The sequence below is a fragment of the Aricia agestis genome, chromosome 7 (assembly GCF_905147365.1).
Source record: "Aricia agestis chromosome 7, ilAriAges1.1, whole genome shotgun sequence".
In the NCBI taxonomy this organism is placed as follows: Eukaryota; Metazoa; Arthropoda; class Insecta; order Lepidoptera; family Lycaenidae; genus Aricia; species Aricia agestis.
In genome coordinates this window covers 14,839,659-14,958,769 of record NC_056412.1, presented here as the reverse complement: position 1 = coordinate 14,958,769, position 119,111 = coordinate 14,839,659, and the positions used below count along the sequence as shown (strand labels likewise).

Below are 119,111 nucleotides of genomic sequence, written 5' to 3'. Positions count from 1 at the left end.
TCACGCCGGTTTTCTGTGAGAACGTGGTATTTCTCCGGTCGAGCCGGCCCATTCATGCCGAAGCATGGCTCTCCCACGTATATATCCTACGCTTATATCCACAATAAAATAAATAAATAAAACTTTATTTCAGACTAATTTTGTCCATAGACTTGTTAGTGACAGTAACAATTAGCTTAGATACGAGTAAGTATGTTAGTAGTGTTAATAGTATCTAATCAGTATATTTTTTACGAAATCAAGCCTATTCCTATCTACATACAATAAAACAAAAATTTATAGTAATCTAGAGGAATAATCCCACACAAAAACACTTTTTTTTCCTTTTTCTGTGTACCCCTTGTGCGCGAGTCTGACTTTATTTCCCTACATTATTATGTCATGTTTATTTACATCTATACATACATACCTGAGAGACATCAAAGCACGTACTTAGTTACTAATGCATCCACTAACTGACCACCTGCTAAACAAAGGGCGCATTACGTTGCACAATGGAGCACTCACGTTATTGTGGCAGGCTGTATGTTACAGTGACATTGTTACACTGACCAGGTAAATAAAAAGAGCTTTTGTGGACGCGTCCGATGTGAAACTTCTGTCCAAAATAGTGAGGGAGGCGTGACCATAAAGTTAATATACCTAGCGGAATAGAGAAACAAAGGCCTGAGCAAGAGAGATGTCACTATCAGTAACACTGCATGCTAAAAAGAGACGTGTGATACATGACAGCAGCACTCTTTTTTGTGACGTCCAGTCGGCACGAGCCGCACGTTGACAATTTAATCTCATGGAAATTATGTTCAATCATGCTTGTGTATTTATATACATATTTTTACACACAGATGAAACCAATTTCGGTTTCGTTTCACAGCTCGAGATTGTTGCTCTATTCCGCTAGGTATATTAACTTTATGGGCGTGACGCAAATCTATTATTCTTTCGACCGTTTTTTCATGATCTGACAAAATAATGACGTCATATTGTATCAATTCAGAGTCAGTGATAAACTCACGCTCTGTGGTTAATATTGACCGAGTATCATTTTCAAATTTCAAGCAATCAGTAAACAGTTGCAACAGTTAAAAAATTAGGGCCTCACGGCAAGTTTTATTTTTCTAGTCAGAGCAGTCACTGTATCATTATGAGATATGATATGACTGTAATTTGTTAAAAATGCAAACGGTAGAAGTAACTTAAATAGTAATCTAACAATTCATAAAACAGCTTGCATAAAACAAACAGGCTGCACTCTCTCCTCACGAATCTAAAAGTATTTCAATCTCCAATGAAACAAGTTTTTAAGTTTAAAGCGTTAAAAACATATTAATTTATACCCTTGCAAATATTACCTTCACATTATAGCAATATTATAAAGTAACTGAGATTTCTTAAATTGTAAAACAATGAATATTGTGTGGGTTGTTGAGTCCGCTATAGGTGAGACCGACAAAAAATATAAAAGAATATTTAAAATAAGATTTCTCAGAAACCACTGAAACAAACATTTCAAATCCACCAAACACCCCGCCATTAACAAAAGAATTCTTATAATTTTCTAAAGTGCGAATCAAAAGGAATTATGGAGGGAAAAATAAAATAAAGCAGATTTTGTACACAGTGAAAATGTCACACGGTGGTTGAAATGGGGCTAGTAGCTGTTTTGTACCGGGAATTATGGTTGGTAATAGCTATTTTCAGTTAAGGTTCTCTTGAGATTTATTTTCACAATTGTTTAAGGGTTATGGTTAAATATAAACGATAGTTAAAAGTAATCACCAAAAAAAGTAGTAGATGGAAAAGTGTAATATCATAGTAGAGGAAAGACGAGTGTACAAAATATTATCAGAGCAAGATAGAAAATGGAGACCTAAGTATGATAAATTACGGACCACAGAGTTGTTTGTAACTGCTTACAAGATCTTGTCTTATGTGCTTCTTAAAAGGCTGGAACCTTACGCGGAAAAAATCCTTAGCGAGTATCAGTGTGGATTCCGCCGAAACCGAAGTACAATTGACCAAATCCTTTTACTGTAGCAGGTGATGGAAAAGAGATGGGAGTACGCCCAAGGGGTCCACTCATTTTTTGTGGACTTCACTAAAGCCTTTGACAGTATTGATAGAGATGCCATGTATTCCATTTCAAGATATTTCGATATCCCGGACAAATAAGTCACGATGATTAGAGTTGCGACATCGGAGTGTACCATGTGCGTAAAGGTTGGAGGTGAGCTGACGGACGACTTCACAGTTGCAACTGGTCTCAAACAGGGGGATACATTGTCACCTCTTCAATCTGGTGCTAGAATACCATGGCAACTTTAAACACACACACAGTCCCTTAATTAAAATATATTATGTATCTTCTTGCTTAAAACATAGAGATCCGATTTAAAATTTAAATCAATAATTAAACATTAATCACACTGGTTCGTGAAGTTGAAATGCGAACCGACCTTTAGTGTAATTACATTTCATGTTTGTTAGAGCTCATCTAACTTGAAATGACGCGCCCTTTGGCCGTAAATGTGAAATTTTATACAGTATATACGAGAGAGGAGCGCGTCGTTTCTGCCTCCGTAGACTACAGCCGTTTAGTCGGCCGATAGTTTGACTAAATTGATATTTAAGAATCTCCTCAGACTGCAAACTTTTAGTCGGCCGAATATGGAGGCGCTTAGAATAAAAGATTTGTATCAGCCCATAATAATGTACTTAAAGCACAATTTGGTCAAACTATCGGCCGACCGTAGTCTGTAGTCTGTGCCCGCACCGCGTATGTGTACCGCGTACCAATACCGAATAAGGCGTTCAAATAAACCATTGGCCAACTAAAAGCCTGCAGAGGTAGTGTTCCGGTCCTTTTGGCACGCGACCGCGACGAATAAAACTAGAGAATAAAACTAGACTATTAGATTAATTTTGCCTTACGTCATTAAAAAGCAGTGGTGGCGTCAGTCGCTAGACCAATCGATAGAAGATGAACCTATAGTCTAGTTCATAAATTGGTATTTTATTTTAAAAATTCGGCCGTGGTTCATGCCGCAAGGATCGGAAAGCCGCCTTTAAAGTCGGACAGGCCCCGTAATATAATCAAGACAATTCATTGTAGAGCATCACATGATCATTAGTTAGGCGGAGTCCACGTGGAATCGTTTTCACGCGCCGCCTCCGAAGTAATTTGTCACAACGCTGCTCACCGCACACGCGTTAGCAAATTGCTTTCACAGAACAGTGGGACCACGATGTCAGTGGCTTTGGCCGTATTTCATTTGAATGTGAAAACGGAGACTGGCAGGGTGATTACATTTGTTGAGACAGGTGAATAACGCGAGGCGTTTGACAGCAGATAGAACAATATTCAATATTCTGCGGTAAAATGCCCCTGTTGCATAGCTGTTTCGTACGTTTTCACCATGCCGTTTTGCTTCCGCTCTCATAAGATGAAGAGATTTTCAAAGTTTGTGATGACATGATCTCGTCATAATATCAAAAACACTAATTTTATGACTATCGTGTTGCTCCACAGTATTTTTATTCAGAAGACGAATTTAAAGAAAAACGACAAATACAGAGCACCTAGCCACAACAGGGATCCGATTCTGAATTCGACTCGTGAAAGTCGGGTATGATCAAAAATAATCAAATTTCACCGAAAACAATACCAACTGCATCGTATTAAAGATCTGTGTATCAATTTATCAAGTAACAACCAACATGAAAGGATAATAAAAATGGCTGCCGGACAGAAGGTATTCACATAATTGGATTTTATTGAAACCAGCACAATCGGGAAATCTGCAGCTGTAAATTGACTTGGATTACCGACGGATTCATTAAACGACTTCTGTCCGACGGGCGACACAACTGTTTTAATTTGTTAAAACCGAATGGAATTTTGCATAAAACTTTCTTATTTCAATGTACTTTCAAACACGAAAGGGCGAATTTTGTGACTATTTTATATTGAGATTCCGGAAACATGTTTAAAATTATATAAGTCTAATTACAATAAAAAATAATAGGCTAAAAATATTAAACGCAATAGAACCATGGGCGTAGCCACACAGGGGCAAGCAAGCTGGGGCGCTTGCCTCACCCCGGTTCTGACATAATATAAGATGCCTCATCAAAAATATAATATATATACTTACTAACAACAATTGAGTGTACATTTTTTTTTATGAAATAAGGGGGCAAACGAGCAAATGGGTCACCTGATGGAAAGCAACTTCCGTCGCCCATGGACACTCGCAGCATCAGAAGAGCTGCAAGTGAGTTGCCGGCCTTTTAAGAATGAATAGGGGAGGGTAAGGAAGGGAAGGGAAGGGAATAGGGGCGGGTAGGGAAGGGAAGGGATGGGAATAGGGGAGGGTAGGGAAGGGAATAGTTTACCGGAGGCCCAATCCCCTAGGATTGGGCCTCCGGTAAACTCACTCACTCGGCAATACACAGCGCAAGCGCTGTTTCACGCCGGTTTTCTGTGAGAACGTGGTTGTGGTATTTCTTTGGTACATGAAAAAAGTGCGTTCAAAACAAAATGCCCCTCACACTCTTGGATATAATACAAAACATGGGCATGACCAATACTTTTATAAATATTTTTATAAACTAAATATTACATTTTATTAAAACGCGTAATTCATAACACCGACTATTCAGAAATAAAACTTTAATATCTATCCTGTGTGTAATTGTTTATTTTCTGTACCTACCTGAAAATATAAACCTCTATGGGCCAACTGCTGCCCCACCCTGAGCCTAAGGCTGGGGTACGCCCATGAATAGAACAAATAAGTTATTCACAAGTCAGTCAGATAAAAAATGAAAATTACATCATGTCCGATCTATAAGTAGTGTAAATTGATAGCTAAAACATTTACAATTATTGCAAACTTAAGCTCAAGCAACTAAACGGCTAAATATTCGATCATTCATGGCCGTAGCTGACCGTAGTCAGAGAAATTAAAAATTATTAAGTAAAAAATTTAACTAACTTGTCTTTGATCAATTTAAATACTAGTAGATTTTAATTAAAATCTACTTGTATAAATTTATAGCTAAAACATTTTAATCCCTAAACTGTAATAAACTTGTTAAATAAATAACTACAGTGTTTGTATACCAGTTTAAACATACGATGTATTTAAATTATTTAAACGGTATTGGAATTAGCATTCTAATTTAACTGCGGTTTAGTTTAACCACAGCCACAAAGAGATTATGCCTAATTTAGTGATTAACTTATAATGTTATATGGCTAGATGAGGCTCACAACCCGTTGCGCCAAAATTCGTTTATCATGCGGGAACCTTAAGATTTTCCGGGATAAAAAGTATCCTATAATTTTTTCGGAATTCAAAATATGTCCATAAACCAATAAAATCTTTTAAGCGTTTTGAGCGTGAAGAGGTAACAGACAGACAGACAGACACACTTTCGCATTTGTAATATCACTGTGGATAGCATAGGACATAAATTTCATCCGTGTATCCGTAATTTCATCAGTATTAGTCCAGCAGTTCCAAGTCCAAACTCCATTTGATGCAAACAACATTTTTTCAGTATAAAGAACTAATAATATACCATCATAAAATACATAATTAAAACTCATTAACTTGGTTATTATAGATTAGTAAATTGGCAGTAATATATACTTAAGTTCCGAAAAAAATTAAGAGCAAGTAGGCAAGAGCAAAAATTGCAATGTTGTAAGTTTTAAGTTCTAGGTTATAATAAAATGAGAATTATTATTCTTCATAATTGCAGCAAAAAGTACAGGAATAAAACTCGAATAATTTAACTGAGAGCAGCAAAATTGTACGTTTTAAATAAAATTGTGCACAGAGTCAAAGTCCTAAAGTATTTCAAGCTAACAAAGCGTTTGCGAGGCGAATAGTTGAGCTTTTTAACAAAACTCTTGCTGACAAAATGACGACGTTTATTACTAAACTAGCTGACCCGGAAAACATTGTTTTGCCAATAAATAAATACTAAATAAAATATCTTTTTATTCAAAATGGGTATCATGATACACTTTTTGAAAGTCGAACGAAGAAACTACGTTGCCTACCACCGGTTCGGGAACTACCCCGCCGAGAAGAACCGGCGTAAGAAACTCGCACGGGGCCATCTTTTGCAAAAAAAAAATGGAAAATTACAATGTTATGGCTTACAGCTATGTAACAAAATTAAAAGAAAAGTAACCTGCATGGAGCCACCCTATCCCCAAGGTGTGCTGTCCTCGAAGAAATCATTGACTTTATAATACGCTTTAGCACACAAACGTTCTTTAACTGCTTTTTTAAATTTGTTTAAAGGTAGATTTTGAACATTTTCTGGGATTTTATTGTATAGGCGTATACATTGGCCTTTAAAGGATTTGCTTATTTTGGCTAGTCTGAACATTGGTATTGCTAACTTGTTCTTATTTCTAGTATTTACATTATGATTATCACTTTTCTTTTTGAAAATATTTATGTTCTTTCTAACATATAAGAGATTTTCCAAAATGTATTGAGATGTGACGGTCAGAATTCTTATTTCTTTAAATTGTTCTCTTAGAGATTCCAAAGACGACATCTTATAAATAGAACGAATAGCTCGCTTCTGCAGCACAAATATTGTATTAATGTCCGCCGCGTTTCCCCACAAGAGGATGCCGTAAGACATTATGCTTTGAAAGTAGCTAAAGTAAACTAATCGCGCGGTCTCTACATCAGTGATTTCACGAATTTTTTTAACAGCATATGCTGCAGAACTAAGCTTACCTGCCAGTTTCGCAATATGTGGACCCCATTGTAACTTACAATCCAGCGTTATGCCTAGGAATACGGTGGTGTCAACTAAATTCATTTTCTCGTCATTTAATAGTACATTGGTTTGTACTTGCCTAACATTTGACAAGATAAATTTTAAACATTTTGTTTCATTAGAGTTCAAAAGTAAATTATTAGCATTAAACCAATGTACTATTTTTGAGAGAGCACTATTTACCTCGTCATAATTAAATTGTCGTCTCTTCACATTAAAAATTAGTGAAGTGTCATCAGCAAAAAGTACTATCTCATGTTTATCTTTAACAAGATAAGATAAATCATTTATATAGATGAGAAAAAGAAAAGGCCCTAAAATGGACCCTTGTGGCACACCTAGTTTTATTTTGGTTCCATTAGACCTTATGGAGTTAACTTCCACCCTCTGCGTTCTATTTGTAAGGTAAGATTTTAGAAGTTTAAGTGCCGTGCCCCTTTCACCATAATGGTGTAGCTTTCTTATTAGAGTATCATACTCCACACAGTCAAATGCTTTAGAGAGATCGCAGAAAATACCAAGTGCATCCTGCGACCCCTCCCAAGCTTCAAAAATACGACACAGAAGACTAATGTCTGCAACTGTTGTAGACCGACCTTTAGTAAAACCAAATTGATTGTTATGTAATAAATTATTTGAGTTAAAATAAGCAAGTAATTTGAAAAAATAATTCTAAATCAATATTTAGAATTATTTTTTCAAAGATTTTACTTAAAGTCGGCAATATGGATATTGGTCTATAGTTGGCTGGGTCTGATTTCTTCCCAGCTTTAAATAAAGGCATCACCTTGCTGTGCTTCATTAAGTCTGGGAACACACCACTTTTGATACAATTATTAAAAACTAAAGCTAGGTAAGGGGCAATGATGTCAATTACTGATTTTATAATTTTTGTGGACATACCCCAGAGATCAGTGGTACTTTTAATATTGATTCATTTGAAAGTCTTGATAATATCTCTGGAGTCAATATCTCTAAAAATAAAATTGACATCACATTCCTTGACATGTTCTCTTAGTATTTTTTCTGCAACTGTAGGTGATGAATTTAAGTTCTTTGTAGTTGAGATTGGAATGTCTGCAAAAAACTTCTCAAAGACTGTCGCAACCTCAAGATCAGAATTGATTTTTTTATCATTAATTAAAAGTTCAAATTTAGAGTTACGACAGGCGACTTTTCCAGTCTCATCCGCAATTATTTTCCAGGTGGTTTTCACTTTATTTTTAGAGTCTCTAATTTTCTCTTTAATTTGAAGTGCCTTCGCTGCTTGACAAGCCTTTTTAAAAGTTTTCGAGTATTTCTTGACGTACAATTTAAAAGCTTCACTCCGGTTTATAGTTTTCTCGTTATACAAATTATCGTTATACGGTATACAATTTTTTTATAGTATCAATATAAAAAGTAAATAAAAACCTATTGTCAGGTCTATGTACGAATGTACATAGCATTATAATCGGTTGAACCATTTTGGATGAGTTCGCGCACAAACACTGTGACCAGAGAATTTTATATACATACGAGCTTTTGTCCGCGGCTTCGCTCTCGTTAAGTAGTATTATAACATACAAACTTTCATCCCCTATTTTAACCCCTTGGAGGTAGAATCAAAATCCTTTCTTAGCGGATGCCTACGTCATATCATCTACCTGCATGCCAATTTTCAGTCCGATCGGTCCAGTGGTTTGGGCTGTGCGTTGATAGATCACCATGTCAGTCAGTCACCTTTGAGTTTTATGTAAATAGATTTGCTAACCGACTTCCAAAAAGGAGGAGGTTATAGTTATACTCTTTTAATCGCACACGTTTTTAATGGGATACATTACCTACGTTTATGCGCGTCGGGAGGGCGATACGGGCATTTATTGTTTCCCGATATAATTACTGTGCCAGACAGTAATTATGGGTCACGACTGTTTCAGACCGAGCTAGCTTATTCATATTCTATAGGTTTTACTCTCATTGCATTGAGAAGATTTTAAATTGATATTGCAAGTAAGTACTACTATTTGTTATAACAAAAATAAGTGATAATACTTTAGGGTGTGTACGTGTTCCTTGTAGAGAGTTAACTGTAAAAGTAGCAGCGCTGAAAGACCAATTTTTTTTTCACTTTTGTATGCTCAAGCCCAGGTTGCTTGTGCGAGTTTCTTACGCCGGTTCTTCTCGCCGGGTTGGTTCCCGAACCGGTGGTAGGCATCTTAGTTTCTACTTTCTTTCTACGACGTTCAAAAACAGTATTTATGATACCTTTTTTAAATAAAAATACATTTTATTTTATAAAAACATACATACATACACTTTTGAAATGTGTAATGAATACCTATATAATATCACTAGCTGTTGCCCGCGACTTCGTCCGCGTTAGCATTGTATCATAACAGAGATGGATAATTTTCTCCTTTTTATGGTCCCTTACTCAAAGGGTAAAACGGGACCCGATCACAAAGATAAAATATCAGCCTGTCCGTCTGTCCATGTCCAGGCTGTACTATTTTGTCATAAGCAACATTTCTGTGTGTTTAGTTTAGGTTTGAATAAATTCACTTTTAATTAATAACTTACTTTGTTCCTAAAATAGTAGAATAATTACAACTCAACACTAAAGACGCGACACCCTTTGGTTTAAAGCAACACTTTCAGGAGCGGGGGAGGGAGGAGGGCTGAGCCCCCCAAAGAAGTGGCCGGGGGCTAAGAGTTTAGTTTAGGTTAGAATAAATGCAATTTTAATTAATAACTTAGTTTGTTCCAAATAAAGGAGAATTAAAACTCAACATTAACGCCGCGACAGTTTTGTTTTTAGCAACATTTCCAGGAGAGGGGCTGCGCCCCCCCCCCCCCAAGTAGGGGCCAGGATCAAACTCAAAATCTTTATATTTAGCTTACGTCAGAATAATTTCACTTTGAATTAGTAACTTAGTATGTTCCTAATAAATGAGAATGAAAACTCAACACTAACACGGCGACACAGTTTTGTTTTGGCAACATTTCCAGGAGCGGGGGGAGTTGGGGGGGCGCAGCCCCCCCAAGTAGGGGCCGGGGGCAAATTCGGAATCTCTATGTTTAGCTTACGTCATTTTTTCACTTTTAAATAATAACTTAGTATATTCCTTATAAATGAGAATGAAAACTCAACACTAACGCCGCGACACAGTTTTGTTTTAGCAACATTTCCAGGAAAATTTCCAGGCCAATATCAAACTCTAAATCTTTATGTTTAGTTTAGGTAAGAATGAAATCTCAACACTTATTCTGCGACACAGTTTTGTTTTTAGCAACATTTCCAGGAGCGGGGGGTTTTGGAGGGGCGTAGCCCCCTCCCCAAGTAGAGGCTGGGGGTAAACTCGGAATCTCTATGTTTAGATTACGTCATTTTTTCACTTTTAATTAATAACTTAGTATGCTCCTAATGTATGAGAATAAAAACTCAACACAGGGGGGTTGTTAAGTACGGGCCAGGATCAAACTCGAAATTTTCATGTTTAGCTTACGTTAGAATAATTTCACTTTTAATTAATAACTTAGTATGTTCCTAATAAATGAGAATGAAAACTCAACAATAACACGGCGACACAAGTTTGCTTTAGCAACATTTCCAGGAGCGGGAAGGAGGCGCAGCCCCCCCAAGTAGGGGCCAATATCAAACTCTAAATCTTTATGTTTAGCTTAGGTAAGAATAATTTTACTTTTAATTAATAACTTATTATGTTCTTAGTTAGGAAGAATGAAAATTCAAATCTAACGCTGCGACACAGTTTTGTTTTTAGCAACATCCCCAGGAGCGGGGGGGTTTGGGGGGGCGCACCCCCCCAAGTAGGGGCCAATATCAAACTCGAAATCTTTATGTTTAGGTAAGAATAATTTCACTTTTAATTGAATGCTGTTAAGCATTGGTGTGTCATCCCACATCGGACTAGTTTTGAGTAATCGGTGATTTAAGTTTTTTTGGAATAATCCTTATTTTCTGCTTATTTTAAGCAAAAAAATGTTATTGTGCGGTATCTTTTTTTTTGTTGAAATGCGTAGATTATGATTATGAAAAAACATTTTAATTTTACATTCAGTTTTAAGAGAAAACGTATAAAAATGGTTAATGCAATATTGCTATAGGGCTTATTACTGTATAGCATTAATGTCCTTTGTACTATTTCACATAAATGCAAAATTCTGATTTGTTCTTTCAATACAAATTTAAGTGCTTTAATTTTAACAAAATGTTATAAAATTACCTTGTCACGCCCAAACCGCTGAACCGATTCTTCTGAAATTTGGTATGGAGATACTTTGAGTCCCGGGAAAGGACATAGGGTCCTTTTTATTTAAAAAAATGTACGGTTCCCAGGCATTAAATAAAAATGATTTCAGCTTATACCGCTATCAGCTACGTGGATTTCGATGATATTTGGTATACAGATACGTTATGTCTCGGAAAAGGACATAGGATACTTTACATCCGGGAAAAAGGTACGGTACCCGTATGATAAACAAAAATGATTTGCGCCTAAACCACTGAACCGATTTTGATGAAAATTGGTGTGCACATACTTTGACTCTCGTGAAAGGACATAAGATAATTAGTGTCTTGAAAAATGTACGGTTACCGCGTTATAAAATTTCCTATTTTGCGCCTAAGCCGCTGAACAGATTTTGATGAAACTTGGTATGGAGATACTTTGAGTCCCGGAAAAGGCCATAGGATCCTTTTTGTCTCGGAGAAATGTACGGTTCCCAGGCGTTAAATAAAATTATTTCTGCTTATACCGCTACTAGGGTTGCCAGATGTCCGGTATTTAAGCGTACAGTCTGGTATTTTCGAGGCTTGTCCGGTAAAAAATAAACGGTCATACTGGACAGAACAATGTCCGGACAGAAAAGGACAGAGAGTTCCCGCTTCTTCTTCCCTTCCCGCGCTTGCCGCAGAGTGCTCTTATGTATCGCGGACACATTTGGACACTATTATTTTTTTTTAATGAAATAAGGAGGCAAACGAGCAAACGGGTCACCTGAAGGTAAGCAACTTCCGTCGCCCATGGACACTCGCAGCATCAGAAGAGCTGCAGGTGCGTTGCCAGCCTTTTAAGAGGGAATAGTAGGGAAGGAAATAAAGTAGGGGATTGGGCATCCGGTAAACTCACTCACTCGGCGAAACACAGCGCTAGCGCTGTTTCACGCCGGTTTTCTGTGAGAACGTGGTATTTCTCCGGTTGAGCCGGCCCATTCGTGCCGAAGCATGGCTCTCCCACTATAAAATTACTCTTGCGTAACTGGCCTAGTTTCATTAAAACGAGAGTGCTCTTGTGTATTGCGCACACACTGGGGCACTATAAAATTACTCCTGCGTAACTGACCTAGTTTCATTTAAACGAGAGTGCTCTTGTGTATTGCGCACACACTTGGGCACTATAAAATTACTCCTGCGTAACTGGTCTGGTTTCATTGAAACCAGAGTGCTCTTGTGTATTGCGCATACACTTGGGCACTATAAAAAATTACTCCTGCGTAACTGGCCTAGTTTCATTGAAACGAGAGTGCTCTTGTGTATTGCGCATACACTTGGGCACTATAAAAAATTACTCCTGCGTAACTGGCCTGGTTTCATTGAAACCGGAGTGCTCCTGTGATTGCGCACACACTTGGGCACTATAAAATTACTCCTGCGTAACTGGCCTGGTTTCATTGAACCCAGAGTGATCTTGTGTATCGCGCACACACTTGGGCACTATGATATTACTCCTGCGTAACTGGCCTGGTTTTATTGAAACCGGCTACCGCCCCGAAATCGGTGTGGTTTTTTTATTTATTATAATTACCAGCATTGGACATTGGGCATAATTATTGAAATACTCGTTAGTCTAATTAAATTATTAATCTAATTGCAAACTAAAATAATTAGAATACATTTTATACATATTATTATTAATCAACTTACGGGTAATACAGATGCACAATTACTTCATCAATCTGATTAATTTGTAATCTGATTAAAATTACTAATTACTTTTTGCCCAACTCTGCACGTGATAAACTAATTATTTCGTCATTAACTAAATTGAATCAAAATCGGTTCAACAGCTTAACCGCGTAAAAACTGAAAACCGAACATTTTCCTTGATAAAAAATATTATCCTATGTCCTTCTCCAAAACCTTACGTAATATCTACATGTACTCAATATCGACATCTTATGCCAAATTCATTGTTGTTGACTGCGCAGGATACGTACATTTTCCGGGACAAAAAGTATCTAATGTCATTTTAATTGATTCAAAGTATCCGCATACAAAATTTTATCAAAATCAGTTCAGCGGTTTAAGCGCAAATCATTTTAGAAACATAGTACATAAATGCTGTATACAAAACCTCACTAAGAGGAATAAGCCTTAACCATTTTTTGTACTCTAGAATATGCTACAGTGGGTTTTCCAAAAAAATGGATTTCACTGTCGTAAACCTTATGTTATAAAGAACAAAACTGCATTATTAACTCAAAACCCGATTTTATGTGGGATGAAACACCAATGCTTAACAGCAGCCAATTAATAACTTAGTATGTTTTTAATTAGGAAGAATGAAATCTCAACACTTACTCTGCCAGTTTTGTCATCAGTCATCACTTATTTTATCCTCAGGGGGGTTGAATTTGTCAAAATCCTATTTATGTTAACTTTCATCTCCTATTTCATCTCCTAGGGGTAGTAAGGGGTAGAATTTCTCCCCTTTAGGGGTGGAATTTTTTAAAATCCTTTCTTCGGGGATGCTTACGCCATAGTAGCTTTATGCATGCAAAGTCTCAGCCCGATCGGTTTAAAATTGACAAAGTTTCATACAAATTTTCATCCCCTATTTTACCCCCTTAGGGAGAGATTTTTTTAAAATCCTTTCTTAGGGGATGTTTACGTCATAGTAGCTTTATGCATGCAAAGTCTCAGCCCGATCGGTTTAAAATTGACAAAGTTTCATACAAACTTTCATCCCCTATTTTACCCCTTTAGGGGTGAATTTTTTTAAAATCCTTTCCCAAAAGGTGCTTACGCTATAGTAGCTTTATGCATGCAAAGTCTCAGCCCGATCGGTTCAAAATTGACAAAGTTTCATACAAACTTTCAACCCCTATTTTACCCCCTTAGAGGGAGAATTTTTTAAAATCCTTTCTTAGCGGATGCCTGCGTATATCTGCATGCCAAATTTCAGCCCGATCCGTCCAGTTGCTGTTGCTGTGGTTTGGGCTGTGCGTTGATAGATCACTATGTCAATCAGTCAGTCACCTTTAAGTTTTATTTAAATAGATTTGCCGAAAATAAGATATTAATTTATTCATAACACCCATTAAAATGATTGAAATAGGTAGCACTTAGGAGATGTGAACAGAATCCATTAAGGAAATCGTGAATGTTCGAAACAGCCTCCAACAATCGCGTTTCCGAAGAATCGAATATCGATAAAATTTGAATATGATTTGACGGAAAATATTAAGCATTTATTCGATTATGTCTCCATGGTTCTTCTGAGGGAAATAAAATCATATTTGTATTATTAGGCTATTGTATAGCTTTAAGAACGTGGATGAGGGTAGTGCAAGACAGAAAAAACTATTGGAAAAGATTAGAGGTGGCTGTTGCCGAGAGGCAGCCAGATGAGGAGGAAAATTAATTTATGAAAAACAATAATTAAAACTTGACCTAATATTTTATTTGAATAATGTTGAAAGGAAAATTTAAATAATATACATAATATACAAAAGTATTTAGTTCATATTAAATTGTAAAAAATAATATGATGTTTTGGGAATTGCGTCACCAGTATAGGTAACAATTCCAGTATGTATGTGAAGAAAAAGGTAACTCACGTTGAATAGTTTTATTCCACATACACATGTATATAGTTCCAACACAGAAGGCACAAAGAAAGTTCACGAAGACGATATAATATAGTTAATAGCGCACAGCACAAAGAAACAGCGGAAAGAGAAAATACATAGAAAATAGAAAGTCTATAGCGCAAAAGTAAGCAGTTAGCGATACGGTTAGCGGCACACGTAATGTGCGTGGCGCGGGGAGCGATTCCGACTAGACTACTGGCCGGCTCGAGTTGTACGCTCTGCGCGTACGCAAACAAAGGAACCGGTCCTGCTGTAGGGTGTGACGCGTATCGATAAATGCATGTCGATATGATGTATCGATGCATTGTATCGACATATCATATCGACATACGTGTTTGTGTATATGTAATGCTATACGTGTAAATATAATATTTATTATTATTAACTATTTATAAGTTTTAAGTTTAAGTTAGTTTTTATTATATTATTTATTATTTATAATAAAGGTTTGCGCTAATTATTTGTGTAGTAGGTGAGTAGCCTACACCACCCCCCTCCAGAGACCGTCATGGGCGATAAAAATCTGGAAATTTAACTCGACGTCCAGAACGAGTAAAATATTTTTTCTGGACATCTGGTAAATGCTCAAGTGTTGTATGGTCAGACAGTATGAAGGCCGGTTTTATGCGGTCTATAGATACTGTGACCTCTTTGCCTTTGAGCAGTATTTTAAATATTTTGTCGTCCCTCGACAACACTTTATGGGGTCCTGAATAAGCAGGTTGGAGAGAGCCACGTGCTGCGTCTTCACGAAGGAAGACATGGTCAGCGGTAGCAAGCTCCTTATAAATAAATACTTTAGGGCTTGAGTGTCGGGAAGCAGCTGTGGGTTGTAACCTTCTAGCAATTTGCTTAAGGCGGGCCGAAAACTCAGACGTATCGGTAGTACCACCGTCTGCAGGGTCAAAAAATTCGCCTGGCAACCTTAAAGGCTCTCCATATACTAGCTCTGCAGAGGAGCACTGGAGATCCTCTTTAAAGACAGTTCGTATGCCAAGAAGGACCCATGGCAAGGACTCGGTCCACCTGTCGTTGGCATGGCAAACTATGGCAGCCTTAAGCTGCCGGTGGAACCTTTCCACCATGCCATTACATGCGGGATGGTAAGCTGTCGTCCGCCTGTGGTCAAAGCCAGTGGCTTTCGAAAGGCACTGAAATAAGGCCGACTCAAATTGCCGACCACGGTCGGTTGTGATTTGAGTGGGGCAACCAAAACGTGCGATCCACGTAGACAAGAGCGCTTGGGCAACTGTCTCCGCAGTCATATCATGGATAGGTACCGCTTCCGGCCACCGAGTGAATCGATCGACGGCGGTAAGACAGTAGCGATACCCCTGCGATAGCGGCAAGGGACCCACAAGGTCTATATGGATCTGGTGGAATCGCACTCTTGGCAAGGTGTATGTACCTAGCGGCGCAGTCACGTGGCGGCTGACCTTAGCTTTTTGGCAAGCCATGCATGCACGAGCCCATTGTCTGCAGTCCCGACGAATGCCTGGCCATACAAAGCGCTCTGCGACTAATTTGGCAGATGCACTGACACCGGGATGGCTTAACGAATGCAGGCTATCAAAAACCTGCCTTCGATAAAATTTCGGCACAAAAGGCCTGGAGGTCGTTGTACTAACGTCGCAGTACAGGGGTAGACGACTACCAGGCACCACAAGCTTCTCCAATCGCAGGGATGTACCGTCTGCTAGAAGCTGTTGCAATTCAGGGTCTGAAGCTTGACTTTGGGCTATGTCTTCGAGGCTCACCGGCGTACCCAGTTCCTCAATCCGCGACAACGTATCGGCAACCACGTTATCCTTGCCGGATATGTGTCGGATATCAGAGGTGAACTGGGCAATAAAGTCAAGGTGTCTATACTGCCTAGGCGAACAGTTCTTTTTCCGTTCATGGAAAGCGAAACTGATCGGCTTATGGTCAGTATAGATGACGAAGTGCCGGGCCTCAAGCATATGCCTAAAGTATTTAATGGCCTCATAAATTGCAAGCAGCTCCCGGTCATATGGCGAATACTTCACCTGCGACGGGCTAAGCTTGCGGGAAAAGAAAGCCAGTGGTTGCCATGCACCGTTTTTAAACTGTTGCAAAACGGCGCCGATCGCTTTGTCGGATGCATCGGTGACTAAAGCAAGAGTAGCAGTACAGTCAGGGTGGGCAAGCAACGCTGCGTCTGCTAGGCTGCGCTTACACGCGTTGAAGGCTTCAAGGGCTTCGCCTGTCAGGTTGACGGGTTGGGAGCCTTTGATAGGGCCTTTAAGAAGCGCATGTAATGGAGCCTGGACCTCAGCTGCTCGAGGAAGAAATCTCCTATAAAAATTTAGCATACCGAGAAATGCCTTGAGCTGACGCACTGTTGAAGGAACAGGAAATTGGTTGATCGCCTGCACCTTGCTGTCCAAAGGCTTGGAACCGGCTGCCGAGATAGAATAACCTAAAAAAGTTACCTCAGGCACACCGAAGACGCACTTCTCCGTATTTATTAGCATGCCGTACTCCCTGAGCCTGTTGAAAAGTTGGCGGAGATGCTTCTCGTGCTGCTCCTCATCCTGGGAATAGACTAAGATATCGTCTAGATATACAAAAACGAAGTCTAGGTCCCGGGTAACCTCATCCATGAACCTTTGGAAGGTTTGGCCCGCATTCCGAAGTCCGAAGGTCATAAATGGGAACTCGAAGAGTCCAAAAGGAGTTATGATTGCGGTCTTCGGAATATCTGCAGCACTGACAGGTATCTGATTGTACGCCTTCAACAAATCCAGGGTGCTAAACACTTTGCAGCCAACAAGATCATGGGCAAAGTCGTGAATGTGTTTAATCGGATACCTGTCAGGCACAGTGCGGGCGTTCAACATGCGGTAGTCACCGCAGGGACGCCAACCGTTGTCCTTCTTGGGTGCTAGATGGAGAGGCGAAGCCCAGGGGCTCTGTGAAGGGCGAGCCGTTCCATTGGCAATCATGGCCTGGAACTCTTTCTGAGCTATCTTTAACTTGTCGGGTGCTAGACGACGTGGGGTACAGGAAACTGGAGGGCCTGGTGTCGTGCGAATGTGGTGAACAGTGTTATGAGTTACTGTGCGGTGTATACCGGTTGGACGGGTGAGCTCGGGAAATTCCTTAAGGATTTTGTGGTAACGAGTCTCACCTGTCAATATTTTAACAGAGGCTATGTCGGAATCCTTTACAATTTTAGCGTTACAAGATATAGAAGTGTTACAATCAAGCAATCTTTTGTTGCGGCAATCTACAATAAGATTATAATAATTTAAAAAATCTACGCCTATAATAGGCTTTGTAACATCAGCTACAACAAAACGCCAAGGAAACACTCTACGAAGGCTAAAATCTAAATTAAGGTGAACATAACCATAAGTACTTATACTAGAACCGTTCGCAGCACACAAATTATAGTCCGTTTTCGTACGACGATCACGCAGCAAGGACCGGGGGAAGACACAGAGGTCGCTACCAGTGTCGACCAGGAATTGCATCTTCGACTCGCAATCCGTCACGAACAGGCGACCAGTTGAGTTAGGGCAGTCAGCAGTCGCCATTATCGACCGCCCTTTGCGTTTCCCGTCATGTAGTCGCAGGGCTTCACGCATCTGCTGGCTTTCTCCGCATATTTGGCATGATACCAACAGAGCGGGAACTTGCGATAGTTGGAGTCGGATCGTCTTGACCTGGATGTTGATCCTCTTCGAGCAGGTCCCGATGATCTGGAACGTGGTCGGCTTCTTCTACCCGTCGAGAGTCGCTGAACCTGTCGTCTCAGCTCGGCTACTTCCCTGGCTAACGCGTCCAGTGCAGATCCAGGAACAGCTTGGCTGGTGGACGCCACAGCTGGCATGGGAGTGGCCAGTTCATGAACGCGATCGGCCAAATCCGCGAGGTCCTCGATGGAAGACGAAGATGGTTGACCAGCGAGCACTGTCTGGATACCGTGGGAGAGTCGGCTTGTCCAGATGGTCTTCAATAAATCCTGAGAGACGTCGGCACCGGCGAGGCTCTTGAGGTGACGCAGGAATTGCGAGGGCTTACGGTCTCCAAGCTCCTCGTGCATCAAAAGCTGCTTGATCTGCTTTTCCCTCGATGCCGACAGCCGTTTGATCAGCTCCCGTTTCAAGGTGTCATATTTATTTGCTGAAGGTGGGCTGATGATTATGTCCTTAATTTCTCTGGACTGCTCCACGTCCAGGTGGCCAATGACGTAATTAAATTTTGTCAGGTCATTTGTGATACCTGAGATGGCAAATTGTCCCTCCACCTGCGCAAACCATATCTCTGGTTCTTCCGGCCAGAATGGGGGAACACGTACACCGACTTTAAAAACATCGACATTGGGTATCGACTGTGTCCCCTCACTAGCAGCATCGTTCGACCGCGTGGCAGATTTTGTAGGCATGGCGCTAGCGTCGTGAAATTCCTTGTCCATATTCTAGGCGTGGTCACCAGTTTGGGAATTGCGTCACCAGTATAGGTAACAATTCCAGTATGTATGTGAAGAAAAAGGTAACTCACGTTGAATAGTTTTATTCCACATACACATGTATATAGTTCCAACACAGAAGGCACAAAGAAAGTTCACGAAGACGATATAATATAGTTAATAGCGCACAGCACAAAGAAACAGCGGAAAGAGAAAATACATAGAAAATAGAAAGTCTATAGCGCAAAAGTAAGCAGTTAGCGATACGGTTAGCGGCACACGTAATGTGCGTGGCGCGGGGAGCGATTCCGACTAGACTACTGGCCGGCTCGAGTTGTACGCTCTGCGCGTACGCAAACAAAGGAACCGGTCCTGCTGTAGGGTGTGACGCGTATCGATAAATGCATGTCGATATGATGTATCGATGCATTGTATCGACATATCATATCGACATACGTGTTTGTGTATATGTAATGCTATACGTGTAAATATAATATTTATTATTATTAACTATTTATAAGTTTTAAGTTTAAGTTAGTTTTTATTATATTATTTATTATTTATAATAAAGGTTTGCGCTAATTATTTGTGTAGTAGGTGAGTAGCCTACAATGTATTAATTATTACTAGCTACTATTGTTATTGCTACTATTGTATTACGATATAACGCGAATAAAATGACATTTTTCAAAAATGATTCCTAGCTAGATCGATTTATCGCCCCCGAAACTTATGTGTAAATTTCATGACAATCGTTGGAGCCGATTCCGATATTCCAATTATAATTTTCAACAGTTTGCTGATTTATCTAATATCTTATCTTATATCAAGCAATTCTTGTGTATATATATATATATATATATATATATATATATATATACATATATATATATATATATACACAAGAATTGCTTGATATAAGATAAGATATTAGATAAATCAGCAAACTGTTGAAAATTAAAATGTATTGACAATATTAAGTAATTCAACTAGCTAAAAAATTACATTTTATTTTGATTTTTAAAAAACTAAGGAATTATTGTAATGACTTACCTGAATAAAGGCTTTGAATTTGAATAGCTTTTATCATGAACTTTGAGCGTGGCGACAGTGCAAAAAAATTCCGTAATGAACATAAACAACATAAACCAGTGCATCGTCTAACGTCGTTTTAGTTCGGCAGATTTTGGCACGGTGTTTATGTGCATGCGACTAGACCACGGAGCTCATACGAAGAAAAGCTGGCCTAAGCAACTGTGCACTGTGATTTTCAACTAGGTCCTGACGTCATCATTGTGGGCGGGGCTTAAGTCAGTACACTTTCAGCGTTTGTCAGGTGCACACGTAACGAGACTCCCAATAAATTCTTGTTTTCTACGTTTTTAACAACGAAAGGATGAAGTATTGTGTTTTACAATGTCGACAACACTCAGACAGACGTTCTGATAATATAAATAACATCACATTGCATCTGTAAATAATTTTAAATGTAATTTAAATATAAAAGTTCTAGAACATTTCAGATTTCAGCGTTAATTATACTACTTGACACTAGATGGCCAAACCTTTAAAAGATAATACAGACGTAAATCCGTATAATTTTGCATAAGTTTATTGGAATAATCATACTTGAATACTGGTAACTGTTAAACACTTAGTCTTAAACACATTTAATAGCTAAAACCGTAGTTATATAGCTTTTATTATTATACTACTTATAAACCGCCATCTGTCGTCATCTATGATAACTATTTGAAACGTAACAAATATTCAGGGCTGTACTCAGAATTATTATTTTATTAACCGATTCAGTGCGGATGACACGGTAGCCGTGTCATACATGTTTTTAACGTGTGGCGTATGACACGTGAGCCGTGTCATTTAAAAAACGATTGTATCTCCTTCAAATTGCACTTTAGAAGGTTCTACTCTGAACAGGATCATCTTAATTTTCCACATAGAACAAGCCTATAGGCTTCGCCTCATAATATTCTGTGAATTAAAAAAACGTAGGGGCCGTCAACCTTTTTTAAAGGTGCATTAATTGCGGATTACACGGCAGCCGCGTCTTATGGGTTTTTAACGTGTGGCATATGACACGTGAGCCGTGTCATTTAGAAAGCGATTGTATCTCCCTTAAATAACACTTTAGAAGGTTTTACTCCGAACAAAACCGTCTTAATTTTCCACGTAATGCGTTGACATCAAAGTATTACTAATCCACTAACGATTTTTGTTTTAATCTAAGTTGTTTCTTTCGAAAATATTTTTAACTAGCTGTTACCGCAAACTTCCTTATCCATAGGAATAAAACGTTTCCCTGCGGTTAAAAGTGGTCTTGTACCTATGAGCTTTATTACTGGAACTCTCCTCCTTTTTGGAAGTCGGTTAAAAAATTTAACAACGAACTTGTTTAAATTTATCTACGAACGTATAATAATTTACATCGCAAACCCCGATTATATTAATTAGTATACTCATTTTTCTAACTTTGAAACCTACATAACAACAACAACAGTTTGTTTGCAACATCTGAATTAAAAAAATCGCTTACCTGCTATTTTCAGGTTAACACTTAGTAAAACTACTCGAAGTCAACTCCAAACAACGTAGCCTTCCGTTAACTTCAATGGTTTGGGCTCAACTAAACAATAAACCTTTTTGAACGTGGCGGGTGACACGGAAGCCGTGTCATCTACTTCTATGGCGTATGACACGGATAACCTGTCACGAGAAAATTGTGTGCCGCGACGACTGAAAGTCTTCAAAAATGTGCGCATAAGTATCGCAATGACAGTTTTGTTTGCTAATGTTGACGCGCGCTGACATTTGGCCAGCCGTAGGTAATTGATTAAAAATTTTTTCATAACATTTCTGAAAAAGAGTACTTACCTATTACCTAGTAATCACCCCATTCCCTTCCCTACCGTATTACCTCTTAAAAGGCCGGTAATGCACCTGCAGCTCTTTTGATGTTGCGAGTGTCCATGGGCTACGAAAGTTGCTTTCCACCAGGTGACCCGTTTACTCGTTTGTCTCCTTATTTTACATTAAAAATTCGGTGAAAATTCTAACCTTTATTTTAATGATTGACCTTATTATAATTAATATACATTTTTTAAAGTTCTGAGTACGTCCCATAATATTTAAGAATTTTGACATCTAGTGTAAGATAGCTGAACTACGTAGTAACATGAACATCGACCTAAGCTAGTAGTTTTGCTTTTACACGATAGGTGAAATATGGAAAAGTGGGCGGAGCTTGACACCCCCTCACCCCGCAAATTGTCACGCGTTGTTTCTTAAGGAAATTTGATTACCACACCTCTCTGTATTAGCTCCGTGGACTAGACGTATGCGAATAATAATTGCATTAGTTGATAAAATAACAATGCTATTGCATAGCTTTACCACGGCAGTCTCCGAGTGCCACACGTTCATTTTACGCGCCACACAGGCACTTAGTTATTACTAGATATATGAACTTAGGGTAAGTTCACATCAAACGGAGACGCGGTGCATGCTTATGCGATTCCGAGGCCTGTCCAGGGACCGATTACGAAGCATCGAATGTCATTTCGATGGCGAACATACCTCACGCGTGTGCGCTCATGCTGTTGATTGCATTGCATGCGCCATGCATTGCTCATGCGCCACTGAGAAGACCTGCGGTGGACATCACGACGGATTTTGAGTGTGGACTAAAACCCCAAGGTGACGTTTGTGATACTTACATTTCAAAGATATACAATGTTAAAATCCCAAAAACAGGTAAACAATGAATTTTAAGTAGTCAAGAACTGTAACCATATACTAGTTACAATTATAGTTATTAATTAAGTATGTAACTAGTTATAGTTTATATTATGTCATCAAACAATTGTTTTCTTTTGCACACTCCAAGATTAACTGAAACGATCGGCCTCCTCGCCTTTTATCACAGGGTTGTCTGTCATTGTCAAATCCTAATAAATGTGTGGTCGCAGCAACCCTACGCAGTCGAACGGTGCATTAGTAATTCAGTGTACGGACTGACTCGGTTGAGCTTAATCCAAACGCGAACGAGGCTTAAGTGACGAAGTTACAGTGAATAATGCATGAACAGAGCGAATAATTTTAATATGGACACCAAAACCCTAATCTGCTTTTCCAATTCGCTTCATTTTAGCCATTGTTACAGTCGGCTTCCATCATCATGATCAGTAGGTATTTCATATTTTATTTATTTAAAAAAAATAGCTTGTAAATAGAACAAAAGAAACTCTGTGAAGTAGGAGTTTGACACGAACGAAATATTGCGAAAACGTATACTTCTTCACACTAGCCGTCTAATCGATTTTGTTAGAATTCAGCATGAAGATACTGTGGGGATAAGTGCGTGGCCGGAGCCCGCGTAATACATTTCAGCTGTCGTATATATAGCGACGCGCTCAGAAAACTTCGATAGCGCGATGCAGGAATGTTAGGCCAATTGTGGGTACCGCCACATCACTCCCCCCCGAAGACCGGAGGTCGAATCTTGAAGTCTTGTCGCTTGAGTCGCTAGTGCCAGTGAGTTCCAGTGAGTCGGAACTGTTGTAGTGAGTCCCAGTGAGTCGGAACTGTAAGCTGCTGCACGGGATCCAGTGAGTCGGATAGCTGCCGTGCGGGGTCGATGCTACGTGCTGACCAGGTGAGATGTGCTCTGCTTGCTGACCGGTCCGGTGTAGTGAGAAAGCCCAATGATGCCGATGCGGAGTCGCCCAGGCCGCGGTACATTGCGGCTAGTGGACGATGTACCTGATGAGGCGATGCTAGCTGGCGCGGTGCGGAGGGGCGGGGAGTGATGATGATAAAGGAGGCGTGTTCTGTCGAGAGTCACCAATGTGGGATATGCGTGGAGGCCACCAAGGAAGATCTTCCGACCGAGCGAGGTGTTATGCTCGGTCAGGCTGGAGCCCGCGTGATACATTTCAGCTGTCGTATAATATATAGCGACGCGCTCAGAAAACTTCGATAGCGCGATGCAGGAATGTTAGGCGAATTGTGGGTACCGCCACAATACTTTAAATTCCGAGACAAAACATTTCAATTATAATATTCTTTTACGGAAAATGTATGTTTCTAGGGCAAAAACGAGTATCTGCGTGACCCCAAGCTATGATGATCTAGTCACTTTAATAAAGTTTATCATAATATTAATACGCGAACGAAAAACTTTGTAACCCTTTTTACGAAAAATTTGGAAACTTTGCAAAATTTCATGCACCTAGCATGAAATTTTGCAAAGTTATAGTTTATACGGTGAAGGAGTGCATGGAACTAATATTATTTTGAAATTATGCTTTTATCATACATTTTTTTAACAAATAAAACATTACACACACTACAACACACACACATGAGAAGTGACATATTTTTGAGTGACAAGCCTATACATACGAATTATACTCTTTTATTTATGGTTGAAGTCTTTTGACAACAAGTTGACAAATTGAAAATAGATTATGGTTTTTTTTATTGAATCTAAGATACTATTAGACAATGCTTACACGGCCAGTCTGAGATCAGCTAAGTCCCAGAGACAAGAGTTGAAAAAAAAAAAAAAAAGTCAATATTTTTTACAAAATATAGGTAAGTAGTAGTCCTAATGTCGTTGAAACTAAGGTCGAATTTCGACCATTGGGCGATCTCTAGTAATATTAAATAAGTTTAATTAATAATATAATAATAATATCAATGGACAATGGAATTCACACCACGTTAGTCTGGCCCCGTGGTAAGTACCTGATGGACTTGTGTTACGGATACCAGACAACGGAAATATATTTAATACTTTTATACTATACATATTATATTTAAGATTTTTATTAAGTATATTATGATACACATATTTGATACACATCCATGACACAGGAACTTCGAAAACTTTTTGTTCCGTCGGCGGGATTCAAACCCGCGAGCCCCGGCTTGAGCTACCAACAGCCCACCATCTGAGCCACAGAGGTCGTCAAATAGAATAATTAGACTTTAGTAACAAGTTTGACATGCGAATGGCCCTCAAAATATAGACGACTTCATTCCTTTCTGTCCCTCCAGGGGCCAGAACCTTAACAAGACTGGAGTTCTAAAGTTTGTTGTATTGTGCGTCATGTAGTAACTTTTACATAAACAATAATATTAACTTTATCATCCCCAGGCTAAGTAAAGTTATTTTCATGTGATAACATAATATTATTATCTAAATAAGTTAATTATATTATACCCTTTTAGTAGATGTATGAAGTGTGGACTGTGGACTGAATTGATTTCATAAATGAAATGATGAAATAGAAAATGGTAAGCCTATGTAATTTTTTGTGATTATGTCAAAGTGATCAAGTGGTTGGTTTATATTCAGTTGGGGTTTGGGGTTGGATCAGTTATAGATCATAGCTTAATATTTTTCAAGTGTCACGTCACGACACGAATAACATTGACTTGGCCACCATAATAATTATTGTGATGATATCTGATGGTACGTACGGTTGATATACAAACATCTATACATATAATAAAACTGTAGAAATGACAATTCTGTACATTAAAAATATCCAAAAAATAATAAGCGGGGGCTGTTACTACATGGCTATAGAAGCCAAAACTGTGGTAAGTTTTTTGTCTGTCTGTCTGTCTGTCTGTCTGTCTGTCTGTATGTTTGTTCCAGCATCACATGAAAACTACTGATCCAATTTGAATTCGGTTTTCGCAGATATATTTGTCTTCTCCCAACTTAACATCTAGTGTACAAAAATTTTTCCCCCCACCTCTCCAAGGGGTCAAAAGAGGGCGTAAGATTTTGTACCAAACTTTTTTCTTTAACTCGAAAACTACTGATCCGATTTGAATACGGTTTTCGCAGATATATTTATCTTCTTCCAACTTAACATCTGGTGTATAAATTTTCCCCCCCTCACCCCTCTAAAGGGACCAAAGAGGGGGTCAAATTTTGTATCACACTTTTTTCTTCAATGGACTAACTTCATATTATTAAATGTATTTTCCAATTTAACATCTGGTGTACAAAATTTTCCTCCCACCCCTTTAAGGGGGTCGAAGAGGGGGTCAGATATTGTATCAAACTTTTTTTTAACATGAAAACTACTGATCCGATTTGAATATGGTTTTCGCAGATATATTTGTCTTCTTCCAACTTCATATCTGGTGTATAAAATTTTTCCCCCCCACCCCTCAAATGGACCAAAGAGCTGCCCCCTCTTTTTGTATCAAACTATTTTCAAGAAAAAAGTTTGATACAAAAAAATGTTGTATCAAACTTTTTTCTTGAATAAAGTTACATCATATTGTAAACTATATTTTCCAATTTAATATCTGGTGTATAAAATTTTTCCCCTCACCCCTCTAAGGGACAAAAGAGGGGGCTAGATTTTGTATAAAACTTTTTTCTTTAACACGAAAACTACTGATCCGATTTGAATACGGTTTTGCAGATATATATGCCCCCCCAAACCCCCCCCCCCCCCCCCCCCTGGTAATGTTGCTAAGCAAAATGGTGTTGTCGTCTTTAGTGTTGAGTTTTACTCCTTCTTTAGAATCAAAGTAAGTTATTTATTCAAAGTGAAATTAATCTAACCAAAACTAAACATGCAGATTTTGCGTGTCGTTTCATTAATATGTGGGAGGCTTTGCCCCTGCCCCTACTTGGGGGGGCTGCGCCCCCCAAACCCCCCGCTCCTGGTAATGTTGCTAAGCAAAATGGTGTTGCGTCGTAGGTGTTGAGTTTTACTTCTCCTTGTTTAGAATCAAAGTAAGTTATTTATTAAAAGTGAAATTAATCTAACCAAAACTAAACATGCAGATTTGCGTGTCGTTTGATTAACATGCGGGAGGCTTTGCCTCCGGCCGGTAAACATGTTGCGTCGTTAGTGTTTAGTTTTAATTCTTATTCCTTAGGAACAAACTAAGTTATTAATTAATAGTGAAACATGTGAAACATACAGATAACATACAATCTTAGCGAGCATATCGGCTAGGGTTGAGAATGGGTAAATCAGTAAATACATTTAGTCACTTCAATAAAATAATATGGGAATACTTTATATGGCAAAACAACGTTTGCCCGGACAGCTAGTTACAATAATAATATATCAAAAGGTCTTTGCAATTTATTAATTTCTTAAGGACCCTATACACGCAGGGCCATAAATCATGATGAATAACCATGTTTTCAAAACAAGTCGCAAATCATCTACACTCTACAGTAAGCACAATTGACGTACTTTCAGAGAAGTTGATTCATAGCGGACCTTCGTAATTTGGTCGCGTTACGCCAAATCCAGCGATCAGATCACAACCAATATTGAATTGACATAGCACGACCAACTGTCAACACTGCAGCAACAACAACAACTGAACACGTCTGTCAACTGCCTACGAATCAATTTCGTCGATGGTATATCCACGAACAACCACTCGCCTATATTTTTCCATCATCGCCTATCGTAAAGAGGATGTAGATAATTACGAAACGCTTATAATTCAGAAATATCGTTTAAATACTTTATGTAGAGGATATTATAATCCAGGCAATTCATAAACAAATGTCCAAACCAATCCGAACAAACAACTGCTATTAATTCGCACGTGAGCATTGTTCGACGTCAACAATGGCTATATCACACAAAATACAAAATCGTATAATTTAATGATATTTAATTTTACTGATAAATACATACTAGGTGATCTGGCAAACGTAGGCCGTGTTCAAACCAAACTGACTGTAAGCCGCCGAATGCGAGCAGAAGTCCCAGTGTGCATGTGAAAATAAACAGTATTTTTCGTTCACAGTATGCTGACTATACGCTATAATAGCTGACGTAGCTACGTAGCCAATCAGCGTCCGCGGAGCGTAGTGACGTGCTGTATTAATCGGCCGCCGAATGTCAGCGCCTACGCATAGCGCGTAATAACGTATTGTCCGTTAGATGTGAACGAACAAGTGAATATTTATGGAAACTAGAGATCGCCCAATGGTCGAAATTCGACCTTAGTTTCAACGACATTAGGACTACTACCTATGTTTTGTAAAAAATATTGACTTTATAATTTTTTTTCAACTCTTGTCTCTGGGACTTAGCTGATCTCAGACTGGCCGTGTAAGCATTGTCTAATAGTATCAAAGATTCAATAAAAAAAACTATAATCCATTTCCAATTTGTCAACTTGTAGTCAACAGACTTCAACCATAAATAAAAGAGTATAATTCGTATGTATAGGCTTGCCACTCAAAAATCTATCATTTCTTATGTGTGTGTGTTGTAGTGTGTGTAATGTTTTATTTGTTAAAAAAATGTATGATAAAAGCATAATTTCAAAATAATATTAGTTCGATGGACTCTTTCACCATGTAAACTATAACTGTGCAAAGTTTCATGCACCTACGTTTCCCCATTTTTCGTAAAAAGGGTTACAAAGTTTTTCGTTCGTGTATTAATATTATGGAAATACAATAAACTGCGTACTTACGCTCACATTCGGTGGTTAACAGGCAGTTTGGTGTGAACACGGCCGTATGCCATATACGGTATGAGCAATAAAATATTTTACTGTAATGTTTTCACGCTAGAGGCGCCAACATGGACATTGGACAGTAAACAATTTTTGTTCTACGTTTGACAATGTTTATGTCAATATTCTGATATTATGACGAGTGATTTTGATCAGTTTATTTACTGTATGTACTAGTAGCGCCCTCTCCTTTGACTTTTGTGTAATATCAATTAATATCCTTACTTCAAAATTTGATAAACGCACCTGTACTCCGTTTCTTATGCTACCGGATTTTGGTAGCTTAAAGTGCGACTGTGAGTTTAATATAAAAACTAGCTGTTTGACCGAGCTTTGCTCGGTATTCGATAAAACAGGAATATAATGACATTTTCTAAAAATGATTCCTAGCTAGATCGATTTATCGCTCCTGAAACCTTCTATATACAAAATTTCATGAAAATCGTGGGAGCCGATTCCGAGATTCCAATTATACAAGATATATTATGTATACAAGAATTGCTCGCTTAAAGACATAAGATATATTTCTATTATATCTATTATGTAAAGTTTACTGCAATATTATGCTATAGCATAACACAAATTAGAGTCGCTGTCAATCCCAAAAATACCAACTGAGTGTGCAAAATATACACTTTTTCTTTCGATCTAAAAATCATAAATCCTAGTTATCCATTTGATTTTTCATAGGATTAGGTTGTAAGGATCTCACATAGAATATTCAATTATTATTCCTTACCTTTATTACCTTACCTTTCATATTCCTTGCCCTAGCGAATATGAAAAACTATAAAGTAAATCAACAGGGGCGAAAACAAGGGATGAAATCGGAACAACACTCGTTACATAAATCGACTTGGGCGGTGAAATTGTTTATACCTCAGGTTGCCGATACCTCTAATGTTTCGTTTTAGGGCCGAATTTGTAGAAAATCTATAATATAAAAATGTGTTGCTAAGCGCAAAACTCGAGAACGGTTGGACCGGTTTCGCTAATATTTTTTTTTTAAATAGTCCTTGAAGTACGAGGATGGTTCGGAGACAAAAATTCTAAAAAAAAATTAAATTTCCTGAAAAAGTCTAAAAACAACACTTTTCTATACTCCCATACAAAATATTTGTGATAATACTTAAAAGTCAAATATATAAAAATGGATTTTCAAGTATGTTAGTAACGCTAAAACTCGAAAACGGCTGAACGGGTTGGGCTAATTTTAGTCTTAAAATATTCGTAGAAGTCCAGGGAAGGTTTTAAGTGACACGAAGTTCACCGGGACAGTTAGTATTATATATTTTTTTACGAAATGAAGCCTAATATGCGATCACACCAAACTCAAAGTCAGCCGCCGAAAGTGAGTGAGCGTTACGCAGTTTTGTTCAGATTTTTGTTCACACCTAACGTAACTGACAATACCTTATTATTTTATTAGCCTATTGAGCGCTCCTAGTCAGCAGCTGATAGTCAGTTAAGTGTGAACGCAGCCTAAAGATTAAAACAGTAGAAAAACTTAATAATGTTCAACGTATAGTATCGTGGACCACAATATATTACTATAATATAGTATGTAACCGAACATAAATTATTATTATTGTTGTTTCTTGGCAGGTACTGTAATTAAGTCTTACTTTTGAACTGTAAAACGAATATGTTAGCCCAAAATTAAAAATAAATTGTATAAAGATATATACTTGAGTCCGAAGATGGAACACATAGAAATTCAGTCACTATTGATATTGTTTTACACCCAAAACATACCCCGAAAATGGGACACTTATTCGTGTGTAAGAGAGAAAAGTTAGCTATATATCATAAAACTAATTTCTACTCTTTCAATGACCTGACTAAAGCAATTTGATTCAATACACCTATTTTATGTTCTACGTTATATAGTCTATTCTTTACTGAAGTAGAAATCCTTATAAATGAAGTCAGTAAGTCACTGGGGTAATCATAATAAATCTAAGAGGCACATTATACTCAGTCGGTACGTGTATTATGAGCGCTAAATCTTCACTCACAGTTCCCAGCTTCTTGTTACACGCGACGTAAGTATCATCATTAGCGACTTAGCCCCGTTTCCTAAGTGAATCAACTCTAAAATTAGCTAAGCGGCGATTAAATCTTATGTTAAAATATGTAAATGGGGTTTATAAGTGGTTGTACCATCATATTTTGATCAAAGCGTTTTATCTTAGTTCTAGGTTTTAAATTTATGAGATAACTAGATTTTAATCCAGGATTAGCTAAGCTCCAATTTCGCCAACGACTGTTAAAGTTAACGCTCGAATTAGTATCATGTTACCTCTTTCGTTTTTCTTATGAATGAAAGAGAAGACTTGACATTTTAACAAGCTAACTAAAATTAGCACTAACAGACGTTGGTGAAATTGGGGCTTAAGGGAGCGACTAACCCTAAAGTGTCGATTTTATAATTCATTTTTATACTTGAAAATAAGCCCCGAATCGTTTCACTTTCTAAAATTAAATACTACATTATATTTCCGAGAATTTGATCTGAGCAAAAACACGATATCTTAAAATTTTCTCGATAGAAAAAAATCACAATGATGCATCTAATTTTCACGAACTTTTCATTTATTGCCATAACCGTGCATTGAACTAAGTTAATATTTTAACACATTGTATAAAATTCTATCATTGAGAGATTTACCTAGCGGATTTTTAAAATGTTGTATATTTATCGAGTTATTGAGAAAAAACTAATTTGGCGATGAATCCGCGTCGTTCTTTTTCATCTGGCATATGAAAGACGGGCATGAGTGTGAAGAGAGAAGGACGATGTTTGATTTTTGGGGTTAGTCGCCCTCTTAAGCTTAAAAAGGTGCAAGTATGAAAATTTGGACATCCAGATACAGCTTTGTTTCCACTATATTATCTCTGCGGCTCAGTTGGTGTTGTTGGTAGCTCAAGCCGGAGGTCGCGGGTTCGAATCCCGCCGACGGAACAAAAAGTTTTCAAAGTTCCTGGGTCATGGATGTGTATTTAATATAGTGTAAAAGTATTAAATATATTTCCGTTGTCTGGTACCCGTAATACAAGTCCTGGTGTGAAGCGTCCATAGATATTATTAATTAATATAAAGTGAAAACAATAATTAACAGCTGTACTGCCCTGTCAAGTATGAGTATAATCTTAAATATCCTTAGACAATAGACATACAGAAACATGTAGAAATCAGGTAAGCTCTTGAAACACTAAAGCTTAGTTATAAAACTTCGAATGAACTTATTAAAAGGTTTTTTGTGTACAATAAGTAGGTACAGCTGAAAGCTTTTAATCTAGTTGAAGGCGATACGCCGAACAAAACGTGCGATAAGCGTTCCTCTCTCGTAAGGGGTCAGGTCACACTGAAACGATACGAGGCGAAACGAGACGCAATTAAAATAAAAATTAAACAAGAATATGGGACCAAATGCGCTGATGTGAATACTGGCATCGTAGAAATTTCATCGTGACATCGTGCTGAGTCATGCTGTCAATTATTATTATTGTACACGACTGTTTTGGCACGTGGCACTATCAGAACCAACGCCACTAGAGAAAAAGCTTTTTCAATAAACATGTAAAATTAAGAATTAAAAAACCGCCAATTCAAAACTCTAATAAGTATCGGAAGTCAGAATGCAAAATATGGAATAATTTACGTCACTATAAGTTGCTTGCAACCTTTCAAATCAAAATTTGCAATGCAACTTTTAAAAAAATAACTGAACGGGTGTGTTGATGACGAACTATAGCTAAACTCTTTCGATTTCAAACACTACATTCTAACTTAATTCTGTAAATCGGCCGTCATTCCACCTTTTCACGAGAGAGACGATGAGGAAATCATTATAGTGTATAATACGACCATCACGCGGCACGCCCCAACACATCATCAGAACTGCCTCACGTCTCAGCAATTGAATATTATGTCTCATTTCCCTTCTGATGTGCATTGACGGTAAAATCCGAAATAAAGGGATATAATAAGTTTTTAAGTTGTAATCCCCGACAAAAATGAGGGTTATATTATAAGTTTTCAAAGTTTTATCACCTGACGAAAAGGTGTAATAAGTTGTTAAGTTTTAATCCCCGACAAAAAAGGGGGTATTATAAATTTTTAAGTTTTAATCCCTGACAAAAAAGAGAGGTTTTATAAGTTTCTTAACTAAAGATCATACTGCTGTATATTGCTTCACATAGACGATTTTAAAATTGTAATATAATTTTCAGGCGTGTTGACATAATATTATGTTATTACATCTACTCATCCAAATGGCTGGTCAACACTACAATTGTAACTTTTTTTCGGTTGAGTAGTCTTCTAAACGGTCGTTTTATTACTGAAAGACGTTTAGGCAAAAATATTCCAACCGGGTCGTATATGTATTAATATTTTTAAGGGAAAAAATATTATTTACATAACATTATGGAAGTTTTCTAAACGGGTCATTTGATCTGACCAAGTTGAACATAGCAAAAATTCGCTAATCTAGTAAAGTACTAGCTCTTAAACTATCACATTCGCTGAAATCTGTAAATGTGCTGCATATTCCATCAATATGCGGAAGCACTGTCCACTCAATTATTCACGCTGGGCCATGGACCTTATTCACGGATTGAGCGATCCTGAAGCTCCACAGACGCGCACAGAGTAAACTGTAAAGGCATGTGTTTCAGAAAGCGTAAAAAGAGATAAATTGAACTAGCGCCTTGATTGCGGAGCTGTAGCTTTGCATGTACAATCGACGATCAATTCATATGTATTATACAAATAATGGATATACCCATTTGCACTTTTGTTATCGCTTTTATTTGTACGTATCACCTGTCTAATTAAAGAAAGCGCTTATGTACGTGCGTCGTGCACTTCATTTCGCTGACAAGACAGGCGCCAGTTTAATGACAGAATAACTCTTCATTTGAACACATAAATAAACATGCATGCAAATTGACGTCCATCACTACTGGAAATAGTTTTTTAGGCAACAATAAATATTTGTCAATAAAAATAAACAAAACATTTTTTTTACTTTCATATAATTGTGATTGTCATAATATTTTATTGTTTGGATGGATTTACATATTATTGTTAAATCCTTTCTCTATGTCTGTGTAGCGGACAAAATTCAGGATTTTACGGGCGGTTGGGTGCCACCCTGAAACACTTTCAATACCAATATGGCCGACAAAGGACTGATGAATGCGGAATATACTGTAAGGGCCTTATTTTCACCATTTTTGTGCGTAAAAAATAAAATGAGCTGTTATCCAATATTATACCAAGTAAAGTAACCAAGGTTTTCCACACAGTGTTGCCAACACGACTCATACAAAATTTGCTAAACTGCTGTTCAAATTTTGCCAAAATTATGCCAATTGCTATAAAATTATGCTAAAAAATTATGCTAAAACTTTTCAAAGTCCTAAAAAAATGTTATTATTAATTTTAAATCTTTCATAATCAACAAAATCCTAATTAATTTTATGTTTGAATCAATTACGTTATCGAACAAAATATTAATATCTTGTTCTTCATCGATAGCTGTTGCTGCTGATGTACCGTACATATTATTGTAAACTTTCTACTCTCCTTAGTAGTTGGTACCTATAGAGCGGAACGTTATCCGGAATTGAGTAAGAATGACAGCATTTCCTTGTCCTCTCTAGGCCTCTCTAAAAATTATAAAATAGCATTTAAAGTTTTCACTGACAAACGGTTGCGAAGTTTCAACTTCATTCATTTGGCTGAAAACGCGTTCAATTTCGGCGTTAGATGTGGTAGTGATAATAATCAGTAATTTAAATACTCTTTTGACTTTTCGCAGTAATTATTACTCTGTTTTAGAACACACGCTTAGTATTTGAATCGGATCGTTTGTTTCATGGTTAAAATATGCTATATGCTAAACAACAAATAAATATGCTAAACAACGTAAAAATATGCCAAATTTAGCATAAAATATTCTAAATTGGCAACACTGTTTCCACAAAATGCAATGTACATAATATAATGATATTGTCACCTACGTAGAGCTCACTGTGAAAGTAACAGGCAACAGCACTGGAAGAGCAAATTTTTTTGTAATTTGTGCGCATCCCCAGTTTCATGAATTTTCCCATAAAAAGTTAAAAAAGTCACTCTTTCAGCGCGGCTATTTTCACAGTTAAAACTATATAAGGGACACGTACACACCCTAAAGTACTGTCACTTTGTTTTGTTACACCCTGTATCATAAGTCATACAAATTCTACAAACGAAGGTGAAAAACACAAAAGAGTTTCCAGACAAGTCAAAAAGAAGTGAAAGTTATTTCATTACGTCGTCATAAATATTCACAAAGTAAGCGCGGGTCGAACAGAAATACATTCAAACTCATACATTTTTAAGGATCAGAATAATTTATTTGGAAGAATGTTTTTTTAAAATAGGAAAGCGAAGTTTGATAATTAAAGTGCGAAATTTTTATTCCGTCTTCCTTCCGAAAAATGCAAATTCAAAAAATATATTATTAGGTTGATTTCACAATGACACGTCGGTAGAAGAAGATATAACTGTAGCATTTTTATTGCATCATGGCGCTTACACACATTGACAAAGATTTAGGGATAAAAACCAGGACAATATCAAATATACATAATCAGATACAATTTTTAGAAAGGTGATTTTTTATATGTGTAATATTTTAGACACATCTTAACACTGAATTCATGATTTTTATAATTATTATTCCTTTCATAAGAAAATCTGATATAGCAAAATCGAACAACAAAAGCACTGTAGCAGTCTTTAAGTTAAATCTACAATTTATTAGGAATCCCAAGTTCTAGATAATTCTGTAACAAACGCTTAGCGAAATAAATTGAACAGATCTGGATAGTTCCGATTAAAGCTTATTGGAATCCCTAGATTCATTGCCGCTTTGATTGTAAAGAAATACGACCAGAAGATACAACTTGGAATATACACTGCTGTATAAGTGTAAAAGAAATGTTTATAGTAACAAAAATTCTCACGTGGGAACTTTATACGTGGGAGAGCCATGCCTCGGCACGAATGGGCCGGCTCGATCGGAGAAATACCACGTTCTCACAGAAAACCGGCGTGAAACAGCGCTTGTGCTGTGTTTCGCCGAGTGAGTGAGTTTGCCGGAGGCCCAATCCCCTACCCTATTCCCTTCCTATCCCTAACCTCCTCTATTACCCCATTCCCTCTTAAAAGGCTGGCAACGCACTTGCAGCTCTTCTGATGCTGCGAGTGTCCCTGGGCGACGGATGTTGCTTTCCATCAGGTGACCCGTTTGCTTGTTTGCCCCCTTATTTCATGAAAAAAAAAATGATTCTCTTATTTCAGTAACAGTAAAATTAATTGTGACTACGTATTGTGTATGGTAGCTTGTTTAAAATATTAATAATGTATTATTTCGCTGTTAAGTATATCATAATATTATGTATCACCAAAGGAATTGAAATATAAGATGGCAGACCTACGTAATTTAGTCCGGTTATGACATAATTACTCGACAAATCTTAATTTACATTGACTTGATATAACAAGTTCGACAATTATCTAATATAATCAATTTCTCTGATGGTACGAGTACAATAAAGTAAAATATCAACATCTATTAATTATTTTCAAACATTTCAACATAATTCAAACTTATATTTCCCTAAAACATTTTGTATCTGACTTGAAAAACTATTTCTTGTATCATATTTCGGGGAAAACCCGTCGTGAAAATAATAACACAACATCACTCTACCGCGTATCTTTTCCTCGCAAATCTCTTACATTTTTTGGGACTCCTAGATAAAATGCGTGTGTCAAAAGATTTATTCGAATTGGTACGAAATAAATCTTGTAACATATTCCCCATTCGCTAAACGACTGTCGAAGACTGACGGCGCAGGGGACTCGGATGCTCTACATATAACTGCCACTCTACATCGCTATCATTTGTATATTTCCAGGCTGATATGAATAATTATGATAAATGTTTTTACAGAGAATTAAGAGTATCTTTCGGATCACCTAGTTACAAGAATTGAATAAATTTGACTAACCTATCGACGCATATAATATGCGTGTTCTACAAATGCAGTGTTTCTCGCCAATTCTGCCGTTCCCAAAATCAGTTACGAATTTCTGTCATTCTGCGCAAAATCTATTGACAATTTCACCACCCCCCCTGCTTCGGCAGGTCTCGCTAGAAACAATTAAAACACAAAACTGAAAGTCTTCACCTCAGAACAGGAAAATTAATTTCCAGATAAACGCGACATCTTTGAATAATATTTGAGAACTACACAAATTAATATCGTTATTAAGATAATGTTTCATTCACTGTAATCTTATCTCGGCCATTCTGTAGGCTTAATTGGATTAAAAGGTCCTCAGCTGCCCAATTAACAAGCTATAACCGCTGGGACGGTGTGCCCACTAGGGATGACGCTTCTTAGAAAACAAGACGCACAAACACGCCAGATTTCTTATATATTTGAACAACTAAACCGTAAAATACTGCAATAGATTGTTATATTAAATATGTAAAAAAATGCTAAGGCTAAAAATACCAAAGCAACAAAATATTAGCACATTAACCGGTCGCTGCCAACCCTAAAACTCAGGGGTTATATAATTAAATTAAGATCGTCGCCCCCGAGAATATGTTCATTTGAATGTGTTCCCATTTAAAGATTTCCGGTAATGAGTTTGCACGAACTGGGAATATTTTGTGATATTTTTTCATATGAATTTAATATTTTCCTTTGTTTTGCCATTTAAAAATATATAATTTTCCCATGAGACCTAGGATATATCATGGCTCTTGTAAATGACAAAGAACTTCAAATTAAAAGAACACCTTATTATTTTTCAACCATTTATTAAATATTTGATCATTTAAAATACTAATTTGATAGTTAACTTCTTTGCTTATTTTTAATTAACACTAAAAGTTAAGAGAAACAAAACACAACGAAGAAAATGAAGTTTAAATCTAGAACCGTTAAGCTTAAGCTTGTAAAGTAAACACTTTTTCAATTAATTTTGCTGTTTCTTAGCGAACTATTTTCATTTTTAAAGCAAAGTTTGTACTAGCACAAAAAGAAACGGTGGCCCTGTGTGGCAAGTTTTTAAAATAATACATAATATATACTAAAAGTTAGAATAGATCCAAAATAACTTGTAGTATTTATGTAAAATAGCTTTTAGGGGTATCCCAAGTGACGTTTAAACTACATATAACAGCGATAAAACCTGAAAAAACATTTTGTTATATCAGAAACATGTTTCTTGCATTATTTATAATGAAACTATTCCGATGTGTTCCTGCTGGGGTAGTGCGGCATAATCTTTCTTTCAAAGAAACATTTTTATCTCACTCTCAGAGGATTACACGGAAATAAATTGTTATAAAACTTTCAAATATGATATTTACGCCTATGTTTGCTATGCTTTTACTTTGTATTTTTGCTTATTTTCTTATTCTACTTGATTTTTAAACATGGTACTTACAAAGGTTTTTAATGACACTCATATGTGTGTCATTAAAAACCTTTATGGTGTCATGTATTTTCTGGTTAATAAACTTAATATTAGCGTACAAGAATCCGCATATTCATGGAAGTATGAATAGATTTTTGAATGCATAATAAATGCATGCTATGAATTTTGCTCTCACATCATTTTTCTCGGCAAAGTGAGATTTGTAATCGTAAATATTATAATATAATTACTAATGGAAGAATTTGTACACGACATTTTAAGTAGCTACAAATTGACACTGATTGCCTCCTTTGTTTTAAAAGGTTGTATTATTTTATGCTACGTTTCGATGCTTGCCAAAGCTTGGCAAGCATCCACAAGGTACAAGCGTCCACAAATCGCGCTTGGCATTTGGAAGTTGTTTACACGCTTGTGAATGCGTCAGTGTATTACGCATATTTTGATGTACGTAATACACTGACTGATTGCTTGGGCAAGCGCCCTTTGATCTGTGTCCAAAAACCCACACTATACCGGATCGGATACAAGTATCTAAAAGATCATGCAAGCCAAGCCAGATGGCACCCATGATGGGTTTCCCCTGCGCAAAAAAAAATCTCTTTACACGCTTGTGCTTGTCTACGCTGGACAAGCCTTGGCATGCATGGAAATGCAGCATAAAGATTATACCACTTCGGGATGAAAACTCGCAACTTCTCACAAATTACTGAGAGAGAGAGGTTATGTTTTTTTTCATTGTTATAATGACGTAGTCGGGCCAAGATTTTTAACCGACGGGGATAGGGAATTTTAATTCTTAATTTTGTAAAATTTGAAAGTCGGTTTCTTTTTAAAATACTACTATATTATAAATACCCCCAGTATTGACTCTCAATAATTTAGTCAGATTGGAACTGTTGTAGAACTTCATCCTATTTTACCTCCATATTTTAGAGATTGAATCTAATGTTGTTGACGTAAGAGCTAAGTTATTATATGAACGGCCTGTACAGTGTACATCTACACTGAAAATTGTAACATTGGTCACGAAGTAGGCGAACTTCGAAACTATTGTAATAGCATCCAAATGATATAACAATAATGAAACTTTGAATTAATGCAAAATATAAAACCAGCCATACATGAGTAACACTCAAGTTTCTTGATCATACTGACATTTTGTAAAACAGAATATTTGTAGACACTTAAAAAGTTAAAATACCTTTAAAATAATCACTAATCAGTTTATTATAATCAAATATAGTTATTTACATATCAAAACTTTTACAAAGACGAAAAATATACATTGTTTATTCACTGTAATACTAAAATTGCCTATGTAAACCATTATAGCCGTAATCGCTTTCAATTTACACCACTTGTGATATTATATTCTTAGGACCAACGTTAAAGGCCATTATAGTAGTAAGTATAGTACTGTGGATATTATTACAAGAATCTTAGCAATGTCCTACGAATTTGTAGATTCGTAGCAATGTTCTTCGCACTCGTATATTCGTAGCTCTGTACTACGAACTCGTAGATCCGTAGCATTGTTCTACAACTCGTAGAGCCGTAGCACTATTCTACGAACTCGTAGATCCGTAGAACTGTTCTACAAACTCGTAGAACCGTAGCACTGTTCAACGAACTCGTAGATCCGTAGCACTGTTCTACGAACTCGTATATCCATAGCACTGTTTTACGAACTCGTAAATCCGTAGCAATATTTTACAAACTCGTAGATTTGTAGCACTGTTCTACAAATTCGTAGATATGTAGCACTTTTCTACTAATTCTTAGATTCGTAGCTATGATCTACGAAATCGTAGATTCGTAGCACTGCTTTGCGAACTCGAAGATTCGTAGCAATATTCTACGCGAACCTCTGTACCAACTACCAATACAGTTTTTAGCGTTATGTAGTTCAAGGAAATAGGAACTCTTATTATAATGTCCGTAAGAAACTTGAATTTTTAAATGATTGATTTGATTACTTAAACAAAAGACATCGGTCTTTATTTTATTATTTATTATTAACTAACAGCCTGTTTCACCACTCCCTGATAAGTACCGAATAGGCTATCCACCAATTAACTTGACAGATAAAGTATGGAGAATCTGTCAAAAAAGTTGTTAATAGCTTATTCGGCACTTTATCAGAAAGTGGTGAAACAGGCCCCTAATATTTTATTATATTTTCTATGGAAGCCTTCTACAAGTCTTGTCCCCACCCTTTTCAACTCTCATATTTTGTGACAAAACAATTCTAAAACAAAACTAAGTACGCTTCATTTTAATCGAAATTACTGTCAGTGGAGCAATTTGCTGACAGTCTAGTATTACCAACGTTACCCGCCTGCCTTCAATTCCAAATTATTTGGCGAATTCGTACTTTGACTACTACTTATAGAACAATTTCCACTAACGATAATTACCACTAAATGTTTCCATAGAACTATTACAAGAGCACGTTGAAATAATTAAATAGCATTGAGATCATTTCCCATCGAAAAGTATTGTGTACAGATAACATACATACTACACAGATAACATAATTACTATTACTAATACACTTATAATTACTAATACACTAATATACTAATTATTACTAATAATATTATTCATGCGAAAGTGTGTCTGTCTATCTGTCTTTTACTTCTTCCAGCCCAAACCGTTGAACCGATTTTGCTGAAATTTGGTAAGGGGATACTTTGTGGGAAGGGACATAGGAAGTATCCTATGTCCCTTCCTCGGGATGTCGGGATCCCGGGACGACTCAAAGTGTCCCCATAAAAAGTATTTTACCTCGTCAAAATGTACGGTTACTCTGCGATAAACGAATTTTGGCGCAACGGAGTTGCGGGAGATCTGGTAAGCTATAAAAATAAATAAATAACATTAAATAAAAAGTCTTTTCATTTTAAATAAAAAGTTCTTTAAAACTTTTAAAACTCATCGTCATCATCATATCAGCCTAATCTCTGCACTATGTGCACTGCTGGACATAGTGCAGAGAATCAGTACGCTGAAGTGGAACTGAGCTGGCCACGTAGCGCGAAGAACAGACGATCGCTGGAGTAAACTTACTCTGGAATGGAGACCAAGGCTGGGAAATCGGGGTGTAGGTCGACCTCCAACTAGGTGGGACGACGATCTCCGTTTAGTTACCGGTCCATGTTGGATGCGAGTAGCAGGAGATCGGTCATTTTGGCGTACATTGAGAGAAGCTATAAAACTAATCCTCACTAATTAAGTAGTCGGGGTTTTTTTTTTAATGAAATAAGGGGGCAAACGAACAAACGGGTCACCTGATGAAAAGCAACTTCCGTCGCCCATGGAGACTCGCAGCATCAGAAGAGCTGCAGGTGCGTTGCCGGCCTTTTAAGAGGTAATAGGGTAATAGGGGAGGGTAGGGATGGGAAGGGAAGGGAATAAGGGAGAGTAGAGAAGGGAATACGGTAGGGGATTGGGCCTCCGGTAAATTCACTCATTCAGCTAAACACAGCGCAAGCGCTGTTTCACGCTGGTTTTCTGTGAGCCCGTGGTATTTCTCCGGTTGAGCCGGCCCATTTGTGCCGGAGCATGGCTCTCCCACGTCTAAAACGGGGTTGCTTTATAAAAAGAAGGTAGTTAGACTTCAACTCAAGAAACTAATTTTATTAATCTTAGTTAAGCTCAGCGTAATCGTTTAAACGTTAATGTTGCTGAGTTAAGTTTGTCTGAGTTTCTTTACTTTCGTTTAATGTTGCAATTATTTGCAAATAATTGTAACTTGAAATCAGTTTCATGTTTATTGGTTCATTGCCAAGGGCTGCTGATCGATATTAAATACATGTAGACCGCATATCTGTTTTTACATTCGTCCTTGGCTCCTTAACTGTAAAGTTAGTTCCTAGAATTTAAAGGTTGTCACGCTACGCAGATGAAAAAAGTTATATTTTGAGTACCGAGTTAGTTGTAGGACCTATTATTATTTTTAAGCTCGGGGGCTTGGAGCGCGGCGAGTGGCGACTGAATCAAGAAATTTTCATAACGAAATTAAACCTAAATTTCCCCACTCTGACCAGCACAGGGTACCATGCCGGACGGTGTGGCATTGCCGTGCATCGTCTAAAGTCGTTTCAGCTCGGCATACTTCGGCACGGTGTTGGCGCGCGTGTGACTACATGTATGCGAATTTTATTGCATAAGTTGATAAAAAATGTTTTACCGAGGCAGTCCACGAGTGCCACACGTATTTTTTTTAAGTTTAAAATGTTCAGACACAAAGTTTTCAATGAACCTTACAATCATAGTGTACAATACAAAACATTCTTTAACAATTTGAAATAAATAAAATAAATATATGCGTAGTGGCCGCAAAGGAAGATCTTCCGACCGAGCAACCACCTCGCTTGGTCGGAAGATCTTCATTTGCGGTCAAGCCGAAAGCTAAGAAATTAAAGTTCATGGTCAGTATTCATCATGTCTTTATCTTTGAATTACCCATAGCATAGCACGATTGGTCAACTTGTTCTCTATCTGAAAACAAGCAATCTAAAACATATCCAACACGGTTTTTTACTTTAACGCGGCGTCACCTTAAGTATTTATTTATAACATGGAACGTTTTGTGTCGCGGGCGTATACTGCGTCTTACCTCATACAATTTCATACAAAGAATATATTTCGGCCCATGCGGCCATGCAGCATAGTGTCGCCCAGTGCGGTCTCACCTTTAAACTTCAGATGTAGAACTACATCTGAAGTTTAAAGTTGATACCGCATCTCACTTCCTCTCATATTTCCTCTCATATTTTTATTTATCTGAAGCTATTTTAAAATTTAAGTACAAAGTCCCAAGATATCCAGACTGCTGACAGGCAGAAGGTAACGTAATACAAACACGCGGCATGAATACCAAGCGATACAATGCACTTTTCAATTTATTCTATGTTATTTTACAATTTCAATATAGATCATATTCAACGTATTCTAGAAATAGACTAGCATAAAGTTTCAAGTACTTTTGATATAGGTGTTTTTGTATCAAATAATTATTATTTTCAACGTACCTATAGTTACATTTTAAAGTATTTGGTAATCTGGGTGACTATTACGGGGTGACCTATACACAGGGATAAAGGTAGATGCCAATTTTAAAAGATTCCTACCAACCAATATTTAACTCTTTCCATGTGTTTGCTCATCCGTACTAACTTTTAATAATAAATATTAAATATAAAAAAAGATAATTTTTAATATATTTTGTAAATACATTACAATATTATAAAAAAATACTTTATTGTATTATTTTCATCAGATAATTTATTGGCATGGGATATGACAAGTAAAGTTATTGGTATTCTCTAGGCTATAACCCCACCAAGTTACATAGATTCATTCAATCAGGATTCGAGTGTGCTACCTGAATATTTATTATTTTCTATTAGTGTAACCGTAGGTAACCCATATGATAAATAGCTGCTCTTCGGTTACTATCAATCTTATTTGACACCCCTGCCACAGGGCTAGCAACTACGAATAATCCATGCTAATATTAAAAATGCGAAAGTGGTCTGTCTGTCTATTGTTACCTCTTCACGCCCAAACCGCTGAACCGATTTCGCTGAAATTTGTTATGGGGATACTTTGAGTCCCGGCAAAGGACAAAGGATACTTTTTAGTCCGTAAAAATATACGATCTCCGCGATAAATGAAATTTATTGCGCCGGAGTTACGGGCGTCATATAGTAAATAATAATATTAATACTTTAGAAGAGTAACCGTTCAAAAAAATGCAAACATAGGTGTTCATTTATCGTCTGGTACAGTTGCGGTAGGTTAATTGTAACCGCAGGAAGTGAAGCACCATTGAGCTTCAGTGGGTAGACCCTCCTGGGGAGTACCACATACCTTCGCCGATGTCCCCAATCCAAAAATTAATTTAATAGAATTCTATATTAATTTTTGTTCTATACTGCATAATTTTTCGATGTCATCCATATTTTAGACCTCTTTTAGACCTAGCTTCACACCAATGAATTATATGGTAAGCCAATAAAATATGTCGATATCCGATGAAATAAGCCGACATTGAAACGGTATGCTTTGGGGATTAAGCGTTAAAAGTTGTATGGCTAAAAACTGTGATATATTTCAAAGTGAAATGCGGCACGCGTTCATAATATTTTTAAATAATTTAAATACAGCCTAAAGGCGCATCAAGACGTGCGTGTTTTCTGCGTTTTCAAAAAAAATTATATTATAACAGAATGAAGATGAATGATGAAACTCTTAATTTTGTAGAGTCCTGACTCCTGACAAGTCTCAATGCGCAATCGATCCAGTAATTTGTGAAATAAGCTCATTCAAATAGTAATTTTCATCGCTTGTTTACATTTTCCTTTTATTCTTAGCTCCTGTTCGTGGTCCCTGTTCGTGGACCTGTCCTCCAGGTCGTGCCGTGCAATGGTTGATTAATTAAATATTTTATACAAAAAAAAAAAGACATTATATTCCTCCCATACAAAACGCCAATTTCATATTACGTAAGGACCTAATATTATATAGCATGAGACCTTTCTCGATTAATGGACTATCCAACACAAAAATATTTTTTCAATTCAAGTAGTAGTTCCTGAGATTTGCGTATTCAAAGTTCAAACAAACAAAATAACAAACACTTCAGCTCTGTAATAATAAATGAGTATAGACTGAATAAATACCTTTTTGTTTATCTACAAATACAATCAAGAGCTAAAAAACGGAGGCCATTCATTATTAACTCCTAGCGTTTAGCTTTACGCGATCCACGAGAACGCAAAACAAATAGAAAAATGCGCAATAGAGTTTATTGGACCAGTATAAATGGAGCTCCTAGTTCTTTGCCGCCGCGAGGAAGCTCGGCAATATCGGGATCAAGTTACACTGGTCAAGGTACGGCGAGGTAATCCATCATATTCAATATTTGAATCAGATGTGAAATCAACGTCTTTATTAACGTTATTGAATAAAAATATCCGTTGTCAGGTGTATGTTGAACTATTCTTCTAATCTAACTATATTTATAAATGTGATATATTTTTTTATTGTTTATATATAGTTAATAAAATTCGACTTAGAATCTGGGAAAAAGTATAATGTAGCTAAAAAAACTGAGCTGTCAAACTCTGGCAGTCACGCGTCCTAAATCCGGGTCGACACTTAAGCAGAGTAGATAGAATTAAAGAGTATGCCGACTTAGAACTGATGTTGAAATTTTTAAATTTGACGTATTATGACGAAAATCATCGCTAGGGTTGTTAACTTGTTACCTACGAATTTAAAACTATGACATATTCGCTGGACATGTTTCTCTTTGGTCGTATTATTGTTTGTGTTTTGGCACATGCGATTAAAATTGTTAGAATCCAATTTTGAAATCTTTATTCTAAATATTTAAAAATAATAAATTATATCAGCCAGCGCGAGGCACATTCCGTTCATAATCCTAGTGAAACCCGACGAATTTGACAGATATTGAAACCTGTCCGTTTCTTTGCAGTCGAACTACTGGTCGTTATGTCTATTGTGACTAAAGTGTGTTTGGTTGTATAATATAAAGGATTTTGCAGACTGTGGCTTGCTTAAGTGTGCATTATCCTTTAAAAATATTTTGAATGAAAAGCAATTCTTAATACTCTTTAAAATGTTTGCAGTATATTCCGTAGAAAACGTTCCTATTCTTTGCAACTTCTTGAATATTCCTCACAAATTCTAAGGAACGTGGAAGCAGCCTATTTATGCTGAAATCATTTCGGGTACTTAGACAACTTGCATTCGATAATTCCAACAGCAAAGATAGGAATCTAAAATAATATACGGGATTTTCCGCGTTGCTGAATGACTTGGCGCTTGGAATGCCTAATGTCAAACGTAGATTTTTATTTCTACCTTCCACGTTAAAATTATCGAACTCAAGTTGACTAAATACCCTCGTCGGCGTCAGCGAAAACACGAATTAGTCGTACTTAATTGCGAATGAAAATGTCGCTTTGAAATAATCACGACGAAAGATTAAGTAAATTATTCTTATGCTAAATTGAACTCGGAGAGAATTTCCCTTTTCCCTCTAGAAATGTACAGATTAAGTACAAATAAATGTTAAGTTGCTTCGTTGCTTGTAACGTTTTTAAATATAAGGAGAAAATCTATTTTTTAAAGGATTAAACTTCTATCTATCTTATTTAGGTATTTAAATTTATATAAAGCTGATAGATATATTAAAGCATAATGGGCGACTAACCCAAAAAATCAAACATCGTCCTTTGTGTTTTACTTGAATAAAAGACGAACTTTTATAATGATTATGAAAAAAATGTTTTGAGCAAATTTAGATTTTATCAATGCCTTTTTAGATATTAAAAAATATAAAAGAAAAGACAGCAAACTTCGAATATCCAATCAAAAAATGTGTCTAAAACAAGGTTTTTTGTAAAAAAGAAACTATCGAGCATTTTTTCAGTTATCGTGTTTTCGTCTTGAGCATTTAATCTTCATGAACTGAAGTTACTTGTGTAAAAAAATCGGTTTTCTAGACCTTACTGATTTTGAGATCTAGATTTAGGTATGGAGTCAAATTAGGGTCAGGTGCATTCTTAATTTTCTGCGACGCTTTGGATTCCGGTTATGCTGACCCATGAGTGCCGAAGTACATAGAACACTGGATATAGATAGAACGTAACTATAACTATAATATTTTTAGGCTTAGTTCGAATATAATTTTCATATTAGATCTATACATGGCTCTTGGGAAATATACCTTTTCCACTCTTTGAAGAAACATTTTCTATTCCAATACGTATTTTATAGCTGAGATACTGATACAAAGATTTGGTGCTTGTAATAGGGTGCTGTTATGTTATTTGTAAAGAAACTTATCACATAAAATAATATATTTTATTTTATAAAAATAAATTTAAATTGAAAATTAATAGAAAATATGGGAATTTCTAAACAAGAGGTTACCTGCTCGTAGTAAACTGTCTTTGGATTCGAAGGCTGACCCTTATATCGAGTTTCAGGGTAGTCAATCCACATTCGCTAATTTCGTCAGCAAAGTAGTTACTTTGCTGACGAAATTAGCGAATGTGGATTGACTACCCTGTAAAAAATGTATTTATTTGACATGACTAGGTATTACATTGCATGTCACGGCACTTGGCAACACGAGATTTCCAACCTCACTGTGACAACAGGATAATTACACTTTCAGACCGCAACGCGACGCGCATTTCTATAATATGGATTTGACAGATTTGCAAGACGTCTCACGCAATTGAAATCTGTCAAAACAATGCAAATTTATGCCGCGCCGCGCCTCGCCTCGCCTTGTCGCTTTGTGACGTTCCTGTCAATATTCTGATCTGATGTGTACAACATGTCGAGCTTTGGTCGGATATCGGATTATTTGCTGTATGTGCCAATAGCGCCTTTCTCGGCTTCACGTAATGTTCTCTATTACCAACCTTCAATGCTGGATAATATATTCCCCGCTCCACTGCGATGTGCCGTTATGATTTATAGTTTCCAATTCAGCTGCTCAACCAATCGTAAACGGTAAAAGCAATAGATTCACGACGGTACTAACTCGATAGATAGATTGTTAGAGAGTAGTGTAGGGGAGCTATCAGTAAATAGTTTATAAGGTGTAGAATATGCAAAACTTTAAGATCGCTCGAAAAAATGTGTCTCCTTTTTGGAATGATGAGTGAGTTACGCTATTTGATTATAACGAGAAGTGATTGGTGGATCTTTGCTTGGAATGTACTCGTAATATGTGATATTTAGTAACAACGGTATCTTTCAATACAGTAGGTAATAGGTATCCGTAGCTGTAGTGAGTAGTCCTTCCCAAGAGATGTGTTTTCCTGAGTCCTACACTAACACTCCAGGCAACGTTTTATCCTAAAAGTCTTAAAAATCTAAGTTAAATCCTCCATAATTCACGTACAGAAGATATGTTCATACTTTTTTTTTAATGTGATAAGGGGGCAAACGAGCAAACGGGTCACCTGATAGAAAGCAACTTCCGTCGCCCATGGGCACTTGCAACATCAAAAGAGCTGCAGGTGCGTTGCCGGCCTTTTAAGAGAGAAAAGGGAAGAGTAAGGAAGGGAATAGGGAAGGGTAGAGAAGGGAATAGGGTAGAGGATTGGGCCTACGGTAAACTCACTCGGCGAAACACAGCGCAAGCGCTGTTTCACGCCGGTTTTCTGCGAACCCGTGGTATTTCTCCAGTCGAGCCGGCCCATTTGTGCCGAAGCATGGCTCTACCACTTTAAAACCACTACCACTTTAACGTTTTTTTATGAAAGCGTATAACCAGATAAAACACCAAAGAGTGACCATAGAATAGATAAGTCACAATTATTTCTAAAGTACTCGCACCTGAGTGCTCTAAACTGTAAAGCATGACACATGGGCGACACCTGAATAATAATTATTAAAAAAACAGTCAGCAGAAAAACTTTGTTTATAAATAAAATAATATGGAAATATGAGTAGCGGTGCCAACGCGCGGTTTGGCCAATACTTTAACCTTCAAGCGGGCGCGCGCTATTTTGTAACGGCAGTGGTCGCGCGTAACCTAAAAGACGTCGTACGTGAATTTGGGAAACAAAACACTTTTCATTCAACATTATTTATTATTTCGTAAATTTGATTATAACTCTTTTTAAAAGTAATCGAGTCACCCAGAAAATTAAATGTATTTTTAGTTAAAACTTAGTTATAAAATCCGGTGACCCAAAGCAGCTTATCTTGTGTGAACAGGGACAGAAAATGTGATAGGAATTTTCTTATCCTAGTTCCAATTTTTTTCTTCATCTAGCAATAACACTCGATGTTACCGGTCAACGACAACATAGTTTTATAATATAAACATTAGAATTTGTTTCAGCAATATAAAAAATACATATAAAATTATAAGAGAGGCGCGCGGAGTCTTTTCGACGAAGGCACCGAGACCAAAACAATTGAGCTCCTTGCTTCAAAGGCAGTGCGGCGAGTAAGTGTAAGCTATTTATTTGGTAGATAGATAAATTATGAAAAGCTACTGAGAGAATGATACGGATTCAACAAGAAATATCGATAATATCAACGAAAATGTATTGAGGGGAGTCGATTCGACGTCGCGCGACCGCTTGAAGGTTAAAAATATGAAATGGATTTTTGTTATCACTAAACTGTATTTGAAGCGTAAAATACTGGAAAAAATATTATTAAATTTAGTAATAGCTTTCTCTGTTGACCGTACTCTCGCTCGCAGTCATGTAAGAGCACTTGCATTCATTCGCAGTTATAAACTGCACTTTATTCGCGCTGCTATTTTCAAAAGTGGATAAAAATTTTGGATATATATTTTAATCTCGATTTGTGATTTTATACCTTAATGCACTATATGTAAGGTCAACTTTTGAACACTTACAACGAGTCTTAAAGTATTTGGAATTTATTGCTTGTAGCTAAAGTATAGGGTTGGGTTTACACTTAAGGTGTCCTAAAGGTGTCCAGATGAATACACTAAAAGTCCCCGAGGAAGGGACACGAGCCGGCGGTGGGGGAAAGGTCTCTTTTTCAAGGTTTTTGCTTGTGACTCGAAAATTATTTATAATGTCTCTTTAGTACATCAGTTATCTACTGCATTAAATTTCCTATAATTTTTTTCCAGATATCTTTAGGAAGAGTGAGTCTATGCCTCTACATTTTCATTTTATCTTAAAAATCTTTATGGTCGGTCAATTGGCGGGGTACGGAGCATAATTTTTCTGCGATTTTTGAAGGGGCATTTTTTTTTGTCTAGACGCATTGGGAGTAAATTGGGGAATACGTTTGTATGGAAAAAAAACCCTTTTAATAAAATTAAATACAGAGTACTGTATTTCCTAAAGTAATGATAGTACAGTAAAAATGTTTAGACGTAATTTATAGAAAATTTAATGTAAATAGTTAATGTAGTAGTCACTAAAGAGATATTATGAATAATTTTTTAGTCACAAGCAAAAACCTTGAAAAAGAGACCTTACCCTCCTCTTCCCCACTGCCAGCTCGTGTCCCTCCCTCGTGGACTTTTAGCGTATTCATCTGGCCACCTTTAGGAACAACTGTACCAACTTTTCAAAAGTACATGAATTATTTGGTCTGAAATCCTTAATTTTCCCAGGCTAACATCTCCTGTCTTAATCTGAAAGATCCCATGACATTTCGATTTGAGAAAATAACTATTTTTTAACCTACCATCAATAAATCAGATTTTTATACCAAGCTAATTAGATACTATGTTGAAAGCCTATAGCCTAAACACCCTAGCTTAAACAGACAAGCTCAAGAATATCGCGAAATAGCCACTTTGGATCCCCTAATATCATACTTTTACCAAGCTAAGTTACACGTCTCACTGTCGTTAGTGAAGCGACACGATCCGGCTCGAAGGACCATCGTCTCGCAGTTCGCACGTAATCGATTGTGAAGTACAAACAAATGGCAGCTCCGGGCTGTTTGCTGCCCGGCTTGAGGAACACACGTACTGTAACGAATCCGTCCACCTTTCACGCATTATCAGGTACAAGCTTTTACCCGCGTCTTCGTCCGCCTGAAATAATTTTCCTCTACATGTGTCTTTTACCTCTTCACCGATATAGAAAATGTCATATTTTATTATTTTTACATCTTACTAGTAGATAACGCTAGCAACTCTGTCGCGTCAAAATTTGTTTATCGCGAGGGAACCCTACATTTTTCCGGGATAAAAATTTGCCTATATCCTTTTAGCCTATCTCCATACCCCGCTAAATCGGGTGGTCGGTTTAGTTTCGTGAAGAGGTGACACTCAGACAGACACACTTTCGCATTTATAAGTATGTAGAGTATGGAGGGATGGATTAGGATGGGTTGCACCAGAGACGTGGTTAAAGTTAAGGTTAAAGTTATGGTTATAGTTAAGGCTAAATTTAGCTTTAACTTTAACCTTAACTTTGACCGGAGAAATTGACAGATGACAGCTGGTCCAACAAGGTTATAAATGAACGTAGGCGGGGGCGCTGCTGGTAAGGGAGAACTGTCAAATATGGCGTTTTTGTATGAAGACAGCGTTAGTTCATTTTTCGCCACGTGCATTTAAAACCTTGTCGAGCTCTATGGTTATGGTTAAATATCTAAATGGCGGCCATTTTTAACTTTAACCAAAGATTTGACATTTTGCATTGTAGTTAAAGTTAAAGTTATAGTTACATTTATAGTTAAAATTAGTTGGTGCAACCCAACCTTAGTGTTTTTGTAATTACAATGTTAAACCACTGAGATTCTAAATATCAAAGAATTCCATTTCATAATTTATTTATTTACTATTAAAATATTTTGTTACTAAATTAAAAATGCTACATTATTTAGAAACAATATTGAATAACATAATATTGTGTTTGATAAAGTTTGGCTGGTATAAAACGTGATTTATTATAATGAAGGTTGCAATATTTTGTGCCGCGAAGATAATATTAATTTTCGAATTTAAAGGCAAAGTCGCTTTATCTGTTTTTGTGAAATGATACAAAACGTTTTTCTTGATCTTTTTTAGATTACAAAACGAAACAGGAGTTCAGATTTGGATTCAGCATTCAGCACTCGGTAGGCTTTGCGACTTTTGAAGCCTCCTACAATAAGTGTAAGCTACAATAGGGAATAATATGCATGATTTTTTATGACTTTAATTAGTCCTTTATATCTTTATAAATGAGGACAAAACATAAATAGACTTCAAAATATTCAAATTATTCTTTAAATTGAAATTTAAAACATTGATTAAATTTGTAGCGTTCAAACGCCGGCATTTAGCGCGCCATGTCGATGACGTCAGATGTTATGTCCCGTGTTTGTTTCCTTTTGTGATTCAGTTACTTCGTACTTATTTTCGGGTTTATTTGCTATTGAGATCATGGAAGAGGCTAAAAAACCTTCTTACAAGTATCGTGTGATACTGAAGTGCAAAAGCATGACTAGAAACACACCTGACAAAGTATTTTTCGTATTCCAAACGAAATAAGGGGGCAAACGAGCAAACGGGTCACCTGATGGAAAGCAACTTCCGTCGCCCATGGACACTCGCAGCATCAGAAGAACTGCAGGTGCGTTGTCGGCCTTCTAAGAGGGAATAGGGTAATTCCCTCTTAGAAGGCCGACAAGCCGACCGCCGAAAGCCGACGCGTGACGTGACGTGACGCCGACGCCGGTTTTCTGTGAGAACGTGGTATTTCTCCGGTCAAGCCGGCCCATTCATGGCTCTCCCACGTATAAATTCTCTATCTCCATTATCGTGTTTATTACTATTGTGATGATCATTACAACGTAAGTATGCTACGTATATAGCATACTTATGTTACTGTTATACATCTTCATGCGATTTAGTAAAAAGTAAATTAATTTTGCAATAGAAGATCTGAAATAAACAAGTAGCTACTTACGTCGATACTCAACGTAAATTGTTCATGTTAATTGGAATATCTAATATATGAAAATTCTCGGGTCACTGTTTGTGCGAACTCCTCAAAAACGGCTTAGCCGATTTTGTTGAAATTTTGTATAGGTACAGTGTAGTATACATTTGTTAGGTCTAAGAATAGGTTTTTATTCACTTTTTTAATTTATACTAGAAATTTATATGGCAAAACAACGTTTGCCGGGTCAGCTAATCTAATTAAATAAAATCGTAAAATGAAGATTTGATGCAAAATATTCTAACATCATAAATGCATTTATTTTCGGTAGATAGTCCGATTGTGCTATGATAAAACCTAATATACTCATTTATAAAACCTAATATACTCATATAGATTCACTATAAATATAGATTCACTAGAAATCACCAGTTTTAAACTATTTTTCTAACAAATACTATAACCACAGTATGAATATCGACGCCGATATGTAACATCTGACGTCACAATTCGTTTCGACCAATGGTGGCGTGTTTAGTAAGTTTGAAATTCCCTTCATTAATTTTCATTTTTAAAACAACATTTTATGGGTTTAAATAATAACTAATTAAAAAAAAATACCTTTTGATTATAATGTGAGGATGATAAAGATTACAGAAAAATATATTTGAGCTGGAATAATTTTTTTGCATATTCCCTATTATTATAAATCCTTAAACAAAATATCAAAGAGGTGTTTACTACTTACACTAGTCTTTTATTATTATTCATAACCATTTTTGGCATCATGATTGGAAAGTATACAAGTTGTTATAAAACTAATTAGTGAATAATTATCTTAGCACTGAAAGAGTAAAGTAATAATTAATAGAAGATAAGTATAGGCTACAGTATAGGTCTACCAGAATACTAAGGTAATTGGAATAAAACATTTTGATCCTTTTTTTCCTTATAGCGGCTGATTCTGTGTGTAAAACATGCAATTATATAAAAATGTATCCAATGATCAAGGGTATTTTTTGAAAATCTGCCATCAAAATTTGCCGTCAGATTCTGTAGACCTATAAGTAAGTTTTTTCATGAATTTTCCCATTTGTAGATATGTAACGCAATAGCAATAGCTGTGGCGTAGTAAGGATCGAGGATATGACGTCCCAGCCCTTTAAGTTTGGCAAAGGAGTACGACAGGGCTGTATTCTCTCACCAATTTTATTTAACGCATACGGCGAATACATTATGCGGAAAACCTGCGACCAATGGAGGGGAGGCGTCCGCATAGGAGGAAAAAAGTTAAATAATCTCCGATATGCTGATGACACTACTCTCTTGGCTGCAAATGAAGTCGAGATGCAAGAACTTTTGGAGAGAATGGAGCAAATCAGCAATACCCTAGGCCTCTCTATTAACAAAAGGAAAACCAAAATAATGATCATAGATAGAGGAAACTCACTACCATTGACTGGCGCTCTAAAACTAGAAGTGGTTAGCGAATTCGTATACCTTGGGTCCACTATCACGAACAACGGCTCCTGTGAACCAGACATACGTAGGAGAATTGGGATGGCTAAGAGTGCCATGTCTCAAATGCATAAAACCTGGCGTGACAGGAAGATTTCGCTAAGAACCAAGACGAAACTTGTGCACACGCTCATATTCTCCATCTTTCTTTATGGATCTGAGACATGGACTCTGAAGTCTGCAGACCGCAGACGTATCGACGCCTTCGAGATGTGGTGCTGGAGAAAAATGCTCCGAATTCCATGGACTGCATTCAGAACCAACGCATCCATTCTGGCTCAACTAAATATAAAAACAAGGCTCTCTACCATCTGCCTCAAACGCATTTTAGAATATTTCGGACACATAGCCAGAAAAAAAGGAGACAATCTTGAAAAACTGATGGTAACTGGCAAGATTGAGGGAAAAAGACCACGAGGTCGCAGTCCCATGCGTTGGTCCGATCAAATCCGCACCACACTTGAGTCCACCGTCTACGACGCTCTTGGAGTGGCCGAGGATAGGAACAGCTGGCGTAAGACCATTAGAAGGAAGGTCATGGAAGGGGGAGGTCACGACCCTCAGACATGAGGAACACGACTGGAGGAGGAGGAGGAGATATGTAACGCAGGGGCGATTATCTACCCATAAAATCACTCTTTCAGCGCGCTACTTTCACAGTGAACTCTATATCAGGGACACAATATACACAGCCTAAAATATTATCACTTAGTTTTGTTACACCCTGTTACATAGCATTCCTAATCGACATAAATTGATATTAATAATAAAGAAAATAAAACAACTACTTCAGATAAAAGCTATAATGTTGATGTAGAACATTACTCGAATATTTGGTTACAAACGATGATTCAAAGGAAAGTTTGTGAACGTCTTAAATGCCAGATCGGCAATTGTCCGACCTATTTTCACAGAGCGGGCTGAGAAATGCAAAAACTAAATTTATTTTTCGCACGTGTGGGATCTTGGGATTTTAGAAATCTTATTTGCGAAGGTTTCTCGATAGCGATACTAATTTTACAACTTCAGCAAAAAATTGTTCGTTACCCAAGTTAACCTTTAAAAAATATTGTATTTAAACACATGTAATTTTTAGGTATTTTTCTAACCCAAAAAATATTTAAAATTAATGTTTAGCAAAATTCTATCTTTGTACCTTAAACTAGTGCACTTTGTAGGTGATTGTACTGTAGGTTCAGGTACTTTATTCTCACCCCTTTTTAACTAGAAACGAAATACTAATAAGGTGTGCAAGTAAAACCAAAGTTAAGTAAAAAAGGAATTTATTGGACACTTTACTTATGAGAACTAGTTCATATATTTACAAATAAATACAATAAAATATATACAACGATAACATTCTTTCAACAAATTATAGAATACCTACTGTGAACAACGTCTTAATATATTCGTCGAACGTTACTGAATGTATATAAAATAGTTAAAAATGAACCTTTGTTCTGATAATATTTGGCACGTCAATAAAGAATTTCATACATGAAATCACATACATTTTAAGCTACAAAAAAATCAAGTAAATAAAAATTGTAAGTACCAATTATTTTAGATAATGTTTTTTGGCAATTAATGTTTTAAATACGCAAATAAAAATAACAAAATTTTAAACACGTGTTAAATAATCATAGGAATATGTTATTTATGACACAATACCGTATTTGAGCAAAGATTTGAAAATTAAAAGCGTAATATTTTATACGTGCGATTTTAACTACTCTAGTTTCTAACACGACAAAGAGTCAATTTACTTTTGCTAGCGTATTACCTAGGATTTTATACAAGAGAAGGTAGTTTTATGCAAAATTAAAGTATTAAATTACCGTTTATATTATGTTCTGTAAAAAAAATTTGGTACCATAATGTCAACCTACTGATATGTTTTCGTAAAAATATTAAGTACAGCCACCAACAGAAGTATAAAAATAAACTATTTGCAAACACTATTCTATGGGAATGTATCACTTGATTCTTGCACTTTTTGGTATATTTGGTATGGCAGCTATTATAGCATGTTCTCTCGGAGGAATTTCTCCAGGGAGTGGTATAGATGCGGGCGCACCCCAACGAGGCCGTGGTCTTCGTCTGTGTAACTCTGAAAGAAATTACCATGCATTTTAGTTGGTGTATAATAATATCGTTTATGTTTTGAGTTTTTGAGGAAACCTATTTTAATATTATCGCTTTTTATAGTGTGACAGTTGTGAGGTACCTTTTCGCCTGATAGATGGCACTGTAAACATGATAACTTTTGATTATAATATAATCAAAGATGATACCGTACTATTACCTCCTTGATGGTCATTGTTTATTGTTTGTCAAAATCGCAACCTAGTCTATCTTTATACAGGCTGTAACAAAAATAAGTGATAATACTTTAGGGTGTGTACGTATTCCTAGCAGAGAGTTCATTGTGAAAGTAGCAGCGCTGAAAGACCAATTTTTTTTACTTTTGTATGAGGAAACTCGTGACGCTCGGGCCCTTGCCAATACAAAAGTGAAAAAAATTTTTCGTCGCTGCTACTTTCACAGTGACCTCTCTACAAGGAGCACGTACACACCCTAAAGTATTATCACTTATTTTTGTTACACACTGTACATACTGTTTCAACTGCTGATTTTAACACTTTAAGTAATGCATTATTTTATGTAGTTTCTGTGTATAATCAAAACAAACATACACATTACCTATACCCAAATCACATTAGTAAGTGTACATAATTTTATTTTTATAAGGCTTTTTCAGCAATACAGGGTTGAACAGTTGTACCGTATGATCATTTTCCCTCTAAAAAGTGTATTACACTCACCATCTGCGTGAAGTACACGTCTCGCCTCTGCAGCAGTCGCGAGATGAGCATGGCGTGCTGGTAGTGGACGTTGTCGTCCTCCGTGCCGTGGACGAGGAAGTAACGTTTGTTGCGGTACGCCTCAACCTGGATAAGTTTTAATTTAGATAATATCATGGAGTAAATAAACACCATAATATAGTAGAATAATTTCTACGAGTGTTTAAAGGACTTTGTTAAAATGCAGAAAAATGTTTTTTTCGAGTTTTAAGGTTACTCCTTTTGATTGCATTGGCTCGTTTTGTTGTATTATAACATTTTCAGATATAGCCAGAATCGATGATTGCGCCATCTAGATTTAGCTTGTTTTTCTCCTACACGCAATTTTGTATAAGACTCATCGGTCTATGTATGATTCGTCTATGATATATTCGTCCATTTCGTTTGCGTAATGTGGACTACACGATATCGCGCCAACGGTTCACCGACCCTTGCCGATGTTTGAATCCAAACTTTCATCGTGACGAGGACAAGGGTGGACGCCGAGTCATGAGGGGTAAATATAATTAATAATAAAACCCGCGTGCGAGAGAAAAAAATATTATAATACTAGCTGTTACCCGCGACTTCGTCCGCGTCAACAAAATGGACCAAATCTTATGCAACAACAAAATAATTTTGAAAATTGGTCCACAAACGGCGGAGTAAAATATAGGTGAAACATAAAAAGAGTAAAAAATATCCTCCTCCTTTTTGGAAGTCGGTTAAAAAGTAGCCTAAGTTACTCCTTATTACATCAGCTATCTGCCAATAAAAGTCCCGTCAAAATCGGTCCAGCCGTTTCAGAGATAAGCCGGAACAAACAGACAGACATACAGACAGTCGAAAATTGTAAAACTTGCTATTTGGGTATATGTACCGTATGAACATTCATATGCATGTAGTAAAAAACGGTTCTTTCAATATTACAAACAGACACTCCAATTTTATTTATATGTATAGATGTCATCCGAAAAGTTGTTTGCACTAGTGTGTACTTTACTTCTGTACAACTAGCGCCTTCTCTCAAATAACGCTAGATCTAACATAATATTATATAATAAGTAATAACATAGTGCGAAAAAAAAAGATCTACAAATAGCTTTTACTGTAAATAGTAACTTTATAAATCGATTGTAAACTATCTCTTTGGTAAATTATTATCTTATTGAAACACGATGGAAGAACAATTTCAAGCATTATTCGACAAAATAAAAAACGAAATGCAAAAACAAAATCTTGAACTAAAGGAATCAATCACGGAAAGCATTATGGAAAAGATGGACGAAAAACTAATAAATATCGTCGAGGAAAATAAGAACTTAAAAAAGAAAGTGGAAAATCTAGAGCGAGAAATTGAGTATTTTAAAAGATTAGAAAGATATAATAACATCATAATATTCGGTTTAGAAGAGAAAGAAAAATCCTCACACGACTTAACATTAAATCTAAAAGAAATCATAAAGCAAGATTTAAATATCAATGTAGAAGAACATGAAGTCAATAAAATCCACCGCTTGGGAAAGAAAATGAGTGAAAACAATAAACCAAGACCCGTATTGTGTTCATTTACTAATAACTGGAAAAAATACGATATTATGAAAAACAAAAATAATCTTAAGGAAATCTATGTTACTGAAGACTTTTCAAAGGAAGTTCTTGCAAAACGAAAGGAGCTACAACCAAGATTAACTGAGGAAAGACAAAAAGGAAACATAGCCTATCTAAAATATGACAAACTCATAGTAAAAGAAAAGAACGGCAACCAAGAAAAAAGGAAAAGGGAGACATCAGCATCCCCTTCCTTATTCAATAAGAACCAGCCAAAAAGCAGCAGACTTTAAGCTCTAGCAAAATAAACAGAACTAACGCCTTCGATATAATGCGCTCTAGGTCCAATTCTCTCTCGACTACACCCAATGTCTGTCAATAGCAATTAAGGAAAGGAAAACGGAATCCAAACCCAACAAAAAAAACAATAATAACAACAGCATCGCACCATTCCCCAAGCCGGCTGGTCCCCATGGGGAAACAGACCAATACCCTCCAGAAAGTAAGATTAATAAAACTTCCGAGCTGCCACAAAAACTAGAAACCATAATGATATCGACACTGAATACCCGGACACTTAGAACTAACAAAAGTCTACATGAGATCATTGTAGCCCTAGAAAATATCAATTGGAACATTATTGGGCTCAGTTAAGTCAGAAGACAGGGTGAAAAGATCGAAGAACACAAAGATTTCATCTTCTATTACAAAGGCAAAACTCCGGGCCAATTCGGGGTCGGCTTTATCATAAAACGCGACCTCAAGGATCATATTATAGAACTACTTGGTGTCTCAGAACGTATAGCTATACTCAACATAAAATTACCGTCATACAAAAAAATATGGACAATTGTGCAAATTTACTCGCCAACAGAAGGAGCAAGCACCAACGACATAGATATTTTCTACAACCAACTAAGCCTAACTATAGAACAGCACTCTAATAACAACCTGATAGTGATGGGAGATTTTAACGCCCAAATTGGAAATGCACTAGACGAGGAGGAGGACATAATAGGAAAATTCTCATATGGCAGTAAACGAACAAGGAATGGAAATAAGCTAGTCAACCTTGCCCACGAACATAATCTATGCATTCTTAACACTTTCTTCAAAAAACCACTACAACGGAGATGGACTTGGATATCACCGGACGAGAGAGCCCAGCTGCTCCAGTCCTCAAAAAGAAGGTCCAAGAGAACAGAAATCGCTAATCTAAGCAAAAAAATATCCAAAAGAATAAAAAAAGACCGCTACCTCAAAAGACTGTCAACAATCAAGAAATACATAGCCGAAACGGGAGGTTTCAAAAGGGCAGAAAAAGAGCACACAAAAAAAGCATGGATATCTAAAATGAAAAACAGAGACGGAAGTAGTAAAACCAAAAGACCAGATATTCTTAACATAGCTACAGATTTCTACAGGACCCTCTACGCACGAAGTTGTCCCCCCATTGAAATCAGCCTCGATGAATATGTCCACGCTCCACTGATTCTGGAATCAGAAGTAGAATGGGCATTGAAATCACAAAAACCCAGAAAATCACCTGGGCCAGATAGCATCACAAACGAAATGCTGAAAAGCCACAAAACACAGGTAGTACGTACACTCACAAACCTATTTAATGACAATGAGAACAATGGACAATTTCCACTATAATCCTGATCCATAAAAAGGGTGACAAACACAATATAAACAACTACCGTCCTATAAGTCTGATGTCTAACATCTATAAGATCTTCTCCAAGATTCTGCTGAACCGTATGACCACAATTCTAGAAGAAAATCAACCAATAGAACAGGCTGGCTTTCGAAAGTAGTTCTCTGTCCTGGATCACATACACACAATAAATCAAGTTATAGCAAAGCACAACGAGTATCAAATAGAACTATACTGTGCTTTTGTGGACTTTAGCAAAGCCTTTGACTCCATAGAACACCACAGCATTTGGGAAGCTCTAAAAAACCAGGGGATAGACCATAAATACATAAGAATCATAAAGAATGTCTACAACAATAGCACAGCAACAATACAATTAGAAAAGAAGGGTAAGACCATTAAAATCGAAAGAGGCGTCCGGCAATGAGATCCATTATCGCCAGCCCTATTTTCGGCTGTCCTGGAAATTATATTTAGAGAATTAAGCTGGCAAGAAAACAAAAACTACGGCATCCAAATCGACGGTGTCACCTTGTCGCACCTGAGATTCGCCGACGACCTCGTCCTCTTCTCATATTCTGTAAATCCTGGAAGACATGCTTACAAAGTTGCTAAACCAAAGCTCAAGAGTCGGACTCACTGTGAACACTGAAAAAACAAAAATTATGACCAACAGCACAAGTGACAAAATTCAGGTAAACGGCAAAATAATTGAATATGTCAACGACTATACATATCTCGGCCAAGTAGTCTCAATGCAAAAGTCTATGGAAAAGGAGATAGAACAGAGAACGGCAAAAGCTTGGAAAAGATACTGGTCACTCAAAGAAGTAATGAAATGTAAAGATTACGAACTCTCACTTAAATCTAAACTCTACAATGCATGTGTCCTGCCAGTCTTATCATACGGCTGCCAAACCTGGAGCCTCACAAAAAAACTGACAGAAAAGCTAGAAACTTGCCAAAAATCCATGGAACGGAGCATGCTAAACATTAAACTATTAGATAAAATAAGATGCTCTACGATAAGAGATAAAACAAAGTTAAAAGATATCACAGCGTAGACTAACAAGCTAAAATGGAGATGGACCGGACAACTTATACGAGGCAAAGACAAGTGGAGCAAAACAGTAACTCACTGGTACCCAAGAGGCAATAAAAGAAAAGGAGGCAGAAAACTAAAATGCTGGTCAGATGTTTTTCGGCAAGCAGCGGGAAAGATGTGGCATAGAGCAGCATTAGACGTAAATGAATGGAAGAGACTGGAGGAGGCCTTTGCCACAAGGCATTTAGACTAAATTTTTAACAATTATAACTTTGTAACTTGTAATGTAACCAACTTGTATAATATTTCTAAATAAAGAGGCTATCAAATCAATAACATAGTGCGTATCTAACAAACGCCATCTAGTATCAACTCGGCGAAACTCACCACTTGCTCGCTCAGCAACGAGGACTCGCTGTACGCCTGGAGGTTGTTCTGCGGAGTGTCCATGTACCGCTCAGTGTAGATGGTGTCTAAATTGAAAAACAGATGGTTAAATGCCCTACAGCTAGACTTTAGCTGAAAATAATCTAGATTCTGGACTATAAAAGCCCTGTGATAGACCTTTTATTTATTATTCATAGTATTGGGGATGCCAAATAGTTAACAACAATTTTATGTTTAAGGCATCTCTCTTAATATTTTGGCTTTCTGGCGTACAAAGATGGCGTTACATTAATTAATATTTTCTCTCCCAAAATGTATGTTTTATAATAATTATAGCCCATACTTTGTTTTAAATTGTTTGTGTAAATGCTATTTTAAATATTATTTTAGAGATCATCATACTGTGAGCAATTCTCACCAAACAATAACAATTGTATAATCATGCCATTTTAAACTTGGTTTCCGCACAAAAATGGCGTAACTTGTATGAGTATTTTTCTTTCAAATGTTCGCTACCTGTGCTTATTTCAAAATATTATTCGATCTCTTCGTAAAATAACGCTCAGTATCTCCATTCCCATCCTCACCATAGAATCGCCAATCCACTGGAGGTGCGACGGCAATGGCGCATCGGAAGACATCTCCCCCTCGGGCGAGGGCCAGAGACGCCGCGTAGCCACCGTACGACCAGCCCCATATGCAGGTGCGGTTGCCGTCCACCCAGTGTAGTTGCTGCTGGAGGTACCTGGGTAGCATGTTTATATTTTAACTAGCTGGTCCGGCAAATTTTGTGTATAACGCCTCTAGTCCACCGACGCTGGGAATTGCGAAACAGCGGCGAACCCAATGATATTCTATGTTACTAACGTAACTAGATTGGAAGTTTACGGTAGCAACGCGTTGCCACTTCGAAGATGCCTGCAGGCATATCTCACATACATAATGACATAACGAATATATGACTTGACATTGTCTTTTGAACAAAAAAGTGGTTACGCATTTCTGAGAATCTTTTGTAAGACATTGCTACTCTAGTATTTTAGAAACTCATTGGGCGAACCTATTTACTGTCTCATCCGCCACACGACAATGCGTTATATTGCATCTCGCTCTAGTACAGTTTCGCATTGGTTTCACAGTTCGCAGCGTCGGTGGACTAGGTGTGGGTAAACGCATATTTTTCCTGAAGAAAAAATTCCCATTTCTGGCACCTTTCTAATATCAAGTAACGTACCAAATGGAGTACAGTCATGAATCGCACTTATCGAAGTCTGAAAACCGTGTGACAGGTACAACGTCTGCAAAGGCAACTCCTCGCTTCTTTTACAATATTTTGGTACCTTACTTGATATTTGGGATGGTTCGAGGAATAGGAAGATTTTATTGAGGAAAAATATACGAAATCTTGCGCAAGTAAGTTGCGTCATCTAGTGTTACCTGGTAACAGTGATCTGATCCTCAATCTCAGCAGATCCAAGGTGTCTGTTGACGGCGAACATGTTGTTGACTCCCTTCAGCCCGCTGCCGCGGCCGTCGATGCGGGCCACCGCGATGCCGTAGCGGCTGACGAGAGATGTACCCCAGTCGACTGTCCATTGCTTGGTCACGAGGGCCGTGTCGGGACCGCCGTAGCTGGAATGCGGTAATTGTTTAGGAGGTGGTTGAGACTTGAGGGAAAGTATATAGGCTGTTAGTTTTGCTGTGCCAAGTGGATATTGCCTAAACATATATTAGGGTAAATTAAACATTTACCCGAACACAATATGTTTAGGCTTGATGATGATAATATTGATGCTAAGATTTTTTTTAAAACATCATTCAGTTTTAGTGAACCAGCTTGTAATTTACCTCTAGAGGAAAATATTTAATGTTGCATTATCTCCAATATCGAAAAAATATGCGACATTAAAATCTAAGATATCCTTACAATTTCTTTGTAAAGATGGTCTAAAATCATTTGCCTGGTTACCAAATGACTTGCCATTGTAGTCCAAGTACATTGATGCGATGTATCATCAGTCATGGCATATCGATGGACAGAAGATAAATAAGGGATGAGAGTAAATGCTGCAATGCCATATGCCAGGGGTCATCAAATGGCGGACTGCGGTCCGCACCCGGACCGCCGACCCACTGTGTGCGGACCAAGCATGTTCGATGATGATCTTCGTTCATCTTAGGACTTCAACGTCTCTAGGATTTCATGTCAATATCTATAGCTTGCACCAATATTTCACTCCAAACTTCAGAGAGATTAATTCTTATCTCATCTCATTGATATCTAAATAAATTCCTATATTTCCGTAATTAACTTTGTTTAATAATTTCTTTTTTAAAATCTATGGACCGCGAAGGTCATTTCATGTCTTAAAACGGACCCCGAGCGAAACTAATTTGTGACCCCTGCCATTAGCCGTCTTGTAGGTATTATATTATTGCCGCCCGTCGCCGTAACGAAGTTACAACGGACCAAAGACGCAACGCATCGAAGCGGAAAACAGTAGCACAATTCTAATTGAATAGAACATCTACATCGTAAATCGTGACCTTATAGTTTGTTTATTTGTTAGCATCCAGATACTCACACATAGACCAGAAGCGGCACATCAGTTCTTGCGAGGTAGTTGTGAGGGACTTGCAGGAGGACGTCAGCGTCCTCCAAGCCCGCGCCCAGAGGTACCGACATACGGAGGGTGGTCGGTAGTGTATAGGTTGATGCCAGTTGGGACACGCGAGCGTTATCGTCCCAGGATCGCAGGTAGGTGCCGTTCTGTGAGATTAAAAAATGATAGATACATACTTTATTTGGTATAAGCATATCACTAGAACTAAACTAAGAAAGTAAACTCTTTGTTAACCGTTTCAAAACTGAAAAAAATGAATCCGGACGAACAACTTTAAAATTAAATAGAATAATGTATCTACTTGATTCTTCACACGATCTGTGTTCACACGGCTCTACCTCGAGCAAAAGCTAGTGAATACAGTAATGACACGGGAACATCGTTACATACCTATTGGCTATTTGGGTTAATAATTATATTTTATTGGTAGTTTGTCCAATGGGTGACTTTGGGCAGTAAGTAGGCGATTAATTTGCTACAGGATTAGATCGCTGAGCTAAATAGTTTTTGTTTGATTCCTAAACTTCACATTTATGGTAAAAATTAGCTGACTGTTAAAGTGACCAATGATCAACTAATATTTAAGTCTTAAACCATCGGCTAAGCTATTGTGTGACGTAAAATAAAATAAAAACTTGGGAGGTGTCAAGAGACTGCGGGACAGAACGAAGTTGCTTTTTATGAGAGAGAGAGAGAGAGAGAGAGAGAGACAGACAGAGAAACACGAGCACGTCGCACGGCTTACAACTATAGCAAAAAGTGTCGTTCCCCCTCGGTCCATGTTTACTAATATAACTGACCTCTTTAATACACTGGACAGGCGATCGCTATCAATAAAATGTTCCTATTTGAATGCCGCTATATTGGCGCTGATTGCAATGTGAAAGCAGTAGTGAGTGTACATGGAACTACTATTTGGCAAATGGCGGTTGTAATTTTCTATGTCATTAGTTCACAGTGCGCTCACCACGGCGCTTCAAATCGGCACAAAAAATAGCTGTAATTTTGTACGGCATAGCCTGTCCAGTGTATTATAGAGATCAGTATTGTAATACCCAAATAATTACATACCGTATCGTGTATAAATATCTGCGGCACGTCCGGTCCGGCACAGTTGATGCTGAGCAGCCCACTGGCGCTGATGGCGGCGTCGTTGTAGAGACAGCTGCCGGCGTCTGGGCGCTGCAGCTCGCACGTGAAGCACGTTATCACGCCGCTGCCGTCCACAGAGTACACGTGCTGTTCCGCCGTGTCGTTCACGTGCGTCGCCTTGTACCATCTGGGGATATAAAACAAGATGATACAAATGTGGCAATACCAATCACGTCGCGCGTCGGGGACACCAATGTGGTAATATGCGTGGAGGCCGCAATGGAAGATCTTCCGACCGAGCGAGGTGTTATGCTCGGTCAGGCCGAAGCCAACGTGATTGGTTTCAGCTGTCGTATATAATATACTGACACATTTAGAAAACTTCGATAGCGCGATGCAGGAATGTGGCACTTTTTGTGGGTACCGCCACACAACGTTTGCGCTAAAATTCGTTACCGCTGATTTCGTGGAAACAAAATTTTCTTACTGTACGCTATTTCCTGAGACACAAAATCTTTACTAGCATCATCTAAATAGCTTTAACACCTAAAACAGACAGATATATCCACTAATCAGTTCCAATAATTGGCGTAACACAGATATTAGGTACTATGCGCTGTCATTAAAAATAAACGCAACAAATTATTCTTTACGTTTTAACCTCACAATATTAGCCTTTCAATGATATTCTTGCACTTGTCAGAGGATCGTGAGTATCTCAAGTCTCAACTTTACATAAAATGACTGCCTATCAATTAAGGACACTTGAGGCGGCGGCATTAGCTCCAAAGGTTACCGCGGGCCAAAAGAACCTTCCCGCAGATATTGCGGCTCAATTTTGAATTTAGAAATTAAAAATCTCCAAACATACAATATCTGTAGGGCGATTCACGATTCCTGTTCGACATTGATTCGGAAACTTCACCGTGCGGTCATAGGTCAATGCCTAGCGCGGCGAGCGTTTATTGGATTTTAAATTTTAAATTACGCATTGTGAATTCACGATTCCTGTTCGACACGGATTCGGAAACTTCCCCGCGAGACATCAAATAAACGCTCGCCGCCCTAGGCGTTGACCAAAGAACTCGCAGTAAAGTTTCTGAATCCGAGTCAAATTCGGCATTATGAATCAGGGCACTTGCACTGGTGTCTGAATGCCATGCCATTAAATTAAAGACTCACATGACATTATCGGCGGTCCACGTCATGATCTCCAGTACGGTGTGCGCGGCGTTGACGCGGTTGGTTGCCGTCCACAGTTGCGCGTTGCCGCCCGACACCTGCACGATCTGCTTGTACGCCACGTTGTTCACTGTCTGCAATTTTAAAATAAAATGTCAATTTTTTTGATTTCCAATTCAAAAAATCGGACTTTTGTAACGTCTACACGAGGTCTACCACCGGTTCGGAAACTAGCCTGGCGATAAGTACCGGCATAAGAAAGTCCCAATATTAATATATTCTATGTATTTTGAAACCGTATTCGATAACTATTTTTGAAACTTCTTTAGCCACTTAAGAGTAAAATTTCAAGGTTAGGTACATCATGATAAAGAGGGTCGAAATAGCAGTAATAATGCGTCACGACGCCGTCACGATGTCACACATGTACCAATTTTTTTGTTGTGTTTGTTACGAGTCTGGGCAAGGTTCCTTTGAAAGAAAATTTTAGTAAGATTACGTGTAGCATTTACATTAATACTTACTTGTGTTACATTAAAACCTATTGTATAGATGAACTGTAGTCATTTAAACCCTACAAATTGGGCAAAATAATAATTATTATAATGTTTATTCTTAAAAAATATATTTCAATCATACCTGAGGCAGAATGGTGATGAATGCGTTTCCTTGTTCATTAAAGATGAGGGGAATGTTGTCTATCCATCCGTTGGCTTCTGTGTATGTGTAGATCTGAAATATTATTTAAAAAATACGCAAAAATATTACAGCTGTTCTAGAAAAAATATGTAATACAATATGTAACAATAATACCCTGATCATATTATACACCTCCATCGTGGGTATCGCAGACACTAGACTTTCAATTGTTATGTAAATATTATTACAATGTAAAAATGTTGCTAGTTGGTACTATTAAGTATTTTTCATTTTAAAAATAGAAAAAATGACCTAGCACCAAACTTCGAAAACACTACTTTAATTGAAGAACATTTTTGGCCGCCCGCCAATCGCCATGAATGTTGAATAGGTATTGTCTTGAGGGTTAAGTGCGATGCGACAAATTAAAAAAAACATACACTTATGAGGACAATATCAGTCTACATAGGACTAGAACTAATTCTAGTCTACATATGACTCTAATCTCTATGTAGACTAGATATTGTACCTCAAGCTACTGTCTCGTTTATTCTCGTTGACAAAGTCATAGTTGGAAGTATTCAAGAAGTATTTATAAATTGACGAAATTATTTTAGCGACCGGTGAATTTCAGAACCGTTGCCACCTTTTGAAGTGTCACATGCATACAAGGTTTAGGTTTAAAAATTGAGACATTCATACTAATATAATAAATTCATACTTAATCACTTACTTAATATTATAAATGCGTCAGTGTGTCTATCTGTATGTTTTTTTATGAAATAAGGGGCCAAACGAGCAAACGGGTCACCTGATGCAAAGCAACTACCGTCGCCCATGGACACTTGCAACATCAGAAGAGCTGCAGGTGCGTTGCCGGCCTTTTAAGAGGGAATACGCTCTCTTCTTACGGAAATACTGCTGGTAACAGTTCGTTCCAGTCGAGTTTTACAGTGAGCGGCAGAAAATTACGCGAAAAACGCACGGTGGAAGACTGCCACTCATCAAGGAGATGTGGATGGTATATTTTTCGCATGGGACGATGGCGAAAAGTTGCAGGTGGTATGATTCCAAACAATTCCTCAGAGGACTCCCCTTGTCTGTTACCTCTTGACGCCCAAACTGTTAAACCGATTTTGCTGAAATTTTGTCTGGAGATACTTTTTGTATAGTTGCGGGGCAGCGGGTGTCATCTCCATAATAAGGTCACCTAACCTAAATTCCACGAGATGTATTTCGCGCACTGTAAAACACTGGAACGAACTGTCACCGGCAGTATTTTCGGTCCAATACGACTTGCAAACCTTCAAGAAGAGAGCGTATTCCCTTTTAAGAGGCCGGCAACACACCTCTTCTAATTTTGCGAGTGTCCATGGGCGACGGTACTTACTTTCCATCAGGTGACCCGTTTGCTTGTTTGTCCCCTTATTTAAAAAAAATGTGTATACCTGAGTACACTGGTTAGACGCGTCGGTACACAGCTGCACGGAGAGTGATGTCTGCACGCGGTTGGTCCACATTATAGCGATCGCGTTGTTGGCCACGAACGCCACAGTCTTCAGTATGGGCCTGGAAATTAAAAAAAAATGTGTTGTAGAAAAGCTATATCCACACTATGCAATTTCATCATCAATTTTCGTCATCATCTTTTTATTTAACTTTCGTTTGGCATATTCAATAATTGAATGCGTCAAAATCCACCCGCGTTGGAAAGAAAAGTGTCATAGCCTCGCAGGCATGCCTCACGAGTCACGTGCGATGTTGACTGCGCTATAACGCATGCCCTTGAAGAGCTATGTTTTAGCTTCTTGCCCTTGATGAACAAAAAAGGCACAGTGTAGACAAAGCTGTTGATTATGTTTCATTACGTTAAAACAAGTTTGAGTACCTATCGGGTAATCCCAAAACCGAGAGAAAAAAGTTCTGAATAATTTTGTTTTCCACGGAACTATTAGACGATTCAGACAAAAAAGAATCCATTGTTAATATAATTTCCTGTGTAGCGAATTTCATCACATTTTTGAGTTATTTTTTACGAAGTGTCTAGTCGTCCTCTAAACGGACGAATAAGAAGATCTTAGTCGCCCGTTTACCAGATGAATTAAAAAAATCTTTAAATACCTCTCCCAATCTACTTTGTAAAAAATATAATTTGACCCGACCCTTAACATCAAGGCCTCAAAAGCGCTATGTACCTAAAACGTTATGTAAAATCCAGTATATTTTTTTAATTTCTTGAAATAATGTTAATTGACTTAAAGCCTTGATGCCCACTAGAAGCTCAACTGCTCTGCTCGTCAGCCGCTAGTCTGATATGGTCCTAAAGCCAAAACGGCGAATCGGGGCACAAAACTTCATATAAAATGTCTGGTCCCAATCTCGTAATTTTTAAATATTATATTGTAACTCGTTTCAAAGGCCTGTGAAACAGTAAACTCACTGATCTAACGTAGTCGGGGGGCTGTAGACCACCTGGGCGTTGGAGGCCAGCGTGCGGAGCGTTACTGACACAGTGGGGTTGGTGGTACCAGGCTGAAAGAGAAGAGGTAAATATCTTTGTTATAATAGATCTAACAATACACAATTAGGAAGTTGATTCCTAGGCAGATGGCGGGCCTAAGTAATTTGGTCGCGTTTAGTCAAACCCAACCGACCAATCACTGATCACTGCTGACATTGAATTGATACATGCCGACCAACGAGGTAGGTCCGTCAACTGCCTAGGAATCAATTTCCTCGATGGTACTTATCTTTGACCCATCAAAATAAAACCAACTACCACAATGGCGATACCAAAGAACTGTAACCCTCATGACCCAAACATTGCTCCGCTCAAATATGGCTCCAGCCTCCATGTTACTATCTGCTACAAAGGCATCTTAATTTTAAGACTGACCAAAAAGCTAAGGTTTTTTTCTAATAATTTTGAAGTCCAAATATAGAGTTGGAGTCCAATTCGAAGACGATGCTGGCTTTCATGTGCTATAGATAATTGTTACCTTATAAATTGGTACTTCATAGCTAGCCCGAGCACTTTTACTTATAAGTTATAAGTAAAAGAGATAAGAAGAGACAGGCCAATGACCGGATATCTACGTGTTCAGTGCGTCTAGCAAGCTAGTCGAAATAATTGTTTGACATTATGTCGATAGATTTTGACGACAGATCTATACGAGAAAAAATGTATGTCCATGGGGTCAATAGAGATGAAGAGACAAACCATCAAACATCTAGAAAACATGTATACAAAACTTTCTCGTTATGCGCATGCTAGGCGCACAGCACGAGCTATAGCACTTTCGTTACAGCAGCTCCCTGTACAATACCAAGGAAAATCTTATACATACTGTTATAGAGTAAAGGTTCTAAGCTGAAAGATTTACAGCTTACACAAAGAGTTACTTAGCAGCTTTGTAGAGATATTACAGAAAATATAATAATATTATTTTTCTGTTATAATTCACTAAGTACCTAACTTAAGTTAGACTCGACAGTCTTACGAATTAGTACTACTCAAGCTTTTATATACTTAACCTAGACGTGACGGGTGTTAACTAAAAGCTGATGTTACTTTTAGTTAACACAGAATGAAGGCTTGATAATAGTCAAGTAGTTTTATTTAAGAAAATCTATATAGGTACATGAAAATCAAAAACTTTACCTCTCTATAAAATAACTTATTAAAGAAAGGTTAAGTTTTTGATTTAAGAACATCTTAAATCAAAAAACTTAATCTTTCTTTAAGGGGTGTAAGTAGGGGTGGGTCTCCACGAGGTATGGTGGTAGTCTGAGGATCTACAAAACTAATTTTATTAATTCTTTTATCAATAAAAGGTTGCGTTATCTTTGATTATCATAATTTGCTATTAAACAATTCGGAAAGGCAGTGGCGTAATTATAGGGTGGCATGGCTGGCAAAATGCCTCAGGAGTCAGGACCCCCGACGAAAAAGGCCAAAATTGTTCGGCGTGCATCCGTTGTCTGATTGCCATAACACAAGTTTTTACTTAGCATGGGATTAGACGACGTGATGTATGCTACCTAGCTTTTATACTATTGTATATTATTGTATGCATAATAAATAATTTGAATTTGAATAATTTGAATTTGAAAATTATTTCATTATTAACGTGACGATTTTTTCTGATAGGGCCAGTCAATTTGCCACGGGCCCCGTATGTTATAGTTACGGCACTGGGAAAGGGAACAAAACACTACCCAGAAATTCAATACTGGCGCATAGTTTGCCAGCAATACTTTACGCGGGCGAAACCGCCAGCAAAAGTATATCTATAACAAAACATACTATGATATAACAACCAATTAGTATGTTAGTACGTACGAGTTCCAAATATAGTGAACTTTCGCTTGTGTATGCAATAACACTAGAGCTGGCTTACTAACCGCGATACGTGCTTTAACCACAAATATCTTGTGTCACGCAGTTGTTTCGGATTCAGGTTAAGAAAGGGATTACATGGGTAAAGTATACTGTACATAATACTTAATCTCTAGGAAGTGGAAGGAAGATTTTCGAAGATGGTAACCATCCCGAGTCCTTTTATGGGAGTTACGTTTACAAATGACAGGTCACAGATGGTATATAGTTTCATATTTGTATGATAAGGCATATAAGTTACGTGAAAGTATACAGGGTGTAACAAAAATAAGTGATAATACTTTAGGGTGTGTACGTGTTCCTTGTAGAGAGTTCACTGTGAAAGTAGCAGCGCTGAAAGACCAAAAAATTTTTTCACTTTTGTATGGGGAAATTCGTGACGCTTGGGCCCTTGTCCATACAAAAGTGAAAAAAAAATTTCGTCTTTCAGAGCTGCTACTTTCACAGTTAACTCTCTACAAGGAACACGTACACACCCTAAATTATTATCACTTGTTTTTGTTACATACTGTATATTATCTATCTTTTAATCCATTCTAATATTTGAAATATGTACAGGCCTTCTAATCGCAAAGAGCAAAACAGGAATAATAATAATCTTTTTTTTTTATGAAATAAGGGGGCAAACGAGCAAACGGGCCACCTGATGGAAAGCAACTTCCGTCGCTCATGGACATTTGCAGCATCAGGAGAGCTGCAGGTGCGTTGCCGACCTTTTAAGAGGGAATAGGGTAACAGGAGAGGGTAGGGATGGGAAGGGAAGAGAATAGGAGAGGGTAGGGAAGGGATAGGGGATTGGGCCTCCGGTAAACTCACTCACTCGGCGAAACACAGCGCAAGCGCTGTTTCACGCCGGTTTTCTGTGAGAACGTGGTATTTCTCCGGTTGAGCCGGCCCATTCGTGCCGAAGCATGGCTCTCCCACGTATAAAATATAATCGTATGTTCGATATTTTGTCAAAACTATCGAACTACTATAAAACCCAAAAAAATACATTTTTGAAAACACAACCTGCACGCGGCTTCATTGGTACTGTCACTTCATCTCTTAAATTTTAAAATCTGATCAGCAGTTTAGTCTCCACGAGGTAACATGGATACCATAGACTGTATCCAGTCAAGTCAAGTCAAGACCAAAATCAAAATCTGCCGGGTAAAAATCTACTCACTTTAGGGTACCGTATCTCCCGATGCCTGGTGTACTGGTAGTCCACGGACCCTGGTATACCGAAGTGGGGGATCTTCATGATGCGAACGTTGGTGTCGTCGAACGTGGCGTATGCTATCCTGGCACCGTCAGGCGAGAACCACAGCGCGTTGTTGGACGCGAAAACTTCCTCTGGAAATACGGTAAAAGGATGTTATATTAAAGCTTACGGTTATAACGACGTTGAAAGTATATAAATGTCGTTATAAGCAAAACCTGGACTTGACATGGTCGTTGTACCCTGAGTCCTGACAGTCAAATGATCGTACCTATTTGTAATAACCGGTTCGTCGTTAGAAATGTTTTTACTGTATCAGCATATTTTTGATTTTGTATAATATTTTAGTTTGTCGTAATTTTAGAAATTCTATGTACTAGATAAGACTAAGTAAATATAACAACTCCTAAACAACTTTATTTAATCAAGCTTAATATACAATATTATACGCAAGATTCACTGTCTTAACTCGCGAAGACTTCAGTGTACTCTAATTAAGTATTGTATAATGAAATACATTCAATTACGAGACACGCTTTAATTAAATCTCGGTTCATCACAAGTAGGTAGGTATGTCTTTGATTTCGTCTCCGTCTAATTCACTGTGTCAATAATAAGCTTGGTTGGAATAAAGGATAATATTATGATATTTAAATATTCATAACGAAGTAACTAGTACAGTATAATTAAAGTAAAGGCACATGAATCCACAATAAATTTTTCGATCGATTCGATCGATTTTCGATCACTAATTAGTGATCGAAGAGCTTAACCAAGTTAACCAAGTTTGTGAAAAAAAAAGTGATATACCCAATTATACCTCTCATGAACAAATTATGTTATGATGAAAATGCCACAGAAACAAATTACATACAAGCACTTGAAAATTATACCTAGCTTCTGACGCCTCCTTCGGGAAATTAAGACAAGTTTCTACTTTGCTATGGCTGCAGCAGTACGAAACGTAGAACAACGTCGCTTCCTCTACCACCAAGGAGATCGGGCTAGTATTCATATCAGCCTATAGTCGTCCACTGCTGGACATAGGCCTCTCTCAATGAACGCCAAGATGACCGATCTCCTGCTACTCGCATCCAACATGGGCCTGCAACTAAGCGGAGATCGTCGTCCGTTGTACGACGCCAGGTCCAGTTGGTGGTAGCGATCCGTAGCCCGGAGATTCTTAGCACCCCTCGCAGTGCCGTTACCATGGCCGCTACCGTGGCCAGGAATAGTACCGCTACCGGGAACTAGGGGCCATCTTTTTCTGGTGCGTTTCATAAGAGGCAATTGCTCATAATTGCCACGCGGAGCACGCGGATTGGCAATCTGACAGGGGGCCAATGAATCAAATCATCAATGCTGCAGCCCATTGATGACCATGGATTTCTTCACTGGCCCTATCGTTGATGGTTTTACCGCCATCCTTCGGTTGACTAACTGCGCTTGATGTTAGATCTATCCCACACTAATTATTGTGAGACAGAACTACCATCAGGCGGGCGGTGGGGTCGTCACATCCCTACGCCTACCGGGCTAGTATTATCGAGACTAAAATATGATTCCAACGTTTCCTTTCACACTCAGTTACGAGCAAGTTAATAAGGATATGACACTAAAGGAAACTCCTGTTATCATTTTATCGACGGATTAATTATTATTTTTTACCAACATGGTAACTATATAGTGAGTGTGGCAAAGCGCGCTACCCCGGCAAGTGCGCCATATAGCTATAATTCCATAATGATGATTGGAGATTCCAATCAGCAGTATGGAACAGCTCCAAATATGGCGCATTTTCTGGGGTGGCGCGCTTTGCCACACAGCACACTCAATATACCACATTCATTTTTTTAACACCCAAAATATTTACTTATTCCCAAGTTTAAATACATGTCAAGTACCTTCATAGACCCAATCTGGGACGCCATTGTAAACCACGCTCTCCTGACCGGTGGTGGTGATCTGCACGGGTGTGCTCGTTAGTTCAGCCTGGTAGTAGATGTTGTTCTTGTAGACGAAGGCCAGGCTGCTGCCCGAGGGTCCCCAGATGAAGTTCTGGAGGATGGCATCGGCAGGCTCCACTCCAGGAGGCACGATGTTGGTTACCTCGCCAGTGTAGATGTTGTATACAGAGTAACGCGCGTCAAAACTGTATCTGTACACCTGGGGATGTGAATGAGAATATATTATTCGTTATAAAATTGGGGGCAAACGAGCAAAGGTCACCTGCCCTAGTAGAAAAGTGGCAAGCGATTATCGTGAACGCTAACAAAATGTATGCGATTTGACAATAAGTCATCGCTTCCCTAGCGAATACTAATGTCAAATCCCATATATTTTGTGGCGTTGGCGTTAGCGTTTACCTACGCGTTTACGATAACCGCTTGCCGCTTGTCTAGGCCCTCAGAACTGCCGTCACCCCAGGATTCGCTCGACATCAGAAGAGTTGCAAATGCGTTTCCAGCCTTTTAAGAGGGAATACGATCTCTTCTTGAAGGTTTGCAGGTCGTAAAGGTTTAAAAATACTGCTGGCGACAGTTCATTCCGGAGCTTAAGTTTAGAATTTTCTAGGCTTTAGTAATTATCTTACTTAGTTAGACGACCTCTGTGGCTCAGTGGTGAGCGCGTTGGTTCGAATCCCGCCGACGGAACAAAAAGTTTTCAATGTTCCCGGGTCTGGATATGTAAATCTTTAATATATGTATAGTATAAAATATAAAATTATTAAATATATTTCCGTTGTCTGGTACCTGTAACACAAGTCCTTTAGGTACTTAGCACGGGGCCAGACTGAAGTGGTGTGAAGCGTCCATAGATATTATTATTATTATAGATATTATTAGTGTTAACACTAGAGTACACGCGTGGACTACCTACCATGATAGACTATATAGACTAGGGTCACTTTTTCAGCGATATATTTTCACTAAAGCGCGCTAGAAACTTGCCATCATAGTAGTCCGCGCGAGTACTGGTGTACTAAATTCAAGCATGTGTATTTGTTTAAATTATCTTATATCTTTAAACGAGCAATTCTTGTATATATATATATATATATATATATATATATATATATATATAATTGGAATCTTGGAATCGGCTCCAACGATTTTCATGAAATTTAGTATATAGGGGGTTTCGGGGGCGATAAATCGATCTAGCTGGGAATCATTTTCAGAAAATGTCTTTTTATTCGTGTTTTATCGATAATCTATAAACTGAAAAATATGACTCTTCCTGACATCTATTGGCGAATAATAATACTATTTTGTTAGCAACTAATTGTTTTAACGACCAGCAGATGGCGTTATTAAGTAACACGAGGTCAATGAGTGTTTGCTATACCGAGCAAAGCTCGGTCATCCAGGTACTTTTTTTTAATTAACGTTGTTATTGTTTATAATTAAATATTTTATGCATTTATACTTGAAAACAATCATGGTAATTTGATTACAAATACTAAAATTACATTTTTGAATTGAACAAAATATAGTAACTTTTACAGATTGACATCATAACAATATTATGACTAACCAAGAACATAAAAAATCTCATCAAATTGCAAATTACATTTAATAAAGTAGATTAAAATGACATATTTAAATAGTGTTTCGTATTTAATTAGTCAATCAATAAACTATTTTATAGTTTTTGCAATAAAATCTAAGCGCCATCAGTTACAGTTTACTAATTTCTTCGTGAGGCTTTTGATGTACGTTTTGAGAAGGAAGGCGATTATCTGAGTTGGCTTCCATATCTAAATAACCTATTAAAGAAATGAGCACACTGAGACGGGCCGTGCTGGGGCGCATCGCAAAAATCCGCCTCCATACAATTTATATGGAAGCAGATGCGTGTATCGCACACTGCCAGGGCGCATCGGCGCGGATTTTTGCTCGGCGGATAGCAAGCGGCGCGCGGATGTGATGCGATGCGGCCCGGCAATAGTGTGCTATAGCTCATTTTGCGCTGCGCTGTGCCCCGACCCGCCCCGGCACGCGCCGACAAAGTGTGCGCGAACCTTAAGAGTAACAAATATTAACCAGTTATGTAAAACCTAGTCAAGGAGTCGCCCCTCTATAAAAATGAGAAAATCTGTTTACTCCTAAAGCTCTGGGGCGTTCATTCTTAAGAATAATAACCACAATATAAAAATACATAATTGAGTTTTTAAATATAAAAAACGATTGCCAAGAATTTTGAGTAGAAAAGTAAAGTAAATTTTAAAAAGCCAATACGATTTATACTCACTGATAAGACACGCAAGGGGCGATGTCAACGCTGCATGAGAGCCCAAATATGATCACCAAAAAGTGGTACTAGATAAATTATGATTTCTGTTTTTTTTCCTACCAGTAAGGGCGTTCGCTGCGTTGAGCGTGTGCCCGGCGCGGCTGCCCGGCTTAGGCTTCGGCTTTTGCCGAGCGTTCTTGGACGGGGCCTTCTCTTCTCGGGGGGCCGGCTTTTTCGCGGCAGACGGACATCCGCTGCCGCCCAGCACGTGCCCCCTTTCTGCCCTGCCAGCGGCCTCGCACAGGGCGCAGTTTGGCGCTGCAGCCCCGCATTCCGCCGCCTTGTGCCCCGGTTTCCCGCACCGGAAACAAGTCCGACTACGGTCCACCGGGCACTGGCAATTGGCAGCCACGTGGCCGGTGTCTTGATAGCGGAAGCAGCGCGTCGGCCTCACGACCAACAACGTCACTCTCGCCGACACCCAGCCAACACGCAACCGCCCAGAGCTCGAGAGCTTCTTGGCGGCCGCGACTGGGAGGCGGATCCAACACGACCCGTCCCTTCGTGGCCCCTCTCTCATTGGTTTACCATGGTAGGTCATGCGACTACGTAGTACGTACTCGTGTAAAAAAAGGGGCGCGTATACTGTAGTGTTAGACACTTGTTTAAATAAATTTGGAAACCGACATACTATCAATTTAGTATGCACCAGTCATTTTCTATAGCGTATGTCATGGCATAATTATTTTATTGTATTACAATTTTCCATATTTATTTTATTAATTAATAAACTACTTTTATTATTAACATGGATGACTCATAAATAATATTAAGGAACAAATAATAATATTATGATTTATAAACTTTATATAGGTTCCATCAGTTATTGTTGGATGTTTTATTTATAAAATATCTTCTTTGCACAAATAACATAGTATCTATATTTGACAGACATTTTAAAAAACCAATTACTCGAACATCAAAATGGCCTAAACATTCCTAGAGTGGGGCCATTTTTTATCACACCTTATTCTCGATAATATGTCTGAACTCTGAATATCTATTTCATTATACTTAAGTTTATGTTTTTTTTAACATTACAAAAGTCGTAATACATTAGACAACAATCGAGTAAAGAAGTATCATAAATTCATACAATGCTTCTAAACAAGTAAACACCGAGAATTCTTGGAAACACGTAAATAATGTAGACTAGAGAGCCGGTGCCGGCTTTAGCACTACCGGCGCCATAGGCGAGATTTATTTGGCGCCCCCTCACTGGAATTCAAATACATTCGAAAATTGACTTAGAAGTATGCCTACGGCGCCATTATGTTTCTCTCGGTGCCCCTTTTTTATCTGGCGCCCTAGGAGGTCGCCCAACCGCTCCCATAAAGCCGCTACTGCTAGCGAGCGGGAAATTCACACTCCATTTCGGGAGGATCCTCCTAAGGTCGCAAATTTATTAACGATCACGTTCATTGTTCAAGTAACACAGCCTTAGCAGTGTTTATACAAGATAATATTCCGTTTTACTAAAGGTTACGTTAATAATAAATATTTTGTGAGTTAACCATAAAGAATATACCTAGCGGAACAGAGAAACAAAGGTCTAAGCAAGCAAGATGTCACTATCAGTAATTAAATATGGAGTTAAAAAGTAGTTTTGTTTCATAGCCGTAACTTTTTATCGACTCAAGTCATAAGAGAATCGGTATTTCGGTACCAGTAGGTATGATAAAATTTTAAATAGGCCTCACTAATATACTAATCTCCTTGTTAGCAAACCGAATCTATAAGCTACGAAGACTTGGATTAAGAGTGATTTTACCAGGCCAACAAAACAATAAAAAACTAACTTATTACCATTTAAACTCAAAAGCAGTTTAATGAAAACTAGCGCCAAAAACAAAGAAAACCAAGTGTGTCAAAGCTACAAACTACATTATAGAGTTGGAGATTTATTGAGTTTGTGTTCACATTTCACGTAGAGAAATCGGTTCAAACCACGTTCAAACACATCATCACAATAATCTTTATACAATATGTCTAGGTTTTTATAGTTTTTATATTTCTTACATAAGCCTAGATAAAAACTTTAATTAGCATTTACGTGTATCAGATTCGTCTTCAATACGAGCAGTACTCAAAATCTTCAAAAACAATGTGAATTATTTGCTCGTAGATAAGATAAAGACATAATAACAGAGATAAGAGTTAGGTGATTCGAATAAATAATGCACATCTCTGTTACCTAGCAATAATATTTCCCCAACATAAAGTAACAGCCGTTTCCCGGGGTCTCATAAACTCGCATAGTGTATAATTTAATAAAAGGACTACTATTGCGTTACGGCAGAAGTTTCTACCGCGTTCGGGTTCAATCAAGCTAAAAGCCACACAATATTAAAGCCCGTTTGAACAAGAAGATTAAGCACTCACTAAAATGGGGAACGAAAACAACTGGACAGTACGTTGTCGTTGTGCTGGTGGAATAAAAAGATATAAACGTCAAAAATTGAAAAAAAAAACGCTTGCCCGAATTTATGGCGTGTGCTGTCCAATGAATAAAGAAACATAGTGCTGTCGTTGTTCCATAGAACAATTAATTAAAAAATTAAAGAGCTAACTTCATAAAGTCGTTAAGGTGCTCCCAGATAGCAGATAACGTTAGATAACATTTTTGTCTAACTTTTTTTAACAAATTATAACAAAAGACACATTTATTTCTTGACATAATTATTGTTGTAGCGTAATGATATTCTACATTCTTTGAGTTTTTCATACAATATCATTGTTGTAACGTATGTTACACGCTGCTATAAAATATTATCGTGTCACACAATGTTTTATAACGTTATTAACTGCTGTGTGGGAGCACCTTTAGTCAAACTGGTAGAAACATTAATTTTCGAACTAAGTTTATCAAAATATAATATGAAAATAAGACACACTTACCGACTCTTCATTGTATGAAAGGACCACGTATCTTTCATCGGCAGACAATTCAGTAACTCTAAATGATTGCTGTAGGATCTGTAAAAAATATATAAAACACTTGCATGTCCAGTTTCTAATCTTTTTTGACAGTAGTTGACAAATGACAACACTAGACAACTATGCAATATCGTTGCTGATTAGTCAATATTTTAACGTTAACCAATCAAAAGCTCCTAATGCTAGCTTCTTTTAGTTTTTACACAAGTATTCTAGCAATTATCGACTGTTGGCTATAATTGTTGTAGCTCAATCAATAAAATTGTGAAAGCACAATAATTATGTCTTGCAAGCTGCAACCATACGAGAAATTATTTCACAAGGACATTTAAAAGTTAGGAAATATTTTACTTTAAAGCTATAACTTCTTGATAAGGCAATATTAATTACGTTGCAACAAAATTTAAAAACAATGTGTCGACTATCCTCAGAAGTCAAAAAGCAGGCTTCATAAGATACCTTCAAGGTACGCGCATATTGTGACGGGGCCTAGCGGGGCGGGCCGCATTTTTAACCGACTTCTTCATACAAGATTAATGATGGAGTGCGCGATGAGTCACAATAGTTATAATGTAAAAAATATTGCCCGCCCCGCTGCACCCCGTCTCAATGAGCGCATCCCCTTATGTTTCTGGGTCATTAGTTTTTACCTGTGAAGTATTAGACACTAGAATAGTGTGGCTGTTGGTCTGTACGTCATATTTCACGAGATCGCCATACTCGTTTCTGAACAACACGTCGTTTCCTGTAATTTAAATTAATTATAACCTAACTGAATACAATAGATAAAATGATTTGTATGAATGAAATGAACACATTTTTTCACGCAATACAAGTAATGGATGTCATTGTTTCTTACAGATATTCTTTGGAGGCAATATAAGGGCTAAGGCTAATGCCTTAGCCCTTATATTGCCTCCAAGGGGTTTAAATTTTAATTAAAAGGGCAACTACGTTGCCTTTCTATCTCTATTTTCTTCTCTATCTCTCTTTTCTTTATTCAGTATTTATTTGAAGATGAGATCAAAGTTAACAACGATTAGCCATAATATTTTGTCTGTCTGTTGCCTCTTCACACTTAAATCGCTGAACCGATTTTGATGAAATTTGACATGGAGATACTTTGAGTCCCGGGAAAGGAGAAAGGATACTTTTTGTCCCGGAAAAATGTACGGTTCCCGCGCAATAATCGAGTTTTGGCGCAACGGAGTTGCAGGCGTCATCTAGTAACTTATAAGTTATAACTGTTTGAAGTACATAGCTTAGGTACTATCAGAGAGATTGATTCATAGACACGTGGCGGACTTACGTTATTCAGGGTCTGTTTCACCACTTCCTAATAAGTGCCGAATAGGCTATCCACCACTTAACTTGACAGATAAAGTATGGAGAATCTGTCAAAAAAGTTGTGAATAGCCTATTCGCCACTTTATCAGAAAGTGGTAAAACAGGCCCTCAGTCTGTTAAGGTCAAGCCGAGCCGACAGATACGATAACATCGTAACTAATATCAAATTGTCATAGCTCGACTAAATAACGAAGTTCTAACATCTGCTTATGATTTATAAGTAGCTTCCGTACTATCAATTTATTAGGGCTCCGTACCCAAAGGGTGAAAACGGGACATTTAAGAATAATAAAAAAAAAATAAGGTGGGCTCCCATACAAAAACATAATTTTTGGTCTATGTTTGCTCTATAACAGTACGGAACCCACCCTTCGTGCGCGAGTCCGACTCGCACTTGGCCGATTATGGTACGTAAGCTACTTATAACAGCTGTTTACTAACCTGACGTCCACGTTCCGTTGAAACTCGCGGTCGAGAACTCCCCATTGATGATATCCTCCAACTCTATCATAGGTTCTTCGGGTGGCGGTTCCGTTGGTGGTTCAGTCGTTGTGGCGGGAGGAGCGGTAGTAGGAGGTGGGACGGTAGTTGAAGATATGGTGGTGGGGATAGTCGGACCTGGAGTCGAGATGATGGCATCGGCTTCAGCGTCATTACCAGTGAGCACCACGGCCAGTGCTACCACCACACCTATCACCACAACCATGGCCACCGCCCCGATGACGTAGGTCAGCTTTTTCGACTTCTTTGTGGCTACCAGGACCTAGGAAATTGATTCACTGATTATAATCCAGTAAAGTTAGACATAAGAGTAGTACCTACAATAACAAAATTCCAACACAGCCGGGCTTTCCACAAAGCTGTATCTGATTGGTTATTTTAGTTTTTTTTTTTCAAATGTCTTAAATATATAACCGGCCAAGTGCGAGTCAGACTCGCGCACGAAGGGTTCCGTACCTTTGCATTATAGAGCAAAATTAGGCCAAAATTGTGTTTTTTGTATGGGAGTTCCCCTTAATTTTTTATTTTAATTTAATATTATTATTAAATATTATATCTATTAAACATATAACTAAGTACTTTGAGAAAAATTCAAGTAAGTACTTGCCATTATTGATAAAGAGCAAAAAAAGGTAAAAAAATCACGTTTGTTGTATGAGAGCCCCCCTTATATATTAATTTTATTTTGTTTTTAGTATTTGTTGTTATAGCGGCAACAGATATACATAATCTGTGAAAATTTAAACTCTCTAGCTATTCCCGTTCTTGAGATACAGCCTGGAGACAGACAGACAGACAGACAGACGGACAGACAACGAAGTCTTAGTAATAGGGTCCCGTTTTTACCCTTTGGGTACGGAACCCGACAAAGTATCAAGGATTTATAAAGCTATTCCTGTGACAGTAGAGTACCGAATCGCGATTAAACTGGCAAAATGCTTTTATAGCTATATTTTGATGTAAATGTTTTAAAAATGTGCTACTTATTAGGGTCGGGACACAAAAACACGGCACGACGTCGTACGACGTCGTACGGCGCCGTGTCGTGAGAATCCAAGATGCGCGTCGTAAAAAACCACGGCACGGCGCCGTACGGCGTCTTACGACGTCGCGTCTTAGAAACTCATCTTGAATTTCTACGTGAGTTTCTACGGCACGACGTCGTACGACGCCGTACGGCGCCGTGCCGTGTTTTTTTACGACGCGCGTCGTGGATTCTCACGACACAGCGCCGTACGACGTCGTATGACGTCGTGCCGTGTTTTTGTGTCCCGGCCCTTAACCGTTCGGAAACTAAGCCTGCGAGAAGAACCGGCATAAGAAACTCGTACGAGGCCACTTTTTACCAAAAAAATTGTAATTTTAGAAATATAAAAAAGTCCATGTAATTAAGCATTTACTTAAATTAAAGGACCACTTAAATTGACTGATGTCAGCTCTAATTATAACTATTGGTATGACAAAAAAATTATTACCTTGATAGTAAAACTATCAAGTATATTTCGGGTAGGTGCAAATAAAGACATCACAAGTTTCTGCTAATTAAATTTACGAAATTACTGGTTTTATACAAAATTCTAGTAATTAAAGTATTGGTTTTATATTAATATACTTAGTTTTTCGGGAATCTCAAATAAGCAGAACTTTTTATGGATCAATAAGTGAATATAAAATATTGTACCTGCCAGCTGATTCACCTTATCTACATCTGCACTTACTCAAAAAAAATCTTAAATCATCATATATATAATCTTCAAGATGTCACAAATGATCGATATAATGAAAGCACAACAGAATTTGGAAGATCTTGTTACAAAGAAGATGGACGAGCTTCAGGCACAGTTGCAGTGTGGTGCCGCTGCTAAAGACACAGTGGCCAAAGTTGCTGAGGAGTTTCGCACCTTCAGAGAGCTCACTTTTTCCATGCTCAGCCTACTACGGACACAGATAGCTGAATGTTGCAGAGCAATTGATATAATGGAAACAAGGTCCCGCAGGAAATCATTAATTATCTCTGGTGTTCAAGAGCAAAGTGGTGAGAACTGTACAGCTTTACTCCTTAACATACTTAAACATAAACTGCATTTGGAGGATATCACATCTGATTCCATCAAGGTATGTCATCGGTTAGGTAACACATCCGACACCCAACGAGTCCGGCCCATATTAGTTAAGTTCATCTCAACTGACATTAAAGCCGCTGTTTGGAGAGCAAAAGCCAAGCTTAAGGGGACTCCATACACCTTAAAAGAGTTCTTAACCAAATCAAGGCAGAGCGTTTTCTTAAAGGCCAGACTGCACTTTGGAATTAGGTCATGTTGGACTCAGGATGGCATAATTGTCATAAAAAGCTCTGATGGCAAACGACACAAATTGCATTCTTTCGATGAACTCCAGCCTCTTTTGCTAAAATACCCAAAAGTAGCCTCAACCTCTTCCACCTCAAGTGTTAATAAACTCTAATGTTAAATCTATTAGGTTGCTTAGATATATCAACAAGTTTAGTGGTTGTGACTTGTTGTTTTAACTCTTATATTTTCCCATTGCTTTATTATATTAAATTCTGTTTGTACTTTTAATTTTATTTTAGATTATAACTAAACGACTTTATTGTTAATTACAGCAATGTTTTAAGGGTACACTTTGATTTGTTTTCAAAATTTACATTTTTTGTGTTGGTGTTTTAAAAATCCCATTGTTTACTGTCAAATGTCAATTGTCTTGCTGACAAGTGACAACTGACACGTTTGACATATCTTTTTTTTTTTTTTTTTTACGTATAAGATGAGTACACAAATGTTTTGTTCTTACTTTTCCGTTTGTTGTAAAATATTGTTGCATTGTGTAAGTCATTTTTTAGTATGTTTGTTTATTCTTATTTTGTTTTGCTCTCATTATTATATTGTATCCGAAGTCAGCTGGCGGGTGTTGCTGAAATAATAATTAGTCAAGTTTTTTTTTATTTTTATATATATACGTTAGAATTTTTACAAGCTATAAATTTATTAGTATATATTTTTATATAATATTGCATAACATTATTTTATATACAATATATATATATTAGTTTACCTGTATTATGTTATTGTCACATAATGAATCCTTTGTTTCTGTGGAAAGTTTGAATAATTCAAGTAACAACGATAGTTTCTACTCTGTTGATGATGCTCTGTGTGATCTCTTACAACAAAATTTTAACACTGGCAATACTAACATGCTCAATATATGTCATCTAAATGCCCAAAGTGTTCCCAGTCACTTTGACGATATGTTGGAAACTTTTACAGGTTGTAACGTCCACGCAGTACTTATTTCGGAATCCTGGTTGAAACCTCATCTCCCATCCATAACATACAGCTTACCCGGTTTCATATTAATACGTAATGATCGTGTTGACAGACGTGGCGGCGGTGTTGCTATTTACCTACGCAGTGACCTTTCCTACAAGATAATAACATCCTCATCTCCTCAATATACGGCTACTGCTGAATATATTTTCCTAGAAGTCTGCAATAAGGGATCTAAGCTTGCTCTGGGAGTTGTATATTGTCCCCCTACCGTTGACTATTTTTCCCAACTAGAATTGGTTTTGGAATCTCTTGGCACAGACTATACTCATCACATAATCATGGGAGATTTCAATACCAATATTTTGGACAATTTATCACCACGCTCTCAAAAGCTTCAACAAATACTAGAATCTTGCAGTTTACATAACTTGCCTCTTCAAGCAACACATCACAACATCAGCGGTGAGGACACGTGGTTAGATTTAATTCTGACTTCTAGTCCTTCGTCAGTTTTTTCTCACGGCCAGTATCCTGCTCCTTCCTTTTCGCTGCATGACCTTATCTTTGTTCGGTACAATCTAAAACCTGCGAAATTCCGTCCGAAAATTATATACAGACGTTGTTTATCTCGCGTAGACACCAATAGATTAAAGTTCGATGCAGCGGAGATTGATTGGGAGCCTCTAATGTCAGAAACCTCTATCGATAACAAGGTTCAGATCTTTAATAGTAAAATCAACGATCTATTCGACACCCACGCACCTGTTAAGAGGATTAAATTAAAACATAAACCAGCACCGTGGATGTCGGATGATATTAGATTGCTTATGAGACGGAGGGATCGGGCATTCCGCAAATTTAGGTCTCATCGTTCTGAAGACAATTGGAACGACTTTAAGGCTGCAAGAAATCGGTGTAACCAGGTGATACGCAATGCGAAACGCCGACATATTCTAAATAATATAAATTCATATTCTTCTTCATCCGCTAGCATTTGGAAATTCCTTGGCACGATTGGTATCGGCAAACCAAGACAAAGTGGTTTGCAAAGCTCCATAAACTTAAATGATATTAATATCCATTTCTCTTCTTATACTGCATTGGATGCTCGAACCAAACGTTTGACCATTGCCTATCTAAAAAAATTACCATTTGCTATCAATGAAATTTTCCATTTTTCTCAAATTACTCCGGGTGAGATCAAAGCTACCATCAAACGCATTGACTCCAAAGCTGTAGGCTGTGACAACATTTGTCGGCAGATGTTAGTGCCTATTATTGATGAACTCCTGCCAGCTATTACGCACATTATTAACTTTTCTATGGAGTCCTCTACATTTCCTAAAATATGGGGTAAAGCCTATATTCGTCCATTACCCAAAATCCCTCATCCTTTACAACCGTCCCATTTTCGTCCTATTTCCATTCTCCCCTTTTTATCCAAGGTCCTGGAAGCATGTGTTCTGAAGCAGTTCTCCGAGTTTGTACTCCAAAACAAAATCCTCTCACCACTTCAATCTGGATTCAGACCGGGGCACAGTACCACCTCTGCTTTGTTAAAAATAACTAATGATGTAAGGGCTGGCATGGAGAACTCAAAAATCACAGTCTTAGTCTTAATTGATTTTTCCAATGCGTTTAATAACGTCGACCATGACATTCTTTTGTCGATTCTTTCCCGTATACTCTCATCCGAAGCTTTAAATTGGTTTTGTTCCTATCTTCGAGGACGCCAGCAGAGTGTAAGATTAGATGATTCCTCTTCTAGTTGGGTGGATCTTGAAGCTGGTGTACCTCAAGGCGGTATTCTTTCTCCTCTTTTATTTTCATTGTTTATTAATTTTATATCCTTAGTTATAGTTCATTGTGCGTATCACCTTTATGCTGATGATTTGCAGGTCTACATTCAAGAAAGGGTTGAAGATTTACCTGTCGCAATTAGAAACATGAACAGGGACTTAGAGGCTATAAACGCGTGGTCCAAAAATTTCGGTCTGCATGTAAACGCCAGTAAATGCCAAGCCATCTTGATTGGTAGTCCGCGTTTGTTGAGCCGAATCGACATTAGAGCCCTTCCACCCGTCGTCTTAGGTAACAGTGTTATCCCTTTTAGCTCTAGTGTTAAAGATCTCGGGCTATATATAGACAATAGTCTCGATTGGCGTACACACATAACCAACGTTAGTCGTAATGTTACCAGCTCCTTGAGATCTCTTTATCGTTTAAAAAACTTTTTACCTTCTAATATAAAGTTGTTGCTGGTTCAAGCCCTTATAGTTCCGCTGCTGGATTACGGTGATGTTTGTACTTTCGAACTCCGTGAAGAACTACTTAACAAACTTGACCGTATGCTAAATAACTGCATCAGGTTCATTTTCAATCTTCGTAAGTTTGATCATGTCTCTCAATACCGATCTAAGCTGCAATGGCTGCCAATTCGTCAACGTCGATCACTGCGTGCACTGTGTACTTTGTACTCTCTCCTTTACTCTCCTAGCGCTCCTCCATATTTGTCGTCCCACCTTGAATTCTTCAGTAATACCCATAGTACGGAACTACGATCATCCAAAAACTTGCGCCTCCACTGTCCTTCTCATAATTCCAGCATTGTCCACTCTTCCTTTCTTGTACAGTCCATCCTCCTTTGGAACGCCCTCCCTCAAGAAATCAGGATGTCCCCTAACAAAAATATCTTTAAACATAGAGTTCGTCAATTATATTTACAAAATCAGTTGAATGATAATAAGTAATTAGATTTAGTTTCCACAGGAATTCATATTTAACAATTTTTTCCATATTTTCTTTTGGTAATTTAGTATTTTATTATGAACATATATTTTATGTAGGTATATTTTTTAATTATTTATTTTAAATAATTATGTATGGTTTTATCATAATATTATAGTGTGTACTAGTATGTAATAGGTAAGTACGGTATAAGTAGGTTTATTATAATAAAATGTATTAAAATAAAAGTTATCAGACATTAATGTTTATAACACTATTTATCACGTCATATTTTAACTAAGTAATATTGTTTTAGAATGCGCCTATTCAACATTCTCATCATCACCCTAAGGTTGGCTGGTAGAGAATGCCACTAGGCATTAAGCCCGCCTATGTAAATATTTGCATGAAGTGTTTAAATAAATAAATAAATAAATAAATAAAACTGAAAACTAAATGTATATTTCCAAAGTACACGTACAGTTATCTCCAATTTTTTAAGTTCATGGGCTTTTAAAGATTTAAAATCTATCCAAACACTTTTTTTTTCTATTATTTTCACAATTTTAGAAGACAAGATTTTAACTTTTTGATACTGCACTACACTGTTGTTTCAAACTCAGTAAATAATTAAAAATATATATAATCTTTGGCAACAATTTGTAATACAACACTTGTACAAACTAATATGTATCAATAACAAATGGTATTGAACTCTGTTGAGAGCTGTTATCAGAATAGATTACTATCGCTTAGAAGTGGGCAAACAAAATATTACGATTGTTAAATATTGTTAAATTCATCGATTATGGTACAATTCTGAACAGGGCACAGCACGCTAAAGTAATACATAAAATTTTGATACTGTATATTATTATCTTACAAATATAAAAAATATGAAAGTGTGTCTGTCAGTCTGTTAGTAAACAGTGAAGATTTCAACCAATATACCAAAAATATTATGTTGCTTGTTCTGGAATGTAAATAAAATTAATTATTGTATTATAATTTATTATTTTGCTACTTGATTGTTTAATTAAAACAAGAACAAGCACCCGAGCAAAGTTTCGGAAATATGATTAATTGCGGAAAATTTTAATTGCCCGAGTTTTACTTGTTTAGATGAAAGAAAACAAACAATATGGATATTATGTATTGTATACGCATACAAATTACAATAAATAATATCCTGGATATAAAATATGATAAAATGCGATTTTTTTAATGAAAAAAAAATTGTATGTTATAACAATTACTCTAAGGGCCTGTTTTACCACTTCCTGATAAGTGCCGGATAAGCTATTCACCACTTAACTTGACGGATAGAGTATGGAAAATCTGTTTATCAGGAAGTGGTGAAATAGGCCCTAACATACCTACTAAATTTTAAGCTATGGATTTCCGCAAATTAACGCCTGTTTCTACTATTTTTTAATGAGCAATTTTAAAAATTCAAAATTTAAAAATTTAGTCTTGTGGAAGCAAAATTAATTCATTTCTGTAAACAATTATAAAAGTAGGTACTTACCTAATGTTTAACTGAGTGCTGATATTATCTTTCTTTGTAGTACTTTGGAAATTCTTGGCATAGTAACTAGCTATAAAGGTTTGACCCGTTTGAGCCTTTTGGACCGCTTCGGACGTTCTTTTGTACTCGTATTGGTCGAAGGGTGACTATGATTGATTTGAAAATATAAGACGTACTTAGCTGTATTGTGTATACCTTTTGAATACATTGATGAATGAAAATGAACCCTGCTTTAAAAATGCTAACTCGAATGTCAGCATTTTTTATATTATATTTAGCTACTTTGTTTTTTTTTTATTCGGGATAATTGTTTTTTTTTTCATTTCATTTAATTTCATTTCCTTTCATTTCCACATTATAGTGACACTGCCAAATAGGGCTTGCTTACCAGTAAATTATTCTGACTTCATAAGATAAATGGATGAAAATAGAATATTATGATGTACAAGTACTAAACAGAAGAAAAAGTATCATACCTGATCACTGGTGCCCATTTCCATGGTGGAATTGCTACTGTCCTGTGCCATTTTGTGGTATGTTTGTTACCTGAAAACCACAAGGAAAGTTTTTAAAAGAATTAGATTGATATAGTATCAGATGACAATAAATAGACTAATAAGGTCCTATTTTTTATGAAATAAGGGGGGCAAACGAGCAAACGGGTCACCTGATGGAAAGCAACTTCCGTCGCCCATGGACACTCACAGCACCAGGAGAGCTGCAGGTGCGTTGCCGACCTTTTAAGAGGGAATAGGGTAATAGGGGAGGGTATGGAAGGCAATAGGGTAGGGGATTGGGCCTTCGGTAAACTCGCTCACTCGGCGAAACACAGCGCAAGCGCTGTTTCACGCCGGTTTTTTGTGAGAACGTGGTATTTCTCCGGTCGAGCCGGCCCATTCGTGCCGAAGCATGGCTCTCCCACGTCTGTTATTTATTTATTATATATCTGGGTATATTTAAAGTCGGTCGGTTAATAGAGTAAAGCAAGACTGAGAGAGAAGAGAGTGGTTTTGTGGATTCTTGAGCGTTATAAATTAATTCCTGTGGCCTCAATATCAATTCATTTTGATTTCTATAAGTAAATATAAAAATGAATTGATATTCAGGCCACAGGAATATTATCAATCATCTATAAACCCCCTCCCCCCGCCTCCCCCTTGCAATTTTTCATCTAAAGATTTAAACCACCTCAATATTTTAAGCACTATCATCACAAAACTTAGGATCCCTCCCCCTCCTTGTCACACCGTGTCACACTTCATCGACCCCCTCGACCCTCACCCCCTTTACGTGTGACATACTTTATGGATGGCCCCAAAATCGCTAAAATCGTGGAAGTCCATGGTAGGTTTATATTAGGTGGCAAGTGATACTAAGTTCACCGGTTCATCTATAGTCCAATATGAAGGATCACAAGACGTCGCGCGTCGTCATAAGTTCTCGAATCGTTGGGACTTGAGGAAACTTTTCGCTCAACCCGGACATGACCTCAGGAGGGTCAGCGCACAATACTTTGTTTACTACTTCATAATAGTAATTGTCCGAATTAATGAACTTAATGATAATTTATTTGTGGATAATATTATATTAGTTGGGGAGGGGAAGAGGGGATTTCGGGAGCAGCTCGAGCGTGTCAGATTAAGCTTGTATAGGCTTCCGACATGTGTGTAGTCATCATGGTATAGAAATCAGATTTCTCACGTGGTGGGTGGGTAAATTTTTTTTTTTTTTTATATTGAAATGTCATCGAATCTGTCAGATTAAGTCATGCCATATACAGATGTGGTCCAGCGCTTTTGTACCCTATGGTCAAGTTATAAGGTCTTACTGCCGCACGCACAGTGGAACATTATTTACTTTAGGGCCTATTTCACCACTTCCTGATAAGTGACAAATAGGCTATCAACCAATTAACTTGACAGATCAAGTATGGAGAATCTGTCAAAGAAGTTGTGAATAGCCTATTCGGAACGTTATCAGAAAGTGGTAAAACAGTCCCTTAATGTAATTAATTCAAAATTATGACATAAGCCCCATACATTATCTGTCATATTCTTCATTAAATTGAAGCTTAGAGTTGTATGAGTATAAACCCATCTTACTTAAAAACCCATTATTATTAGTCAAGATGTATTTTTAAATACTAGATGACGCCCGCTACTGCGTTGCGCAAAAATTCGTTTATCGCGCGGTAACCGTACATTTTTCCGGGATAAAAAGTATCCTTTGTCCTTTCCCGGGACTCAAAGTATCTTCGTACAAAATTTCAGCAAAATCGGTCCAGCGGTTTGCGTATGAAGAGGACTGATAGACAAACATACAGGCAGACAGACACACTTTCGCTTAATATTAGTATGGTTTTTCGACTAAACGGATCAAAATCAAAAATGTATCGGCCTTGACATAAGACACCGCTGAGTGATAAGGCACTTGAGTGATTTGCAATATACAAGGAATTGACGTCTGCAACTTGACTAAAAACCCAGTAAGTCTGACTGTTTAAAAAGTCAAGGTCACGGCGAATCCATAGAACCAATTACTTGCATTTTATTGCTTCTCATGAATTGATGCTATATGTATTATATAGTTTAGTATATACTTATCTGATAACAGATAAATTAACACTAACGACTGCTGATAAGAATGTAGTACTAACTCCATATTATATTAGATGACATGGTAAATAATTTTGTTAATTCTAATGCAGTATATTATTTCTCAAACTCCTGAATAACTATTTTTTATCATCGAGAAAAAACTTTATAGTTTTTTCTCGATGAAAATCTCTCGTTGAAATCGAAAAGCATATTTGCTTTTCGATCATAGCTGTATCTTCTAGAGGTGATATGGTCTAAATAACAAGGGACTAAATTGTATTTTAAAAAAGATATTGTTAAAAAGAGGCACGAAAATTTAACTTAAACCACTGAACCGATTTTGGTCAAAATACAAAGGACTGGTGTACGGTTCCCATTCGTTGCGAGCAACATCTCTACAAGTTCACTTAACTAGCCAAAGAAGTGTAAAATTGGATAATTAGTGATCTCAGACACGATAACTACAATAATTCATCTTAGTAACAGGCAAAAATTCGACTTAACACTTGATAGTTGCTAATCAGTTAAACACAGTACTTTTAAGAAATGAACATCTAGTAGGCTGTTCGCGGTATGAAAACAGTGTGTCATTAGGCCAAAATATTATTTCAAAATGTCTATAAGGCGCAGCGCAGACGACACACTACGCTGCGCGTCGTGTGCGTTACTGCATATTTAATTGCATAGGTTATATTTCCACGGAGTAAAAAGTGCGTCACGGATAGTGTTTCGTCTGCGCTGCTCCGATGTACGTAATACACGCTCAGTTTCTCTTCAGTACAGTCACCAAATATACTGTGGTAATACTGTGGTACAGTCCATCAACCTGTAAGATTGACGCAAAACTGATCGAACTTCGTAATAACTAGTATTCGCCAAACATGGTCAGCGTGGGGAGGCTGCATAATACCATAACCCCCTTACTAATAAAAATACAAGGTCCGCTGCTTGTCTGTCATGTCTGTCAGTAACTATTCCGTGTATATTTTAAGCTATTGCATTTTATACGTAACAGCCCCCACTCCGACGCTGCTGTGCCCGTTGGTTCAGCACGGTGTTTGTGTGCCTACGACGAGACGTATGCGAATTATGATTGCATAAGTTGATAAAAAAAAACTCTATGCAATGGCCTAGTCCCCGAGTGCCAGACTTTTTTTATTAGTAAACTACTCGATCAGTTTCATAAAATACAGGAATAAAAATTAACTTACCACAAAATTCCCTAACCAGCCCGTAGCCCAATTCCAGCCACACTAAAAGAGCCAGCTTAAGATTACTGCTATCGCTTTGATAACAGATAATATTTAAATAATCGTCGTTAATTAGTTAATGATACATGATAAACTATCAGTAAAAATACTCAATATAAAATAATTGGGTAACTTATTGTTAAAATAGCCTATTTTGCTGCAAACCAAATAGGCTCTTTTAAATTAACTACAAAACAATAACATTAATTATTTTAAACTATCTTATAGGTGAACACTTCAAGTTATTTATAAACGTTGATTATAATGATAATAATAGACCAATATACTTAAATTGAAATTATTTTTATACTGAAGTAAAAAGAAGTGTTTGTATTTGGTATAATACGGAATTATAATATTATGCTACTCCATGTTAATGCTTCATTAAGATCGGTCCAGTTGCTTATAGGAGCCTTTTCAAGCCAACTAAGAGCTAACCTTTTCTTTTAAAATATTTGTATTCTGTTTAAAAAGGAAGATATTAAAGATATAAATTGTTCATTGTTACCGTAACATTTGGCAAACAAAGCGATGTTGGGATCTCTTCTCAATACCAGGATTAGAAATAATGAAATATTATATGAATGTTCACGATACATTAACCATTAATAACATAACATTAAGACCGGATTATCCCTTTTATGAAGGCTCATTTATCGCCAACAGAATTAAACAAACAATATTACCTTTAGGGATTGCAATCCGGCGTCATTTTCAATCCGGACCGGATTTGACCGGATTACTGTCAATCCGGCCGGATCCGGTCGGATCCGGCCGGATTGATGAAATTGAACTAAAAACCGAAAATTATCATATTTTTGTTTTCTAACTCAAAAACAAGGCATATATGCACCACTTGTAGCTGATTAATGCAATATTTTCAAAGCGAGATAACCACTCTTTAAAAACTGTAGAGCATGGAATAATATTTTAAATGTCCGTATGGTTAAGCACATTACGGCATTATCGTAAGCTAGTCGGCCTAGCCTAGAAGAATGAGCAGGTTAATTGCACCCTCCCCACCACCATACGTAGCTGTTGTCAATGGCGAGTTGATATTTAACGATATACATCCATTTGTTGCTCACCATTTAAAAGCGTCACTTAGCAAATAACTTCTAATAGAGCTGCTGCGGTTCCGTAGTACCGCTAGTTTTTGATAATTTTTGTATAGTCAATGAATATACATTTATGACGTATTTTACACTACTAACAACATCATCTCAGTCACGTTCAAAGGAATTTGAACGAAAAGTTCCTTTATACTTTGTCGAATACATTTTTTTATTTGATCGACTTTTACTCAATAACTTTGAAGTTATTTGAAGTTCTTAGCCGTGATAATTTTCCTTTTAAATTCAGCACATTTCCTACTCCCGTGATTTTTTGGGGGAACTCGTGACGCTCGGGCCCTTGCCCATACAAAAGTGAAAAAAAATTTTCGTCTTTCAGCACTGCTACTTTCACAGTGAACTCTCTACAAGGAATACGTACACACCCTAAAGTATTATTACTTGTTTTTGTTACACACTGTATATTCTCTGAGCAAAACCGCGGACAGACAGACGGACAGACAGACCGAAAATATAACGGTTCATTGTTCACTACAGAACCCTAAAAAAGTGAGAAAAAGCTTATCCAGGGGTAACGCATTTAACGTAAGCTATTCATGCAACAACCATATTAGTTTGCCACAAATTAAAGTATATTATTATTTTCAGCAAACATGAGTGAGTGCACGCATATTCATGCGCAGCACGGCATACATTCACTCATTTACTTACAGGTTGATGTTTATTTCGCGGAATTTTGCTAAAATATGAATATACAAAATTTTAAGCTATGGATTTCCGCAAAGTAACGCCTGATTCTATTAACTATTGCCACAAATCGCTAACACCGGATCCGGTCTCCGGATCCGGTATATTGGGACCGGATTTGGTACCGATAAATGACGCCGGATCCGGCAAATTTCCGGATCCGGTTTTCCGGATTGCAATCCCTAATTACCTTTCAACAGCTACCTACTTGAAAACAAAAATGGGAAAAAATAAAGCCATTCAAGCAATATCTGTTTTGGTACGTTTGTTAAACACGAACGCTCACACGAATGAAATCGTAATCTGTTAAGCAAGCGAATTTAAGAGCATGGAGAAATATTGCAAAAGCAGAGGAAATGAAAGCGGGGAGACATGGAGACGGGATGAACGGGGAGTGGGGAGTGGGACGTGGGGATTGGGGAGTTTACCCGTGCGTTCGGAAATTGACAACATATCGCCACTCGATCTGCGAGTGACAAAAGTCGAGATTTTATCTAGACACGCGGTAGCGTGTCAAGCCAAGTTCCAGCATAACAGAACTGGCGAGCAGCACCGTATGTAATATTACACGAACCATTTGCAACAAATTTACTTTAAGATCTCACATTATTTAAATAACATCAATTGTTATAGATATTCAATAAAGCAAAGAAATAGACTCTATTATATTTTGTTCATAATGTTATTTGGTTCTATTTCAATTTTCCACAGAACTAGTTGGAACCATTTAGATCGCCATCCTTTTTACGGCGAAGTCCATAGACAAGAATAATGTTTATATGGAATGGAACTTAGCTCTCCATTTTTACATATGTTATGTTTTTGGTGGGATCTACTTTACGAGAAATTTGATAGCAAAAAAAAGCTCAACTTTGATGTAATCAATGTTTTACTTATCGAGCAATCATGATATCACATGATGTAATGTGTTGTCAATTGTTTGAAAAAAGTTTAAACTTAAAAACAATTTTTCATAAAATTGCAAACATGTCACGCTAAATACTTTAGTATTAGGAGAGAAGAGAAGAGACTTGGCAGCCGTAATTAGACCCACTCACTTCCTATTTTGCACACTGGTGTATACAGGGAGGAAAGAAGAAAGTGATATTAATACTTTAGAATGTGTATGTGTCCCTGGTAAAGAGTTCACTGTGAAAGTAGCAGCACTAAACAATTTAGTTTTAACTTCTATGTTTCTATGAGAAATGCCCCAATGTCATAAGTGTGCCCTATCTAAATAATAAAATTAAGAGGTGTCAAGGGACACCCGGATGGAACGAAGTAATAAAAAAATCCCGTCGTAGAGGAGGAGAAATTTTAAATTTCCCGCCAGTTGAGGTCATCGCCACATCAACGCTCTCTGCCTCTACTTCGCATGTACTAAACAAGTGTCAGTCAAAAAGTGTTATTACAACTTTTGCCGTCTAGCCCCCTTTCGCAACTCGCGATAAGGAACTTCGTTCCAAATGTTACTCTTTTAGTGAACAGCGAACTCTATAATTATGGACGCTATTAATTAGTGTATCAATCCCACAAAAAAAAACTTATTGAATTATGAATGCAGACTTTACGTTCTTTGAATCATTTAGAACAAGACTGCATTAATAATTCAACAAAAATGTGATTTAGTACACAAATGCTTAATATCGACCAAGAACCACATACACACTGTAAAGTAATATCGCTTTGTTTTGTTACTGCATAAGACGTTTTCCGTATATACAGCCCGCGAACATTTGTCTGTACGTCACGTCCACACAACGTGTCGTCCACTTTCCTCGTGCGGCGTCCGGCATCACAACCAGCTCACGTCGCCACTATTATTATATAACACCGGTAATGCATTGTATGTCTACTCTACATTCTACTGTATATAACTATACACTGTATGACGTATAGTTACATACAGTATACATCACCAAAACATACTCGTATATTAAGTACCGGCTACCGCTTATACTTTGTGTGTACTTTTACTCGTAAGTATACTTTAAAGAATTAAAAAATCGACCAAGTGTGAGTCGGACTCGCGCACGAAGGGTTCCGTACCGTTATAGAGCAAAAATAGGCCAATAATTGTGTTTTTTGTATGGGAGCAACCCCCCCCCCCCCCCCCCCCTTACATTTTTATATACAATTAAGGCTTTTGAGAAAATATCGAGTGCCTACGTGTTGTCATTATTGATATCGAGCAAAAAAGGCCAAAAAATCATGTTTGTTGTACCCCCTTAAATATTAATTTTATTTTTAGTATTTTTTGTTATAGCGGCAACAGAAATACACAATCTGTGAAAATTTCAGAAGTCTAGCTATAGCAGTTCTTGAGATACAGCCTGGAGACAGACAGACAGACGGACGGACATTGAAGTCTCAGTAATAGGGTCCCGTTTTTACCCTTTGGGTACGGAACCTTAAAAATAAATTTCTCACCTCTTCTCTTTCTCGCGAGGTGGTGATGATGAATGTTATGGCTATAAGTTTTTACACTCTCGATCGTACTTTTCAAACAAAAAAAACTTGATCAAAACCGGTCCACCCGTTGAATCTCACGATGTATTAATAGTATAGGGAATCCCAACACAAATCAAAGGTTAATGTTGATAATACTAACTAAAACATATTTTATAAACAAATCAAGCCCACTTACCTAAGAGCCGGGACACATAAACACGATACGACGTCATGTCGTGGGAATCTACGACGAATGACGTACGCGACATCGTGACGTGCCACGATATACGGCACGAGGTCGCGTCGTAGAAACTCACGATGCGTCATCTTTGAATTTCTACGTGAGTTTCTATCTAACTAACTAACTAAAAACATTTATAAACAACCAATCACGCCCACTTACCTAAGAGCCGGGACACATAAACACGATACGACGTCATGTCGTGGGAATCTACGACGAATGACGTACGCGACATCGTGACGTGCCACGATATACGGCACGAGGTCGCGTCGTAGAAACTCACGATGCGTCATCTTTGAATTTCTACGTGAGTTTCTATCTAACTAACTAACTAAAAACATTTATAAACAACCAATCACGCCCACTTACCTAAGAGCCGGGACACATAAACGCGATACGACGTCGTGTCGTACCACGTTTCACGATGCGACGTCGTGTCGTGGAAATCCACAACGAGCATCGTAAAAAACTACGACGCGACATCGTGACGTGCCACGATATACGGCACGACGTCGCATCGTGAAACGACACCGCGTCGTGGTACGACACGACGTCGTATCGTGTTTTTGTTTCCCGGCCCTAAGCGCTTCTGTCACAGCGAACGCTATAAAACATAAGGGACACATACAAACCCTAAAGTATCACTTACTTTTGTTACACCCTGTATATTTAAAATGCCCAACTGCATAAAAATGTCGTCCAGTTCTTAGGAAGATTAGCACGTTCAAATAAACAAACCCATCAGCTTTTTTATCAGGGGCAAACGAGCAAACGGGTCACCTGATGAAAGAAATACCGTCACCCAAGGACATTCGCAACATCAGCGGTGCGTTGACAGCCTAATTCTTATACTTTTATTTAGAATATGAAAGTAAAAAGAATTAGGAATGTTTTAAATCCTCCGATTTCTTCACGTTCCTAATGATTTACGGGTGAGTAAGCACTGATAATGATTGTAAACGTTGAAAGGCCCTGAAAAGCCCTTGCTTACAGTCTCTCGAGAGGAAACGTGCTTATACATAATATTAAGGGAGACTTCGGATCTCAAAGCAATCTTAGGGAACGTTATCGAGCAAAACCTCTGGGCGATGATAAATATCGTTTATTTTTTACGTTTAATTGCTTAGCTAACAAAACTGATAATGTACCATCGAGGACGTTGATTCCTATGCAATTGACAGACCAACGTTATTTGGTCGAATATGTCAATTCAATGTTAATTGTGATCTGTCAGCTGGGTTTGACGTAACGCAACCAAACTACTTAGGTCCCCGATTTGCATAGGAATCAACTTCTCTGATAGTACATAATGTAGTAATTTGTAAATTGTTGTTTAGGCTAAAATAACCCCGAGGAAACAGAAATGTTATACGTTTGTCGTGTCTGTCTATCTGCTGCTTGTGTCTATGTGTGTCAGTCCGTGCCATCGTGGTGCCATCCTTAGATCCAAACAAATGGACCGATTTCGATCTTTTTTTTTTGGTTTGAAAGTTGACATGATAGAGTTCTTTATTCATAATTTTCAGATCGCTCACTGTTGGAAAATTTAGGCTCAATCACGGCTCAATCTAGTAGAGTTTATTTTTATGCAAGATATATATTACTTATAAATTATACATTTATTTATACAAGATATATTTTTATACGAGATATCGTTTTCACGTTGGACCATGTTTATCATTATGCCTAATATCACCACAGGGTATAATATGACTTTTTCCAAAGTCCAGGTGACGCTCCAGTCTGCGCCTGTCTAGACTCTAGACATTGTGACTAATATTCAGCAAAAACAGGTTAAATAAGGAAAATGCGGTACTTCCCCTTTTTATTCTTTATCCTGCAGTGACTCAGTGTTATGAGTCACCTGATGTTATCTTCCCATGCTTCTTCTTTAACTGGCTAATCCATCAAATCCAATTCCTTTATTAAATAAACAAGTAAACGATCAAAGGATCAGCTAATGGCAAGCGATAGCCACCGGCCATGGACTCTCACAAGACCAGGTTTTACAGTAAATTTGCCCTCTGGTTTTTTTTAATTTAATTAAGCTATTAAAAACAGAATATTGAATTAACATAATATTAAGAGGATTCCACACCGCCCTTTTTTCCATACAAACGTTGTCCCCTGTTTCCTCCCTGGATAATGCTAGTAGAGTTATAATTTTTTTCCTGAATATCTACGGCCACTAATACAATGTCCCTATGTTTTCTTTTTTTTCATAATTTAATTATTAAATAAGATATGAACGTTCAAAAACCCAAAAAAATGGCCAGATTTTCCGCTGTGTTCAAACGTCCAGAAAACAGATTTGGCTAGATTATACAAAAAAAGCAAAACATAGGAACACAGCTCAAGCCTTTTTTTAATCTTTAATGAAAAAAGTACTTAAATCGGTTAAGTTTTGGAGAAGGAATCAGGGGACAACGAATCGTTGATTTTCTGGATTTTCTGCAGTTGTCTCTATCGCGTTCTGCGGTATAGACTTGAGGTAAGGGAGACAGCTATAGATATTACACGTACTTTTTTTTCATTTCTCTAGCCCCTGTTGTATCCTCTTAAGGCCCAATTTCACCAACGTCTGTAAATGCACAGTTGGAAGCCGGCTACATGAAGCGGCGGCAGACGACGTGTCGTCGCGACACTACTGGTTTTTATGTATTTCTATGAAATACCCACCGCAGCTAGCGACATGAAGCTATAGCAACACTTTTGTCATGTCTTCTCTTTCATTCATATATGAAAAATTAAAGAGGTAACGTAATACTAGTTCGAGCGTTTACTTTAACAGTCGTTGGTGCAATTGGGTCTAAGTGTAATGGCACTCATGGCGCTTCCGATGCTTTATGTAAAATTCCATAAATTTTTGACAACAGCTATTTTCGCTATCAAAACCATAGTAAAATCGAAACTAGCGAATACATGCCTGGTGTCCGTTTGTTCGGGCTCTATCTCTTTGGTGTCCTGCCGGGATAGCACGACCACCGGTAGAAATGCGAACTGTGAACATAAACTTAAGATGCCGTTCTGATCTTTACCGCGGCCAATCGCGACCGACTAAAATTCAATTAAAATGCCACTTTATGACAGACTATAGTATATGTCGTAGAGTAGAATATAATTTTAATTTTTAGGACTATAGTCTGTCATAAAGTGGCATTTTAATTGAATTTTTCGGAGCGAAAAAAGATCGGAACTTCACCTTAAGTTTATCTATACTTTCGCATATCTACTGGAGGCCGTGCTAGCCCGGCTGGTAACATAATACGAATGTTATTGACTGTAATTACAGGCTCCCACATATTACTGCGAATTCGTGCGAATTCTCATCGCAATGACATTTTAACATGAGTTTTGTCGCAGATATTTGCACACAGTTTTGTATGGGGAGCCCTAAATTAAGATTTTGACATAAGCCGTATAAATAAACTGTGAAACTGTACATTACAGTTCAGTAATTAACATTCATCTCTGAGTGCGTCGGTTAGTCTGATGATGTCACTGAAACGATTGTATTTAAGACGAGCGGGTCCCTGTTAATCCCCTGTCTCGATATGCCGCCCTTATCTCTACCAATTTATCTAAACGGGTCCGGTCGGGATTTAAAGACCTTACTTATGCAGTAACAGGGTTATTCTGTGTTTATTACGAGTTCACTGACTCATGCTTGGTTTCTAAAGATTTTGACAGAAGTTTGACAGAAGAAACGGTGGAACTACGTCATTTGGCCGGGTTATGCGGGCTCAACTACAAGTTGTGAACAGTAAGTCATATTTGGAATTTTAATTCACAACAAACGAGGAAATGAGCATCAAGTTAAAAAATGGTTACCAAGAATTTTGGCTACAAGAACCGATCCCACAATTGTACCTACCTACTACGCATATTATGTTTGAAGTTAACTCTTGCGACTTATAGTTATTGTCTCGTTTAGTATTAATTAATTTAAATTTAAGTTGTAGAGGTTTTAAATAAATAAAAGGGCGCTAAAAATAATTTATTCTCAGAGTGGGAGAAAACAAGTTTGGGAACCCCTGCTCCTTATGTTGGGCTATGACGATTTACCAGGATTGCATATAAAATTTTAATACGCTTAGTTACTTTTTTAATTATTGATTAATAAACTGTGACTAATTTATTTATTTATTTCGATTCACCAACAGAATATCATCTCACACATTCAATAAAAACAAACAACAGTAACTTATAGGTTAAATGACTTCCAATGACAGGTGAAATACAACATGTAATGGCGACAAAGAAATTAGTGATGAAAATGAGATGTGATGAAATGAGGTGAGAAACGATTGTTATTTTTTTAATTTTTATTTTTTAATTCTAATATAATATAATTACTGTTTAATATTTTATTTTATTTGTCCGTTACCTTGACAACTAATAGATTAAATTGCATACTTCGATATCAGAATGTTCTTGTTAAAAGTGAGTGGTAACTGGTAAACATTCTAATTATTTTTTTTACGTCCGTGATTATTACTTCCAAAATTATTCTCTTTAAGGTCAACATGAAATGGTAAAGCTCAATAATTAGTATCGTCTATAGTTCCGGATGTTACAAAATGTAATAAACTTATTATGAGTATAATAATTAGTACAAGGCAAGGCAGCTGCATACTCTTGGCATTGCAGAAAGGAGATTTTATCAAAGAAACTAGCTGACCTGGCAAACGTTGTTTTGCCATATAAATTATTTCTAGTATCAATATAAAAAGTAGCTAAAAACCTATTCTCAGGCCTAACAGGGCCTTACGAATACATAGGTACAATGATATTCTACTTAAACAGATCTGTTACGTTCATACTATTTTCCGGTTTAAATCTCTTCCGAACAACATTGACAAATTTGACTGATAAGTGAAACAAAAGATACGAAATGCCATTTACATAAAAGAGACAGACTAAATAAAAGACGACCCAATTGGGTCGTATTTGAAGCTTCACAACGCGCGCGGTAGTAACATATCTGCTTTGAGTTTTTTATATAATAATATATCATTGCATAGGTACAAAATTTCATTTAAATCGGTTGAGCCGCTTTGGAAGAGTTTGCGCACAAACACTGTGACACGAGAATTTTATGTATTAGATGTCATAGCTGTCGTGTATCGATTAATTTTTTCAGATTTTTCGCGATTTTGATTCGACTTTACAATAAAATAAGCATTGATGGAGTCTCCTTAAGAGGATACCACAGCAGCTAGAGAAATGAAAAAAAAGTACGTGTAATATCTATAGCTGTCTCCCTTACCTCAAGCCTATACCGCAGAACGCGATAGAGACAACTGCAGAAAATCCAGAAAATCAACGATTCGTTGTCCCCTGATTCCTTCTCCAAAACTTAACCGATTTAAGTACTTTTTTCATTAAAGATTAAAAAAAGGCTTGAGCTGTGTTCCTATGTTTTGCTTTTTTTGTATAATCTATCCAAATCTGTTTTCTGGACGTTTGAACACAGTGGAAAATCTGGCCATTTTTTTGGGTTTTTGAACGTTCATATCTTATTTAATAATTAAATTATAAAAAAAAAGAAAACATAGGGACATTGTATTAGTGGCCGTAGATATTCAGGAAAAAAATTATAACTCTACTAGCATTATCCAGGGAGGAAACAGGGGACAGCGTTTGTATGGGAAAAATGGCGGTGTGGAATCCTCTTAAGACGTTGACATTAGAAACTATTAATAAATGTCGTACATTATTAAGTGTCGAACTCTTCATTTAATTACAGCTAAGTTAATTATTAAGGTTCGCGCACACTTTGTCGGTGCGTGCCGGGGCAGGTCGGGGGGCAGCGCAGCGCAAAATGCGCTATAGCACACTATTACCGGGTCGGGTCGCATCGCATTGACGGATTTTGAGCCGAGGCTTGCCGGGCCGCATCGCATCACATCCGCGCGCAGCATGCTATAGCACACTGTTCCCGTGGCGCAGCGGGTCTTGTCGGGCCGTGTCGCATTGACGGGAATCCGCCGAGCCAAAAATTCGCGCCGATGCGCCCCGGCACAGTGTGCGATACGCGCATCCACTTCCATACAAATTGTATGGAGGCGGATTTTTGCGATGCGCCCCGGCACGCTGAGCCCCGGCACGGCCCGTCTCAGTGTGCTCACTCCTTTATTCGTCTCTGAGTGCGGCAGTAAGTTACCTAACCAAATTAGCGATTACTTAGTACTTCCCCTTACTGTCTACAATGTTACGAATGTTACCTTTTACCTTTTTATAGCTGGGAGAGAATTAACGCGATGAGAATTCTAACAACCTGCGCTAAGGCCCCGATCGCACGGTGCGATTTCAATGGAAGAGAAAATAAAACTTTACTCATCAGTAACGGTGTGTAACTTGATCTTTCGTATAAGAACGTGACACTGTAATTATTTAGAGGTCGAAAGTAAAAAAAAAATGCTTAATTTGAAATAAAAAATATTAATTGAATGAATATGATTCATATATTTATAACCAGCTGTTGCCCGCAACTTCATCCACGTAGACTTTAGTTTATAGCTGTTGTTCCCGTACATCGATTGACTAGTTTCCGCGCAAATCATAAAATAATATTGTGTGGGAACCGTACATTTTTCCGGGACAAAATGTATCCTATGTTCTTTCCCGAGACTCAAAGTATCTCTATACCCATCAAAATAGATTAAATAGTTTAGGCGAAAATTACAAAAGTTTATTCTGCGGGAACCGTACTTTTTCCGGGACAAAAAGTATCCCTTTTCCTTTCCCGAGACTTGAAGTATCTCCATACCAAAATTCATCAAAATCGATTGAATAGTTTACGCACAAAACATCAAAGTATATTGTGCAGTAACCGTACATTTTTCCAGGACAAAATGTATCCTAGTATGTCCTTTTCCGGGACTCATAGTATCTCTATACCAAATGTCAACAAAATCGGTTCAGCCGTTTACGCGTGATGTCGTGACCAAGGGAAATATGGATTCATTTTTATTATTTAAACTAGCTGTCCCGGCAAACGTTTCTTTACCATATATAAAGTATTTCGCCCGTATTATTTAATTGAAGTGACTAAATAAGTATGTCACCATGGCAACGTCCATCGCTATCCCGTCACACAAACAATGGTCGCCGTTAGTCTCGAGTTGTAATAATTTACTATTATTTATTCAACAAATGCACTTATCAATATAAAAAGTACCAGTAGCTGATTCTCAGATCCACTGAATATGCATAATAAAAAATTTGGTTAAAATCAGTAAAGCCGTTTCGAAGGAGTACGCGGCCTAACATTGTGACACAAGAATTTTATATATAAGATTATAGAGATAACACACCGAAACCTTTATTAATACAGCACAAGTGCATTAACATAACGGCTAACTTATATCTATGTGAATCTTCTTGTCTCTAAGCAAGAGTGTCTGATAAAAACAAAAGACGCGCGTAACAATGTCGCCCGCGAAGGATGAGTGTAAGTGGGACACATGTGAACAATAGCTGATCGATATACCCAGTGGGATTCTCGTTTATAATAAGTTTACCAACTACAAAATACAATATACTTACCACGTACATCTAATGAAACATTTCACTTTTTACAAAAGATTTAATAAAATCTTTATTAAAGATACAAGAGAATAAATTGGCCTTCAAAAAAGGTATACTAAGGAAGAATTGATTACTTTTTCAACTATATTGTTTTATTAATTAATATTATAAACATGATTTTATATTGGTAACGCGGCAATGCTTCATCTAAATATACACTAGCTATTTGACCGAGCTTTGCTCGGTATTCCATGAAATATATATATATATATATATATATACAAGAATTGCTCGTTTAAAGATATAAGATAATTTCTCATTTTAAGTTATATAAATCAAAATATATTATTATGTTAGCTCCGTTTATTTTATACTAGCTGTTGCCCGCGACTTCGTCCGCGTGGACTTCAGTTTATAGCGCGCGATGTCAACAAAATTGGTGATTTTAGCTTTTATAAAAAAAAAACCCTGGTACCCCTTAAATCAAAACAGCTGTGCAGTGTGCACACAATATTTCAATTTTTTAAATAAAACTTTATATTTTATGCCAAATTTTTAAGCTTATATTTTAGCCTCCCAATCACACAACTTTACCCATAAACTATTTATCATTGATAGGTTTAAACTTTAAAGTTACGTCACTGCATAAATAAAGTACTGATTTATTAAATAACGTTAAAAAGAAATAACAATCGAAAAAAATCGAAAATCGAGTGCAAGATAATACCACCTCTTATAGAAAGACTTTTGGGCAAGCGTTAGCGGGATGTAGGAGATGCACGGCGCCATCTATTATTAATTTTTAGACCTAACTTAATTTGAACAAATTTACGCATTTTCACCCCCTTACAAACCCTTTTAAGTAGCCTAAAAAGTAGCCTATGTCCTTTCTCAGGCTTTAGACTATCTGTATACAAAATTTCATTACAATCGGTTCGGTAGTTTTGGCGCGAAAGCGAGACAGACAGACAGACAGAGATACTTTTGCATTTATAATATTAGTATACATTGTGAGAATGTATAATAGCTAAGTATCTCAGTAATTTTAATAGTAATCTAGAGCCGTATTAAAACGAGATTAAAAAAACATTAAATGTATAAGTAACACTGTGCGTGAGCAGCCTTAGGCGAATTGGCTTTGTTTTCAACGCTTCCGAACGGGAAACGTCAATCACCCGCTTTTATCTCGTGGATTCCGGGTGAGAGCGTGAATCGACTTGGTGAGCAGGATAAACGCAACGTTTGAAATATGCCTTATCTACAAATCGAATCAATAAAAAATCTCTTATAATCGCTGGAAAGCTATGTCTACACTGTCTGTGTGTAATTCAATAATTGAATGCGTCAACGAACGCAACGCCAACATTGTCATTTTTGTTCAGTTGCAGTGTCTGTCAGCTTATTGTAAGGCTGGCTTCTCACGGCGTGTGATATCATAAGCCGCACAGCGCCGAGCCAGCTATTACGAGCGAGCACGAGCCACAGGCGAGCACGAGCCACCCCTTCTCACGGCGCGTTATAACACAAGCTGCGCCACGCTGACAAACATTCAAGTAAATTTAAACTTTATTACCACGATTATAGATATCAGTTTGCTCTAAGTCACTACGTTAAATAAGTAAATTTTAATGAAATGCAACTTTATTCACTAGGCAACTAGGTTGCATTTCAATCTATGCCGCTAATTTTATTATATTAAGTTTAATTCCTTTATTTTGATCACAGATGCCGCTGATTGGCGGCTACATCGCGCTATAGCTAGCACGAAGATATTTGTTATAGGTATAAGGTGATTAAACAGTATGAAGTTGTTTTCCTTCACACTCACCCGGTGTTGAAGAATTATCATGCCAGAGCGATTTAAGTCCCAGGGTAGCCGTACAGACGGATTTCGTGATGTTGTGCTCGAAGAGAAGCGTCATTAATTATTATTGTTGTGAATTATAAAAGTAGTATAGCATCACGGGGAACTGAGAAGGTTTTGAGCAATTATTATTGTTCGGAATCGTACATCCTGCAAGATTTCGTCATCATTCCACGCGAAAAACATACCATCATCAATCCTCATCACCTTGGTGAGTGGCAGTCTTCCACCGTGCATTTTTTGCGTAACATCCTGCCATGCACTGTAAAACTCAGGAATGAACTGCCATCAGTATTTGAGGACCAATACACGCCATAGGAATTTAGTCCCAGCCCCCAGGGTATCCCACCCTGGGACTTAAATCCCCCTGGCGTGATAATTCTACAACACCAAGAATGAGTGTAAGTGAAAAGAGTTTTATATTAGTCACCTATAATAACTATTAACCTAAATAAAAAAATTAACAAATTTGGTAGTTTGCTTAAATAATAATTTACATTTTAATTGATTTTAGGTTACCTTAATTCATGTATTAATTAAGTGATTTGTGTCTCGTCAGGACAATGTTTAAAATGTTAATTTTAGCTTAAATTTATTTCTTACCAGCGAAAAATTGTTATTGGCATATCGTTATTTAATTTGTATCATTACTATTATAATTATATGCTGTAAGTTTTCCCAATACAATAAAATAAAATAAATAAATAATAAAAATCTTCGTGCTAGCTATAACGCGATGTAGCCGCCAAGCAGCGGCATCTGTTATCAAATAAATGAATTACACTTAATTTAATAAAATTAGCGGCATAGATTGAAATGCAACCTAGTTGCCTAGTGAATAAAGTTGCATTTCATTAAAATTTACTTATTTAACGTAGTGACTTAGAGCAAAATGATATCTATTTTCGTGTTAATAAAGTTTCATTTTACTTGAATTTTTGTCGGCGTGGCGCGGCTTGTGATATCACGCGCCGTGAGAAGGGGTGGCTCGTGCTCGCCTGTTTGCTCAAGCCGCGCCTTAGAAGTTACCGACTTTAATCGGATCGGGACGCGCCAGCACGAGCCGCGCCGCGCCACCCCTTCACACGGCGCGTGGCTCGAGCGGGCGCGGCGCGGCTCGTGGTAGCACGCGCCGTGAGAACGCAACCACGCCACCACTTTCTTCGGGCGCGTGGCTCGAGCTGGCGCGTGATATTAAACGCGCCTGCTCGAGCTAGCCCGAGCCACCCCTTCACACGGCGCGTGGCGCGGCGCGGCTTGCGATAATACGCGCCGTGAGAAGCCACCATAACATGTGCGATAAGAACATTTTACTGGGTGGAATATTTGCGCCATATTTAGTCATAAGAAATTCCAGAAAAAAAGATCAAAGCGAAAGTTTTCGATACGGTCAAAGGGCATGCGTCGCGGGCATGCCTCACGTGCGCTGTTGTCTGATGCATGCTCTTAATGAACAAAAAAAGGCACAGTGTGGACATAGCTGAAGATATTTTAGACACCAAAAGGTGAAACGCACGAAAGTTCCACTGAAGCGCCTAAACTACTGCTCTTTGAAAATTTATATCAACTTTGTTTATTGAAAACAATGAAATAACTGGAAATTGTGCAGTAATGTGCACGGCGCGTGGCGCGGCGCGGCTTGCGATAATACGCGCCGTGAGAAGCCACCATAACATGTGCGATAAGAACATTTTACTGGGTGGAATATTTGCGCCATATTTAGTCATAAGAAATTCCAGAAAAAAAGATCAAAGCGAAAGTTTTCGATACGGTCAAAGGGCATGCGTCGCGGGCATGCCTCACGTGCGCTGTTGTCTGATGCATGCTCTTAATGAACAAAAAAAGGCACAGTGTGGACATAGCTGAAGATATTTTAGACACCAAAAGGTGAAACGCACGAAAGTTCCACTGAAGCGCCTAAACTACTGCTCTTTGAAAATTTATATCAACTTTGTTTATTGAAAACAATGAAATAACTGGAAATTGTGCAGTAATGTGGGCTTTATTTTACCTCGACATTCATTTGGGAATGTCGAGATAAAATCACGGAAGGAACCACCGCGCGCTGTAACCTGAAGTCCACGTGGACGAAGTCGCGGGCAACAGCTAGTAACACATAATTTATAGTTTCATGACAGTATCGCGGCTGCGTCAATGCATTATTGTAAGATAACTTAGCAGAATCTGCGTACTCTCTCGTAGAGTCGTAGTTGTGACTTGTGATTGTGTTTACGTAACTCCATGCCGATTGCTGTTGTTTTGCGCCGGCCGATGTACTTGGCCCACATAAACATTTCGTTAACAACTTGTTGCTGGCTTATAATATTTTGGAAAGGACATTGGCCTTTTCTCGTTACATTATATTTTAAATTATAGGTCTACCAGGATCTGATGGCAAACTTTGATGGTAGAATTTCAAAAAATATCCTTGATCGTTGGATTTTTTATATTTGCATGTTTCACACACAGAATAAGCCGCTATAAGGAAAATAAAGGATCAAAATATTTTATTCCAATTACCCCGGCAAGGCTAGAGTCAATATCTTTTCTCCCTTTTTTGCCATCAGATCCTGGTAGACCTATAACTCTTAGTCTATACACTCTATAGGTACGTACGCCCGCAACCCAGTTGCAACGACATAATATCGTTATCCTGCGGGAACTGTAGATTTTTCCGCCTTTTTATTAACCCCCGACAAAAAAGAGGGGTGTTATAAGTTTGACGTGTCTGTCTGTCTGTCTGTCTATCTGTCTGTCTGTCTGTCTGTTTGTCTGTGTGTGTATCTGTCCGTGGCATAGTAGCATCCAAACGGATGGACCGATTTTGATCTAGTTTTTTTTGTTTGAAAGCTGACATGATCGAGAGTGTTCTTAGCTATAATTCATCATCATCAGCCTGCTCAGTGCTGGACCAGCAGGGTTTATCTGGTTCATGAAAGGCCGTTAGCAACTTGTATTCGTTTGATGGATTTTATATTTCATTCTAGTTCGTGACATTTGTGAATATGCAATATACGTATACCCATACTAATGGAAAGTTGACCAGGTGCTGCAGCATCACCTGGTAATCAATAGGATATCCAACTCCTCGCCAACTTAGAGCAGAGGTTTCGTGTTTGGGCTTATTTTAATTGCGACAACCAGTAAGAAGTAGATAGACAGTAAATATTTACATGCTGCTGCTGCAGCATCACCTGGACTCTATAGGAACCGAGCTTCGTATGAACCCAAAGTGGAGGTTTCATGTTTGGGCTCATATTGACGGCCTCATCGAAAAGGACATTGATAGATGGTAATTACGTTGATAGGAATTATTCTGCACTATAACCAACACAAGTTTAAAAAGTATGAAATAAAATTAAATTAAGAAATTTAAAAAAACCCCCGCCAAACAACTTTAAAAAGTAATGAAATAATATTTACTGCCTTTAAGTTCAAATAATTCCTAACTTGTGTAAAGTAATATTTTAGTCCATAATTGTTGTCAAGGTGTGTCGGGGGACCGCTAATGTAGATGTTTGATTTGAGATTTCACATAACATTATAGTTTAAGGATCAGTTCACAGCGAACCGAATCGAGATAATCAGCGACTTGGTGGTTGTAGGTTGTAGTTTACTTAGCGGTCCCCCGACACACCGTGACAACAATTATGGACTAAAATATTACTTTACACAAGTTAGGAATTATTTGAACTTAAAGGCAGTAAAAATTATTTCATTACTTTTTAAAGTTGTTTGGCGGGCGTTTTTTTTTAATTTCTTAATTTAATAGTCTCTGAAAGTATCTCCATACCAAATTTCATCTAAATCGGTTTAGCTGTTTAGGCTTCAAGAGCTAACAAACAGATACACTTTCGCATTTATCTATTACCTTACGTTGATGACTTCATACTTATTTACCGTGATTAAATGAACGGTCCATAAATTAAAAAAAAAAACGGTTTTTTTAGCTAAAATCATCATCATCCTACATAAAAACACTCTAAAGACGTGCTATTTCTGTGTCCCTGAGACTGTTGCGGCAAATCAAACGACTGCAGTTTTCTATTTATCTTAATGTAGAGTATGTATAGGGAACATGCAGTAACTATTGGAGGCACATGCCAAGTGAATAAAAGTACACGTTTCGGAAGTACGAAGTCACGAAAATGTATTTTCAATACTCTCCATAATCTCTAATCTATGCATACTTGCATTTTAATACTCAATTATCTATGCATACTAATATTATAAAAGTGTGTCTGTCTGTCCGTCTTTTTGTCTGTCTCTTCACGCCCAAAACGCTGAACCGATTTTGCTGAAATTTGGCATCCAGATACTTTGAGCATCGGGGAAGGACATAGGATACTTTTTTTTTTGGAAAAATGTACGGTTCCCGTCGCGACAAACGAGTTTCGGCGCAACGGAGTATAGGACTTCAAACAGTAACTTAAAAAACACGAATACTATTTTTTGTCTAATGTAACATCCGTCTCGTAAGATGGTCAGGTATATAATATTTTCGACTATAAATAAACTGATCAATACTAACATTATAAATGCGAAAGTGTGTATGTTTATCTGCCTGTTAAGTGTTACCTCTTTACGTTTAAACCTATACTTATTTTTATTTATTATTATTTATTTGGATATAATTCGCACCCTGGGTGATATAGAATGATTTTCACGAGATCATACAGGTTTCTTTTAATAAAATAGCAAGGGGGCAAACGAGCAAACGGGTCACCTGATGAAAAGTAACTTCCGTCGCCCATGGACACTCGCAGCATCAGGAGAGCTACAGGTGTACAAGGTTGCCGGCCTTTTAAGAGGGAGGGTAATAGGGGAAGGTAGGGATGGAAAGGGAGGGGAATAGGGGGGGTAGGGAAGGGAATAGGGTAGGGGATTGGGCCCCCGGTAAAAAGGGTGTAATAAAACTGAGTGATAATACTTCGGTGTGTAAAGATCTCCAGAATAAAGTTCTATGTGTTAGTAGCAGCGCTAAAAGAGTAACTTTTTTTTCTTTTGTATGGGAAAATTCATGACGCTGAGGCGACTGCCCATACAAATCACAAAAATATTGATCTATCAGCGTTTCTATTTTCACAGTGAACTAGCAAGAGATACGTACACACCCTGAAGTATTATCACTTCTTGTCACACCTTGTGTAGGGTTCCCGTGACGAAAGTAACAATTTAAAAGTAAGAGTTTCTGTCTCATAACAATGAGACAGATAACGTGGACTATGTTTATTATTATCATTATTGTATTTTAAGAATAACGTTGACAATAGATAGAGAACTCTCACAATAATGTATCGAGTTTTAGGTGCTCTTTGGTTACAGAGTACAATTTCATGTTTATAACTAGGTTCCCACAAGATTCCGTAAATGTTATAATAGCTGTCTTGTCTTGTAATAATAACATAAAGGAAATGTAATTAAAGAAAATTTAGGCAGTTTTTTAATAACGAACCTTTAATCACTTACTAGTTACTACACGTTAAAAAATGAAATAAACTTATCAAGCTTAAGAGATTGCTTCCCAAACATCATAATAAGACGTAACACACAAACCAAAGTTGAATGTCTGCTTAACGATATTTCTTAAACTACAGTTAAAGCCAGCTTAAACGCGTTTAACGATAACTTCAGACGGGGACTCCTTATCACCATCATTTTATGAACGCGGTTTATCTCAGGGTTACAAAATATTACGATTCTTGTTCGCATCTTATGTTATTCTTGTCTATGTTATTACGACTTGCATCGGGATGAATGGGCCGATTCGACCAAAAGGCGATGAGCGGGGATAAGAGCGTAAGCGGAGGTGGTAGCGGCAGAGGGAGCGGGAGCGAAGTTGATAGCGGAGATGAGAGCGGGGCGGGAGCGGAAATGGAGGCGGAAGCGGAGGCAGGAACGGAGGCGGGAACGGAGGCGGGAACGGAGGCGGGAGCGGAGGCAAGAGCGGGAGCAGGAGCGGTTGCAAAAGCGGAAGCGAGAGTTATAGAGGTTCAATGGGGATCCAAGTAAGTAAATAGGTATACTATTTCACGCCAGTGGAGCCGCGGGCAAAGTTTAGTTAATAATAATTATTATAAGTATTTATTGTCTACGAACAACTGAAGTTACAAAATCCGACTCTACCTGGTAATTATTTAAGCAGAGGAAGATATCCGGTTACTTTATAATTAAGATGTAGCTATTATATTTACCTTGATGAGGACTACCTAATTTTATATTAAAATCTGCATTTCTAAAGTAAAAATAATAATGTTGTATATTAGCTGGTGAATAAAAAAGAACGTACTAATTAATTAATGTTACTGCAATTCTAGTTCCTAATAGAGAAATAATCAAGTAGTTTATCCTTACTATTAATTTTATTTTGTTAAAGGTTTTCTTTTATTTTTTTACAAAATTGTATTGGAAAGATCGCTCTACTTCGCGATCGCAAATTATAATGAATTTTAATACTAGTAAATAGTCGTAGTTTAACAGTCGGAACGAAGTTCCTTATTTTTATACTACTCGCTTATAATACTTAATTAATATTATTTTGAGTAAGTGTGTGGAAATTAATATAGTGCATACACACACAGTAAGTCCAGATAAAGGATAGTTTTGTCGCAAGGCATACTTTTGTCGGACGCACTCTGCGCTACGCGAATCAGCAGATTTTGCGCGACCGAAATCGCGGAAAATTTGGAATAAACCGTTTTTATCCTTTCTTTCCTTTAACGGCTTATTTTGTGTGAAACATGCAAATATATTTATCCAATGATCAAGGATATTTTTTGAAAATCTGCCGTGAAAATTTGCCATCAGATTCTGGTAGATCTATACTTTCTTGGATAAAGGATAATTAATTTGCATAATTAATTTGCGTCAAAATAAACGGTTCTGCGGACAAACTTCGGTCGAAATTGAGGGCAACATATATGTAGTTACAATAATATTCTTTTAATTCAGTAGGTCAAGTAACAATAATATTTTCCAGAAAAATGTACTTACTATTTTAACTATTCCATCCAAAATTATATTTCTATCACTACAAATAAACTGTTTATTATGTATTTATTTTATCTTAGCCACTGCACTATAAGGTCATCGCTGCTCACATTTATATCCCCACAGTGTATATTTACAGCACTTGTTCACAATTTAACTTATACACAAACAAACATTCCGATAAGTTATGTATTAGACGGCATGGTGGCACGCGCGGTGCGAGCGCTGGCTTACTTCGCACTGAGTTTTCCATTCAGGAAAAGGTAAGCATTAAGATGCGATGCATCTTTATTCTTTATTGTAATACACGCGCCGGTTACTTGCATACTGGCTTGCTAGTGTGTTACGAGGATAGCAATAAATTGTGTTACTGATTGTAGATGTTGCTTGCACACAGAGATAAACCATGAATGCACCATGACTTTCTACATGGTATAAAATCTATATTTAATTTCTGTCTTTGCCGGTTTTTTGATGTTTCTTGACAGAAGTATATCTCTTAAATAGCGTTGTTGATTGGCTAATGTTTAAACGTTGGTCAATAAAAAGGCTCTACTGTATTTATGTACTAGCGGCCCGGCCCGGCTTCGCACGGGTGGACATTGGTTTTTAAATAATTTTTTTTTAAATAAAGGTAGTCAATCTTTAAGTTAAGCAGAACATAAAAATAGTTTACATTTTTTAGCCTGCAACTACTATATTATAATTATTATGTACATATAACACATTTTTATTGTATTTTTTTTTTATATTTTTATATTTTAAGTGTTATGTTTGATTATTTTATCCTTACCTGCAGAACTATAAGACTATAGTACATCACTTTGCGATAAGTAAGTATAGTCTATAATTTATAAAGCATAAGCAAGAAGGAATATTTTGGTAGATTTTTCACACAATTATTAACACTTAATACGGTTCCCTTTTTTCTCTCATTAAATATAGCCTATATTCAGCAGAAATAGTGTGGATTAAAAAATATGCATTAATATTTCCATCGTGCATCGGCATCGTGGGTATCGCAGACACAATAGATCTTCAATTGTTATGCTGGCAGCCGGCTGCCGCTATTGGAGATTTATAGTTAAAGAAATTAATTAATTATAATAGCAATCAAAAATAATAGTCATTCAAAACTTATTTTAAAAAGTTCTAAAAATATTACTTTCGTAGTCATAACTTTTAAAGCTTTTTTGAAATTAGGATTATAATAATGAAGCACGATAGTCTATATCAAATCAATAAAGCAGCACCCGGCTGTCGCATAACTATTGAAAATCTATTGTGTCTGCGATTCCCACGATCGAGGTAATATTTACGTGGACTCTCCGGGCGAGTCTGTGGCACTGATAATTAAATCTCTCCCCTACCGCACGCACACCCGCGCATCGCGCCTTGACGCCCAATTCGCAACGTGCAGCAGAAATCGTAATATTTTAATTTCGCCATACCATTAAACCAAACGTCCAATTTTAATCATTCAAAGACCAAATATTATCTACATTAACTGTACTTAGTGATGAAATAATTTATTTTGATAAGGGTCAATAGCATGATTTAAATAAACGCATTTAAATATAGTCCAAAAAAAATTCTAGATTTTTTAATAAAAAAATGGTTATTGTGCCTCACTCAACATAGATAGGTATAGTGTGTCGCGGACTTTTTTGTAGATATTTAAAAGATCTATAATTACTTAGAATATTTTATGCCTCTATCTTTTATAGTTTAGGCAGCGTACGCAAAATAAGTAACTTTTCTGGTTGATTTTTTAAACCTTGCGTCCGAAAATCCCAAATATCTTACGGAACCTTATATTTTTCCAAAATAAAAATTAGCCTATGTTCAGCAGAAATAATGCAGGATTCCAATGGTAAAAGAATTTTTCAAATCGGTCCAGTAGTTTCGGAGCCTATTCGACTCAAACAAACAAACAAACAAAAAATCAAATCTTTCCTCTTTATAATAGTAGTGTAGAAAAACCCGTATGTTCGTTTCCGCCCTAATTTTATTAAAAATAAACATAACAAGACATAAAAGTTATTAAATATCAAGTTGCAAACGAATAATCTGTAATGTTTAATGTAATTAGAGTAACATAATATGCAAGCTACTGGCACATGATGTAAGCAACATCTTCAGTTAGCGGCTAATTAAGGACGGTTCAAGGATTTGATTATGTGAATATGTAACTCTAATCCTACTACCGGCCCGGGACAATCATACTAATGCATACTAACATTATAAATACAAAAGTGTGTCAGTCTGCGGGGCTAAAATGGTCATATTTAGCAATTATTCCTCTCAATCAATTCAGCAAATGAATTGTCAAAACTGTCAAACTGACGAAATATGTCAGATTAGTTCGAATTACTAGACATGAATTGCAAGCAGACTTGCATTTTGCGATAAAAAAAAATGAATCATAATATTATGATTCTCCAAAGCATACCCCGCTACCATATGTGCGATGTGTGCAATGCACACGGGCGCCATCCTCTATGGGCGCCAAATCGTCATCTTTATGGGCGCCAAAACTAAGGACCCAAAAAATTTGCCTACAGGATCGCCATTGAAATCCTTATTTTGCACACAGGCGCCAGTAGCCCTTACGGGGGCCCTGCTCCAAAGCGAGCATTTTAGCCCCGCTGTTACCGTTTACGCCGCAGAACCGATTTTGCTAGAATTTGAAATCGTTTTTTTTTATAAAATATTCAGGAAGACAAACAAGCGAAGGGGTCACCTGATGAAAACCAACTACCGTCGCCCATGGACACTCGCAACATTAGAAGAGCTACCGGTGCGTTGCTGGCCTTTCAAGATGCAATACGCTCTCTTCTTGCAGGTATGCAGGTTTGAGGTTCTATTGGTCCGGAAATACTGTCAGTTCATTCCAGAGTTTACCGGTGGATATACTTTGAGTTTTTTTATGAAATATGTAAGGAATAAACGTTATTTGTAAATACTAGGGAGATGCTGAAAGTATGCTTCAATTATGAGTTTATAAGGTTCTAAATACGGTAAATTACGGAATCTCCGTAGGGGGAGGGCCTTAATTATTGAATATCACTTAGAGCTTCTTATATGTCATAAAAATTGCACTAAGAAAGTATTATACCTACCTTATGAAAATATGCAGTTAGAGGCCTTCGTTATTTGGTTGAGTTATGTACACCCTGTATAAATCGAGCCTTAAAAGCCTCCAAACATAGGTACCAGTCGAACTAAAACACAAAAGCCTACAATAACGGAAATGTGTCACTCTAATGAAACGCTGATTCTGATCTGAATTTCTTTAGAATCTATTGTGTGGCTAAAAATAGTGTACTTTATGATAGGCATCGCCTTAGCCGAATGAGGTTATATTAATAATTTCGGAAGTAAGGAGGAACCTTTACAACATTTTGCTTTAAGTACCTCTTTTACCCCCTTGGTAATAAAAAAATTACATAGCGAATAACTCTGCTTGTCTTTTTGTGGTAGATGAAAAAGTAACATGACAAGTACAGCAGAATGAATATTTTTATTTGTAAAAGAGAATAAATAAGTAGAGTACAACAGCTTTTGTGCTCTATCTATCGTCCCGACAGCTCAAGGAGATCATGAACTAACAGTTTTCTATCGGAGAATTGATTTCTAGACAGTGTGGACCTACGAGCTATGTTTATCTAACAGATATCACAGATTACATTGAGGGACTGTTTCACCACTTCCTGATAAGTGCCAAATAAGCTATCGACTACTTAACTTGACAGATAAAGTATGGAAAATCTGTCAAAAAAGGTGTGCTGTCTATTCGGCACTGGGCCTGTTTCACTACTTCCTGATAAGGCTATCCACCACTTAACTTGACACATAGAGTATGGAGAATCTGTCAAATAAGCCTATCTGGCACCTTATCAGGAAGTGGTGAAACAGGCCCTAACTCTTGTAAGTTTACAAATAAAAAACTGACCAAATAGCGTAGTCGCGCAATATGCCTTAGATGTTAATTTTATTCTGATGATATGGGATGGTGGTTTTCGTCTTTACATAAATTCACGTAAAGACGAATCTTAAGTTGAAAAAATCTTAATATCCTTTTGTTTAACTACTAATGTAGTTTGTATTTAAATGTATACTGTACTTATCAAGTAAAATAACTTAATAAATACTTAAAAAAGAAAAAGTAAACTGACAAGCTATATTGGCCCCACATATTGCAGAAATCTAACCTCCGAGGGCCTATCCTTACGTCAGTAATGTGCTATACGTAACGAGCTTTGAATATTCCATGACTTCGTTCATTCGGGCTAGTTAGACTTGGTCGTTACTTATGCATCGGTGGCGGTATAACTATAATTGGGTCTTGCCAAGTACACAATGACGGTGCCGTCAAACCTTTTGAAGGACCTATAATAAGGCCTTATAGGAATTTTATACTTATATACTAGACTAGCTGTTGCCCGCGACTTCGTCCGCGTGGACTTCAGTTTATAGCGCGCGATGTCAACAAAATTGGTGTCAAAAGCTTTTATAAAAAAAAACCCTGGTACCCCTTAAATCAAAACAGCTGTGCAGTATGCACATAATATTTCATTTTTTTAAATTAAACTTTATATTTTATGCCAAATTTTAAAGCTTATTTAGCCCCCCAATTACACAACTTGACCCATAAACTATTTATCATTGATAGGTTTATAATAGATAAAGTACTGAGTTATTTAATAACGTAATTTGAAATAACAATCGAAAAAAATCGAAACTTAAATGAATGATGATACCAGCTCTTATAGAAAGACGTTTGGGCAAGCGTCAGCGCGATATAGGAGACGTACGATGCCATCTATTATGAATTTTTGGAATTAACTTAATATGTACAAATTTACGCATTTTCACCCCCTTACAACCCATTTTTCCAGTAAAAAGTAGCCTATGTCCTTTCTCAGGCTTTAGACTATCTGTATGCAAAATTTCATTACAATCGGTTTGGTAGTTTTG

At 37.4% G+C, this 119,111-nt stretch overlaps 2 protein-coding genes across 4 annotated transcripts; one reads left to right on the top strand and one right to left on the bottom strand.

The window, feature by feature from the left end:
- Positions 1–56,138: 56,138 nt before the first annotated feature.
- On the bottom strand, positions 56,139–114,168 carry LOC121728730 (venom dipeptidyl peptidase 4). 3 transcript variants are annotated; one of them, XM_042116970.1, is made up of 18 exons: positions 114,135–114,168; positions 89,862–89,931; positions 81,781–82,102; positions 80,643–80,737; positions 79,954–80,031; positions 74,664–74,925; positions 72,724–72,893; positions 69,597–69,688; positions 68,605–68,725; positions 67,157–67,249; positions 66,518–66,651; positions 65,315–65,522; positions 64,205–64,389; positions 63,057–63,251; positions 62,207–62,364; positions 61,620–61,705; positions 56,959–57,084; positions 56,139–56,243 (listed from the first exon to the last, which is right to left on the bottom strand). In XM_042116970.1, exons 2-18 carry the CDS (start codon positions 89,910–89,912, stop codon positions 56,154–56,156), a joined length of 2,466 nt encoding a protein of 821 aa, XP_041972904.1. In that variant the 5' UTR covers positions 89,913–89,931; positions 114,135–114,168; the 3' UTR covers positions 56,139–56,153. The 3 variants fall into 3 exon arrangements, with proteins under 3 accessions (XP_041972904.1, XP_041972903.1, XP_041972905.1); XM_042116969.1 differs by lacking the exon at positions 114,135–114,168 and adding an exon at positions 93,194–93,212; XM_042116971.1 differs by lacking the exon at positions 114,135–114,168 and adding an exon at positions 90,053–90,074.
- Positions 58,155–58,820, top strand: LOC121728732. The gene has a single exon (XM_042116972.1). The coding sequence runs from the start codon at positions 58,155–58,157 to the stop codon at positions 58,818–58,820; it is 666 nt and encodes a 221-aa protein (XP_041972906.1).
- Positions 114,169–119,111: the final 4,943 nt, after the last annotated feature.

What these genes read in the sequence shown, in the direction of transcription:
- LOC121728730 (XM_042116970.1), bottom strand. Translation starts at nt 89,912, where the DNA reads ATGGCACAGGACAGTAGCAATTCCACCATGGAAATGGGCACCAGTGAT. An exon ending in CCCAGATTGGGTCTATGAAG is followed by an intron (nt 72,894 to 74,663) that starts GTACTTGACATG and finishes CCGTATTTCCAG; the next exon opens with AGGAAGTTTTCGCGTCCAAC. An exon ending in AGATATTTATACACGATACG is followed by an intron (nt 64,390 to 65,314) that starts GTATGTAATTAT and finishes TTAATCTCACAG; the next exon opens with AACGGCACCTACCTGCGATC.
- LOC121728732 (XM_042116972.1), top strand. Translation starts at nt 58,155, where the DNA reads ATGGAAGAACAATTTCAAGCATTATTCGACAAAATAAAAAACGAAATG.